The sequence below is a fragment of the Anser cygnoides genome, chromosome Z (genome assembly GCF_040182565.1).
Source record: "Anser cygnoides isolate HZ-2024a breed goose chromosome Z, Taihu_goose_T2T_genome, whole genome shotgun sequence".
In the NCBI taxonomy this organism is placed as follows: Eukaryota; Metazoa; Chordata; class Aves; order Anseriformes; family Anatidae; genus Anser; species Anser cygnoides.
Window position 1 is genome coordinate 74,708,322 of NC_089912.1, and position 144,179 is coordinate 74,852,500.

Below are 144,179 nucleotides of genomic sequence, written 5' to 3' on the forward strand. Positions count from 1 at the left end.
GGGTAGGTATGAGGGAGGAAGAAGGCATAGAAACAGGAAAATATACAAAGAAAACATATACAGTTTGTATAAAGCAAAGGTGAAATCATATCAAGATCATCCCAAATCCACATCAGTAAGCTGTGTTTAACTCAGAAAACTGATGGCTCCAAATGGATGCCACATTCCACAGCTCAGTTACCTGGTTTTGCAGGAATAACATGATAAAACAGGCATACATCAGTCTAATTAGCACTTGAGCTACAAAATTTCTAATTGTTTTTAAAGCCCTGGGACAAATGCCGAACTTTAACTTTGTTCATCAAAACCTGCTGAAGTACCATCACCTTTAGATGGCACTTTGCTAAAGGATGCTGCTATAAATACTGCTATACACATATGAGTCGACTATGAAATCCGAAAACAAACAAACAAAAAGCCAACTCCACGGAATGTTCTGCCCTCACATTGGGTCTTTACTAATTACTCTTCAGTGCACAGTTCCCTTTAACTAAACGAACCTTAACCAGATGGTACAGCACCACTTCAGTGCCATATGGAAAATCTCGGTCTCTGATTTCATAGGGTGTCTAAGTCATACAGAAGCCCTCGTGTTTAGACTGATCCCTTGAAAGCTTGTCTCCGATACAAACCAAGACGAGTCCGTAAATCCTAACTGGAAGTTTCAGTCCTAGCAGAGGTAGAGACACATTTGTAATATTTTTTGAACGTTAGTGGATTAGGAGCTTAACAACCAGTAATCAAAGCTTAAATGGACCGTTAAGAAAAAAGTCCAGTTTGGTTTCCCCAGCTTGCTAAAGGCAATCACTGGTGACAAAGTTAGAGGAAGCAGATATTGTAGCCAAGCTTTTTAAAAGAATGCCAGTTGTTTAAACAGGAACCATTTAAGTGTTGCTTAGCTATCTCTGACTGTCCCTGCCTCCATGCTTTCTGCAAGTCCTCAGTTATAATTTATAAAGGCACAGTAGCTCACAAAAGACTGGCAAATATCGGAAACAACGTCTGGCCAGGTAGCCAGCTATCTCCTCTCTGTGCACCGCTGTCTTGGCTGTGCTGGGGGAGGCAGGGAGGCGGCAGCACAGCCAGGGCCCTAGGGACACGCACCACAGGCAGGAGTTTCAGCTCCTGCAGGAAGCATGCGCTTTCAGTTTTTGGCATATGTAAGCTGTTTACTTGTGGGTACAGCTCTCTCACCATCACAAATGAATCTGGACTCAGAATCCTTGAGATGGGAAGCAGAGATTTTTTTTTTTTTTTTGCTTTAGAGCCATTCTACCAGAACTTAGCATCTTGGAAAATGCTCATAAGAGAATTTTTAGTGTATATAGTCTCCCTTTGCCATGGGTGAACAACTGGGAAAGCAAAGCCTTTCATTTCTGACACTGGTGGATTGAGAAACTCGCGCAGAGTTTCTATCCAAGAATTAGTATGTTGCCTGCCACAGCAAAGCAGCTGTTTGGTCTAATGCACAGGAGTCTGAAATAAAGTGCAGTTTAAAGGGAGGAAACTGCAGAAGGCAAAAAGGAGGTCTGTTAGTGTCGGATGCGTACCCACAAGAAGGCACTGCCATGATGTCTCCACCGAGACCACCAGCAGCACAGCTTTGCAAACAACCCCTCGCTGCTGGTGCATCGTAAGGGCAGAGGTGCTCTGACCCGTGCCAGCAGCCCTGTCAGTGGCATTTTGCAACTCATTAACTTCTGAACTGGCCTATCACATTTGTGGTGGAGGATGTCTGACCAGGAGAGGTTAAAGTTTCTAGAGCTCTGAGGAATCATTTTTTTAAACTATTATGAATTTTTAATCATTACGCAGATACCTTACCCTGATTAAGTCTATGTACTTGCTGCAAAGAGGAAAAAATACCCAGGAGACAATTATTTTAAAAACTGAAAAACGTTTTTATCAAATTGATTTGCTTTTATTTTGATATTAGAAAAACATAATCCTTTAAAAATAAAGTTTACAAAAGCTTATGAGAGGAATAGCACCGTTTTCAGTTTGAGTGTTCACGAGTTCTGAAACTCAGATCTATAAAAGTTCACAATGAACCCAGAGTGATGTTAAATCTATTTTCCTCTCAGAGACAGGATCTTCTGCTTTTGACTTTTTGCAAAGGGAAGCAAGTTAAAACTCCGAAGAAAGCTGAGACCGCCTTATTTTGCTGTTCTGAGACTCTGAAATTCTGAACCTTGTAAATCAGTTACACGAGTTTAATTTTAAGAAGTCACTTGCACATTATCATTTTACTCGTAACAGTGATGCTTTTATCCCTAGTAACTCAGTAGTGAGCTAAACTGTCCCAACAGATATTCCAACACAAAGCTCCTTATAAGGAAGAAATAATTCCTTCCCAGGGTCTATTCTCAATAAATGTAAACTGAATGGGCTCATTCCTTGAGGAAATACAGAGCAGCATTAATTCACAGAGCTCTGGGACTCTGGCACACACAATGCCCACCCCTTCAGCCCATCTCAGAATGACTTCATACGTCAAGTATCAAGCCACAAAAAGGCAGAGGACACAGAAATGAATGTCAAGAGGATTTAGTTCAAATTAAGATGTTTATCTCTTTACGTTATTTTAGAATAGCGCTAAAGCATGCTTAGTATTTTAAGTACATTTTCCTAAATGCTTTTGGACGCTAGCATCTGACTCCAGTTTTAGAATCATCACGGAATTTAATTAGAATAAAAAGCTGGCCTTTGAAAGGGCTCTTTCAGTGCTGCTGGTTTATTTACACTTTAATAGAGAGACTCTGAAGTCTTAAAAGAGCTGGCAATATTTATCCTAGAGTATTTGATTTTATTTAAAAGGCTAGTAAAAGGCAAGCTTCCTATATTTTTAACTCCTGAAATTAAAAATAGTTTCTGAACATATCCAATGAAACTATTTAAGAGAACGTTATAAACCAAAAAATTGATTGTGTGCTATTTTCTTCATTGACCAGTCTTCATCAACACTCATCACTACTGTCTTTTACTCCTGTGTTTGCATTTCCAGAGTCACTGCAGTGCAAAGTATAGCGATATTCACTACCTTTACCTACACCGCTGTTTTTCAAGCTTTCCAACGATGTATGTTAAAATACATTTGGAATCCATAAAACCTACAGCTTTTTTATACGAACTGCTTTGTTATCTCAAAGTCCTTCATGAAACAGGTTAAAAAAAACCCTTATTTTAGCACTGTAAATTCAGCTGTTTCAGTACACCTATCAGTCTTTCTTGTGCTTGATTATTTTAATGCCATCACCTCTTGATATGTTTTAATTAACGCTTTGTACTTTTGCTTATGTCTTTCTGTAAAGCTCTAGCTCTAAGAACCATCTAGCATCCTTTCCTGAGTTTCTTCCTTTTTCTCCCTGATCCCCTATCCTCCTTATGTTTAGAAATATTTTATGCAGCACGTGAATCTAAACTCTTGTTCAGCTTAAATGCAGGAATGCCAAGTCTTTCTCTGAACGGTTGTTCTTGTTCTCATCTTTCCAGATAAATTTTAACCACCAGGGAGGGTGACTTTCGCTGGCCAGCATTAGGTTGTCTGCAATCCATTTTCCACATACAGACCATTGTTTGCTTCATACAAAGACAACTGTGCAGCTGTATGCGATCTTTCTTTCAAATTAGGGCAACTGGTAGAATGTTCTGTCCTTGTGTGCGTTACTGCGAGGAACGAGAATGACTGCAAGCAGCCGAATGCTTTGAAACATTAAGAACAAATTTCACTGAGTGGTCGCCAAGGGTACTTCTCCGAGTAGCTCACAGAGCAGACTTTGATTAAGTGCAGGAGGTTAATCATGTTAAGGCTGCTGTTCTGCAGCTTTCCCTCTGTGCAACTCTGGAATGCAGACCTTCCAAAACTGTGAGGCAAAAAAAGATGAAATGAATGCTCAGCTCAGCAAGGTCCTTCCAAAAGAAGAACATCCACTGAAAGAGAAACTAACTACAAATTTATATACGGTTAAGCTTTAGCACATTTTAATTTCTTTCCTGGAATTAACACACCCTTCTGGTTGCTTTCAGAAAGCTGAGGAGCTCAAGCGGCAATACTGGCAGGACAAAGGAACTTCAGAGTATAATTTGTGAGCTGTTACGCTGCTACATCGATGCAGAAGGAGCCCAAGGAGAAGCGTAGCTGTTGCTTACGGCATAATTTCAAAAGCAAAGATGCCATTACCTCTTCGTGTACTTCCTAGCCCAGGAAAGAAAAAAGCTTCAATAGCACCCCGTGTAGCTATTAATATTCATAGACTTAGTGGGAAGTAGCTATTCCTGCTGAGTGGTAGATGGATGGAGAAAGTGGATCTGTGGGCTTTTCTCTTGGATTTTGTAAGTGAATTTGATAATGGAAAAGACCTGAAAAGACCTAAGAATGACTAAGTTGAGGTAACAGACACACGGGCTACTTTTGCCTGTTAGGGAATTTCTATTTTTCATTGGTGTACTTCTCACTCTTCTTGTTCCTCAATTTTTACTGTAAAGCTTCTTTGCTGTGACAGGAAGAATTCCTCCAATAGCACCAACGTGTTATTTTTATTGCAGCAGGTGGCTAAGACCTGTTAAGGCACAGCCATTACCCAATTTAGAAGAGCATTTCTACTGACTCGCTAGACGCTTGCTTAAAACAGAAATAGTGCTAGAGCGACGTAGAAGAAAAATTGCTTCAAGATGCGAAAAATTATTAGCAACGACTAAGCGATGGGGACAAAATTAAATACATTTTCCCTCTGCTGCCGTGTGCGATCGCAAAGTCGTTAAGTTTTCACCGCGACAGGCGTTTCTTTTCCCTGATCCCGGACACACCGGAATCAGCGCCACGTTAGCCGCAAGAGGAAGCTCAGCACGCCCGCCTCTTGCCGGGAGCGCTCAGGCTCCTCAGCACCCCCACGATCCGGTGGGAGCCCGGTACGCGAGGCCAGCGGGCCGCCCGCACAAGGGGCGCCCACGGCGACCCCCAGCTGCCCGGCAGCACGGCGCAGCGCCCCGCCAACGGATAAACGAATAAAAACGGAGCTGGGGGGGGGTCGGTACCTAGAGACAAAGGGAATCTCTGCGGGTGGAACAGTTCGGTGCTACCCCCAGGCCAGCCACGCGGCTGCTGGCGCTCCCCGCTGCTCCCAAGGCACGGCGCCGTTACCGCACGGCTCCCGGCGCCCGCTGAGGCACCGGGCGGCCGCTCCGGCTCGGAACGCGCCACAAGGCCCCCACCTAACGGCCGGGCACCCCGCGGGGGTCGGGGCCGGGCCGAGCCCCCCCCCCCGGCGGTCCCGGCGGCGCGGCGGCGGGCACTCACCTGCGGGCCGCCCGGCCGCCATCCCACCGCCGGGGCCCGGCCCCGCCGCCGCTACCGTAATGTCGCGAGTTGCGCGCGGTGCGCTGCCCCCCCCGCGGCACGCGCCCGGCCCTTACCGTATTCCTCCTACTGCGCGCGCCCCGCGCCGCAGAGGTGACCGGGTTGAGGCGGCCCCGCCCCCGCGTTCCGCTCCCTGCGCGGCGTCAGCGGGGAGGGAGGGAGGGGGGGGGGAGCGGCGGGGCGGGGCGGGGCGGGGCGGGGCCGCGCCCCCTTTTTCCCACACCGAGCGCGTGACGTCAGCGGGGGCCGTGCGTGTGTGTGCGTGTGTGCGTGTGTGCGTGTGCGGGCGGGCGGGCGCTCGCCTCCCCCCTCCCTCCCGTGGGCGAGGCGCTGGCCACGCCCCCGCCGCCATATAAGGGCACGGGGGGCGTGTCCTCCGGCGGCGGCGGCGGCCGTCCGCCCGGTGCCGGTTATAGGCTACCGCCACTTCCGCCGCCCGCTTAGAAGCGGCGCGATCATGGCGGAGCGCGGACAGCTCCCTCCCCCCGCCAAGCGCCTGTGCTGCAGACCCGGCTACGGGCCGGGCTGCCGGCCGGGGCAGCGGGCGGGCGGCGGCGGGGGGCCCGGCGGCGGGGCGCTGTGCGCCGGGCCTTCCTCCGCAGCCGCCGCCGCCGCGCTGGGGCTGCTGCCGCTGGGCAAGACGCAGAGCCCCGAGTCGCTGCTGGACATCGCGGCCCGCAAGGTGGCGGAGAAGTGGCCGTTCCAGCGGGTGGAGGAGCGCTTCGAGCGCATCCCGGAGCCGGTGCAGCGCAGGATCGTCTACTGGTCGTTCCCCCGCAGCGAGAGGGAGATCTGCATGTACTCCTCCTTCAACACCGGCGCCGAGGACCCCGCCGCCGTCTCCGCCGTCGTCTCCGTCTCCGCAGCCTCCGCCGCGGCCGCCGGGGGGGCCGGCACCGCGCCCGGCGGGGCCGCGGAGGCCGCCGCCGACGAGAGCCGCCTGCCCTTCCGCAGGGGCATCGCGCTGCTCGACGGCGGCTGCGTGGACAACGTCCTGCAAGTCGGTGAGTCACCGCGCGTCCGTGTGTCCCCGCGTGTGTCCGTGTGTCCCCGCGTGTGTCCGTGTGTCCCCGCCGCCTTCCTCCCCCCCCCCCCCCGGTGCTGTCCCTTTAACCGCCGGTAATCCCGCCGGGCTCTGCCCCCCTCGCAGCGCCCACCCCCGGTAATCCGGGTCACCGCCGTGCCGTGCCCCCCCCCCCAGGGGGCTGCCGTGGGGAGGGGGTGCCCCCCGCCTTGCACGCTCACTTGCACACATAACACGCACACGGAGCCGCCGCCGGTGGAAATGAATCAGCAGAAGGCGGCACACGGGGGCGGGTTTGGGGAAAGGGGGGGGGGGGGGTCGGGGAGGAGAAGGCTTGGGGAGGGGGGGTTTAAAGGGGGGGGGGGGGGGAGGAATGCGGCGTGCTCCGAAATAAAGAGAAGCGAAAACGGGTGCGAGACCCCCCGGTCTGCGGTGCGGGGGAGGAAGAGGAGGAGGAGGAGGAGGGTGTGTGGGGGGAACCGCGAACAAAGGCATTTCTAGGGCAGCGGCGAGCGGGAGGGACCGGGGGTGGGGGGGGTGGACACACGAAATCCGCAGCGTGCGTGTTATTTTTGTTTTATTTATTTTATTTTTTTGGGGGGGGGGGGGCGAGGAGCTTCGTGACAACAGCGGTGACAACGCTGGGGGGAGGGTGGGGGGCTGCGCTTCCTCCTGCTGGAACAATGCTCCCTCCTCTTCCTCCTCCTGCTGCTGCTGCCTGCCTTTAAAGGGGCACGGAGGTGGGCGCACTGTTCCTGCGGGGAGGGGAGGGGAGGGGAGGGGGGGACGTCTCTCCTCGCCCCCCACCCCCCCGAAAGGGGGGGTGGGGGGCGAGGAGAGACGTCCCCCCCCCCCCCAAAACACGCGTGGGAGACCCAGCTTCCACGGGGGGTGCGCTTTGTGGCTGGCGGTGCCCCGCGGAGGAGGCGGCGACCGGGCACTTTGTTCCCATTTTCATGTTTATTTGCGTCTCTTCCTTCCCCCCCCCCCCCCCCCCCAACCACACATACACACACACACACCCCGCCCCCGAGGGGAAGCCAGACAAAAGAGCCTGGTGAATTACTGTGTGTTATCTTCTTTTCATAATTTTTATTATTGTTATTATTATTATCATCATTTTTTTATATGGTTTCACGCACGGCGCGTCCTCTGAGCCTTTTGTTCGTGCCGGGCTCTGTCCCCCCGCAGCCTGCCGGCTGCTCTGCATGGCCATTTATTTCCCGAAGGGAAGCTCTCCGTTCCCGTTCCTAGGCTCGCTGCCCTTCCCTCCAGCCTAGAGGGAGTTCAGCTCCAAGACAATCGCTTCTTTTTTTTCCTCTCCTCTCTCTAAATCTAATTAACTTTCTTATAAGTTTCATCTTTTGGCTTTCTCTCCCTTTCCAAAGGTCTGAGGCGCATCTGTGGTTCCTCAGGACTGGCAAAACCAGAAGTAGGGCTTTTTTAGTTTGGTTGGCAGCACTGAGTTTTTTTTTTTCTTCCCCATTTGCTTGCACTTGATTCTGTTTGCAAGCGATGAGGAATGACAGGAGTGCACATAGGGAGGGTTTCTTGGCTGATTACATTTAAGCCAGGAATTCACTGTGAAAATAAAGCCAAGGGGCGATAAATAAAAGATGCAATCTTCCCTAGGAGACAGACACCCAGCGTGGGCTTTGCCTCGCTCGCTTTCAGCGGTGGAATAGGCCTCAGTCAGTAGTTGTGAAAGGAAAAAGTAACTTTTTGTGTGGCTCCTAAAGGGGAGGGGCGTTGAGTAATGTTGGCAAGGGTCAACATGAAGAAAGAAAATATGCATAAATACAACTGAAGTGTTGACTGCTGCTTCTGGAGCCCTTACACGCATTCCAAACAAATGCTGAAAATACATATATTTTCTCTCCTTTCCCAACCTTATGTGAGCCTCCTTTGGAGAGCCATGAAAAAAACAGTGGTGGAAGCCATCGATAGCGAACACGTCGGCTCGTCCCATGGCTCGGGTGGCCGGGCTGCTGGAGGACACCGCTGGCACAGGTCTCCTCCGGAGCAGGGAGGTGCGACTGAAAGCAAACTCAACCGGGGCGAGTTAGGTTGGGTGGGGAGTGGGATCGGCTCCGTGTCACGCAGCTGAATGTGTGGCATTGAGGGAGATTTAGCGCGGAGTTTGTGTAAGCGCATGTTTAGCAGCCATATAAATGTGAACTTATGTTCTTTGCAGTGTGAGTAATGGAAACTCTGTAAATGTTTACTGTAGTACTATGGAAAAGTGCAGCTATTGGACAAAGTACATTTTATTACATATCAGTTGTAAGAGACTTGCTTGTAACACTATTACTATATGCAGGGGATACAGATTTGATTTGCGAGGGGGACGCATAAATTTCACTTTGGTGGTAGTTGAATGGATCCATTTGCTTCTGAATTTTACATCTTAGTCTAGCCCCGCATAAACATTCAGACAATCTTTTCACAGCAACTCGTTTCAAGCCATAGAATTTCAAAATCCTGGTGTCTACATGCTGCTGGAAGTCTTCACGTGCGTCTGCTTCGTGGCCCCAATTCGTCTCACACGTGTAATGCAGAGAATAAAAGGGAGTTGACGCGTTGGTGATATGCACAACCCGTGTTCTTATTAATCAGGTGGTAAGGCTGTCCACTAGCCATTTAAAGTCGAATGGTCGTCCTAGCATCATAATTAGTATTACTTCATTTTGGAGGATTTTTCTCCAGAGAAGTTGGCTTCAAAATTGTACTTGCATGTAACTTACTGGTTTTTGTAGCTTTTTTGATAGCTTTCAACTGGATGTAAAGATTTCTTTAGATTGTTTATAAAAATAGAAGGTATGTTCTTAGAACAAACCATTTAAACAGTATAAAATGGAGCTTTTCTACTATATGTGTTTTTCATGTATTTCAAGCCAAGTATTTTTAGTAAAAGTTGCAGTCTAAACATGAAAGCGCTGGGTAAATACAACAATCTGGGAGGAAAATTAGAAATCGGCTGTGCTTCATTTGGCCAAATTCATGAAGATGCCAGGAGCGAGCAGACAGTTTTAGCTGGTGGAGTGTATATTTGGTTTCTGAGGTTAGTCCCAAATTAGTATCCAGCGCCGTGCCGCCGTCACGGCGGTGCTGTCAGGGTTAGCGAGAGGTGCGATCCCTCAGTAGTGCAGCTGGCGTGGCGAGAGCCCTATGCCCTGCTTGGGGAGAAGGGGAGAAGCCCCCTTCCCCCTGCTCGAGGACTTTCTGCTCCGAGCTGCACTTGCTGTAGTGGCCCGAAGCTCGTCTCTGCCGCTGAGCTGCATCCGCGTTAGAAGGACCTGATGTGTTTTTTTGGTATGCCGTGTAAGTACTCCTGGAACATCCTCGTCTGCCTCTAATTTGAGGTTGGCTTGCCTGTGCTGCACGGACCTTGCTTGCTCATACGGGTCTCCCTTTAAGGTGTTAGAGCCCTCTCCGCAGTAGCGTAAGGCTTTGTAATCACCGTAGTCATGCCTCTTAGGTATGAATGGCAAGAGGGTGAGTTGGAGGGAAGAAACTCTGAGGGAAGGGAAACAAAGTAAAGAATTAATTGACTGGTGCTTACCGCAGCTCTGAAATTAATGTTAACGTTGGGAGGTGGAAAGCTACCTTGTCTGGGGGAGAAGGGTTCAGCTGAAGTGTCATCAGCGTGGAGCTGCGGGTTTGCTTGTCTGAAGCCCCTCGGTGAGATGTCATCAGAGGGGTGCAACCGAAATGCTTTATTTAAGAAAAATAAAGTAGAATTTCTCAAGTGTAAAATAATGCTAGGAACTCCATGGATGTTTCTTTAGTTGATTCCTAAATGAAGTTAAGACTTGGGACTTTTTTTCCTGATTTTCTTTTGATGAGAAGTATTTATCTTCTGACTCAGAGGTGCGTTTATCATCTATTATTCCAGCTAATTATCCCCCCTTTTTTCTTCCTTTTTTTCTTTTAAACAAGTATGAGCTACAAGGTGGCGATTGCGTTTGAAACCAGGAGAAGCCATTTTTAACCAGGAAGAGAAGCTTTACAAGACCCTCCTGGTAACTGCTGTCTGCAATTCTGGCTGAATGGGATATACATGTATGGTAATCAGCAACTTTCAGGTCCTTTTAGTGGATGATGATTCCCGTTAATCACTTCTGTCCTTCATGGCCATCTTTGCCCAGAACAACATGGAACTGTAGAGCACGTAAAACAAGCGTAATTTCTTTTCTCTGAGGGTTTAATTGTTTGAGTGCCAGCAGTATAATGTGAAACACCTTTCCGTTGATAAAAAACACACCAGGTATATTACTAGCGAAGCTGGAAATGCACCATGTAGCAGACATGATGATCTTCGACAATGCTTACAATATATATCTATTTGTTGATGAATCTTGTAGGACATGTAGCTTTAGTAAAAAGGAAAAAAAAATAATAGCAAGTAATATTAAGGTATGTGACAAAACTGTCATTTGTGGAGATACAAACATTGTGTTCTGCATTAACTTGTTGGTGTCCTGGTATGTGTGGTGACCTTTTTCCACGGGGAGAAGGTTGCGTTAAACTCCTCCTCAAACAGGCAGAGTTTATCTCCTGGCATGCCAAAGAAACAAGCATGGTTTCTTCAGCAGCCAGCCTGATGTTGGGGTTTGGTTAGGAATGTATGACTAAAACAAGCAATCCCAAATTTGTTAATACAATATTGTGGTAGGGGAGTAAACAAATGATGTCTGACTTTTTTTCTGGACTCTTCTTGAATTGGATCCAAGACCACTAGAGTCTTGCGAAAATATCTTCAGTGATTTCAGTTTCAGTTTGCTTTAAGAAATAACTACCAATATATCTGAGTTCCGGAACAGAAACAAGTAAACTCATTTTCAAGTATTTCTTCCTGAAAGAGAAACATCTGAATGCATTCCAGTTTCCTTGTTAGATTTGGAATGCAATGTATTAATTAGGGAATGCGCAAGCTATTTTTGGTGTGTATGCATGTGTGCTCTGATGTACTATCCTTGACCTTGAATAATTTCTGTGGAAACCTTTTTTTAAAAAAAAAAAAAGAGGAGGGGGAAAAAAGCTTTCTTTCAAGACCAGGTTAATAAATGTGGAAAACTTCAAGTCAACTCATGCCTTCACTCAGTTTTTCTAAAAATGTCTAATCAGGATTTCAAGAGAAAGTGAGCGTTTTACAGTGCTTCCAAGATGTGGAAATAAAACTTCATAGAGCCTTTCCATGTAGTTATAAATAGTAGGATAGATCTGTAATAGGAGCGTGTCACTACTGCTCTAGAAATGAGTTCTTTCTAAGTAGAAAATGATTGGTGAATCAACGCCCATTACAATTTTTAAAACAACAAAAAAAATAATCAAAGTTTTATATGGGGTTGACCTAACAAAATTTGTCATTATTCACTTTAGGTCAGTTTTCATGTTTCTCATGTTTCATATTTTCCCCCTAACTTCAAGGCTTTCCTCACTTGCAAGAAAACAGTTTCCATTTTCAAAGCTTGCTTTCAGTTTAAGAACGTGATTCCATCTCTGTATACAATCAGATGTTTTGGTATGTAGCAATTCTTGGATTTGAGCCAGCTGTCATGCCAGCAACTGAAGCTTTTTCTCTCTCTCTGTCTCTCTCTGTACTTTGAGACGAATGGTTAATTAAAAGCAATATTTGTGAGGGTAGGCTGAAGCTATTCAGAAGTCAGCACTGGACAAATTGTTTTTCCTTAAAAATCAGTAGCTAGTTACTGTATTGTGCTGCAGCACTTGCTGTCTCTTTTTTAATCTGCTAAAATTGAGCCCTTACATAAGACTCTGGTAAAGTTATAACTTGAAAAAAAAATAACTTAATTGGAGGAAGTGTATTATCACATACAGCGTTTTTCATTGGTGAAGGATGAGGTACGTTGGTTGGCGCCCTATAAGACGTGTCTGCATGGGTTTGGTTTTTAATGTCACCTGCTGTTCTGGTAATCTAGTTATGTCATGACAAATCCTGAAGTTTTGTAATACTGTAGCAAAACATTTGTGCAAACTGTGGTAATGTAGGAATGCAGCTGACACCCCTTATTTTCTCTTTAGCTGGTTTTCTTTGGGGATTAGGCAGGAGAATTTACTGCTCCTTGAAAAGAAAGGGAAGAAAAAGGACCCAACTATTTTAACTGACAATAGCTATCCTAATTTATGAATATGCTTGTCTGTGACAGGAACTAATTTGAAATTTTAAAAAGCTTTCATGTGCAGCAAGGGTACAGATTTAATCCAAATTCTGATTGCCTGGAATGCAGTCAGCCTGACAGCATGTGAATACTTGAGCACTGTCCAATAACTACACTTGTTGTGCTGGGAGATCTGTCTCCTTGAACTTCCAGTTTTTCTTCTTGGTTCACTATCTGAAGCTACCTGTGTAAAAAGCTTCTCTCAGCTGGATATGCACGCAGCTCTTGATGTGTCCTCGTGGCCTCCCGTGGCCTGGATCGCTGGCGATGTCGGCTGGTGCCATGTGCTGGTGTGCGTTCCCCTTGTAGCTACGTGCCAATTACCGTGATTTAGTGGTGCCCTTGCGATGCCTTCTGACGGGGCGGCCGTATGCATCCAGCGTTCGTTGCCTTCGCCCCGCTATGAAGGTCTGGAAAACTTGTGATATAAGTTGCTATCTCAAAAATGAGCTTTTTTTCCCCCCCTTAATTCTACAAACGTGTAAACAGAACGGAGGAGCATAGCCTTCTGCTAGTAGGTTAAGGGAAGAGCATTGCTTTGTGGTTAACTCAAACTGATACAAGGCCTGCTGTAGGAGCGTAGTGGCCGTGCAAAAGACCTTTTCCGATTTGATGCAATTTCAGTGTAGGCTGAAGTGTCTCTCAATGTAGCCTTCTTACCTATACTTATTAAACCTTCCTGAAAAGTGAAAAATGAACTGTGAAAGAGGGCCATCCTTAACTGCATTTAAAGTATATTTTAAGGTAATTGGTGATGTGCACCGTCACACCCTTTAAGAAGGCGGCCTTAATCTTTTTTCCTCTAAGCCTTTCCTCCGTGTTGCAATTGAATGTGTTTGACAGTCTTGAAATATTTGGTAATTTTTGCTTTGGAAATGCATGGGCAATGGCTGAGAAGGTCTGACATTAATTGGAAGGATGCAGCAAAACCTGTCAGTAAATTTAAGTTCATGCTAGTAGAGCTAGCTGATCAGATAAATCAGAAGCTCATTTACTGAATTAATGTGCTAAAAACTCAGGTGGCTTACCTTTTGTCCTGCTTTATAGTTATCAATTTGCCTGTTTGCCTAAGTCATCTTTCATTGTTAATTGGTGTCAGGCCCCTCTAATATGTTATGGGGTTGTTGGGAAAAATATGTGGGGGAGAAGTGGCATAATAGAAACTCAAAGAAACAGGCGTTATTACATCTTTATTGTGTCTATTTTATTTTATTTTTTTAGCCAAAAGTCAATTACATTCAAACAATCATTTTAAAGTCTAGGAAAATCAAATGTATGTAGCTGTGTGACTTCTAAGAAATGAGACACTTTGTTGTATGCACGCCAACTTTAACTGCTAACTGGCTACTGACAGCCGGTGGTAATGCAAATACAGTGCAGGAACTGTGCAGGAATTGTGCAGCTGACTACAATGTTTAATTTATACTGAGTAATGAAATAAAGAACATTTGACCATTGAGGCACTTAAAATTGGATAAACTGTTTTATAAAGTCTGAGACAAGTTTGCAGCCTGTAATACAGTAGAGGATCAAGTTTGCACATATTCTACTTATTTTTGTTTTTAATGTTGTGTTAAAAGAAATGTTTTCTGTTAAAGGATTTTACCAGCACTGTCTCTCTTGGACTTGTTTCCTTAAGTTTTTAAGCTTAATTTCTTGTTTTATACCAGTGGCTTCTTTTCTTTCTGTGTACCCATGTTCAGCTATATATGGTGGACACAATGGCCATGCAGTCTCTCCATCAGATTGACTTCTAGCATACCCTTCTCAAGAACATCTTGTGAGTTTTACTAATACTTGGTTTCTACATTGAGCTTTGATATTTTGACTTGCCTGAAGTTTGCAGAGCATCAACCCACATTCAGTGATCAATGATAGGAATCATAGCATTCATAGCATGTTTGTGGAATGTATAAGTAACTGCATGTAACATGGTCTTACGGTTTCATATGCTCGGCAGCTGGTTATTTTTGCCACTTACCTGTAGTTTTGACCATGGAGTGATGGCAGATGAAATGACTGCATTAAGAATGCATTAACAAAAATGGCTATTATCCTCAAGTCTCCTGGAAAACATGGGCTAGTCAGTGAAGTTGCATGAAGAGCCTTACCATAAGCGACTGATTACTTGCACAGCAGCAGTTGCCTCAGTGAAGTACTTACTTTCCTTCTGGTACTTGTTGGAAACAATGCACTGCTTTGGGAGGTTGGAAAGTAGTCTTAGTAAAACACTGGATTGCGTATTTACAAAGCTGGCCTTGGTGACCACATTAAGCATGACTTGGGCTTCTTCAAGGCAATTCTGCTGAGTCAACTGATTTTGAGAGTTCAAGAATGGGGAAAAATCAATAATCTAAATGAATTGTTTAATATATTAGCTACATGGAGGAAACCTGCAATGCTTTTATTCTGAAATACTGTGTTACGACCAATGACAACCAGGACAACTGGCTGTACCGCTGATGTTGCACATGCAGAATGAGTCTCAGTTCTGCCATTGATTTAGGTTGTAAACTGAAACCTTGCAAACTGACTACAATTAGTGTCCTGGGGATAAAATACCCAGTTCATTATATTTTGTATCTGTGGCTGGATTTGGTGTAGCTGTATTACGCAGAAGCATGAAACTTCAGTTTCTTTTCTAGAGCAGAGTGATGACAAAACGTGTAACTGTGGTGGTTTTTTTTAGCTCTTTGTTACAGCAAGCCATGATACGTGAGATAGCAGTCACGCAGCTTTCCTGGTCAAACCTAAATGCATGAACTAATAGAGATGACTTCAGCTGAATGTGCTACTAATGCATGAATGGTAGACAGTGACTAGAAATAGGACTTGATGTAACAGATGCCTTGGCAGTCTGATGGGATAAGGAAGCTGAGAATAACTTGATTAGTGCTACTTAGACCTTTTAGAAGCAGCACATTGCTTAGTTTTACTGACAGTTTTCAATGATCAAGCTTTACATTGTTATGTATCCTGGCAATAACTTACAGGCTTAATTTCTGAGTAGTTACATAAATGATAAATGTAAGTGGCTGTTTGGTGGCAAGTGTTCAGGAGTTTGGCTTCTTGACTAAGATGTACTAGAGGAGAAGAGAGGTAGTGAGATGCTGGTTTGACCTTTATGGGTGAGAGGCTTGGAAGAGAAGTGAGGAAGTGGTGATGCCTGAGATAAAGTAGGGGTCAAAGTGCTCAGTAGATGCCTGAAGAAGGGTATTTAATGAAGATATAGTCTGAATGACTGACTGCTCCCTCTGTGTGGTCTACTTTCAGTGGGTAGTAGTGAAGGCATGGAAGAGGATAGACTTCTCTTCTACAAAAAAAAAAGGTGATTGAAATGGAAAACAGATTGGGAAGTGCAGTTGCCTTTTAGATTTTGAAACTGTAAGATATGTTGAAAGTTATGAAGTGACTGGTCTCTTACCTCAACCCTTACATACTAATTTCAGTTTTGTCAATCAGGTTTTATCAACAGGCAATAAATGGCTTAATTTTAAAACATTCTATACTGGAAAAAGGACAAGTGTGTGTTTCTTATGTCCTTTCTTTTCCTGTGCAGTAGTAAATACGTGTGTTACCCAGACTTGTGAAAAACTTTTTTTTTTCAGGGCTATATATTGTGCTGACATATGGATAAAGACTCGGTATGCATTGAGGAAAGGATGGTTATCTGCTGACAAATGACGCATGGCTTTATTAGGCACCTATTTGGACAACGGTAGGGAGGAGGAGAAGAACTGGCTGTGTCAGTGCAGGGGTGGTCAGGATTGGAGTTTCCTCTGTGGATAAGAGGCCATGCAGAAGACAAACCTGAAACTGTTAGGGTTAGAAGATGCTTGGTACAGATTGGGAACATGGAGTGAATGTGAACACTGTAATCTTATTAGCTGAAAGATCTAAAGCTGCTTTTTTTTTTTTGGTTTAAAAGGGAGCATTTGCATATGCAGGGGGGACAAGGAAGGGTGCTGATGTCAGAAAACTGAATAGTCCCAGTGTGGAGAGTAGGCTGGAAAGGAGCAAGATGCCAGTAAGATCAAAGCTGCTGCTCCCTGATTAACTCAAAGTATGGAATGATAGCTAGCGAAATGTTAGACTGGATAAATGGGAAGATGTGAATCATGGGCATGCACTTCAGTGAATCCCTGTCTGTTACAAGGTCCATCTTCCCCTCCCTCCTTGAATAACAAAAGGAAGTTAAGAAGTACAGAAAGTGTTGGGAAACATCTACTGAAAGGAGGAAGCAGAGGATGACTGTGCGATGAGACACTAAGCTGTGATTTTTAGGAAGTAAAAGGAGAACCACAAAAGCCAGTAAAGGTCAAAAGTTCTGGGAGAGGAGTCTTCAGTTTACAGAAGTGCTGAAAGTTAAAGCAATCCAAATCCTGAAATGCATCCAGAAAAGTCTCCTGGAAACCTGAGTGAGAGCTGGCTCCGGTGTAAGGCCACTGCGCTGTAACCAGCAAATGCTCCATGGTAGAACCACATTCCAGACAAGGGCCTCAGCGTACTCAATTATTGGGACGTGGGAGAGAGAAGATAGGGTTGTGGAGAATGCAGTGGCACGATACTTCTGCCCGAGGTGCTTGCGTTGTCACACGGGTGGATGAGGTGTGGGAGTCAGCAGCGTAAGAGTGCAAGAGAAGACGTCTGGACATTATTAGCATTGCACACGTGAAGCTTGGTAGGTAGGTGGGGGGCAGGTTGTCTCCAGGTGTGTTTTGGGCCAGGCAGCTGAGAGGGTTTGCCTTGTGTGTGACCTTAGCAAGGAAGCGAATGTCCTGAGCCTGGTAATGGGGGAGCGTGGTGTGAAAGAATAAGAAAGGAAGTGAAAGGAGATCCGCGTATCTTGTGGTTGCTGCCAGTGATGCTTGTTCGAAGTGCCAGAAGTACAGCATGAAGGGTATGTTTGTGGTCTGGTCTGGAGGTTGGCTGTGACTTGGTCTCTGAGTAGCTTGTCACAAGCAGCGTAGGACACCTGCAGTCAGCTCAGCACAGGCTGGGTAGACCTTTGGCCTGTCCCCTGCAGAGCTTGGTGCTGCCGCACGCCACTCAGCTCCTTCCTTTCACACGCAAAAGCACTGCCAGGCCTTGGGCAGGTCGCTTTCCTGTGGGAACGAGTACGCTTACGCACAAGCGAGGCTTGTTGGAAACATGCACTGCAGGTATCGAACATCACTGTCCAGCGTGGTGGCTGCAGCTCGTCGAGTCCTGGCGTGGGCACGGGGCACTGGGAATTAGTGTCACGATGGATGGGCCTCCATGAGCTCAAGCTGTGCCTGTCAGCTGTCCAGAGCATACAGTGCCAGCTGACAAAACCCGGGCTGGGGCATGAAGATGTTGTACAGATCAAAGGCTGGGACCAGCAGACTAACGTCTCCATAAGTAAAGGCTGAAAGCTCAAATACAAGCCTGATGTCTGTCTGTCTTTGCTAGGCAACCTCAGGATACCAGCCTTACAAAGATTATAAATGACAAAGGCCATAAACCTTTCCTCTGAAAGAAGTTGAAACTGTATTTCCAGTTGCAATTTAGCAGAGTTATCAACCTTTCCCCCTCCCTTCTTCTAGGGAGTGGGCACATTCCTCATTGACTGAGTCTGCTGCTGTAAGGAAAGCTGCTGATATAGCAGCACAGTGCGGTCATAATGCTTCCTTGTGAGCTCGGGAGTTGTTCTCCAGCAGCCTTTTCCAACAAACTTGCTCCCTCTTGTCACTAGTGAACTCTTCCAAGGACAGGCTGTGAAACAGGCCTATCAAAATAAATGTATTCCATTGTGAAATACTCTAGTCATGAATATGGTAAATGAAATAACTGACTCATTTACTGTGCTGTGACTCACTTACTGCTCTGTGCCTTGTTGTGTAATTCTCAGAACAGAAGATACGTATTGCTGTGCTTAAATGTGCATTTCGAAGGTTTTTTCCATGATCGTCATTTTCAAGCTTTGCCCACTGTGAAGATCACTGTGGGTCATTCACCCCGAAGCCATGTGCCTGCCTTAGGTTGCCTTAAACGCACGCTGCTGTCAGAGGGACATTGCACTTCTCAGGCTTACACCTGGTGCCAGGGTTGCATAGCTGCATGGTGAGCTGGGGAATTGTCCCTGCTTGTGAATTTAGGTCTTGCTAGGTGAGTTTTACCTTTGTTCGTTTTGTAAATGTACTGTTGATTCAAGGGAGAGGAGGCTGGAAGAAGGGGGCACAGAGAAGGGCAGGACTCTGTCAGTCACACTTCGGAGAGTTTAAAGTTATCAGTAAGTCCTGGCTGCTGCCTGGAAATGGGATGGCTGCTGTGCTTGGGAACTCACTGCTGGTGAGAGGCGTTCGTGGACTGCGGCATGGGCCTTCCCTGAGCCGTGGCGACCCATGGGCCTGTATGAGGGAGCCATCCTCAGTACCTGTTCATCCACAGTGGTTTTCTGTGTTCAAAAACCTTGACAAAGACATGAATCCAACCACCATCCTTCCCCTAGTGATTAAAAAAAAAAACTAAACAAATGCTTATTTAAGACTACAGGAAAGGGGAAGGAAATACCTAACTGCTTGCTCCATACGTATGTGCTTGCTTCTTTCTGTGTGGCTCTTGAAAAAAGTGCTTTTTGTCTTCCAAGTTCATATGTCGCCTCTTCTCAGACAGCACTGAGCTTCAGCATACCAATGTTTAACACAGGCTTCCAAGGCGATTTTCCTGCTTATTGTGCAGTTTTTGACCAGATAACATTCCATGTTTATTTACATTCATAGCTGTTGACCTCATTCAATAAAGTGTTCCCAGCTTTCTGTCTGGTTAGGCCTGCTGAGCCAATGTAGCTAAGAATGAGATGGAATCTTCTCTTTCTTTGGCTTTGATCAGTTGCACCTCAGCAATCATGCTGAAGGCTGCAGGGTTATGGTGGTGTAGCGCAGACTTCAGCTGGCTTGTATGATCTTCACTGCTGGTAGTAATGCATGAGCAGGAAATGATGGAACACGACTTTCAGATCTCAAGCGGGGTTGGTAGGGCTGGCAAGTAGCAGGGGGAAAAACACCTTACTGCATGTAAACTGAGCACTTCTGATACACTGAGAGTCCGAAATAGCTTTGTGGGGTTCCAGTATCATTACTGCTTCCCCAAGTAGAACAGCAGTTGAGCAGAGTGTTGCTGCTTTTGTATAACTTGGATTGTGTGCAAGTTATGTGACAGCTGCTCCTGTAAGTGAGGCGTATTTACTGAAATGATCTGTGTTCAGGAGTGGAATAAAGCAGATGTGTGATCTGTTCCAGATGGACCGCAGTAATGCAGAGCTAAGCTTGCCCATAACTGATGGAGGGAAGAAGTGCATTGGCAGCACTGTTGTATACTTAGTGAAGTTGAGCCCATTTTCAGGGCAGAAATTACTTTTTAGCATAAAGAAAGATTTAATGGGGAGTTGTGCAGGTCATTGTGGGATAGGATGCTTTTGCTTTCTCAACTGCTCGCACTGGGGGAGATAAAAGCTTACTTCTGGCTCTCTTTCAACAGTAGCCTGTTTCAATGTGTAAGGATTGATCTGGGTTGCTAACTTCCTGGAGCTCTCCTACAGATCTGCCTGGAGGATTGTGGCTGTCAGATCCTTTAAGGCATGCATGAGTGAGAGACTTTGTACTGAAGTTTTACCGAGCTTGTGCAGGGTACTTTGCCTTTCCTGGTTATCTCTTTCTGGAAAGAAGCCTGCATGACCTCCAACCCTTACTGAAGTGTCTTGCTTCCTCCCTAGCCTCTGCAGGTGGTGGTTGTCATTAATGTACATATTTACCCGGGCTCCTAAACTAAATATTTTCTCATTTGGGAAAGGTGAAGTTACCCAGTCTGTTATCTTTCCTGATTCATTCCTATACTGCTAACACTCTTGTAATGTTAGATGGCTCCTTTCTGTCAAGTCATATTTTAGGCTGTTGGTGGGTGTTTAACATGATACTTTAGTGAGATGAACATGATTTCCACAAGCCAGGTTTCTTAAAGAAGTACCAGCTTGAACTTTTATGTCGTCTTAGAGAACAAAAAGCAGTCAAGTGTATCAGTCCTTCAGTTTTCATAATAAATGAGTTTGGTTTCACAGATGTTGTCCTTTTAACCCTTCTACCACTACCCCTACTTCCTCTTTGCTATTTTGCAGACAAATACAATCAAGGGAAGCCGGCTGTTCAAAACTGTAGTACTGAACTATACAAAGCGCTGTTGTTCACGTGAAGCTAACAAATATGAAAAAGAGCAGTCCCATGAGTAACGCAAGAGGCTCTTTAAACATTCAAATAAAACAAAAACGTTTGGTTTTGAAGCTTGGCTAAGCTATATTCAGTGTAAGGAGTGCTATCCCAGCAAGGATGAAGGGCTTACAGGACTTGAGTGGGATAAGAAAATAGAAGTAGTGTTTGTAGACTTCATCTGTCTTCGTGAAATTCTTAAGTTAATTCATCTTTTGTGGCTGTATGTGTCTACTTCTTTAATATATTTATGCAAATTCCAAATGGTGCCACAGATTTTGGTTAGTCTAGAAAAAGTACTTAAAGTCACACAACTAAGTATGTTTTGATTTTAATCGGGAGAAAAGATCTTTGCCTCAGCAAGACAGCATTATTTTATTGGAAAGGCATTTAAAATAAGGTTAACTACCAAGGATTTTGTGTAGTACAGGTGAGCAAGCCTCCTCAAACCTGTCAAACTTACAGTTCTGTGGGATTGATGTTTCTCTGTGGAACAGACAGCTCATGGTAAATGTTCCCATTGCAACTCTGGGATTGAGTGGAAAAGAGAAAAACATCACAAAAAAAAAAAACACTGAGGGGTTCTACCAACTTCTTTGTGTACAGATTTGCTCACAAGCTCAGAATTTTGCAGAACTGGTTCAGGAATCTTGACTTATACTTAGCAACCTCGCCAAAGCCATCCAGAAGCATTACATAAATACCTTCATACCAGCTGAAGGTGAGAATGCTGCCCATGGGTGCATGGCCAGAAGCTGCTACGTGTCAGCTGATCGCTGTAATTTCCCCTCTTTGGACCTTTGTTTTGCACCTTCCTGAACGACAGCTGACCACTTGGCACCAATGGGTAAAGTACTGTGGATTACTTTCCAGTCCCTGTAGAGAGATTGTCCACAGGGCAATTTCCGTAGAGCAATGAATGTGCTACTGGCCGTGCCTCTGCATAGTTCTTGTTGCTGTATAAGCATGAAGCTGTACAAGGTTGTTCAGCCTAGCAGAGAAATCTAAGGCAATGCTTGGATTTTAAATTTTGGGGATGTGAGGAAGAGGTCCTATAGGGTTTAGATAACTGATACTGCTACAATTGTTCATGTAGTTTTGTCTACGATTGTTCTATTTGAATTCAGGCCAGAGAGTTCCTGTCAATTATGCTTTGCAGATGGCAGGTCTATTTCTTCCATCAGTCTCTTTAAATGTGTCCATCTTTAAAGATGAAATGAGTGGGTGCAAACTAGGAGCGAGGACTTGTGAAATTACTTTCACCACAAATTTTCTGTTCAATGCATTCTAGAAGGACTTAGTGGTTTGATGGGCTTCCATCAAGCTGAAGCTGTTGCAGAATCAGGGTGTAAGTATTGGATCTGTTTTATCTTTGAATGTTTGGGCAGAAGGAACAGACACAAAATTGAGTAGCCTGAATTGCTAAGAGGTGCACAGTGGTAGTATCTTTTCAAAAATAATGCTATACCAGGTAATAAAGCAAAGATGTGTTTTGTGTATAACAGTTGAAATGTTGGCTACTGGGAAGTCTTGTATGCCTGTTGCTCGAATTCTCTGTATGAAGCTTCCTTTAGATAGGAGTGGCTTGTCTCAATTTAGACCATCGTGAATGCTTGGTAAATCCAGACATTAAAAACAGCGTGTCAGTTTTGGAAAATGCCAGCTTCCTTAAAAGAAGGAAAAATCTTCATTGGATGATGAATTACGGCAAATATCCAGGTCCACCCTGAACTACTCATTGAGTTTCATGATGCGTTTCCTCCTCTTCCTTTTTCCTGCACACCATGTAGAAGTGGCAAGAAGAAAAGACAAAGGCAAAACTGAATCCCATGGTGTTTGTTATGAAGATACCACTAAACTCACAGAAGCAGTTGAGAGTTACAGCTTCTGTTTGGAAGCAGAATGTGAGATTGACCTCATTAGACGCAATGTTTATGATCAGTGAAATCCTTTAATGTGTAACTGCTGAAAACTTGAAACATTGCAAACTTTTTAATATCTCTTCATATTCTTGTTTTTTCGAATAGTTTGGCACATTTTGATTAAGCTTGCTTACATTTGATGTGTGTGGAGAGTAAGCAGAACTCAAAGGAGAAGTCTCAACTGAAAGCTGTAATAGTTTTATACAACATGGTCGTTTAGGAAAAAAATGTATTCTCAGAAAATGGGATAAAGTGTGCATGTGCTCTGTCTTGGTCATCATTTGGAGTTTGTTATGCTGGAAATAAAATACAAACCAGTGAGCTGTACCTTAACTGACAGCCTGTTGTAGAGTGACAAATGGCGAGTGAAGGAAATCTGACTTTTTACCAGTTCACTGAAAGTTATGTAATTCTTGAGCATGCCTGGAAAGGTAGGAAAACTTTTTTCATCTGTTGACGGTATTTACATTGATATCAGCCCAACTAGTGTTTTGCTTAACAAAGGAACAGGACCTGTAGGAAAACCTTCATTAACCCTCTGCTGATGATGACTCTGCTGCTTCTTACTATTGCTCTTGCATTTCACGTTAGCACTTAGCAAGGGGGTAGGCTATTTTTGGCACTCTGGGTTAATTATGTTTATCATTCTCTTCACACAGACTAATTTTGAAGGCTTCCACAAAATAGGTGTGGGTGGCTGAGAAAAATATTTCAGAATATATCGAAATGCTTACGTGTTTTGGAGACTTTCTGCCATTGTAAACACAAACTGCTTGCCAGATTTCATTTTCTGTTGGTAGTAATAGGTATTCTGTACATCCACAGCTGTTTGTGTGGACAGCTGACAAAAGCTCAGGCTTTCAGGGTAAGGTGAACTGGCCTCTGGCTGAAACAAAGACCTGTGGTGGGTGGGGGGCTTTTTTCTTGAGAAGCACAAGTGTAAAGGCAGCTGGCAGCATAAGTGCAAATCAGAAACATCTCTGGAAACTTAATTCCTCCCAATTGTGGTGTTACTGAAGTGCAAGGATGTATTTTTACCCTATTGTCTTTGAAGAATGTTAATATTTAGCAAATAAAACTCTGCAGCCGCTTTTTGGTTTGCAAAATGCTGCAGTGCACAGAATAATTCAGTTAAAACACAGGGAAGGAAGTGCTTGCACAAGTGGTGTGATTTGTCTTGTGGTGGTGGGGGTTGCTGGGGTTAAACCAGATTAAATAAATAAACCCTGTAGGTCTTGGAGCTCTTGGGTTTTTCTGAATCTGGCATTTTGCGGGAGTGTTTTGGAAATAGTCATTTAAAATAAGCAACCCCTGATGTTTGTAAACCGGTATCTTGATATGCTTGCTTTTGTAATACCCTTTCCACAGCCATGGTACCTCTTACTTTGCATATGGGTTATTACTTAGATAACCTTAAAGGAATGCTACTCATCTCCCCTCTATTTTTCCTTTGTATCTAAATCATTACCACAAACCCTTGATCTGCTCTGTGACTGTGTTAACTCTCGGGTTGTTTGTTTACCCTGCCATTTAACCATGTATCTTGGCAGCATTGCTGAGAGAAAACTTTCTGAAAGAAATGCATGTGTTCTGCTGTGAAGGGTAACCACTGAAGAACTTGAGTGCAACAGCATGATAATAAGAAAGCAGCCCAATTTCACTGCATGGGGTAAATGACGTATGGAAAGTAAACTCTTGCACAAATGGAATGAGGCAGTGTTGCAAAATTCAGCTTGTTCATTTGCTGAGACAAAATTGCTTTGTGTTGATGAGAGAAACAAGAAAGCTTTTCTATTACAACCTTCAGTAACTGGCAAACAGATGTTTTTTATCTCAGTTTATAAACTGTCATGAATCTACTAGTCTAAAAACAAAAATAGAAAATGTATTTTTAATTTAAAGTATATTTATAATGTGATATACTACTGCTTCTAAAATGTGTGCTGTTGAATGCTTTGGGAGGTTTTCTGGAGGAAAGAGCTATGAACCTAGATGAATTGCATGCTTTCAAATAGAATAACATTTGTGTTTAACATTTCTTTTGGAACTTAAGTGATACTGAATATTGAAAATAAAAGTGTTTAAATTCACCAATTAAGGAAAGTTGTGATAGTAGATGTATGTTTTTTATGTTGTTCGGTTCTATGTCAGTCGAAATCTTGGAAAATAATGCAGTTTTGTCTTGCCTGTAGTAGGTATTGAGCTTAGTTACAGCAGCATTGAGCACGCAGGCTGCCTTTACAGAGGATAAGATGCGATGTGTTCATTGAACAATAGAAAGCAATTTAAAATTGGTTACAACCACTTTTCTTCTAAGCTCTTTACACTGTTTTTAAGTTACTCTGCTTTGCAGTTATTCAACTATATTGTCCATGAAGAGCGAGAGATTGCCACATTCTAGAATTCTTTTCTTAAAGGGCATATTGCATATTTAAAAACTGAGTTAGAACAGTTCACTGACTTACGCATAGGGTTATCAAAACACAGCATGCTCAACACTAAAAGATACAGTGAATTATACCATTCAAAATGTTCTGCGTCGGAGAGAAAGTTGAGCTAAGTCTGACATCAAAAGATCATGGACAGCAATCATGCTATTTGCCTGACGAAGCCTAAATGACTTATCTCTATTGTAGTCTTGACATTTTTTTTTACTTTTTTTATTTTTTAAAATCTTGATAGTGACAAGCTCTTTATCAGCTATTGAATTGGTTACGGAGAGTAATATTACTGGAGCTCAGAAAGTCACTTCGGCGTCGCTTTGGCTTGATTCTGACATCAACATGCTCTTCCTTCTGCTCTTCTAGCCCTCACAATTTTTGTACTGTTCTTGACCTCTTGCAAATGAAGTTTTGTCTATGACCTTTGTTAGCTTTTTTCTTATCTCATGTCATTAGAAAACTCGGATTATTTTAGTTTGTGGTAATGAAGCAGTAAGAAAAATAACTGATATATTACAGATTTTTGGGACTTCATAAGAAGTCCAGAGCCATTTTCAAGGGTCATCTGCAGATCCTGAGACACGGTTCAGCCTGTGAAGAGTTGTATGTAATAAGACTAAATATCATAGTTTGATTTTTCTTTGCAGTTCTAGACCCTGATTGCCTTCACAGGAAGGTGGGTGTGGTTTATGCTGAGAAGACCTGTATCTGCATTGTATGTCATTGGTCATTCCTGGTGCTAGCTAGCTTTGGTTGTATCTGCAGCTGAAGAACACCTCTGGTGGTGCTAATAGGCCTTAAACTGAGTTTACATCAATTGCATGTGCTTTGAGGCATATATTGCTAACGTGGAGCCTACTGAAAACTGACAACTGATTGCAGAGCTTAAACCTAATTTTCACTGAAAGCAGAAACCCTTGGAGTCAGATTTATTGAGTACTTTATACCTAAATCTGTGGACAAGTGTATAGCTCAACAGTAGTTGTGTGGCTAATCACTTAGTGCATGTTTGTATTTGTTGGCGCTAAAATGTCTCTTAAAAAAAAATCCTCACTGGTTTCTTTCATGAAATAATTGTTCCATGAAGAATGAACTTTAACAAGAGATTTTTAAACAAAAACAACTCTGCCCCTTTTTATCTTTTCAGGTCTTTATTTTCAGGTCTTTAAGGAGGCATTAACCACTTTTGATGATGAGTTTGCTGGCAGCTGAACTTAAGCTTTAGAATTTTTGGACAGTTATCAATACAGTTTAGGCCTATTGTTCTTCATTTATTTATTTTAAGTGCTGACTGACTGAGAGTTGACACTCTTTAGTCTGGATTTTTAGCAGAGTTGACCCTGGGAGAAAACTTGATTGTTTTTGGGACTCTTACCACTCTGTCAAGGGTGAAGAATATTGGCAGGCATACTTACCAAACTGGTGATGGCAATACATACACAGAAAAAAAAAGTTTCTTTGGGTTTAGGAAGAATCTCCTTTGTTCAATTTATCTTGTCCCTCAGAACCGCTGAAAAGAGCGTGGCTTCATCCTCTTTTGCACCCTTCCTCCAGGTATTTATAGACATTGAGATCTCCCCTGAACCTTCTCTTGTCCAGGCTGGACAGTCCCAGCTTTCCCTATAAGAGACAGGTCTTGCAGAGAGATCTTGACAAATCAGAGGACTGGGTGATCCCCACGTGAAGTTGAACAAGAGCAAGTGCTGGATTCGGCATCTCGAATGCGGTTGCCCTGGCTGTACGTACAGACTGTTGGACGAGATGCTGGAGAGCAGCCCCGCAGAGAGGGGACTGGGGTTTCTGGTTGATGGCAAGTTGAATATGAGCCAACAGTGTCCTCATGAATATCTGGCAGTCAGAAGGGCCAACCATATGGTGGGAGCTGTGTCCAGTATATCCTTGTTGCCCTTGTACTGGCGAGCCTACTTGTACTGGACACACTGCACACCGAGGTTAGAGTCTTCGGGTCTCTTCAATCGGCAGAGTGGTAGAGGTGCACTTTAGTTATAGTAAACAACTGCTGGGGCTGAGATCTTCTTGCACTTGGACATAAGGTACCTTTAAAAGAACATTTTAGGTCTGTATTTGAACTGTGGTGTGCATCACTTCAGTTAGTGAGGAGTCTTTAAAACAAAACAAACAAAACAGCAAAAACTTTGATCCCTTTATTCCTCACATTTATTCAACTTCCACTTGGGAAGGGGGAGAACAGTTTGAGCAGGAAGAAAATATATAAAATGCTAGCTGTGTTCTTAATCGAGGTGCAGATACCATGGTGATAGCTGCAAACAATGATCATGTGTTGCATGCTGAAAAAAGTTCTGCTCTGTTCAAGAGTGCAAGTCCCACTCACTTCTTCAAACTGTATTTCTCAGTGGATTATGATTTAGTGAAAATACTTTGCTTTTCTCAACCTGGAAGTTAAGGGTAGCTAATGGTGATTCTGGCTGAAAGTAGAATATAAATTTTTTGCCTGTAAGTATCCTTCCAACCTTGTTAATGAATGACTACTTGCACTTGTTTGTCAGGTTTTAAGTTTTTTTTTGTTTTATTGATATTTTCTCCTAATGGAAGCGAAGACGTTTAACTTTAAAAGCTTCTAATTATTTTTCAACCAACAATCAAAAGAGAACAGGTTAACTTCTAGTTGTTTAGTTTCAGACTAGCCTTAATCCCAGAGGGCAGTGAAATAAAATCACTTGCTTAAATTAAAAAGCAATCACAACTCCTCAATTGTCCTGCCTTTGTAGTTGGAACAATTCTGCTCATCTCTTTGAGAAAGAGGGAGCAGTTGTAAAGCTTGAATTTACAACATTGGCTTTAATACTAATACGTGAGTGGGTGGGGTTGGAATTGGTGCTGCTTTTATTTGGGAGGAGCTACAGAATGACTTCATTAATTGTGCGTTTTCCCTGTTACTGTATTGTTTGTTAATCAGCCCATTTGTCATGGTTGTTTCTACAATTTGCTTGGATTTCTGTTTAACAGAGCTTGATTGCAGGTGACCCACTTGCTGCTTTGTTTCTCACAGGCAAAGTTGGGGTTTTTGTTTGTAGTTCAATTTGGAGGCTAATTGCCAAAGGGAATGATAGATAACTGATCCATGCTCCCATCTGCTTTCCCTTTCATGCTCTTTCAGAAGTTGATTGTATTGGCAGAAGCTTTTTTGGTTAAGAATCTCCAGGTATCGCCAGAGGTATTTAAATTATAATAATAATAAAAAAAAAGGAAGAAAGGGTACCACATTTTTAAGTGTTTTTTCCTAAGTTTTACATACAGGTTCCATGATTGTCTGTTGTCATTATAATCAGCAACTTTGTTCTGTGTTTGGATTACAGTTGAGAAATATACAGGTTGGCTGTAGTTTAAGTAGAAGGCTGGTGGATGGATGGATGGAAGACAGGAAAGTAGGTAATAAAACAGATGTATAGATGCTACTTTGCAGTCAAAGTTCTGGCCCTCACTCTCAGTGAACTTGTGTGCTATTTTCTGTTTATGTATTTATTTCCTGTTCTCTAGTAGAAAGAGGAATGTAATATCATAGGTCCAGTCTTTTCTCTTGTGACCTTTACTGTAATCAGTACTGCAGTGGTATGCAAACATTTGCCATATAATAACAGTTTCTTAGATTCTAATATTACCTGTTAAAATCTAAGGTATTTAGATGGTCATAAATACCTACATTGGACCTTATGTATTTTTAGCACTCATTGGAAAACAAATAGCAACTTGCCAGTATCGGGAATGTTAACATCATGGAAAGAAACAAATAACACAAGTTGTGTACAGCTGAGTTTATCATTAGTTACTGTCATTGTGCTGCAGCAAGCCTGCAGTTACAGGTCTAGGTTCCCATGTGCTAGGTTCTGTGGAAATAGAAAGAAGGCAATTCTGGCTCCGTAAAGTTTACAGTCAAAGAAAAAAGGCAGTTATGTAAAAACTGGATGTAGTAGGAGTTTCTTGCTTGTATGAAATTGCATGGACAGCCAACTTGCATGATTGCCATTAGTTTTCTGGGAGAGTATAACAGAAGAGGATTTGAAGCACAAGTAGTGATACAGCTTTATAAACATTTGCAGGCTGTTTCTCCAAAACGAAACAAAAAGAAGTAAGCAAGAAAATGTTCTTTATGCAAGTGAACAATGTGTTTTTTGACTCGACTCCAGTTAGTGTGCTCAACTTGTGTCTCAGAACTTGAACATACACTACCTTTGCAAATTGTCATGTTCTAAAATGGTCCTCCTTTGGGGCAGTTTAGGCAAAATTCCCAGAGACCTCCTATGCACACTCCTCCCTCCACTTCTTTTGTTCCTGTGAAGATCTGCTTTCTTTGAACAATTGGTGGAAAACCTCAAGTATTTTCTGCAATTACCTCTGGATGTGTAAGGGTGAAGTCATAGCCACAGCCTAATTGTCAAATACTCACTTGTTGGATGTATTATTTTAGGTGGACTTAACTTTACTTGGAATCTGTTAAGCTGTAGCCTTCCTGCATACTCTTGAAGACATCTTGCAGCAGATGGAGATAAGTATGCAGAAAGTTCATGGTAGGGATTAAATGGCTGTCTCTGTTTTGATTGGAATGCAAGGCAGAAATATTGCTATTGCTTTTAGGATGATGATAAAAAAAAATGCAGTTGTGGAAAGAGTTGATCCTGAATGTAATACAAAAGATTTCGTGGTAATTGAATGTAACAGATAATTGAAGATGTACGACTAGGTAAAAATTTAAAATGTTTACGATTATGCAAAACACAGGGAAATATCTCAAGTACAGCCTGAAGACTCATAGTTATTACATTAGTGACAAGTAACCTACTGGATGTTTGTTCATTCACATTACCTCCATGCCAGGAATGTACTTAGAGAAGTATTTGTTTCGCCAGTTTCATCCACACTAAAATTTTGCCTTGCATCTTGCCTAAAATTAGGTTCTTCATAATAATAATTAGTTAGGGAGAATTCTGTATTTTACATGTTGACAGTGAAGTGACACATTAATGGAATTCAGGGACTGAAAAGCATGTTAACAGGGTTTGAATTTAAACATCTAACCACAGGAGACAAATAGATGATTTCAGTCCAAAAGGCAAAGTTGTTTGGCTCTAAACAACTTGGTTTGGCAGGGAAGTTGGTACAAAGATGTGGGTAGTTTTTTTGTTTAGTTGCTGGCTTTTTTCTTGACAGGGCAATTGACACCTAAAAAAAATTCATCTTGGCCCCTTCTGTTCATATCCTCTGCCTCTGCAGTTCATTATCATGGTCACTGGAGAGCGGTGACTGAGAAGAGGACACCTGTCTCGTTTGGCCTTGTCTTGCTGTGCCAGACCTGGTTCCTGGCCTGGTGTTTCATTCTCTGAGCTTTCATGGACTTTTGTCCTTCCCTTAAATGCTCTGATCTTGTCTGACCCTCCTTTGCCCTCTGACCTATGACCTTCTCTGGTTTACTTGGATCTTCTGACTTGTTCTTGTTTCTGACCTGCCCTTTTACTTTTTCTGGCATCTTATTTCTATCCCCTTCTCTTCTGTCCTTCGCTGCCCTTTTTCTTTGATATTCTCTTCTCTGACTTTCTTTTTACCCATGTTGCCTCCCATTCCCCTCTACTATAACCTTATTCTTTAACCTACTTTTCTTTGAACTTGTATTGCTGTATCTGACCTTCTCTATGACCCTCTTTGACCTTTTCTTGAATCTTTTCTGACCTTATCTTGTTCTCTGTCCTTCACTGGTTTTCTCCTCTCTGCTTTTCTCTGTTCTCTGTCTTTCGCTGGTTTTCTCCTCTCTGCTTTTCTCTTCTCTGACTTTATTTTTCTGCCATGTTGTCTTACATTCTCTCACCTCTTCTTCTCTGGCCTTCTCTTCCTTTGCTTTTTCTGACCTATTTTCTCTTAATTCCTTATTTCATCTTCAGAGTGAGCTAACAGAAGCAGCCTACAGATGCAGCAGATAGCACAGCAGTCTCTGGTTCTGCTTTGGAAACCTCAGGACCTCCTGGGGACAAGGGCCAGGAGCACTGAGGGGATGCCTGGCAGCCCTCGGAGAAACTTGAGGGTGCACACTGCTTTTCGGCAAGGGCAAAGTAAGCAGAGACATAATGGTGTGGGCCCAAGGAAAGCTCTAGCAGCTTCTAATGAGTGTAATTAATTGCCCTTGACTGAGGGTGCCTGGAGCTTTTGCTATAGCTGCACCCCTTTAACTGCTGCTTGGGAGAGGCCTATATAAAAGCATTGTCCAGGGCGAAACCAACAGATGCAGAAGTCTGTGTAGAGGCTTCTCTAGAAGAGCATGAGGAGGGTGTTTTAGAAGGCCGCCCACAGTTGAATCTGACATTATAACCATCGCAGTTAAGGTGGTGACATGCCATGTGCATTTTGCCAGCAGTTGTTGGAACAGCCATCCTTGCTAGGCTGTAGGCTTAGATGCAGACAGAGCTTCAGATGGCAGGTGCAGTCCTCCGGGTCCCTGGCTGCAGAGTGCCTGGGGCCTCTGAGGCCAGGAGAGGAGGCTCCCTGTCCTGCAGGAGGTGTGTCGTACTGCGGAACTGTGCTGTCAAGTGGAGGAGGTAAGAGGAAGGGGGCAGGCTGCGAGGCATCAGGGAAGATGCGAGGGAGACAGAACGTTCTGAGGCACAGCAGCTTGAAGAGCTTCTGACTCCAGCTGCAGGAAAGAGCTATCAGTGTTGAGGTAAGCGTGAGAAAGTGGAGGGTGGAAGCTGGTGACTTCTGGCACTAAGAGGAAGGCTCCTGCACCACTGGAGAGTTTGCAGCTCCAAAGTAGGCTTACCACCCTCGGAGCTGAAGAGGAGCTGTAGGAGGAAGAACTGGCAAGTCACTGTAGTGGGTGGCACTGTGCTGTGAGGAACAGAGGCACCTTTCTGTCAGCCTGACTTATCAGCTAGGGAGGGAGGTTTGCTGCCTGCCCAGAGGCCCATATCCAGGATGTTGTGGAGGCATCGCTGACCTGGTATATCCAACCCTCTGAGTACTGCCCATTTTCTCTTATTCTATGTGGACATAAATTATACTGATGGGGCAAACCTGCACAGTACCAAAACTGGCTGGGACAGTAGTCAACGGCCCAGGGACCCAGGTGGTGTTCTCCTTCCTGCTGGTGAGGGGAAGGGTGTGAGGAGAGCACTGATAGTACAAGTCAATAACTGGGTGCAGAGCTGGTGTTAGCAATGAGGTTCTGAGTTTTATGAACATGGTACCCTCTTTGCAGATCCCTGTCTCTGGGGGAGAAATGGGATCCACCTCTCTAACCAGGGCAAAAATATTTTTGTCAGTAGGATGCCTAACCTCATAAGGAAGGCTGGAGAAAACTTTAAATGGACATGAACAGGATGGACAGGAAAGGGAGAAGGTAAGCAGCAGCCCTGTGAGGGAGTGATGGACAGGGTTGCTGAGCAAACACTTTCTAGAACCCAGCATGCTCAGGTGCCCATCTTAAATATCTGTGTACTAATGCACACAGTAAGGGGAATAAACAACATGAGGTAGAGATGTCCATGTGGTTGTAGGGCTACAGTCTCGTTGGGATCACGGAGATGTAGCAGGAATGGCTCCAGTGATGAGTGTTGTGATGGAGGGATGCAGGCTCTTCAGGAAGGGCAGAGTGGGAAGACAAGAAGGAGGTGTCTGCTGTGTGAGAGAGCAGCTGAAGTGCATGGAGATGTACCTGGAGAATGGATGAGGAGCTGGATGTGTGGTAGGATTAAAGGGAGGACTAGTGACATACTGGGGTTCTGATACAGGCCACCTGACCAGGGAGAGCAAGCAGATGAGGCCCTCTGCAGTTAAGCAGGAGCAGCCTCAATTTCACAGGCCCTGGTCCCCACAGGGGACTTCAACCACCCTGATACCTGTTTGAGGGACAACACAGCAGGGCATAAGCAATCCATGAGGTTCCTGAAATCTGCTGCTGGATGAATTCCTTCTCCAGGTGATATAGAGGCACTCTGCTGGACCTCATACTCGGCCAGTCCTTGAGTCACTAAGCAGCAGGTTGGGTAACCTGTCTTGCCTAAAATTTTTTGGAAGATGAAATAGAGCTGTGTGAGGTTTGGGCTGTGGTGAGCAGATGTGGTGTCGTTTTGACAGAATGGAGACCTGCCTCTTCTTCAGTGGCTTTAGGTTGAGCTGTTGTTTTGCCCAGAGATTAGACCATGTTATGTAAGGCAACTAGGATGAAGCCATATTTCTTCCCAATTCTCTCATTCCATGCAGGGCTAGTGAAGCAACAAGAGAAGCTGGCCTGCAAATTTATCAGTGGCATTTACCTAAGACTTGTTTTCTGCAAAGTGTGGACTTGCTTAAGACAGTTTTTTTCTATTCATATCTCCTTCTTCCTCAGCCCATTTCATTTGACAGAGAAGTGGTACATTTTTTCTGGCCAGCACCATCCTGGAGAGAGAAGATAATGTATCTTTGTTAGAAAAGTGTTTTCTAGCTCGGAAGTAGACGTTGCCACAACTAAACTTGTGAGAGAGGTTAGTTAAATACTTTGTTTTCATCTGTTTTCCATTCTTGTCTTCACCTTCCTCAGTAACTTCTGAGGTCATCGCGTCCATCAGAAGTCAGAGCTTCCTTGGAACATGAGACAGTAAACTCTCAGCAGGGGGTTTGGCATAGCTTTGGTTTACAGATTGTAGTTTATGTCCTTGCATGATGATTAAATACGGTATCGGGTTTTCAGATAAAATCTGAGATAACCACCAGTCAGTTGCTTAATTAAGATCTGAAGGTCTGTTCTTTGAAAATATAACTATAAAAGGTTACATACCCTGAAATAACAGCAATTAAATAAAAGGGCTTGAAGTATTGAATTTTATCGCAACTCAGTCCTTGATAAATAAGGTAGTTTAGGAGCAATAAGAGGGATACTTTTTGTAAGTGTCTGCGTTTCTGTGTTGCTAAATTCTTTTTTATTAGAACTTTAGGAGACTTTTCTCCAAGGAAGCTGACCATTCTGTGGTAATAGGTACTCCTTGTAGACAATTTTCTTCCCTAAAGATCTTTGCATAACATGAATTATGCAGGGCTGGACTGGTTTTTGCATCTCGGTTTTGCAAGTCTAGCTTCTATCATTCTGGTGTTGGGAAGTTTCCAGGAGGCTAGTAAGAGGTTCAGTGGCTGCTAATCTGCTTTGACCTTCACCCTTACCTTCTTAGAGACTGACTCTTTTACAAAGGCAGTCTGAATTGAATTCCCTGGGACCTCAGTTCTATTGTCGCTATGTTTTGTTTAGGACAGTCCTCAGGTGGTGTTGGTGGGGTTTATGCATCCTATCCCTGCAGACAATCTTTTAATAAGTCAAGATACAAATGAACCCCCCACCTGCTGTTCAGTAAGCCTGTAAGTTTTGTTACGAACTGTTAACATTACTGCTGTAGGCAGTGTTGTTGCTATGATTTTTAAACATCCTGCAAGTTTGGCTTTTTACTAGTCTTAACTTTTTTTCCTGTGATGGTAGCTTTTCTTGGATGATAAATATATTACCCATTTTTTTGGCATTTGTTGGGGTAGCTTTGAGTCACTAATGCCTCTTAATTTTGCCCTTTTGCAGTTACACTGTAGTGTTTTGATGTACTTGGCAATCTTGTTTGTTCACTTTATTTTGGTTTGCCTCAGCAATATTAAAGTTTTTAACTCTTCTCGCTCTTTGTGCAAGGTGGGAATTTTCCCATTTCTTTTCAGATCAATTAAAATGTAAATAATCAGAGGTGGTTCCAGAGAGGAGTCAGTTTTGAACAGATACTTGGCTAGTGGCTTATGAAATATGCTTATTTTAAGTATCTGAATATTCTTCTTTGCGCGATGGCTTCTGTTGCCTGATACATAATTCTAACAATTGTACTGCTGAAGCATCCTAATACGCTGCTATGCATTTTTACATGTCATTTGAACCCTGTGGTGACACTCCTTTAGATGCTAGACTTGAAGTTCTAATTAGCTGATGATGCTTTGTTGTAGACAATAGCATTTTATTACGAATGCTATACTGTAGGCAGAAAATACAACAAAGGCTGTAGTTTGAACTAGAACAGCTCTCTGTAAAGGTTGGTAATATTAGGTTGGAATTTACTATGGTATCCTTCATGCCTCTTCTTGCAGGGGCTTGACATTTCAAGAGAACAGGTTTAACCCATGCTAAGGGTTTGCAAAACCATCGTGAGAAGGAAACTAGTGATGTATACCCTGAAACAAGTCATACTGAAACACAGAAGTTGGAACATGATGTCTTTTACTTAAAATTGCATGGGTACAGTTATGTGTATGCAGAGTGATTGTGAAAGTTTCAGACTGCTTCAGGAACGTTTACGTTGTGGTGGCTTATTAGCTATAGTAGTGCTGAGAATAATGAAGCTAAGGGACTGATTTTCATGTCAGATGAACAACTGATGTATCTGGGTTCTGTTTTTTTCTTTGTAATAGTCTGATTCTCTGAAAGTACACTGGAGATGTTGCTGCTGTGTATCAGTCCACACTTGTGTGGAAACCTGAATTTTTGGTTCAGCAAGTTTGACTTTGAAATATACATTTTAAATTGGTAAGAACCTATTAAAGTAATTCTGAAGATAGGCTAAAGTTTTGCAAATGTTTTACCGCTGGCTGTGGCCAGTGGGAGAACTGAGTATGTACTTATGTAGGACTTAAGCTGTGGTTTCGCGTACATTTCTTGTAGCCGGTATGTGCCAAAGCTGTCCTCAGCTGCTTCTTTCGGTCTTCGCTCTACTCCTTTAGTTGTGCCAGCAGAAATAGGGCTTTTGTTTTGTGTGTGGCCTGGTGTGGTGTTGTGGAGCGTGGAACTTATCCAGTAAAAGATGGCTTATTACTATTTCTTTCCTCCTAGCTGGGTCTGTTCTTTGATTCAATTCCAGTAAGTTCAGAGGAGATCTGGTGAACCTAGAGAGGTCACATTATGGAGATGAGTGCCAGTGGCTGGTGCAGTGTGCTGCAGCTCCTGCCTTTCCTCTCTTGTTGCAAGTAACACATGAAGCTATGCCTACAGGTGTGTTAGCCTGAGGTGCTACGGATTTCACAATGCTAATCGTATTCCATTAATGGCTAATTTTTTAACCTTCTTTCTAATCTGTGTTTATGCTAAGGCAGTAAATCTCTCCTCAAGGAGGAGGAGTGGGGAGGTACCCTTTCTGTCCAGCTCATCTAATTTCTCCTAGCCAGCTCTTAAATTACACTAGGCATGGCTGCTAAAGAAATTCCTCCCCCCTCTCCTCCACCCAAAAAACAACGGAAGGAGGGGGCAATTACTATTTCAAGCCATCCAAAGCTAAGGGGAGGAAGAAAAATGCCTGATAAGTGTGTCCTGTTTTTCCCTTAGCTGGTTCCTTTAAGAGCTGGGTTATTTGATCTAGTTCTGCATGTTAAAAAAAAAAAAAGTCCATGTAATTTGCTCTCAGTGGACAAGCTTCTTCCTACTTCTGTCTTTGCTGTTTGAAAAAGAGAATGTATGCTGCCCTGCTTCCTGAAACATATACAGGTTGGCTGAGGAAAACGAGGGAGAATTGTTCCCTCTGCAGCACCGTTCCTTTGCTATAGAATCCATGAAACGGCCTGGTTCTTAGCCCTTCATCTTTAGCCCATATAAAGCAGGCAATATCTCGGCACTGAACTATCCATTGTGGAAGAGGCTGCGTAGGTAAGTTAAGGCCATTTGAAACTTCCCCTTTTTTAGGCCTCCTATGAATGAAATACGGGTTTGCGGAGGCAAGAGCTAGATCTTTTTGAAAGTGCAGAGGTTGCAGGAGAAACCCGTGTCTTACTGTGCATAAAGGAAATGCAAGAGTTCAGTTTGTTCTTAAATAGCACTTGTGAAGAGTTGCCAGCTTTAAAGAGGCTGCAGTTTAGCACTGAATTTTCTTGTTAAGAATAATTGCAAGGCTAGTAATTTACTTTTAACTGCAATAAAAATAAAGATGCTTATTGGTTATAAAAGCCACCTTAGTTTTTCTCTGAAATGGAAATTTTAACTGTATGATCTTCATGCTGAGTTGTCCTTTTGCTTCCCTTCACTTCCTTGTTCTTGTGTTGGAGAAGTCTTCCCTGTCTGGATTTCCTGTTTCATACTCTTCATGTAAAAAAAAAAAAGCTTTTCATAACATTTTTTTCACTTTACGAAGTCTGAATGATTTGTTTAGTTCATAAAGTTGTTACCTTTGATTAGGTGAAGATGTTGTCCTTTGAAGGATTTGTTCATGGGCTGTGTACGCTGCTAGTACAGTACTTCCCCTTCACGCTTGCACTTACTCGTCTGTGTTCCACTGCAGTGTTTTCTTTTATCTTGTTTGTGCTAGATCCTGTACAAACTCATCTTACCAGTCAGTCCTAGTTCTGAAAAGTTTATTCTTAAGTAACAATGCAGAAGGTGTAGCAAAAGAGGGGAAGAGAGGATGAGGACAAAGATGTTAATGTGTGGCTTCACAGGCTAAAAAGGTATAGCATTATATAATTAACTGAAATCTCCAAAAATTGTGATTAATTTCTTCTGAAATTAAAAGGCTTTAATGATAAAGACCCTAGGAGATAATTTTGAAATTCCTTGGCTATTTACCTTTTGTAATGCTTTTTAGGGATTTGCAATTTTCAAACTGTCCTTTGCAGCTAAAACAGTAAGTTTAAAAAGAGTCCAAAAGCTAAAAATCAGACACTTAGAACTTTACTGTTTTAAGTCAGAGAAGCTCAACGACAATTAGAAAACCCCAAGACACTTAATGTGATTAGTATAGCATTGCTTTAGAAGGATTTTATTCTGAGGACTATCAAGATAATCGTGATACAGTTTAAAAACAACAGCAACACTGAAGTGACATTGTTTTCAGTGAGAGAGCTGCCTGAAATTTTCCTGAGGAAGTGTTGCATACAAAGCTAAATCTAAATCTTAAATTCTGTCCACTTCTACATCTAAAAGTAGTTGTTAATTTGAATCTTATAACACTCTGTGGTGTAAAAAAAAAAAAATGTACTAGAAGTTTTCCAACCTGTCTTATATCAGCAAATGTGACTTAGGGGCATAACTGGAACAACAGAAACTGGGGAGGCTCGTGGGGAGCTATTCTTAATGGTTCACGCAAATACCCGAAAATGAAAACCTGGAACTAGGAAAAGTGGGAGCTCAATAATTGAAATGCCTTTAACACTGCTGTCAGTTATCCAGCGGAAGATTTTAGTTTGTGGAATTGACATTGTTAGGAGTATTTCAGGAAGATTAATGACTGTAGATCTGTGAATTGTACTCGGTAATGATAGAACAGATAGATAAAGCAACAGATCCTTTCCAATCCAATTATGTATCAAATGTAAAAGAAATAGTTTGCATGCTAAAAGCGAGACCAAATTTGTAAGTGTCAAGGAAACTAAAAGTTATGGTCCCCACAGCAAGTATTGTCATCCCCTAGTGTGCTCAAGGTTTTTGTGCTGCTGTATATGCAGATAAAATATTACCTTAAAATATGTATGTTGTGGCAGTTATAGTAGCTATGGGGAACTTTTATTCAAATAAGTGCTCTGGTGCTTTGAGGACATGGAACTGATTCATTCCGTGCATTTAGATACTGGTGTCAGTTATGCATCCAGGTAAAATGATCCTACTTGTAGTAGTAAACTATTCACTTTATCCCGCTCACCACCAAATGCAATCTGCCCAAGATTTATAAAACTGAACATGAAGGGAGTAGTAGAAATACTAGGTATTGTTAGTCTGTAAATCCTTTATGCTGTTGGTTAAAGTAACGTGTGTTGTGATCTTACAACATTGTAAAGCTTCAGCTCTGAAGAGTCTGACAGCTGGAGCTTCTGCACCTCCTAACAGTGGTGGTTACAAAAAGCTGGATGAGATGGCTATCTTTCTTTTTAAGTTGGGAACCTACGTTTTTTTCTGATTAAAATACGGACATCCATTTTTGGCAGCTTAGTTTGTCATTTAAAAAAAAAAAGGTAATTTGTGAAGTTGTGTCCTTACCAGCACTGTGCTTGCCCCTCTTCAGGAAGTATGGAGACATTTTTTCTTTGGAGTTGGATGTCTTAGGTAGTAAATGGTAGTGGGGGAACAGCTATCAAAACTATACATCTGTAAAATGTGTTAAGGCTTTTTGTAAAGAATTTCCTTTGACAGAGTTGCACATACGCAGATGAATTAAAACTTTAATTTTACTGTGACACTTCTCAGAGTTTGTTACAGGTTTGTAGTATCTGTAATCTTATGGTAGTGTTGTGATGCTGACGATCGAAATCGTAAAATCTTACCAGTTTAAAACAATCAGTTATTTCCTGGGGTGATCACCAGTCTGTTGTACTATTAGTCCCCCTTACTGGATGAAGCAGCGTGTACTGGATAGATGTTCACGTAACAGGGCAAAAACTTTGTATACGCTCGAAGTACTTTCGTGTTGCACATACTCAGAAAAATGGAGCTACGCTTGCAGTTTCAGCAGAGGGATCTGTGATTAGAGAACGTTACAAAATGGAAGACCGCAAGTGTGTTTTATCAGGGAAATCGGTGCGTGCTGTTGTTGACACTTGCACTTGGCAGCGTCAGACTGGTTTCAGCTCTTGCATTTAACTTCACTCTTGAGCCTGAACGGGAGAAGAGGCGCAGGGGCAGCGGGTCTCCCTGTGACACCGGAGGGGATTCGCCGTGCCCTGCTGTCCTCGTGGCTGCAGGGTGGGAGCCCTCTGGGTTTCAGGATGGGAGCCCCGTGGTCGCACGAGCAGCGAGGCCGCACGAACGAGGCGTGTAAGCGGAGGTTACGCGACCTTCCGCAGGCCCCCTTCGTTTCTAGGGGTAAGCCATCCGTGTGACAGCTCCCGGCGGCCGCCGCTGCTCTCCCTCGGGCCTGCCGGGCCCGGGGCGGGGCGAGGCGGGGGCGCGGGGGGCCCGTCCCTGCCTCGCTGCCTCCCTCCGGCATTATGCAAGCCGCTCGCCGGGAGGAAGCGCATTGCGAAGCGCTGAGCTCAGCCGCCTGGCCGCCCGCCAGCTCCCTCGCTTTCCTGGCTCACAGCTGAGGGCTTTCTAAGCTTCCCACCGGCGGCTCCGGCGGCACCGCCGAGGAATGCGGCCTCCCCCGCCAGCTGACGGCGGCGAGGGCGGTTCAGCCCGGGGACAGCCGCCATCATGGCGGCGGCGGCGCCGCCCAGCGACCGCCCCCCGCCGCGGCCCCTCACGGGCAGCGGGGGCTCGGCCGGCTCGGGGCCGCGCTCCGCCGCCCTGCCGGGTGCCCACGGCCGGTGGGACCCGGCCGCGGTGCCCGCTTGTCCAGAGGAGAGGCTGACGGCGCCGCCGGGGGGCGCGGGGGCTGCCCCGGGTGGCAGGAGGCACGCCTCGGTACGGCCCTGCCGGCAGCGTGCGTGGATGTAGGGAGCCGTGCTGCACGCGTGGTTCTCGGCTCCTCTTGGTTTTCATAAGAATTTCAGGAGAAGTCTCGGTTCTAGAGGCTTCTGGGCTGCCTGGGCGCTTGCTAAGCAGGGCCACACTCCTGCTGTGAAGCTGCTCCTTTTTTAATTCAGTTTTATAACTCAGTTTTACATTTCTGTGCTACCTTACCTCCTTGTTGCTTCTAGTCTTCACTAACAGATCCACAAAACTGCTGTATATCTCATCGCAGCCCAGCATACAGGTCTCCATAGGTCTTACGTAAAGCGAGCATACCGGTCCTGTTATAAATGGGTCGTACAGGCTGCAGGACTCCACGCAGTTTAACTGCATGCACATCGTGGAACTGATTCACTGAGTGTTACGAAGGAGGGGGGGAGACGGAAAGCAGCCCAAGAGAAGCTCTCTTCTCGTTGTTCTCCCACTTCCTCCCCTGTGAACGTGTTGCAGACGTAGGTGGCATCAGTAGAGAGTTGCCTGTTTGTATAAATAATGAGGATGAACGGGAGATCAGCAGGAGGGAGGTGAATTTTGAAACTGTTACAGAGGAAAACCTGTTTGTGCAAGGCAAGACTAGTTCATGAAATTCACTGGCAGAGGGTGTTGGGGCCAAGTCTTAGTAGAGCCAGAAAAGACCAGATGTACTAGTATGGAAAACACCTTTTAAAATTGATGTTTGAGAGGTAACTTAGTCAGTGGTTGGGGCTTTGGGAGTCAGAAGAGGTGAATTTCTTCTGTACCGCTGTGGTGCTGTATGCCTCTGGGTGAGTCACTCTGCTTGTGTGTTGCTTTCTCCACTGTCCTTTTCCTGTCTTGTCTGTTGGAGATTATTATTAAATTTCATGACTGCTACTGGGCAGTGCATACCACAGTGGTGCCTCAGCTTCTGTCTGGGGCATCCAGGCAGCAGTAATACAATAGCATGACTACGACGAAGCCTCTGGGTTGCCTCTATGAATCAGACTAGTTTTACACCTCATTCCAGTGAGCACAATCTGGGATTTCCTCTTGAGCTATAAAATGACTAAGTCTAGCTAAATGCGGCACAGACCATTTAAAAAAGAACATGCAGGACGTTTGAGTGTTCAAGCTACCTAAATATTACTGTGTATTGTAGAGTAACTGGGAATGTTGGTTTTGGGTCATAAGACACTCACTGAAGTTCCAAGTTTCTATGAAGAATAGGCACCATGTAAAACATAGAATCATAGAGGTTGGAAAAGACCTCCAAGATCATCTGGTCCAATCATCCCTGTACCACCAATATTATCCACATAGAATCACTAACATATTGCCTGCTTCAGAAATTCACTGTTGGAGGTTTAATTTGTTTTTGTTGGGTAAAGATAGATTAAATTTGAAGGCTGTGGATTTTACTAAAATGACTGCATAAGCATGCATTTCTTTTATTTTTGGTATTTTAATTGAAACTGAATTAAGGCAGAAGCAATCTTGATTGCGTAGTTGGTTTTGGCTGTTGTTACGGTAGATAGTGTTCCTCATATTTACTGTTTCGCTTCTCTTTTTCAGAGCCTGTTTTTTCAAGGTGCAGCACTCCTTTCTTTTGTACCTAGAAGTCCCTCATCATGGTGACTCACAACGAAACAAGCCTAGAAGCAGTTCTCTGAGGGAGGCTCTTCCCTTGTAAACCAAAGGGAAATGTACCCATTAATATATCCACTAAGAAATCTTGTGCAGTAGCATTTAACACTTAAAAGAATAGAAGTATGGAGCGGTGCTGCAGTGCCGGTACCCAAATGGCACGTTGTTCTCCCTTTGTGCCCTACCAGCTGGTGGTCTCGTCTTGTAGAGATCTGCACCATCTGTAGTGATGCAGTACTGGCAGTGCAGTAGGATGTCAATGCAAGAATTCAGGAACAGAATGCCCAAATTCTTCTAAAACACTAAAACAATACAGTAGTAGCAACCCCTTTGCACATCACAGGTGTTGTGTCCCTCTTTTAACAGGCAGAGGGTAGTAGGCAAACAGATAAAACCTCTAATGAATGCGGGGTGTGTGTGTACTGTTGACTTCCTGTGGGTGATCTCCCTTTCCTGGCAGGCTATTAAGTACCATGTCGAGGTTTTTTGCCCTGTATTGACCCTTTGGGTAAAGGGATACTGGTGCTAAAGCTGCATCCTTGTCCATCCTTGTCTCTAGTTTGGGTAACTTCTTGCTGCTTTTCTGGAGATGTTGACAAGAAGGCAACTTCACATGCACTTGAACAGAAACTGCTTTAGCCAGGGCTCTGATTAAGATACCACTTTTTCTTCCCCTCCTTTTCCCCAGTAGGTCTTTCTTTAGGGACTGCCCATCTGGTGAACTCCTACAGCCAGAGAACTGAGAGCAGAGCTCTCACAGCTGGTGGATAAATTAGGAATAATAAATGAGGCAGCTATTTGATTAGGTAAGAAAATAACACTCAACAGAACTAGTTTCCTGTGTATTATGAATAGATTAAAAAATTGTTTTTGAGTGTGGCAAAAAGCATTTCTAATGATTGAGTAGATTTTTTTGGAGAAGAATATGAAAGTTTATCAAGTGTCTCCCCTACTTTTTTTAATCTGCAGCGGCAAATAAATGGCTTTGTTTTGCATCTGTTTCTTGATTTTCATGGAGTAGGGATAGAGATGAACCTCTAGCTATAAAAAAAAAAGGTTTGGTCTACTTTTTGCTTTCTCTCTCTCTCTCCTTTCTGGTTTGCTGAGTCAGGATGAAAATCTCTCCTGTTTGTTGTTTGCCCTGTTGGGTTTTGGACACAGTGGGGGTGACAAACAACATGTCTGTCCCATCCCATTTGCTACATACTGCTTCCTCTTCCATCTCTCCTTCCCTGACACTTGGCAGCTTTTGCTTCAAGTCTGTCTGCGTGGTGTATTCCATGTTGTCCCTTCCCCAGGATGTGAGGTGTGGTGGCATTGCGGTGGGTGCCCTTTGCCAGGAGGTCTTGCGGGACTGCAAGAAGAGCAGAGCAGCGACGAGGAGAAGTGTGAGACCACACGCTGTCCCTGGGAGCCCTGCACCAAACTCCGTCCGAGAGATCCTGCACAACACAGACTTGACTGCGGGTGGCTGGCTTTGCTGCCTGTAGCCATTTACGTTTTTCTTCTAATATCACTAAAATAACTGTATCGACAGGGGGCTGCAGCTAAATGAGTGAGGGGAGCATTTCTTAAACTTGTGTTAAAATCCCTTTTCAGTCCCTGTAGAAAGTATTTTTTTTATTGCTAACTTTGAACTCTCGTAGTTTTTTGACTTGAACCTTTTCTGATGCTGTGTTCCGTTCTCTAACCTTATTCTTCCAAATGTATTCTGCGTTTTGTGAACTTCGGGATGTAAATGGTGTAGTTCACTGAGTGTTCTTCTGTCCTCATCCCCAAAGCGAGACACCAGTTGGCATGTTTTAGATGTCTCTGCAGGTGCTCGTAGGGGGTCCAGAGTTAAGAAAAAACTGAATCTTGCTCAGTTAGAATTTGGTTGAAGAGGTTTTGCGTTGCCTTTGTTGTTAACTGCTTCTGATGGCTCAGGTATGTGCGATTATGTTCTGTGAAACATGGTGTACCCTAGTTCTATCCTTGAAATATATTACAGAGCTCTTTTGTGCTAGCTGACAAATCCTCATATCACACTATGGTACTTATGTCACAGAGATATTTTAATAGTACATGGAGATACAGCGTCATCTGCATTTGTCCAGTGCTTTGAGGTTTGTAATATCCATAGGAATGGTGTGGAAGAGTACAGGCTTGCTTTTGTCAGACTTCAAGTTTGTTTTTTTTTTTTTCTCAGGCTATTTGAAGTATGCTTTTTGAAGTGATGGTTGCTGCACAGATCCGTATAATCAACATGCTATTACAGTGCTACCTGAAACTAAAAATGATACGGGAAAATGTTTCACAAGTTTAGGTTCACATAGTTGTGCCTGCCTGGTAGGAATAGTACGGCTCTTTAATTAGTTTATTACAAATGTATTAGTTGCAAAACTGACTGTGGAAGTACAGTATCTGGCTTTTGTGCTGATAGCTGAACACATTAAAAGAATAATTTCTTTGTGTTTGGGAGCAACTTCTGTGGGTAACTCTGTACGAATACTTTTTCTTTTCCGTACATTGATGTTTCAACAAATAACAATTGCAGGAAAGTGACAAAGCAGCATTCTATAAGCATATTTATGCAGGTTGCTTTTTTTCCCCTTGCTTACTGCTCTTTTCCCTGTTTTAGCATAAAACAATGAAATACTTTTCACAGGTGGAAACATGAAGAAAACTGACTTCCCTTGCCTGCGTAAGGATCTGTTGTCTCAGTTTTTTGCTGTCTTCAAAATAACAGCTGTTTTTGTACTAGCAATTTACAATTGTATTTACTATGAACTAGTGCCTAGCAACATGTAGGCAGTGTTGTTGCTGCTACAGATTACTCTGTCACAGAGCTTGTACTACTGAGTTGTATACTAAGGAGTTGATTTCTAGCTGAGTGGTGTCTGTTTGAGATAGCGTGGAGTGTTTGAGTTTCTGCGAGGCTGGAACTGGCTCGCTGGGTTTGGTCGGTGGTGCCTGGGCTCTGAAACACCCAGACTGTGAAAGAGCTCAGACGTGCTTCTCTTTGACCGAAAGGTTCGGGTAATTCTTTAAAGTTTTTACCGTGTGTGAGGCTCGTTCTCCATAAATAAAAAATTCCCCTTTGAATGGAGCATTAAGAAGCAATCCCTGGTGAATTCTGGGTGATTCTTTTTGGCAGGCGAGGACGTTTCCCAGGGAGGTTGCCAATACAAACACACTGTGTGAGCGCTACCTTGGGCTCCTCCTGCCGCCCCACCTCTTCGAAACAACTTTGTTGGCATTGGCTTTGCCAGCTGCTGTTGTGCGGGCTGCCAGAGTCGAGCTGGTGCTGCTATTGTTCGGGCCTTATTGCCTAAAATTAGAATCCCCTTAGCCAGCAAGACCTGCCTATGGCTGGGAGCTTTATCTGCAGTTTGTATTCCTGTCTCCATCTACAGGGAGGGGAAAATGAATGCAATGCAGCTGAACGGATTTCGGGGAGCTGGGGAAACCAAGTGACCAGGTATAAGCTTTTGCTGAAGGTGTACCTGTTTGGAATAACGTGAGTTCAGCGTCGTTTGGCTTTGAAGAAATATTTGTGGGTTTGTGGATGTTTTGTAGGCTTCTAAGGTTTTCAGTGAAATGCAACTTTTATTGAGGTGTTGCTAGTTGGGAAGGTTTTCATTAAAAACCACAGGTCCTTTTAGAGGTGGGAATGGAAGGCCTAATGTTTAGAGAAGTTGATCCCAAATGCTTTTGGCTATCTTGTTTAAAAGCGCATAGGCTTTTTTCTTAACCCAATGCTTATAAATAATTGTATTTGAGTTATGAGTGGAGACTTGGTTTATTAAAACCAGGGCTACCATGAAGAGCAGTAGTGTGCTAAAGACTCCAAGTCAGCATGAAGCATGCCTGGAAGTAGTTGTTGTTGGTGGGGATTACACATTATGAGTATTGGGCTTACCTGGGGGGGGGGGGGGGGGAAGTTGTATGTGATATGCCAAAAAGTATTTCTTCAGTAATTAAACAGAGTTTTTATTTGACACCATTTCAACTACCTGCTTAATTTGTGAGGTTTAATTAAGATATAGTCAGCTTGTGCTGGCATGGACAGAAAATCAATGCCTAGTTTGCCTGAGGAAAAGGCTCTTTCCTTTTGGACTCTGGCTAGGTCTTTTTTTTTTAAAGCATTAGCAATTCGGAGAGCAGAAGCAAATAGCCATTTTTAAAATTCATGTCCTCAAATGTTAATTTGATGCTTTGAGGCATAAATGACCTTTCTAACCAGCCCAAACTTGTCAAACAAAGGAACGATAGAAACAAGCTGCTTTGTTCTAATACAACAGGCTGCTTTTCAGGGGAGAATTTCAAAACAATTCTGCCTCCCTCTTCTCAACAACATTAAATTAAACTTTGGCCTATGCTACATTTGAATTTAGATGTGTATGCATCATTGGAGAGATGGTGATGGAATCTAGACAACCTGTGCAAATTGAACCATAGACTTGAGATTCTGAAGCCCAGGGCAAGTGAATAATGCTTTCATCTGTAGCTGCCCCAGCTGGTATTACTTAGCAGTGGAAAAGCAGTTAGGTGTGGGTCAGAAGCAGAGAGGAGCATTACAAGAGGATTTCTTGTTTTCACAAAACTGGAAGGGGGAAGGGAGGAGAGAAACAAAACCATTGCTGCTGCTTGAAACCTTTCATTTAAGTGTTTAGGTTGCAGTATGGGCCTTGGAGGTCAGATTTAAAAACTCAGTATACATTATGTAGCTCACAGGAGTTTAATTGAGACTAGACTTGTGTAAGTATGTTATACGAATGGGAAAAACACTTCATGCATCAGTGCCAGCTCTGTCATTATAAGATTTAACATAAGTGCATAAAAGGTCAGGATTGAAGGTATAAGGCAATACCAAAAAACAAGTATGTCTTTATACTAGGTAATGCATTCTTTTCTCTATGTTTTTCCAAAAAAAAAACCAAACTGAACTACGCTTGGTAATGGAATACCATTCCTCTCTGCTAGATGTGCTTGTGGAGTCTGAAAATAATCTCCTGAAAGAATTGAATGTTTCTGTAGCAAGCACCACAGTAGTAAACTTCTCCAGGAGATAAGTAGAGTTTAAGGAGTAGTAATCTGGTGCTGCAGTTGTTTTATCTTGTCTGCTTTTTCTTAATTACATTTTCTGTTTTGCTCATTGCTTACACCCACATCCAAAGAAGGAATATCCAACTCTAAAATTTGTTCCAGCTTTCAAAAATACACAGCAGCTGAGCAGTGCTATAAAGTCTGAGGATTGTGTTACTACTGTTCATTAATATTTGATTACTTGAATCTTTCATATTAGGGCTTATTTTATTAATGGGATGAAATAAGTGGTATGTTACCAAAATATTTGAGGAAACGTAATGTGGCCTCTTCAGCTTTTCTTTTTAGATGACCTCCTTAACGTCTGTTTCCTATAAAATGGGAAGAAGAAAAAAAATACTTCTTGGTTTATCTGCTTGGCCTATAAGCTCATATATACTTTCTAATGGTTATTTTTCTGGCATGTCAGAATCCATTCATGATGGTATTTTACATTGATAGACTTGCAGATTTCCGTTCGTATTGCATGATTTTCTCACAGTTAGGTGATTTTCTTTCTGACTGGTTATGAATCAAATGTATGTTTTGTCTTCTAAAGCCTTCTGTTTTGTTCTAATCACACTTTTTATTTGGTCAAGTCAAAACTGATACTATTCCCTAGCAAGGGAAAACTGCTCAGATGGCTTGAAAGCTTGTATAAAGCACTCAAATCTGCTCAGAATGAAATTCGGTGTGATGCTGTGCCTGTGTCAGTCGTGGTGGACCAGAGCATAACCCCAGTCACTGTGAGAAGTGATATCTCTTTCCTTGCAGAAGTAAATGCTTAATTATTGCTTCCCAAAACACTGAATTCTTTATAAAACATCATCTTGTGAACAAACTGTAGCACACACTGTTCTGCTCTCCGGATGAGAACAGAGACCCCTTTTCTACTTTACTGCCTGCAAAATGGGTCTGCCGAGCTGTTGGGGACTGCAGAGCACTTTATCAGCCTGCAGCCTTCGTTCAGATGTACGAACTAGCAGTGGCTGCCGTGAGGAACGCATATGCATGCACCAAACTCATACTGAGTTGCTGGTGCAAAACCTGGGCCAACGGCATGTAGCTCAACATATTCACATAAGTACGAACTGCGCTTGTTAATTATCCCATAGCTTATTAAGTTTGTAGTTGATTCTGGTAGTTGATCCAAATTGCTGTCAGACTGTATTTTCTTGCACACAAACACATGTGCTTTTGCTTTAAATTGGTTACAACTATTTCAAATCTAGTTGTGCATATTTTAAGCAACTGTTAGACTCTCTTATGTTTGGTTATTTGAGTATTGAAATGAATAGGTATCTGGATGGAGCTTTAGACGAGGCTTTAAGAAGCGCATAACTTAAAAAAGAAACTCTACTTTAGTTACATCATCACTGGCTTTTATCCAGTCAAGGATATTGGCTCTCTGAAGCCACAGCTTTTTTAAAGATCGGAATTCCTCTGTGCTGTGTACCTATAGGATATCCCCGTAGTAAGCCTCTGAAAATGCATCTTCACCTGTTTGGCCTTGAGAGTGTTTTGTGCTGCTATGACAACTTGGTCACAAAGAGCCTTGGGTTTGTGGTTTCCAGGCCTGATTAATACAACGTACTGTAATTAGGAATAGGAAAAAACCCCACAGGCTCTTCTCCAATTTAAATATTCCCACTGCTCCCAAGACTTCCCCAGCTTTCATTGTGCATTGTTTCAGATTAGTCATAATTGAAATATTTATTTTGTTCAGTGTGGCCTAGACACCGGAAAGAGTTGCTGGAATTTATCCGAACTTTCAGCCTGTGAACCACGTGGTATTGGGGTATCACTGAGAACATCCTGTGACTTGAGATGTACCCCAAGAATGACCCAGAGGTACCAGTACAGCAGCATTTCAGCATCCTACTTACATAGCACCAGTGCTTATCTACAGGGAAATTGCAGATAATAAGCGAGGCTACCTATTTAGTTCTTGTTAAATTCTTCAGTTGCTGTTACTTCTTTCCTATGTCAGTGTGGTTGGGAAATAAGCTGAAGAAGCTTAGAGCACTGAAGCGGGAAAGAAATCAAAACATAAAGCCACGTGTATTTATTTTTTCTAGTTACAATGGTAACTCATTTGATAGAATTGAGTTTTTTGTATTTTTTTTAGTATGAATTGTAACTTAACCAAATGGTATTACTTAAATTTTTTGACTACAGCTGCTGTAACAATGTGTGCACAGCTACTGTTTTGGTAAACAAAGCCTAGTAGCCAGATGGCAGTAATATTTAAAAAGTTGAGCGATATGGCTTGGGAAGTATCCAACTGGAATATGCCGTGCTTTGCCTAGGTACCTTAGATTTAGTACACAGTGGAAGACTTTAAATGTGTTATCACTGCAATGGCTTGAAGGAACAAATAGACTATTATGTAGAATGCAAATAATGCTTATTAAACTTGCAGTTGATTCTTTCTGATAGATGATCCAAATTGCTGTCAGACTGTATTTACTTACACACAAACAGATGTGCTCCTGCTCTAAATAAGGATAACCATTCCAAACCCACTTATGCATATTTTAAACAACTGTTAATACTATGTTTCAAATAATTTCTGGTTTCTTGAAGACCTAATTTTTTTTAATAGGTCTTTTCCTCACCCTTATTCCGTGCTCTTAATTCGAAGGGTAAAACTTGGTATACTTGGTTAGCTGCCTTATGACTGAAGAGCTGCTCCTGAATGAAGAAGGAAAACTTTTTTTTTCTCCCAGGATTTCAGCATCCAGAGTACCCTGCTGTTCTTTGTCTATTTTCAGTCTGTTGGTAATGGTTTCTAAAATAGTCAGCTTACTGTTTTTTTCCCCTAGCTTCTAAAAGGCTGTGGACTAGGTTGAAGGATTCTTAGCATAGACTTAGCAAACATGAGATTTTTGGGGAGATAGTGGATAAGATTCAAACATTGGTGGTACAGCCACAGGAAAACATGATCCTTGAGGTATTAAGTGGCAAAATAATCTTCTCTAGGACTTTCTTTCTAACCTTTGCTATGACTAAGGATGATCAATAAATGGCAGCAGACTTTCATTATTAAGAAACGGGGTAGGTCTTCCTGCAAGGCTGCGTTGCCCGCTGCTTCCTAGCCTTTTGATGTGGGAGAGCTCTTCACTGTGAAGGAGTGGAAGCAAACAAGCCGGACCCCCCCTCCACCCCATCCTGTCTAGACTGCCTGTTTCTCTCTCATGCACTGGTCTTCCTTGGGGCAGGCGTAACCCACGTGTTCTGCAGCTCACTACTCCAGGAGCAGCAGCTAAGGAACTTCTCCTGTCTTCCTTGCGAGCTCCCCTTCTGCTGGACTTAGGCAGCCTTCACGTCTGACCTCCCCGGGTTACCCATTTGACTGCGGAAGCTTTGCATACGAATTTATGTTTTTCATCCTGCTGTAAATATGTTGCAGATGTGTTGAGTGTGCGTTCCTCAGTGTTCCTCTGGCTTAGCCCTCTCTGACCTCCCGGTGTAGACACCTTTTGTCTACACAGTGGTGCTCAATCCACAATAAAGGGGGGAAATACGCACCCCCTAACCCCCTCTGTGCGCACACAGAGCAGTGCCAATGATTTTTGTGGATTAGGCGTGTAAATCATATTCTGTAGTGCTCAAAATGCCTCTGGTGTTTTGGAGGCTTTTTCTCTGTCCTTTGAAGTGGTTGTGGAATGGGTCAATGGTGTATAACTACCCAAGTGGTGCAGTGAGTTACTTCCTTACAGCACTGCCTTTGGAGTCCTCAGGAAAACAAAGCAAACTTCATTAGATAGTTGGAGGCACAGGTACTTGGTGATATTTTAGGCATTTTCTCCCTGCTTATTACCCTGAAAGAACAGTAAGAAGGGAGGTTTCCTCAGCTTTTAAGAAAGGAGTTTTCTTACTGGAGAACTTCAGGCCAGGAGCTCTGAATCAAAATAAACTTTGAAAATAAACTTTGTTTTCTTATTAAGGCTTTTTTCTTGCTTAACAGGCAATTAAGGAAAAAAAGAGTTCAGCAGTTTCTTTTAGTAAGTTTTACCACTGATTTCAATATTAACTCTGAAAGAATAACTACAGGTAATATTTGTTTTTGAGCTGGTTAGATCATAGAACAGCTTTAAGGTAATTACTCCTTTTACCAAACCACTATTTTGTTACAGCAGTAGAGCCTACCAGTGTTCTCAGAAAAACTTTGGTAATAAAAATTAGTTCATATAAAAATTCCATGTCTAGATGTGGTAAACAATAAGGTTTCTGGGACAGCTAGATTGAAAACAAAGTCCATGAAACTCACCTGATAAAAATGATGATTGTGGCTACTCTAGTGCTTATTTGTTTGGAAGGCAGACTGAAGAGAAGATATAAAGGTTCAGGATGAAGGGAAGTAACAACTTTTTTATTTTGGTTTAGCTTTTTCCGGAAATGAAGAATTAGCCTGTTTTTAAAAGGTGGTTTCTTCAATCCTCTATTGGTTTTCATGGTCTAGAAGGCTTGGAATTTGCATTGCCCTCTCACACAAAAAGCAAATATCACCTTTCAAAACAACGTGTGAACTTGCAACATCCTGACTCTTAAAAAGAATGTACTTTTTGTCTAGACCAGTCTTATCTCAGGCAGGAATATTTTAAAAGCATATTAAGTTTGCAAATCCAGAATGTAACAGTTCTATTTTCTACTTTATGAATTTTCTGTAGATAATAGATTTAAAAAAAAAATAACCTTTTTTAGAGGAGGCTTGCTTCTGCTTCATGGTTTTGGTATTACAGGTTGTTTCCTTTCATAGGGACTAGCAGGGCATCTATTTGTTAAATATGCTGGTTGTGGAAGAAATATATCTTTTTCCTCCAGAATTTAGCACAATTCATTCAAGGAATGGTTTCGTGTTCACCCTTACGTGCACGATAGTAGTTGTGACTGGCCTTCCTCACAGATTGGGTTACCACTGGTCTTGCTTTTTGTCTAGGCCTCATCCATCCTCATCGTCTGGAGAGCGCTGAAGGGAGTGCTTGGCTTACTGCTTTTAGAAGAGACTTTGTATGTCCCATAAGAGCGCAAAACACATACGTATGCTTCATGTTTCTTAGCACTGTCTTCGGCAGATGCAGAACGGAAAGGATTAAGTGGTGTTTTTCCACTTCTGGCTGCGTGCGAGCGGCGTGTATCTGCAGGGACGTGTAGCGGGGATGTTGGTCTTCCCCTCTGGCCCTCCCTGGCACAGCCTTCTCCGCATCCGCAGTCCCGGCCGCGGTGCTGAGCAGCGCGGAGCGGAGGGCAGCCTGCTTCATTCACCCCGCTGCCCGCTCCAAGCTGTGCGGCGGTCGTGCCTCATGCTCCCCTTCCCACGGCTCTCAGGGCAGCGGCTGGGTCGCATGCTACAGTGTTCGCCGAGCAGCAGCCTCAGTCCGCTGCAGTCTCTCCTTCCTCAGGAATGAGGCTGGCCTGCTGTGTAAATAGAAATGGGGGGGAAAGGGTGGAATAGGGAAGCCTTGGACGTGGTTTCACATCAAAACAAAGGGTCATTTGACTGTCACATGCTAACAGCAGATAAGAGCAGATAGGTTGAGGTTCTATCTGGCCAACAAGGGGTGTCTCTGCTTTTTTTCTCATGTTCAGATTTATTTGCAGCTTTGAAGGAGGAGAATGTACCAGCTAGAGTTTTGTTCTTTTAACGTCCTCAAGCAGCCTGTGGGGATACTTTCATGTTGTCATAGCCCCCAAATCTAACGTCAAAAAGATCTGAAAACTAACTCTAGAGCAAATGTCTGAATGGGTAATCCTGAGCGTCTAGTTGAGATAAAGCTCGTTTTAGCTAAGCGTATTGGAATGCCCTTTGCCTTGCCTTATGTTCACCCTCCAACAGAGAGCAGATTATCTTGTCTTGCTCCAAAGCAAATTTGAAGTACTGTTTCCTAGAGGGCATCACTTAAGTGTAGCAGAGTAGTTTTTTACCAGCCTTTGCTTGGGCTGTTCTGAAAGCAATGTAATTAAAAGTCAAAAGCTGAGCTGCAAACCATGTATATGCTAGTGCTCCCTAGACCCAATGGTCAATCATTTTGCTACCTGGAACAACCGTATTCATACCCTTGTTCTCTCTGAGTTAGATGCAGGGAAAGGTGATGACACTGCCTTAAAGAAGACACTTGGCATTGGATCATACTGAAGCCTTTACTGAAAGACGTAGAACGTCTTGCATGCACTAGTCCAATACCTGACCCCAAAAGCCTCACTTCTCTAGTTTAAAACTTTTTTCTGTTGGAGTCATTTGCTATTGTGAACAAAGCTATTAATAACTGTATGCAACAGAACTTACTACTTGGAGCATCCTCTAGTAGAAAGAATAAAATCTTTTGAAAGTCCACTGCTCTAATACAAGTATTCATATTTCCAACGGCAAGGATAACCTGGAGCAGGTTTCCCACCAGTTTTTGAGATGATTCCCTTTCTACTTCCCTTCATATCAAAATGATATAAGACTATACACCAGGGAGTGAGACCCAAGAAATAAACCGTGTTATATTAGTAGTTGCTTGTCACAATTAGTTGCCTCACCCTGAGTCATGGGCTTTTTCGATCTAGAATAGCCTATGAGCTGCTCATTTGGGACTCTCTTACAAAGCACACCAGGGAGAAGGCCTAATAAGAAGTACAATGTTTTTCAAAGGGAATAATGCTGCTTAAGAGTACATAATATCTGAACAAACAGGCAATGAACAGCATATAATTCTGCACATTGTGCAGCAGCATTAAATATACATATTAGTAAGGTAGCAGATGCTGCAGTTCTGAAATTGCCTTGTAAAGTAGCAGTCTTTCGCAGCAGGGTGCTGCTCTATGTGAGACTCCTTCACACGTAATGAATAGCTAATTTCGGCTCTATAGTCCATGAGAGACTGGAGGGGATCGGGGAGGGGGGGGAATATTCCAGCAACCACAGCCAGCAGGATGTGCTGCGATGTGCTTTTAATGGAGCAACATTTCAGAGCTCTTGGGGGTAGATCCATAAAGAGGGATGCTCATCTGTTACTTCGTAGCCAAACTGAGGATGTATTGCTGCAAACAGGCGGGCTGGCCTGCGAAGTGCCTGCTGCCGGGAGAAGGTGGTAGGTTTCGGTGTCTCTTCTGAGGCATTGGATGTCTTGTCTCTATATGTTTTTTCGTGCAACCAAAAGATGAAATAAACAGAACCAAACACGTCCCCGAGAATTGGTACTGAAAAGGTGAGCGGTGTTTTCCCTCATCCCTCTTGCAGAGCATGGGAGGACGCTTGTTGATCCAATTGACGTATGTCACGGGTTAGAAGATTCAGCCAGCAACTGAATCCAACGCCCCCTTGGCGTTGTCCTGCAAGAGGTGAGAAATAGGGGTTTCTTGCTCATAAGCGGGGGTCAACAAGCGTTGGGTATTCCAGCTTAATTAACCAGGCTTATTAGTAATATATGCTGTGCTTTTAAAGTATTTTGAAAATACTTGGTGTAGTGGTCAGATATTCATGTAGGAAAGTGACTTTTAGCCTTAAACTATCGTTGTTGCCTGTTAGGAGCAAGCTTAGGTCTATGAATTTGAACATCTAAGACTTAATTGGAGAGTAAAAGAAGGGAGGCAGGCACTGTCTGGATATCTGTTGCAACTCTGTTCCAGAGACTTGGACTGCAGAAAGGAAAGGCAGTCCAAATCTCCATTTTTAAGGAAATGGCCAATAGCGCTTGCATCTCCTGATGTGTCTCAGTCCTTATCAGAGGAAGAAGCCTTCTGTTTGGATAAGTAAACAGGAAAAAATGGGTGTAGGGAGCAGTAATCCTTGCTTAGTCTAATCCACCTTGGTATAGAGAATGATATACTTAAACCCCCTTCCAGTAAATAAAAGTAAACTAAATCATGGAGTGGTCAGCCTTCTAGAAGCCTGATGCTAGCTAAACAGTTCTTTTCCTTCCCATTTAACTGATATGGGCCAGGATGTATTGCTGGGGGGGGGGGGGAAGGGGTATTTCAATTTTAAAAACTGAATTACTTTGGTATAGTACCCAGCTATTTCCTCTGAATTACTCTGCCAAGTGAGAGGGTAGGGGAGATTTACAGGAGAAATGGGCACGTTCTTGAAGAGAACAAGACTGAAGGTATTCTTTCTATGAATTTTAATTTTCTTCTGAACCATTTAAAGTATAAAGGAAATAAATCAATAGCCTTTTATGTAAGGGGCCTGACTTTGAATTATTTCAGTTTGTTTTGATGAGAGCTGGGATATTGACAGTAGTAAAAGTTAAAAGCCCAAGTTTACTGATTTTCATCATCCTAACAGAGGCTGTATATAGAATTGAACCCTGTTCTATTTCTGCCTTTAAATACTTCAAATACAGGGGTGTCTTGGACACTGCTCTAAAGTAATTTATATGTTACCTTGTCTCAATCTTGTCATGAAAGTATACTGTGATAACAACATTAGGCAGGTGACAATGGTATAAAATAATAGTGCAGTTTACTGCTGAATTTCATCTGAATTTAACCCCAAAACAGTTTTTAAACCATTAGTACCAAGAGTACCAACAACTGTTCAGCTTTTCTACAAGTGAAGGGCACCCTTTTCGGTGTTTACTTGCCAGTCTATCAGAGTTCATACAAACATCTTTTTCTTCAAGAGCTTGGAATGGTCGTCTTCTCTTTCCTGGTTATTTTAAATGTAGGTTATGATGAAAGCTTAAAAAATAAACACAAACATAGGAAACATGAGAGAACCTTTTCCTATTGCAAAAGATACACCTTGTAGGCATGAGACCTGTATCAGAAAAGAAATTTAATACCACTGCAAGGCCAATGTGTAGTTTGAGATAAGTAAAATAGACAAAACAACCTTGAGACGCAAAACTGGGGCAATTAACAATGTACATGGTCTTGTGGATTGGGTTTCATGTTCATCAGCAAGCCTAACCTTTGACTATTTTAGCAGACAACTAAAGCCAACAAAATGAAGCATTAACCCCCCTTCCACCCCCTAACAGCTTATCACACATGCTAATAGTTGTTCTATAGATAACTTATCAGAACCTGAAGTCCAAAAACAAATGGCAAGGGAACCCAGGGATCTGGGAAGGAGAGAGAAACCTTACCAGCACAAAGAGGATTTACTTCTTCATTGCATGTAAGCAGCTTGTTGGTTGGCTCACTGGCAGCTGGAGAGACTTGCTGTCCTTGAGGTTTTGGTCTTCTGTCTCCTTGTTTTTGTCTCTACAATACGCTGTAAAAATGAAATAAATGATGGTGGTTTTGTGATCGTTTCCTTTTCCTTTGTTAAAGATAGTTGTAAGGTGTTTCTTGGCTTTGCAGTGAAAGTTATAAATAAAAATCTTACCAGAAGTGCTTTTTGTTGGGGTACTCATTCTAATACCTTTCATACTGTAAAACCCAGTCTGGAGGTCAAACCACAATTCCAGTAACTCGGTAATAAATCTGAAAGATAAATTAGAGTGCTTAGCTGTATTTGTCCTCTTTCCTTTTATTGTTTTGTTCTTTACTTTATCATGGAATTTTTTGCTTTCTTGATTGTGCAGTTTTTTCCTGCTTTCCCTTGCCTTTCCTAACTTTTTAGTATCTCCATCTGTGGTGTTGGCTGGAAAGTTTTGATTTTCTGGGTGTGAGGTACTAATTAAATATGTATACGTTACGTATTTAATTTACTGTTCAACCCTATGCACGTTAGTAGAGGCTTGGATAACATGGTACGTGCAAAAGTACTATCTAGAATCTTATTAATAGTCAGGATAACTATAGCTTGTTAAACCTGTGGGTGCTGCAGGTTAGAGGTAAATATTCCGAAGTATTTCTTGGCACTGGCAAAGAAGAATGGTATGCCTTGCTAATTCAAGGGGAATTAGTGTGTGGCTATAGAGGAAGGGGTGGGCTCCTAAATTACCTGGTAAAGAAAATTGCACATTAATCTTATCTGCATTGTTTGAGAAGCAGCTTTGTGCTCTGAATGTGCTAATGTGGTGGAAAGGTTTCATTTAGTCAATAAAAAAAAAAATAATTCACCAGGCCCCCCACCCTGCACACACCTGCCCCTTACCTGTTTCAAGTGCTTGCTGTGCATGTGGCTCCCAGAGATCAGAGATGCCAAGAAACTGCTGCCTGGGAATGCACATAGTTTTTGATTGACTGACAGATACTTATATTTTATAAAAACAAAAAGGTAGGTAATCAAGTTATACTCAAAGTTTTTGATGCATTTAAAATTCTTGTGTTCCTGCATGAAGAAAAGATCCTTCCACATTCTCTTTGGAGAGAGGTGGTGCACATCTATGGATAAAACTGTGAATCACAAGAACCTGTTTTCATGCACTGTGTCCACCTGTTGTGTGGATTTAGGCTGGGTGACAGTGTTATCAGGGATATTCTGATTTATGGTATAGGTGACCTTCTCATGTTCCTTTATTTTTGTAAATTTTACTTTTATTTTTACTACAGCAGTTCCCCAGGATTCAGTTTGTTTTTGGGACAAAAACAAATTGTTTTTTCCTGGACAGCTAGAAAAAAGAATCGTGCTGGACCCCTCAGGCTGGCTTCAGCCATGCAAGGGTGACTCATATGTGATGTTGGTGTTGTTTTAGACTCATCCTGGAACTCTTTCAACACTATGGTTTTAGTGGCCCTTTCTCTGCTGCTTTGTCAGGAAATACTACGTTGCACTTCATTATTTTTGCTGGAGTCCTTTGTAATGCTCTGCTGACCAGAGGATGTTGCTGAAAACATTGATCTTGTAAAATTTACAGTCCAAAACGAGCTGAGCCCCTCTTGAAGTCCTATATAACGACTGTTGTTCCTGCAGTTCAAAACCTCTTTTTCTCCTTCCATTTTGATTATGCATAAACAGGATTTCAGTGAACATCCTGACTCTAGCAGTAATATGTAAACACTTGTTGTAAATAAAGTTAAAACAATAAAAAACTGTAAATGCTAAGAATAAAGTTTTTGACTATTTAATATACAAATGAGAGAATAAACAAAGGCTTTAGGGACTCTCTTACTTTCTGGAAGTTTGAATGCTATTTTTTGTTTGGCAGAAGTGTACCACTGACTTTTCCTTTTTTTGTCCATTTTAAACAAAAGAATTTATTCCACAACTAGTTATGGAAATGGGAGTGGTAATTTCCTCTTTTAGTCCAAGTATACCATTTCCTGATGGAAGGTTCGCAGTTTCAGAAATATACAGGCTTGTGCTTTGGCATAGCTTAAACTTGAACTGTTTGAGTACAGCCTAAAGTTGCTTTATCAGATAAATGTTTTATGCTGTTGGGATGACCTAAATGCTTTTTATTGCGGGATGCCTGTGTATCAGACATCCTGTGCTGGGTTTTCCCAAACTTTAAGCACCTTTATGGAAATCCAGACTTGCTCTTTTCAGGAAGTAGTCATTTTCTAATCTTGTTAAAAATGTCTTCCCAGGTTTCTATTAGTGATCGGTGTCGTCCTCCTTTTAGGGTTTTACCCACTTCCCATTAAATGCAGTGGCAGTTTGATCAAGCCTTTATCAAGAGGATGAGAAATAAGTTTTTCCTGATGATAAAGCAGTGTTATGAGTCAAGCAGGATGTGGTTTTTAAAGGCCCTTCTTTCTTGCATTCACCCATCTTTTCTGATGAAACTCTGTGCTGTTCTGTGGCATGCATGAGTTCAACTCAGTTTGCCTTTGAAAAGCAGTGTAGACAATTGCTCTTCAGTTTAGATTTTGGGGCTTCTTTAGCCTGGGCTCAGGCACTTGATCTTATCCACTGTGGGACTTAGCGCTGTTGATCATGCTTATTTTGTAAAAGCCATGCAGAGGCACTGTTTGAGTAAGAGATGATGTGGAGCCTGATAAAGGAGCCTGATAAAGAGTGGGGAAGAGTATGGAAAGTGCATCCATTGAGCCCATTCAACGTGAGGAGAGCAGAGATGATGTTGGACTGACAGAGGGAATTTTCAAAACAAAAATTTCATTTTGAGCTGGGTGCTTCCCTTTTCCTTGCCTTCAAATCAAGCAGGTCTCGCTGGACGTTTTCTTCAGTTTGAGATGATTTAATTTCTCTTATTTCCTTTCAGTGGAGACAGAAGATTCTTAGTTGAGAGTAAGCCTTAAACTGTAGGCATGTTATGTGGAAAATTTCTCCTCTTAGCAAAAATAATGTAAATAGCAACTTTAAAAAATGTCCGTATTGTATCTGTTTGACAAGCAAGTCATCTTCTGAGTTGCTTAACACAACTGATACTCTCTAAATATTTACTTTCATGAATGTAAGAGCAGCCTATTCCTTGCTGTGTTGCTGTAAGGATATTTTAAAGAAAGCAAGAGGTTTAATCTCAACTTTGTTTGGTTTTGTTACTTTTCCTCATTTGCAGTCACTTTCCCATTTGCCATACTTATACTTGTGCTGTAGCAAATAAGCATAATTTCTCCCCATGAATGCTGTGATGTGAAAACCAAGCAGCAGCAAGCGCTGAAGCAGCATCACCTCGGGTGATAGCCAGGGCTGGGAGATGAATCTCAGCTGCCTGCTTCCTGCAGGAGGGATGCCAGCTTCTGCCTGCCGCAGTGGAGCGAATTCCTCCCCAAAAGCTAGCAACAAATGTCTTCCCGCTGATTCTCTGAAGGATTCTCTGAAGACTGGTAGTAATCAGTCCTTGTTGGGTTCCCAAAGCATGTTCCTGGGATGCGGATCCTTCCAGACTGTTTGCACATCCTGCTGTCTCAATCTGTTCCCTTTGCAAAAAAAAAAAAAAAAGGCAAACAAAAAAGGGCCTGAGACGTTCACCTGCATTGTCCTGGTTTCCTTTGTTTACCCCATACTAGATATCTTTGTAGTGAAACAGAGTGAAGGTTTGTTTCTCAAAATGTAACTGCAGATAATTAGTCTACCTTAACCTTTTGTTTCTAGCTTTTGTTATGGCTGAGTGTAAACCTGAGCCTGCTGTTTGCCTACATTTATATTCCATGACAACCTATAAACATCGTAGTGTACACTAGCAGGAGTATCTGGACAGCATGATGAGCTGAAAACATAATTATGTTAGTATAGCTCCATCTCTAGCAACATTCTTGCACTTTAATTACCCTTTTTTTCCCCTTACCCTTCATTTTGAATTTACTTCCAGTTTTTCTTTAGTGCCAGTCTAGTTTGATGACTCCCACTTCACATTTTCACTGCAGCAAGCTATTGTATTATGGTTCCAGCCAGTTTCCCTCAGCTCAGATAAACTATTACTTCTCCCTCAGAAGTTTGAGGCTTACCATATTCCATGCATCATAAATCATAAAATGTTAATTTGTGCATGTTCTATGAAGCTTTTGATTTCTTTGGCATTCTTAATTTGTTAATAACCATCACATGATCTCTGTGGGATATAATATCAGGAAGAATTTTCGGATATATAAATCAATCTCCTGTCTGCTGGTGTCTCACAGTAAACAGTACTTTTCTACCCATCAACTGCAGCATTTCCAGGGTTATGCTGAGCTTTTTTTTTTTTAAAAAAAAGGGTTTGTTTGCTCTTCAGATAGGGTGTACTGGGAGAGGATCTGTTAAACTCTTAGCAAAGAGAAGTGAAGTTTGTTTTAAACTGATACCCCTTAAAAAAAAACAAACAAAAACAAACAAACAAAAAAACCCAACACAAAACACAAAACTTGTATTTTAACCTGCTGGAGTGGCCTGCAGCCGTTGACAGCCTTCTTTACCTAAGAGGCATCCGTCAGCGTTCACAGTTCTAGAGGTTGCTCTGTGCTATATTCGACCTTTAATTGAAGAGACTTGATTGCTTCTGCTCTGCTGCTGCTCTGTGGGCAATAAGCGTTGTTTGCTGTATTGTCCTAGATGGTAATCTGAGCATCACTGTGCTAGAGGCAGACTTCTGTGTTATCGCTGTCCAGAAGGAGATTTTTCATTGTTGTTGTTAGGTTTGGTGCGTGCTTTTTTTTTTTTAAGGTATTTCTTATTTACACCAAGACTTTGCTGCTTTTCCTTTGGCTGCAAAGGTAATGCTGCAAACTGGGGCTGATTATGTATGTATTAGATGGGTTGGGGTGCAGATGGTTGTCCGCATTTGCAGAGGTGTGACCTGAGACTGTGGGCAGAGCTGTTGAGAGCATGGTCGTGTGGTTTGTGTGGGATTGGATGAAAGTTATAAGCTATGGGAATTTGGTGGTGGAACTTCAGGGGACCCTTGAGGTTGTACTTACGGGGGAGCAGGCTTGGTTTGGTTCTTTGGCTCCAACTCCAGGCAGCAGGAGCTGCTGTAGCCAGTGTTGGTCTTAAAACAGGGCTGATAAGGCCGCTGGGCTGGGGAGGGCTTTTTGCTGCGTGACTTGCTGTGTGAACAGCCTTTCCCTTCCCTTAGGTAAGAGTGGTCTGGGTGGACACATCCCATCCCAGCCTTTCCACAGCCATTCGTCACCCCTCTCGGACCGCAGCGTCGAGCGGTGGCATTTGAGCAGCGGAGATGTGTGACTCTCAGGCTTGAGCTCCTGAAGGAAGTCCTGGAGGAAGGCTGCTTTTAAATAAGACTGTTGCATTTGCAGCCTCAGGAGGAATAAATAAGGCGGCGCAGGCCGCTGGCAGCGGCACAGTACACGCGGCCTTGGAGGCGCGCCAGCAGTCGCGGACACTGGGGCTGTCAGCGGGGCGGGTGCGTGGGGCTGTGCGCCGCAGCCTCTGCTCCCCCTTGCATGCAAAAGCCCCGGAATATCAAATCCTGGCTGATGTCTTCATTGACACGAGTCACTCAGTCCGGGCAGGTGATTGTGGCTGGTCATCTCTTAGTGCTTGGGTGCGATGGTAAAGCCAAATTTGTCCTAGCAGCACTCCCCAAACGTAAGTTACTCTATACCCTGTGTATTCATTATGTACCTAATCATTTTATGCACTGCCCATGTTAATTAATCCTTTTTTTTTTGCACTCCTCATTACTTTTGCCCCCACATATTTAAGGTGTTATTATGGGAAGGCATTTTCCATTTGAAATCGGTGTTTCTCTGGTTTGTAAGTGGGCTGCTAACGCTACCTCTGGGCTGAGTGTTGGCACGTGAAGTTTTACCTCAAAATAATTTAAAGCGTGCTGTTGATCTGTTTTTAGAGTGGTCCAAAGTTCATACAGAACTTTGTACTTTGCAGGATGCTACTTTCCCGTCTTAGAGGAATACCACTTCTTAAAGGCAAAATCTGAATGAGGTAAACATGGTTTAGGCTTTTGGTTGTCTTGGGAAAAAAAAAATGCAACCACTGATCTAAGTTGTGAAAAAAATAGCTAATGGGCACAGCTGGAAACTACTTTCCATAAGCATTTCACAGAATCACAGAATCGTAGGGGTTGGAAGGGACCTCAAAAGATCATCAGGTCCAACCCCCCTGCCAAAGCAGGTTCCTTAGAGCAGGCTGCCCAGGCAGGCGTCCAGATGGGCCTTAAATACCTCCAGAGGAGACTCCACAACCTCCCTGGGCAGCCTGTCCCAGTGCTCCGTCACCCTCACCGTAAAGAAGTTCTTTTGCGTGTTGGTGCGGAACTTCCTGTGCTCCATCTTGTGGCCATTGCCCCTTGTCCTGTCCCCACAAACCCCAGAAAAGAGGTTGGCCAAATCCCTCTGTCTCTCACACCTCAGGTATTTATAAACATTGTTATGATTTCAGTCTTCTTTTCTCCAGGCTGAACAGACCCAGGTCTCTCAGCCTTTCTTCATAGGGAAGATGCTCCAGGCCCCGTATCATCTTTGTGGCCCTCCACTGGACTCCTTCCAGGAGATCCCTGTCTTTTTTGCACCGGGGAGCCCAGACCTGGACACAGTACTCCAGGTGAGGCCTGCCCGGGGCAGAGTAGAGGGGGAGGATCACTTCCCTTGACCTGCTGGCCACGCTCCTCTTAATGCACGCCAGGATCCCGCTGGCCCTCTTGGCCACCAGGGCACACTGCTGGCTCACGGTCAACCTGTCGTCCACCAGTACCCCCAGGTCCTTCTCCTCAGAGCTCCTCTCCAGCAGGTCGCCCCCCAGCCTGTACTGATACATGTGGTTGTTCCTTCCCAGGTGCAGGACTCTACACTTGCTCTTATTAAACCTCATTTGGTTTCTTCCTGCCCATTTCTTACTGTTCTTTTGCAGGCATGATGAAGTAGAAGTGTTTTTCACTGTACGTGGTGATTATGTATGCTAGGTAGTATAGTAGTCTAAATAAGTCCTAGCTGGCAGGCCTGCAGGTTCATTTAAATGGCTGTTAGAGATAGAGGGCATGATTCTGGTTACCAGAATTTGCCAGTGTAGGTCTGGCTTGTTGAAAGACCCCCAAGCTCTCTGAACAAGGTCTTGCTTTCCTTTGCTCTGTAAGCAGCCTCAGCTCTTGGTCTGTTCTTCTCTGAGCTTGGAACAGCTCCTGGGTTTTACTGAGTAGGTGTATGTAGACGGTACTTGTAAACTGCTTGAAAATAGGGTTCATGGTACAACATTAAGGAATGCTTCCAGTTTCCAAATAGAGTTAGTAGCGTGTTTGCTAATTTTAAGGTACTGTATGAATACTGGATGAGGTGTATATGGTATTATCAAAAAGTGTGTGACAGCGAGCTACTCAAAATCACTTTTTCAAGATTTGGGAAATTTTCCTGTTCTGATATTTTGCTATTTTCTGTAAAGGACAAATAGTACTACTGGTGATGTATGTTTGCACTTCAATCTAAGTTTTCTACTGTGAATGTGAAATTAGTGTTGTCTTTTTTTTTAATTGATAGAATTCTTGATAGTGACGATATATTTTTAATATAGGCGATGCAGATTTCATTTTCTTAGAAATTTTGTTAAGAACTATTAGTGTACATTCATAAGAACAGCCTATATTTAAATCTGTCAATGTGCTTGTTTTGATTTCATGTTATTAGCATTTATGAATTGTCAGCCAAAAAGTTTTTTGAGTTTTATTCAAAATATTTTTTCAAATAAAGTTGGCTTTATAATGCTTTGTTGTATTGTTGACTGAATCACAAATGGATCCAGGTTCTCTTGCATAAGAGGCTTTTTTCTTTACTTTTTTTTCTGTCTACACCAGCATTTTAGAATTATGAACTCAAAATTACTGAGAGAAATATCCAACAGTTCTAAGATTTTAGATTGAATTATTATTTACAGTTACTTTAAAACATATGTTGTACTCTTCTTTTATTTCCTTAAGCCACAATGTCTTGAAATCTCAGCATAAAGTTCCTATTATTTTTCAGTATTTTACGTAGCTTGTTGTTCTTGGTAGTTTTTGCTTGTCTTGTTATCTTTAAAACACATCTTTGGAGTTGGATATGTTGTAGAAGAGATTTTGTAACCTACAGCGACAGTAGAAAACAATTTTGTGAGACCTCATTGATGTTGCTTATTTAGTGCCGTAGATTCGCTGCTTATCCTGTTAGAATAGTGGAACTTGCTGTTTCAAAATTTGCTTTTGACTTGAGAAACTGAAAGGCAACCTGCTGCTGTGTCTGTGCGTCCCATTTCTCCTCTCTATTTTCTTACTTTTTGAAGTTTCCTTTGTTTTGTTCTAATGTATTTATTTTCCATGACAAACCTCAGAAAGACATCTGGAGAGTTTGTACGTATGGTCTTACTACTGCGTAGTAGTAATGTGAATTTTCATTTATCAGACAGTTCCACAATCCCAGACTGTTTTTAGTTAATAGATAGGACGCTGTCAAACAGATTTTGGCAAATATTACTTAGTAAAATTCAGCAACTTCTTAATGTTTTCATCCTGATGGCACTTTGGCACCGTCCCCTTCCAAAAGTACGGCAGCTGAAAGCATTATTTTTTTGGCTGCTAAATCGTCTTTGTGGTGAGCTTTCAACAGAAGCAAAATTCCTTTGTGAAAGAGCTTCTTTTAATACATTGTCTTAATGCTCTCATCGGCTTTCTAAATGCATTTTTTTCTGAAATGCAAAGCCTCTGCATATTGAAAATATCAGTAGAGCTTGAATTACAGGTCACGTGCTGTTTTGAAAACATTAAAACATCTCGAAGTGCAGCAGCTGAAGGGAAAAGCTGAAACGTGTGCTCTATAAATAGGTTCTGTAGTGAGCACACCCTCTTCTGCCTGCAACTCTTTTGTTGTCTCTAGATAATAATGAATGAGCTATCTATTTTAAAGGTGAAACACGGGGGTTCTTGCTTGGCACCTTTTTTCCCCCCCGTGGAATGGATAAATATTTCCAGCGAAGGTTTGTAAATTTGATTAAGAGAGGAATTTTCTCTTTGTAGAGGAATGCCTATTGGAGCGAGGGGTTGCAGCTTTTAGCAGAAGAGACTGTCTGCTGCTTTGGATCTGTCAGTGAAATGTCAGTACCTTCCAGTCCCAGCGCAGGCGATTCCCTCTGCCTTCCTCAAGGAGCACCTTACATCTCTCTTCTTGGCAGCCTGGAAATTGCTGCTGACAAAAGCTTTTTAGCAGAGCACCATGAGTCAATTTTCTACCTGCTACAAACTTTTGATACTTTGTCTGGAGATTGTTAGATGGTTATGTTAAAAGAAGATTAAGGCTATGTCTGCAGGAGGGGAACAGCCCTCCCTGTTCAATTACAGCAGCCCTACCAGGGCTTTAGAGGTGAAATTTCCTGAACTGTATTTTCTGGCACGTTGAAACCCTTTCAAAGGTCATATTTACTAACAACAATTTCCTTTTTCGGAGTATTTAAAGAAAAGAAAAATCGTGCTTCCTAATTGCCAGGCATAGTACATCGTTGCAACACAGTTCATGCAGGGCTGCTGCATTTTGGGCTGCAAGGGCAGTTTGATCTTTCTGGTTAAATCCTGGTAACATAAGAAGGGAAGGTTAGGTAACTCAGCTGTGTCAGTGCCATCATTGTTTAGACCAGAATCTCTGTTTATAAATGTTGCTGCTTGTAAAGTGAATTCTCAAAATACCTGTGTGGAGGGAGAGCAGGGAGCAGTGTGTGTCTGCTTATGAGTAGGGACTTGGAGGCAGTTCTGCTGTTGACTCTATGTCTGGACATCCCAGGGGAATTTTAACCTTTTCAGTGTTTTAATTACAGGGTGAAAAATTAAAAGTGGTAATATTACTGGAGTAGCTGGTTGGGCATGTCTTCTGTTTGTTTTCATAGAAAAAGAACCGACAAAAATTTTTCCATAGGAGTTAATAGTTCAGCTGCTTATTGAAGAGTAGGAAGGAGGGGGATTGAGCCTCTTCTGCGTTCAAGTGTTAGTCTTTTTCTCAGCTCATAGATGAGAAATAGTTTTATGTATGTGTCATAGGAAACTGATATTCAAAAGAAAATTGACCCATTCAATTTCTTTGAGACCACTAATCTATCTTTCATATACTGGGAATTAATCTGAAATATAAACAGAGCTGGCTAAGTTTCAAGTCTTTTATTTTTTTTTTTTTCCCGAGGGGGTGCACTTACAGGAGCAAGTCACCACTACTTAAAAACAAAAGGGAAGAGGGCAACTCCACTCCCCTTCTCTGTGCAAGTGTTGAGGGGAGCCAAGAGCAACACAACAAAATGCTCAGGCTTGTTCAGCCTCCCTTCCCTTCCCCTCTGTATTTACAGTATACCGCCTCTTCAGTTTCAACTCTAACCACTTAAACCAGTAAACATCCTCGCACAAAGTCTAGGTTAGTGTGTGCAGATGACCTCCTTCAGGGTAGGGTATGAGTGCTGCAGCCAAATGTAATCCAAACAGTGATGCTGACTGCAGAACCTGCTCTGAAATATACAGCATAAACAAATGGAAAAAATGATTTTCCTCTTCACTTCCTGTAACTTGAAGAGGTTTTTTTTTTCAAAACAGTTGGAGATTTGGACTAGAGCAATGTATATGTTTCTTTTTTCCACATAATTTTTGTCATACTGCTTCCTACAACTCTCTTGTTTCACAATCCTAAATCAATTTTGGACTTCGAGTGGTGTGGTTTTATATTAATTCAGTTATGAATAGTTAATGTATAACACCTCACTTACAGTGCTTGTTCCAGATTTTATATGCACTCTGTTCAAGTTTAATACTGATCCAGCGTATGAGATGTGGTTGTATTTCTGTGCATCCATGCCTCTGCGTTAATGCTTGAGACAGGATCAATGTCATGCTTATCTAAAATCCGGAAGAAACACCCCAATTCTGTTGTTCAGTGAGACAGGACTAAGAGCAAGGCATAAGTCTTCATCTTGGAAAAATAACGGTGGATTTGTGTCTGATCTCTAGAGGACAGTGTTTGAGACGTTTGTTCAGATGTGTTGTTTGTCAAGCAGCGGCATCTTTATTGTCACAGACCATGACTTAGTATATAAGAAAGCCTTGTTCTTTTGCATTGTGCTTTATCATGCTGACTGGAAAACAGACTAATAATGCAGACTCCTGTTGTGGTGCTTGTGCATCTCATTCAGTGCTGTAACTCTGGTTTCCTGTGTATTGGTAACTGCAGCAATTTCCATCTACGAGGAGCTGTGCAGCCTTACTGCATCGTTTGTATGTAAGTGAGCTTTAGCATCACCTTAGTGGTGGGAGAGTTGAAAGCAAAGAGGTTAAGTGACTTGTGTAAATGAAACGGTGGCAGAGCGGAGATTAGGACTAGGGTTCGTGCCACTAGAGTGCACTACTTCCCTCTTGCTTATTGAGAGAATGGTTAAATTTGCTGGTAGGTGCAATCTCCCTGGTGTAGGGTTTGGAAAATTGCTGCCAACTTGCTGAGCTACTGGGAGTTTCACAGCTATCAGTTACCGAATAGATGTTTTTCTCACTGTCAAGCTTTTATGAACGTTGTGATAGAGCGGCAAAGAGGGCTTGTAAACTGGGTTTTTACCTCCCTTAGATTTTGTTGGAAATGAAAAGGGTATGTACAAATGAAAGAGTTCATCATATTTGTAATTAAAGTCAGGTACTTTAAGATGCATAATTTCTAAGAAATAGATAATGACTGTGCTGACTTTTATAATGAAAGGTAACTGATAATGAGATTATAGTATTTTTCTCAATAACTTAAGCTCTTTCTCTTTTCCTGCCCAGGTTTCCACTTGAGTGGCACAGTGACAGAGCCTGCAATGCAATCGGAGCCAGAAACTGTTTGCAATGTAGCTATCAGCTTTGATCGTTGCAAGATTACCTCAGTGACCTGCAGCTGTGGAAACAAGGACATCTTTTACTGTGCCCACGTTGTGGCACTCTCTTTATACCGGATCCGCAAGCCAGATCAGGTCAAACTGCATCTTCCCATTTCAGAGACACTCTTTCAAATGAACAGAGACCAACTACAAAAATTTGTACAGTATTTGATCACAGTGCACCATACAGAAGTTTTGCCAACTGCTCAAAAATTAGCAGATGAAATTCTTTCTCAGAATTCAGAAATCAATCAAGTCCATGGTAAGTTTTGATGCTTGTTCTTCCTTTTGTCTCATTTCCTCCTTGGTTTTGAACATTTCTGTGCCATTCAGGAATATGACCTGCTGATGTTCGTTCCAGCCTGAGTTCTTCTGCAATTCTATAATGTTTACAAAAGAGAATTGTTGTTGAAGCTTCACTTCAAGATGTTTAGAAAGTAAAACTTTTTGGAAAAAGAGAAGAATTCATAAGCAATGAGCCTGATGTCTCCAGTGCTGTTAATAACATGGCCTGATCTACTTCACGCTTGTATTTTTCTGCTATGAAAAATGTCAGTGCTCTTCCTTGTATAGCCACATTGCTCAAAGAACCAACTTACTGACTGCATCTTTTTGTTACTCTGTTCTTCTTAAACTAATCTTACTAGGTTTTTGTTGTGTAATTTTTGTTTTAATGGCAAGGTATGCAAGCAAGTAGGTGTTACTGGTCTGTTTCGAACATTAAATATACTTTTATTATCCTTTAGGAATCTGTTTTTATATGAAGTTAGGAGAAATACAAATCTTGTATTTCAGTGCACTTTTCTGGTTACTGTTGCAGCAGCCCACAGAATCAGCAAAGGTCTGTCTTTTCTGCTCTTCCTGTCACACACATTTTTAATGGCTTTCAGTTTCTTGTGCTGAACATCTTACCTTTTTTAAAGGGTGTTGGGTGTGACTTGGGGCTTCTGAGGTGATCCTTGTATGGACCCCAGTAAAGTACAAGCGAGTGATTGTGGGTTTGAGTTGACCCAGCTAGTTTACAGTCCTGTGTTCCTGTAAGGTCACCTGATAAAAAGCTCCAACATGACCAGTGCTGTAAGCCTAAGTGCAATTTGGAGGGGAAGAATAAGTTATCTAAATACATCTTTTTTTTTAGTTTGTTCATTGACAGGAACAGTTCTTGTGTGTTGGATATTTAAGAGGGAACAGTGCTGTTGCAAAGAATTTGCAATACAAACACAGACAAGCTGCCTTAACGTTAGAGAAGAAAACCCACACATTTGCTATATCCACTGTAGGTAGAACAAAAGAAGTGAGTCTTTCTGACAACAGGGTTCACCTACAGTCTAGCCCTTTTCCTTAGGGTCCAGCGACCCTCACAAGCCCAAGCAGGCAGTGCTGCAAGAAGATGAGTTTCAGGAGCAGTGTTCTTTTTTGGATATGGGGTACTTGGATGTGGCCAGAGGCCAGACTATGCTTCTAGCTCTTGTGGAACAGAATGAGAATCTGGCTGGCAGAGCTGCCTGGTGCCAGTGGAAAGAAAGGGAAGCTAAAGCAAATGCAGGGCATTAGCAATAGAGGAGGATTCTCCGATGTTGTAAGCTGAAGGCATGTATAGCATGAGAGCTGGTAATAGCCTGAACATAAGGAATTAAAGGAAAGGAAGGAAGAATTATGGTGTGTATGTGAGTGATGTGGGGAAGACTAAAACAGTCAAGGGTGATTAGAAAAAGGGGAAGGGAGGGGTGGGAAAGGAAGGGCAGATGACGACTATATATGGCTATATTAGCTATGCAATGACTAATGTAAGATGAGAAACAACAGAAAGGATGTTGCAGGGAGTGCTTAAGCTTGATCAACTTTGTCTGTAATTATTCTAATCACAGGCATGCTGATCTTTGTCACCTATTTCCTTATTGTCAGAATATCTCTTTACTCATTAGTATTTATTTTTAGAGAAATATTTAATGTTTGTCACAGCCCAACTAGCAAAAAGAATTACAAAAAAAAAATCACTATAAGTTTGAGTAGGGTACTTTAAAAATGCCCACTGAACTAAAATGTTTGTCTTGTATGTGTTGCTGTCTTCCTAGCAAATGAGACTGCAGTTCGTCTTTATTGACTATTGGGGTTTCTTAACAAAATACTAGAACTGAAGTAGAAAATCCAGATAGCATAAGAAAGTAAACTGCCATTACCAAAGAAAGCTGGGTTACAAAAGAGGATCTATAGCCTCCTGCTCTTCCTCCCAAACTCCCATTAAACGGTAGTCTGATTTGTTGTTGGGTTTTGGTTGGTTGGTTGTTTTTTGTTTACTATGTTAAAAAATACAGGATTCTTTTAAGGAAAAAGTAACTTCCAGTGATTATATAGCAAGTGAGGATTCTTCTTGGATACATAACTATAATTCTGTTATTTTGATCTTTAAATCCTAAAAACAAAAAAAAAGGTATCAAAAGAAATGGGCTAGTTTTAATAACAGGTCGATGAATGTAAGATCACCATTCACTGTCAGATCTCCTGTGCTGCAGATGTTCAATTTGTAATACAAAACTGTCTTGTAGACCTCGCTTGCTTTGAACAGTTTAAACTCACTAAAATATTGTTTGAAGCAGAATTACATTGAACACTGCTTGGGGGCACAGGTAAGTCAGAGGAAAAAATTAAAAAAACTTGCTTTATGAAATTAAGAAGAGACTTGACACACAGAGAAATACCAGAAACAGCTTTAAAAAGAATAACGTCCTGATTCTGTAGTTGTGTGATGAGGTGTTCTTCAGTGTTACCTAGAGGAATTCTTATTTCAGGGTTCCTTTATCCATTTTTTTTTCTCTCATGGTGGCCTCACTAGTTCTGTTTTTCATATTTCCAGTAATAGGCAAAAGAAATCAGCTCTGTTGAATACCATTTATTGTTTTATAAGAAAGATCCAAGGCTTTGAAGAGTTCTGTCCGCAGCATTGTTTTTGACTTGCTTATGAGCTGGCTGGGGAGATGGAATAAACTGTGCAGTACTTTCCTTGCACAAAAGGTGAATTGGGTATTTGTTCGTTTGCTCAAAATTTTGTCTTGTGCAGCATTTAATGACTGCTTTCAGCCACTTTCTGGGGTTAACTAGTGAAGTGAATTACATTGATAATACGGGTTGTGAAATGAGAAAACCCTCTGAGATCTGGTACAAGTGACTGAGATAGATATCCTTTCTTGCTTCCTGACTGAGCCTCACCCCAGGAAGAAATCAGGGAATGCTCCTGGAAGCATGGGAGTATGTGGTCTACTCACTAAATTCAGGAAAGCTGAATGAGTTATTGGGAATCATATTCTCTGTTCGCTATGCTAATTTTCACTTACTAGTAGTTACGCTACAAGAGGGTTTTGCATCTTTTTAGGGCACAAAAGCACCTCTTACAATTGAGAAGATCTATTGTATCTGATTTTCACTTGTGATCCTGCTACAGCTGTACAGGTTCCTGATCCCAAACCTGGAGATGTGCAGACTCTTAGTCATCTGTATCGAGGACAACTGTAGGTGTTTATACCAATACCCGAAAGTCTGTGCTTCGTAACGGCTAGCTGCACATTACATCCATCCGGGGGTGCTGACTCAGCAAGTTGGGTGTAGATTTCCATCCTACTTAGCTGAGGCTTTTCCTTTTTCTTGTTTTTTTGTACTTCATAGCAGAGGAGGCTGGCAGGTGTGTAAGGCTATACAAATAGTCAGGAGGATGGATTATCAACCAGGCTAGTTAACTTGTAGCAGGCTTTTTCTAGGTATGAAACTTTCACTTAAAGTTTGATCTTGCAACCAATTTATATGTTCCTGAGATTATTGAGTGGAAATAGGAAAGTAACTAAGTAACTGCAGGATTTTTTGGGGGGAATCAGTTTTCATATTAATATCACATTAGAAATGATTTGTCATTATGTGCGTAGTGGAAAAAAGTCTTTCACTGGTATAAGGACAGCCTAACAAAACAATTTCATTTTTTCATTTAAGTTATATTGTACCTTTCGTGTTTAGTCTCTCTTCTTAAAGGATCTATATGTATTTCTCCAGACTTTCTCCCATTCTCTAATTAGATACAAAGCACAAGTCACTTGTTTATGTAAAGCTACATGCAGATGAACTCAAATTTAATGTCGAGGAACTGGGAGCAGCAGTCCCTGGGTACGTACTTCTGTATTTGTCCAGGGAGATCTATGTATACACCCTCTGCAAAGATTAATCTGTAACATTTACTAGGAGATGCAGTGGAGGCATTCGGGAAGGAAGCATCTATCAAAAAAAGATTTGATTTAAAAAAAAAAAAAATCACATTGCCTGAAAATTTCAGAATATCTAGTGCTGTTCCTGTATTGTAAGTGTCAACAGGCAATCTAGAGATGCAAGGGAATGCATTAATCTAAATGTTGTGTATTTAATTGATGCTTGTTTTTAGTGGAGAATAGTAGGGTAGGGCTGAATAATAGAATACAGTGTATTGCCAATCCACTAGAGTTCTTTAAAGTGAAAAGGGAACTGATTAACATTTAAAGAAGATAAATTATATTTTTAAAAGAGGGAATCTTTCATATGGTCCTGCTTAAACTAGCAAAATTGAGAACCTAAATGTAAGGGAGGAATGTAGGAAATAGCTGGCAGTTTTATTTTCAAGAAGGAATAATGTGAAGTGCCCCAGTGCTTAGCATTAGAGTTGCCTGTGATCCAGATTTGGGAAGGAAGTAACAAGACTAGTGAAAACTAAACAAATCTCAGAAACTCAAGCGGATGAGAATAGGCAGTACAAGGTAAAATGAATTGAAGGATTGATAGCCACAAAAAAATGTGAAAACATACTTTATGGAATTTGTATGTTTAGGAAAGGTTTTTGCACATCCATTAAGCATTAAAACAGAACATGTTGTTTAGAAAATAAATCATGAGCTTTTGTTTCAAGATGTGGAACGTAAAAATAAGGGGACGCAGTGAAAACACTGTATGCCAGTCTAGACTGGTAAGGAAGTTTTTATCTGTCATGTGCACATAGGCTTTGAAAGTTACTGCTGTATAATGTTTGCGAGACCAGGATCTTAGCAGGAGAGGTTAGATATTGTCAGCAGATAAGTTAATAGATTTTGCTGTGCAGATGGAAGGGGAAATAATTGTTTGGAAGTTATATTTGTTGGGGAGAGGGAGCGTTGTTAAATTTCCTCACCAGCTTACCGTAGCATGTCCTGTTTTTACCTTTTTTGTTATTAGCACTGGCTGCTTCACAGCAGTTCCTGTTCTCCTTTGATGCTGTGCGCTGCTTGGCAGGTGTTATAATTCCACCTAAGAGTTCTGAAATTAAGGACCAGATGAAGTGACTTATGTATAAACTTTGAATCATTTGGGAAAATCAAAGGCCTACTAATATCTTTTAATCATTAATTTTATGATCTTTGGTTTTATATAATTATTGTTTAGAATAGTCCTGAGTATACTAAGTTTATAAAAATCAATTACTGTTCTGTTGTGAATCAGCATACAGCAAGCTTGCTCTCTAGCTGGGACCATTCAGTCTTGGTGTAGTACTCAGTAAGCCACACTTTTTATTTGTAATTGTTTTTCTTATCTTCTTCTGAATGCTGCCATGGGATGACATTTAATAAAATGTAACTGATCTACAGTTCATTTGTATACTTAAATTCATAAGACTTTTATAAAGTGAAGTTCAAAAAATTCAGTATGGCTACGAGTGAGTAATTCAGCATAGTGTCAGTTGAAGATTTAAAAAGTTCATGCTTTAAAGACTGAATTCTGTTATTCTAATGAAATTTCACTGTTGATCTGCTCCTGAGTAGCCTGCAATATAAACTATTCCTAACTATTCTTAACCTATTTTAGTTAATGTCCCTTGCTTTGCTTCTGCTTACTTTTGTTTCTGCTGTTGTTTTCCACATACAACACTAATTCTTGAATGTGGTTGCTCATTTTGAAAGCAGCTGCACTTAAAATCGCTATGTAGATGATCAGTGTTTAAATTTTTAAAATGCTCCTACTTCTTAGAACTTGAAAGATGATTATGCTTAACATGTAGCCTGTTGTGACCATAAATATCATAGGTTTGTACCCCATTTTCAATCTTATTTGGGTGTTCACTGTTAAAAACAATCGAGCACAGTATTCCTGCTTTGGTTGCTAAGATCATATGATTGTTTTAATTTTAGTAAAAGAGCATGAGTAAATGTCTGGCTGTATCTGTATACTGAGTATAAATACTCTATTTGTTGTATTTAACTGTCAGTAAGAACATGACATAAAACCTATTTCAAAGACCAGTCATGACAGAAGTTAACAAAGCCAGAGGTTGGAGGGAGGGAGATTAATATGCGAGTGTCTATAAACTGACACAGTTTAATTACAGGTTTTAATTTTTAGTATAATTATACGGTGCTTTTCACTTTCATAGTTCGAATGTGAACTAATTTATCCTCATGACACCCTTCTAAAGCATGTAAGTAATATTTATCCCCAGTTTACAAGTGGGGAAAGGGATTTGCTCTTGGTACCAAGCCGTGTTGCAGAGAAGGTGTTCAGGACCGCCTGGCTCCAGGCTGCCCTTTGATGGAGGCCTCGTGGTGCCCACCCAGGGCCATGCTGCACCTGGGGCGAAGCCACGGGCCTTGAACCGAACCGTCAGAGCCTGAGCCTTCCTGCTGGTTGCTCTTAGGACTTCATTTCTCAGCTCCTAGGGCAGTGCCCTCCTGCAGTCCTGCTGCTGGTTTAAATAGCTTCTCCTCTACTAGTCTGGTCCCATGCCTTCTGAAGGAAAGTTGCAGTTAAAAAATCCTGTCCACTCAGGAGCGATGCATGCGTGAGCAGGAGAAGAAGGCGGCTTGGTCAATGAGCGTTCACGTTCTTGTAAGCGAATGCAGCGACCCTGAGAAGTGCCTGTTGGAGAGGCCTGGAGATGGTGGTGTGCACCTCAAAACAAGAGCAACACGGGCAGGGGAGCTGAGGCTTCCCCGCCGGCACCAGCAGGACACGCGGCTGCTGCCCGGGCCGGGACAGGGCCTGGGCCTCGCGCCCAGCCAGACGCGCCGTCTCCACGCCTGCTTAGTCCGTGGCTACTGCTGGGTGCTGCTCCAGTGGTGTTGAAGGATCAGTGAATTACAGCCCTGGCCAGTGCCAGTTAAATGTACACTCCAATTTCATTATACGCCCTGACAAAAAAATCTCGATCATACTGAGTGTAGCCTGTCTTGTAAGGAAAATAGCTTTGAATCCGAAGCATCCGTAGAGCTGTACTGAATACTGTCTTAATGCTCAGACCCGTGGCTTGGCATCTTCAGCTATTGCAATCTTTTAGCCCACTGGCATGAAAATAATGTTAGTGTAAGTATAGTGGTGCTGAGCCCCTGGGGAAAATATATTTGGGATGCTGCTGGCAGAAGGGGCCTTGGCAGGGGCACTGCCACTGGCCCAGGGCAGCAGGCGCCCTTGTTCCTATGAAGGAACCCTGTTGTTAAAGAATCTGCGGTAGCTGAGCTGAAACTTAACCTTCCAGCACAAGCTGACCGACCGGCTTTTGATAAAATGTAAACAGTTATGGAAGGAATTTTTTTTTTTCCCTAAATAGAGAAGCTTAGCTGAGGAATCTTGAGCTATTTTTAATATAATTTAAAAGTAGCCATACCAAGCTTATTTAAAGATAAAATCCCAGTGAAGTGAGGGATAAATATATTTTGTATATCTGTGCTCTCATATAATTCATTTTTACGAGTCTTTTTCTCCATGTTTTAGAACAGTGAAATATTTAAGCTATGTGCAAGGTGATACTGTAAACCTGGGTCTGTGCAACAGCTGCACTGCTCATTCTCATGTGGCTTGATTTCCCTTTTTATCTTGTTCTTTGCAACTGAGGACTTATTAGCAAGTGTTTTATGTAGCTGGCTGAATTGAAACCTCCTTAAAACTAACACAATAAAGATGGAAGAACTCAAGAGGAAGTTTTTAATGCCTTGTTTTTTTGTATTATCTTGGGCTTGATTCCTGTCTTTGGAGACACTCCTGTGGTTCCCGTGGTGGCAGGAGAGTTCTTTCACATCTTGAAAGACACCATTTCTTATTAATCTGAGTGTATGTGTGTAAGGACAGCAGGGCTGTATTCCCAGTTGTAGGTTCTGAAGTTGGAGGCAGTTTAGGAAGTTACTGAGCTGGAAGGTTTTTTTGACAGTCTCAGCAACTAGTAGACAAGGCATCCATCTGACCTTTAAAATCTTCTGGTTGTGTTTTCATCGAATAAAGATTCCACCATTTGTGGCAACTGCTGAAAAGCTTCACCTACATGGCACAGCTACAAATGTGAAATGAAGGCATAAATCAATAGGATCAATGTTTAATTGCTGTACATTTGAAGATCTGTAGATGTCTACTTTTCAAGTTCTCGGGACTTCTTTGAAACCAAGCTTTTACAATTCTGACCATGTAATTTTCATTTCCTCCAGTATTATTCTTTTAGTATTGGCTACAGGGGTAACATGGGCTGGGATTTAAAGGTGATAGACTGTGTAATGTAATTCAATTTCTAACATCTTCTTGAAAACTAACAGAGATGGAGATTCCACAGTAGTGACAAGCCCAAAAGCAAAATGTCGAGTTAAGTTGAATCTTGGGTGTGCTTAAAATACTTTACGTCTGGTATGGTGATACATTACCTTGAGTTGTTTCTCTGACAGTCTAGATGAGTGCTTTTCAGCCATTTCAGTTTGAATCCTTTTTTAAAAAAATACCTAGCAAAGCAGTAGACTTCTTCATAAATATACTAGATGGTGGAAGAACTTGGTTTAGTTAATTCTGTCAGCCTTCAGATGAGGCCACCAGATGAGTGGAAAATCTCCTATCTCAACTGTAAAATTTGATTTAGAGCAACCTGTGCTTCCTTCTGTAAATCGAGTCACTTCAGTTTGCACTAGGCTAATTCAGGCAGAGTTACTCTGAACTGATTCTGTACTGATGACATTACCTATGTAAAATTGCTCCTCTAGAAGCGTCAGTCTTACTCAGCTCTAACTCTTGCTTATGATGGAAATGCCTCTAGTACTTTAAGACTTTGGATTTGTTTGGGGATTTTTTTACTCTTTGTTTAGCTTTTCAGAGCCATCACAGTTCAGAGGCACCGAGGTGATGATTTTCCTCATGTTCATCAGTAGCAGCGCTCACTAGCAGTCACTTAAACCTGAGCAAGATTGCAGAAGGTACAGGAATTATACAGGTGTTTTGGGGAGAGTGGTTTTAACATCACAGTTGTAGAAGTACTATGCAAAGTATAATTTTCTTTGTAAAAGCATTCAAGTATGCCTGCTGAGATGGGAGGAAAAAGCTCATCTTTGTTTTAATGTTATAATATAAAATATTATTTACCTAAACAGCATTTTGTAGGCTGTCATTTCTTTTCCACTAAGTGCTTAAGACTACTGAGAAGAAATTTAAGTCTGTTTTAAAAAGAATGCTTAGATTAAAGCCAAGACATTCAAAACAGGACAAAACACAAATCCGTAAACCTCTTCAATACTTCTCTCCCTTGGACCCATGAACCTTTCACCTTCATGTAGAACATAATTTCTTTTCTTGCTGTTTACAGGTGCTCCTGACCCAACAGCAGGTGCTAGCATAGATGATGAAAACTGCTGGCATTTGGATGAGGAACAGGTCCAAGAACAAGTTAAAATCTTCCTCTCCCAGGGTGGATACCATGGATCGGGGAAGCAGCTCAATTTGCTTTTTGCAAAGGTGTGTTGAGTATTTTAAACCTTCCCCTTTTTCTCTCCCCCCATTTCTCCAGCCAGTTTGTACTTGTTAGCGTCTCACTCCAAGTTCTGTTGTTCTAAAACAATACAAAGCCTTGGGAATGTGGTAGCAAGTTAATAATGGACTGTTGTACAGAAGCAGACCACAATCTCCTGTGTCTTTGAGATTGGATTAGGTTATGAAGTAACATTTCAGGCATCTGCACCTTCGGTGTTCTTTTCCTTCCCACCCCCAGAATGCTGGAGAAACCTGTAGAAATGATAGTCTTGTAGTAGCTTGCATAATACACCTGTGGATTACTTGTGGAAGTGTTTGAAAAATTGCAATGGAATCCTAAAATCAAAGTCATAGTTAAAATTAGGAAGGTAGAATATTTTTTTTACTTAAAATATGTTGCTTCAAGTATATTAATGGTATTTCTTATTCAACAGAGTTGGAAAGTTTAATGCTGAAAAGTATTGTCTGTCCTGTGGTGTATTTTTTTCAAGTTTGTATTAAAAGCCTCATTTCCTAGGTGCGAGAGATGCTAAAGATGAGAGATTCAAATGGAGCTCGCATGTTGACGTTGATAACAGAACAGTTCATGGCTGACCCTCGTCTGGCACTTTGGAGACAGCAAGGAACTGCAATGACTGACAAGTATAGGCAGCTCTGGGACGAACTGGGTAAATGCACAGACTTCAAAATCATCTAGGTGTTCATGTGTGTAATGAAGAAACAATTACATGTTTGGGGGTGGAGGGAAACTTTATTGTGGTACTAGGTAAAACAGGTTATAGTTTTCTGCAGCTTTGCTCCCTCAGTTAAGGTTGGGTGAAATTGAATTTCTGATCTACTGCGTGAGACAATGCAGTTGAAGGATAGGAAGCATGGTATGAAACAAGTACAGTTGCAACAGGTTGTAGGTAACCTGAGGATCTAAATAAAGCAAAAAGTGGAAGTGTACACAGCTGAGGGTAGGTATATAAACCAGTAGTGCGGAAATGGGAAGTTTAAGAAAGAAATCATTTCACAAGCAGAGAGAAATAGAAGGCCAAAAAAAAAAAAAGGGAGATTCATTAAGAGTATTAGAAGACTGCAACAAAGGAAAACAGAAGTCCATTACATAGCAGGAAAGGAGATCAAATAACAGAGGGCTGAAACAATTAACACTTCTCTACAGGAAAGGTCAGTTGTGACCAGATACATGAGTTGGACAACAAAGAGAGGAATGTGAGCTGAAATGGGCAAGGAATGCTTAAACTGGTCTGAGGGCACTTGCTCTAAAGTGTTCCAGAAACTCGCTGACACAACTTTGAACTATTTGTAGCTGCTTCAGAAGTTCTCAAAATGTATACGAATTTGTAGTAGGGTGAGGAAATTCAAAATAACTTGAAGGTAAATGTCACCAAGATTTTAAAGGAGTGAAAAATATTAAGTAGCCACCAACATTGCTTTCATAGAGTGTAAGGTACTGGAATGAACTACTAACCAGTTAGTGTTGTAAGCATGTAGAAGATAAGTGATAAAAGACAACATGAATTATTTGAAATACAGTGGTAAATCTGTTTCTCTAAAAGAGTGTGTGAGCGAAAGGATTAATGTGGTGTACTTTAGATACATAAGGTTTTGGGTGCTGTCTTGGAGGCTTTCTGAAAGCAAGTTGAAGATACACAGCCTAGATGAAATTGCCTTGTGGTTCATGGAACTCATAGTAGTTACCTGTGCTTTCACACAATCTGCAAAGACTCTTTAAGTCTAGACTTACAGGAGCCTGTCTTGAGATGTGTTCTGGCCAATATGGCTATTCCTGACTTACGTGGCATGGAAGATGCATATATATAACTTAGAGATGACGCCCCATGGGATTATGTGTAAACACTGTGGAGAACAGAGCCAAAACTCTGAATGGCCTTGGTAGGTTTTAAAGGTGCAAAATAAAGCTGAATGAAAATAAAGCCAGAATAATTTCTTCATTTAGAAAAGTCAAAAGCAAAATTTGAGTTTTCCCACTTGCAAAAGTTAAAGATGACCATGATCGATTGCACATTGTCTGGGGAGGTTAAGATTAGATATAATGTTAGCATAAATTATGTTCATTCTAAATGAAGCATTAGGTTAATAAAGCACTGGCTGTCTAGTTGACATTATGTATTTAAGTGGTAGAAAGCCTTAATATCAGAGCAGGCAAAGCTCTGTTACAGAGAGTGTAGATATAACCACTTTGCCTTAAGTGTAACAACCCTTTTAGTATGTCATTTTTATGATGCTTTGGCTTGGGGAGTAGCACCTTTTGCCAGGCAGGACATGTGCTTAGCTGGACATGCACGCAGGAAAATGCTGTATCCCACCATACTGAAAACTGGAGGGTGTCGTGCTCCATTGCTTATGTGGGTTGAGCTGCTAGGTGACGGGAGAGGCACAAGTGTGTTCTCCATCTGTTACCTGTAACAGTCTTAACCACATGCTGCCAATAAACCTAAAAGTTTTCCTTAAATTTTCTTAGCAGCTCCTCTTCTTGTTTCATCAGTTACACACTAACATCATCTTCTTGACAGCACCTTGTCTGAAGGTGGAGGAAATGGAATCTGCCTGCAGCATCAAATAAGCAATATCTTAGATTAATTGAATTGATTGATTTACCTCTGTTTAATCAGAATTATACTTGCCACTCCTAGAAAGCCACAATGCAACCTCCAGCTTCACCACTACTACGCTTGTAATCTGAGGCAGACCCTGCTGTTACAGTCCTGCACTGCTCTGCTTCCCCTAACAGTATCAAAGTATTTTGATCGTGTAACAGTTTCAAGTGCAAATGCATTTCAACCAGGTCAGGCATGTAGTAGGCTAAAAGCAGAACATAGTTTAGTTCTTCCACCTCTATCCTGTGTTCGTGTTGCTAAACTGTCCAGTTTGTTCCCATGCTGGTAGGATTCCTCCCACTGGTGCACTGCAAGTTCCATGAAAATTGCTCTTAACTGGGTGATTCTCTCCAGCTTGCCTCCTAGCCTATGTGAAAAGTACAAGCTGCTGCTGCGTTTTGGCTAGGGTCTCACCCCAAGTTTCATTCAAGTTGAACACATCTCTTTTTCTGGGTGAAACATACATATCTAAAGACATCTGAAAGTTTAAAAGTCAAAGGAGGTTTTAAGACAGATCATATTTACAATAGCAACCTACAGAAGAATGAGCAGGATGTCCCTGGAGACCCACAATCTGTGGTGTTAGTGGCAGGGAGAACTTGGACGTGGGTTTTGAGAGGTGATGGTATCATTATGCTCTGAAGTAACATTGGTTTCCTTTCTTGTTGTCATCCTCTAGGCTGTCAGGGAACTGAAATATCAATAAAGGAAGTGGGACAGACCGTTCTCATACTTTACTTTTTTTTGGGTATCTGCTCAGAGTAATCTGGGAGTAGCATATATGTATTTTGTTTTGGTTTTTTAATTGCTTTATTTATGATCTCATTTATTTCCCAGGTGAGTAGCAATTTGATGTTGTAGTTATGGAAGATTTTAGGACATGTAAAGTATGTAAATATAGACTCTGCTTAATAAAGGCTTGCTTGCTTGCCCTGGTATGCTGTCTGCCAACCACTAGGCATATGGCCACTTTGTCAGCTCCATCTTGGCATAGGTTTTTAAACATACCTAAATAACTTCAGCTTTGCTCCTTGACTGGGTCACATGAGCCTTTCATTAGAATTTAACTGATGCTTCCTGCCTGGCATTGAGCATTGGCAAGGGTACTGGAAGGACACACTGGTCTCTGATCAGAGTTTCTACTGAAGTGAATGGTAAATTGTGTTGACTTCAGTAGAAGTCAGATTGGGTTTGAGCGTTCAAAGGTGCTGATTTAAATAAATAAATTAATTAAAAATAAATACTTCATGTCTAAGTGAGAGCCTAGCAATTTTCTAATACAAAGTCCTAATTCAGTAAGCAATTTACAGTTCAAAGGCCTCAAGTTGAATACCTAGTTGTGTGTAAGGCTTTTTTGTTGTTTTTTAAAGTCTTTAGAACAAGAGGAAGAATATAATAGTTATGCTCAGCTGATTCCCCTATTGTACGTCAAAGAATGGGTTGAACTAAATACTACTTAAGGAACTCCAAAAGCGCAGTATTGGAAAGATCAAGATTACAGGCTGAAGCTCATATGCTTTTCAGCCTGGCTCATATGCTTTTCATGCTACAAGAATGTAGATGTGACTTCAGTGATGCACTGGTTAACACTTATAACTTGCCACAGTAATACGTGAACGCGCTTTCCAGAGTTTAGAGCTGAGTTGGAATTCTTCGTGTTGTTGCTGTTTAAATGGTGTCTCAGTAGGTAAATTCCACATGCTGATCTTTAGGTGTTTAACTCTCAGCAACTGTGGTTGAAGACTTCAGTCTATTGGAATGATTAATTGTCTGAAGCCCCTTGGTTTGCCATTTTAATTAAATTGCATTGATAAAATGGAGCAATATGGAAATGCACAGTAAATATCTGCTGATGCCTGTTGAACTGAGATCTCTGATCTCAAGGAAAGGTCAGTTAACCTTCTTTGTACTCTAGAGGGGAAAAAAAATGGTCCATGCAATCATACTACAGAAGTAATTCTTTAATATTCATCCATCAAAATTAAGTTGAAGTTGCTTGTGGTCTACAAAAGTGAAAAGATTTCTTTAATAAAAGAGGAAAAATTGACTTTGTGCCCCAGCACAGGGATTGTGAGGGCTGCAAGGCTCTGCTTTGGAATTAAATGTTGAGCACTGCCAGATGCCAGGCATCGAGAAGAGGCTGAGTTTTGTCGGCAAATGGGATCTGCAAGTTAATTGGTGTTTTCTGCAGGCTTCTGGCTGTGAAATGAAATTGGAAGCCCTTTAGCCACATGGATAATACAGGACCTGAATACAAATGTCACATGTCACCATCAGGGCCCACTGTGAAACAATAGTGTTCCCACTCGAATGCTGCGCCATTACAGATCATTTAAATATGGGGATTACATTTAAACTAAAAGCCCCATTTGCCTTTTACTGCAATTTAAATGTCCTCTTAGCAAAAGCTAAGTGACAAATTAAATGAAAAAAGTGCCCACATTTTTAAAGCTGTAATGCAAAACAACCTTTTATTGCTTCTCATGTGCCACGAATGAATCATTATACTTGTCAACCCTAAACCAAGCCATAATTGGAGCAGCTACTGTTATCAAAGCGGGGCTGCGCTTGTGACAGCTTAATAAAGCTGAAACTGTTAAATTAAATCCCAGATGCTTAATCTGATGAAAGCAGTCAAGTAGAAGAATCTAAGACAAGTATCTACTGCTTGGTGGAGTGATGGAGCCCAACAGCTTGTCAACACGTAGATTACAGGATCAGATATATTTTTTTTGTGAACTACCATTTTCAGTATCTGTATATCCTCTTGCTTGCCTTTGCTGTGAAGAAACTGCACGTAATTTGCATGTTTCAAAACAAACATTTCTAGCAGATTTATTCCATTTTGATATTTAGGAACAGTTTCAGGGGGAGGAGAGCTGTTTTTTTGAGCCAAGGATTATGTTTTTATGGAGCAAAAATATGTCTGTGTCATGGGGAATCTCCAGAGAGCTTGTGCAAGTCAGGGCTATGGATAATTGGCAAATGTGTTCTGGGTTTTCACCCTTCTTAACCTGATCTCTGTTGGTTCTTAGATTTCACAAAATTAAGGAGAACTTAAAAGGCATTCTCTACATCCAGCTGGGTCTCTGTACTTTAATGCATAGGCTTTTACTGTCTACCACATGTTGGTATATAAAGTTTTTGAGTGTCAGAATCTCTTAAAATATTGCCATGAGCTTCGTCTGTGGCATAAAGCTTTCCTTGGTGACTTCTAACAATACTTCCTCTTACGCACACCAAGTGAGTTGTTCTCATAAAGGTATTTCCTGAGCAGAATAACATGTCTTTGCCTTAGTAGTTCTAGTACTCTTAGTCTTAGCAGTTTCTCACTGGCATTTAGACCTAACATGAGCTGCTTTTTAAGTGTTATAACATCCAGGTGGTCTACTTTGAGTTCATGTTTGCTGATACTTTGGCCATTTTCTGGATTAGTGATGTACTTTCATGTTAAAATTTAAAACTAAAATATCATTTTACTGGGTAATGTCATGTAGAGAAATAATGGAACATACTTCCTGAAGAATCACGCCTAAAATTTTATTAGTAACACTTTGCTCCTCATCTAAGACTTAATTCTAAATGCTGAATTTAGGCAAGGAATCATTATAGATTAATTAAGAGAGATTTAATTACCATTTTGCCATGAGCAAACTAATGATTGACTGTTAAATAAAGCTTTTCTGATTTGAAAATAGCTCCAATTTTCTCTATTACAAGTTTATATTCATCTCTGGAAAATACCAAGTTATAGATTTTTAACCTTAACTAAATGAAGCTGTATTCTCCATCTATATTTCTATCTCAGGCATTCCTTCCCTTTGCAATTAGAGAGACAAACTTGTACAAATGGGACATGCCAGCTGTTCTAAACAGTTTATCTCGGCTTAGTATTTAAGGGAGGGAGAAAAAAGACAAAAGCAGCCAGGGTTGTTGCCAGTATGCCCCTGGAGAAATTCCTTCTTGATGCCAGATTTGGTGACTGCTTCAGGGCTGCCATGAGAAAGAATCACTAAAGTTAAGCATTCATTACAGTTTTTGTGCTCTAACACTGTTTTTCTAGGGCTGCATACTTTGTCCAATGCCTGTGTAGGATCAGTATATGTCAGAAATATGGACTTTTCCCCATGTTTAGTGGTATTTCTGAAATGGTATGGCAAGGCTGTAATTTTCAGATTTGAGTACTAGGCATATATTTACATGATTTCTGCACCTTCATAAAATAACCTTAAAATTTCTTAGCTTAGGTAAACCAATTGCACATATCATATATTTGGCCTTGAAGTGAAAGCTGTAGGAATATTTGAGTTTCAAAGGACATGGGATGCACCATGCTTTACTCAGTTGTGAGAATTCTAGATAGAGTGATGCCTTAGATACTTGCCTACAACTATATCATATCCAATGGGCTGTCATTGCTTAATTGATAATCCCTTTCTTACTGTTGGGTTGTTTTGTTTTAGTGGCCATGTGTGGTTACCATACAGTTACAAAACGTATGCCTTCAGTTCATGCACTTGAGGTTGCATCTGCAAGAATAAGCTGTTAATATATGTCAGTGTATTGGAATGATTTATACTATTGGAGGCAGTAAATTAACAGTACTTCTGAGTTAGCATCACAAGACAGTTTTGCTGCTCTAAGGCCTGAGTTATGAGTGACAACTTAAAACAATTGCTGTCATGGCCCTAGAGTGTCTCAATTGTTGCTGTCACCTTCATTTCCGTGGTGAATGAAGCCAGGCTGCCATTCTGCAGAGATGGGTTCTGTCCATCTTTTCTGAGGGCAATTTCTTTCCTCCTTAATTACCAACAGTAGAAGTTTATTGGCATCTGTCATAATGGTATTAGAAATGCTGGTATTTTAGGCTGTAGTATGACAATAGATGGGAGCTATTTTCAAGGAGGGTATTTTTTTCATGTGGTAAAACTGCATTTATCAGATTTAAGGAATAATGGGAAAAGTAATTCCAGTGTGTAAGCATAGCTTGAAGGGTTTATTTTTAATGCTGTGCAGAACGTTTGGGTTTCCATTTAGTTGAGTTGGATGGAAAGTACTTTTACAGTAGGAGCCAAATTTTTTTTAAGTACCCACATTAAAGCTGTTTTTTAAGTTTCTATTCCTAAGTTACTGAACTGATTTACTCACAAATGTTCTTAGATAACAATAAAAAAAAATATGTTCTGTCTTGTAGCTGGTACAAACTCATTACTGCCCTAACTGTGGAACTGTGACTTCCGTGATTAAGGTTAGAGTTTTACTATGAACCTAGACAGGTATTTAGCATTATTTTTTTCCTTCCTCTCATTCTTTTATTTTTCATACCTCTGTAATGTTAATCTGTCATTTAATTTTCTGCTACCACTTCTAGTAAATACCAGAGCTAGAGAGAATTGATAGGCTTATGGAGTGGAGTTACTGAATCACTAATTTCTCTGAGCTTTACTGCAGTCCAGCAATCTGACCATGTGATGTTGTCCAGTTTTCTCTTGAATGGATACAGGGAATATAACTGAAAAATTGGAATAGCCACTAAAAGTGAAAAATGCAAGAATCATAGTTGTCTTAGGCCTGTCAAAGCAAGACAAAAAATGATCTTCCTCATGATTAGGGACCTATGTAGATTAAAAACTTGATAGTGAAGATGCTCATCAAACAAAAGGAAGTTGAAGATACTAAGTAAAGCTGGATAAATTAAACTAAAAATAATGTTAGAATTTTGAATCACAGTAACCAGGCATTGGAATAAATAACCAAGAGCTGTGCTAGATTTTAGAACTGGAAAATTAAAAAAAGATAATTGTAATACTGTTTTTTGTGAAAACTCAGCCATCAGTTTTGGAATTGAAGCTGAAAACAACCCAGGAAATCATAGGGTATTAAGGAATTCAGACTAGACAATCAGAATGTGTTCTATCCATTTAGAACCACAGAATCACAGAATGCTTTGTGTTCAAAGGGACCTTAAAGACCATCTAGTTCCACCCACACTGCCATCGGCAAGTACACCTGCCATTAGATGAGGCTGCCCAAATCCCCCATCCAACCTGGCCTTGAACACCTCCAGGGATGGGGCAACCAGAGCTTCTCTGGGCAGACTGTGCTACTGCCTCACTACCCCCTGAGTAAAGAATTTCTTTCTGATATCTAATCTAAATCTACCCTCTTTTAGTTTAAAGCCATTACTCCTTGTCCTATCACTCCACTCCCTGACCATGAGTCCCTCCCCAGCTTTCCTGTAGGCCCCCTTTAGCTTCTGGAAGGCCTCTGTAAGGTGTCCGTGGAGCCTTCTCTTCTCCAGGCTGAACAACCCCAACTCTCTCAGCCTGTCTCCATAGCAGAAGTTCTTCAGCCCTCTGATCATCCTCATGGCCCTCCTCTGGACTTGTTCTAATCCTTTCGTCTCCTTCTTGTGATGGGGGCCCCAGAACTTCAACTCAGGACCCTTGGTGGTGTCTCACGAGAGCAGAGCAGAGGGGCAGAATCACCTCCCTTGCCCTGCTGGTCATGCTTCTTTTGATGCAGCCTAGGATACAGTTGGCTTTCTGGGCTGCAAGTACGCATTGCCAGCTCATGTTGAGCTTCTTGTCAACCAACACACCCAGGTCCTTCTACTCAGGGCTGCTCTCAATCCCTTCTCCGCCCAGCCTGTGTTGGTGTTTGGGATAGCCCAAGCCCAGGTGCAGGGCCTTGCACTTGGCCTTGTTGATCCTCATGAGGTACGCACAGGCCCACCTTTCAGGCCTGTCCAGGTCCCTCTGGATGGCATCCCTGCCCTCCAGCGTGTCGACCACACCACGCAGCTTGGTGTCGTGGGCAAACTTGGTGAGGGTGCACTCAATCCCACTGTCCATGTTGCTGACAAAGATGTTAAGCAGTGCTGGTCCCAATACTGACCCCTGAGAAACACCACTCATCACTGATCTCCACCTGGACACGGAGCCGTTGACCGCAACTCTTTGATGTGACCATCCAGCCAATTCCTTACCGCACAAGCGGTCCATCCACCAAATCCATGTCTCTGCCACATAGAGACAAGGATATCATGTGGGACAGTGTAAAATGCTTTGCACAAGTCCAGGTAGACGACATCAGTTGCTCTTCCCTTGTCTACTAACACTGTAACCCCATCTGGAAGGTCGGGGTGTTGGGCTGGTTAGCTTCTGTTTATTTGTAGAAGGCTGTTTAGATTCTATGAGCATTGTAGCGGTAATCATATTTATTCTTTTCTGACCTTTCCCACTATGCAATGGAGTATTTGCACTTGCTCCGCTTTTTTGAAGAATGAGAGGTATTTCCCTCCCTTTCTTTTATGGGTATCTTGTTTTATTCTTAAACTTTACAAGTGTGTACCTTCCTCAGAAAAGAAGTGAGAGGAACTCATTCACCAATTTAACTAGGGGTAGGATACTTTATTTATAGTTAGCAGAAACGTCTACTTTTCTCCTGAAAATTGTCAAAGTCTCTGAAAGTAGACTGCTGAGAGTGGATTTCTGGGCAAAATATTTGATAAAATAGCTAATGTCTGCTTTGGGCAAGAGCACTGTTTGTGTTTACCACCTGGTTGTAAATACTGGAATCTAATTGAAAAAAAATGCAAAGAAACACATAAAGATGATCATAAAAGAATATTTTTGTACTATTTGTACTAGTATTAGCAATGCTTTTACCTTAAATTGATCGCTTGTGAGCAAATGAATTAATTGTTTTGTGAATAATAGAGAACTTAATTAAAGCAGGATACTAGAAGTGCGTAGAGGGGTGTTTAATCGACATGTGACAGATACCCAAATGCTCTCACAGGGGGACTGTAGTGTCAGTGCCAAGCAAGTTTCCGTTCTTTTATGAAACCTTTTGGTCAAATGTTATGGCATACTGTTAGTGCAGTTTGTGTAGCAAACTAAAGACAGCATAACCCAGAACAATGGGCTCATGCAAAATGACTGAAGTGTGTGGCTAGTTCCTGTTCCCATTGTGCTAGAAGTTGAAATGTAGGAAGACCAGAGCAAGAGTTTTTATTACTTGACACGCACAGATCAGAGCATGTAGTTGATGATAGCTTAGAACAAAATTTCAACCAAATTCATGTATGGCTTTACCCTTGGAGCAGAGGTATGCAGTCAGAGGGAAAGGAGACCTTAAGGAACTAGATGGTGTTTTTTTGTTGTTGTTATTTTTTGTCCGAGTATTACACCTGCACTTTCTCTATCCAACACATTTGGAGTTTAGTGTGCAGAAGGGCAATGATTCTCTCTTGCCATCAGTGCTGCAGGTAATCTATTGTATTAATCAGCCAGCTAGTGTGAAATGCATGGGGAGTGATTATACTATCATACACAATACAATCAGCATGAAGCACTTGTCAAGACCAATACATCAAAGTTTAATTCAGTAATAGAATGAATTAGAGCAAAATGAAACGTGTTCTCCAAGAAACACAGCACCCATAGCAAGCTTTTTTCTTTTTTTTTTCTCTGAAGGCTGCAGTGAGAAACCAGAGTGCATTAAGGAATTGTTTTTATGAATAAAATTGCAGCTTGGACCAATCTGAATACTGTGAATACTTTTCCTTGGGGTTCTTATCGAGGAGAGTGCAGTATTGAAGTGCTTTGCCTATCTTCACTGTTCCATAAAAGCAACTGTTTAATTGGAGCGTTCTCCAGTGGGACTCCTGATTATGCTTTGTTCTAGTGGAGATCTCTGCATGCTTGCAGGAGGGAGGTGGCTTTGCCAGTCATTCTGAAGCCACTTGTCCTTCTCATTGAGAAGCAATAAATAGCGAACACTACCTTCTTTGAGGTTTCCAAGTGGCTGTCCCAGTGAAAGTGCATATGTGTTTAAACACCAGATGTAAACCACTTTAAAATTCTTTGCTGACACTTCTATTTTAAAGGGGTCATAGGTTCCGTCTCCTAATATTTTTTCTATTCTGACACTCCCAATGCTGGAAAATGATGCTTTTGTAACTGAATTGATGAGGCTCAAATGAGGCACAGTAGCAAGTGTGCAGCAAGTGCCGAAGCTGAGCAGTCTGTTGCACAAAGGGAATGATGATGATTACCTGGCTCCATTTTCTTTGAAACGATAAAATGATACTAACCTGCTATCTTAGGGGATTTTATTTTTAAAGAAACATATATGCATCAATGGGAAAAACAAAGAGATGTTAAAGTAGATGTGCATCTGTTTCTTACATATTTTGATTTTACAAATGAATGTGTTGATCTTAAGTATATTAAATGTAAAATTTTAGGGCAAGCTCCAAGTTTCAGACACTGGTAATACATGGTATTGTAAACGAGGAAATACTGACCCAAGCATAATTGCACAGCAAGGTAGCATAATACTTCTAGGAAAAGCAGATTTCCTTGGAGGACTGCAATCAGTTGCACGTAATCATGCACTGGATCTTCAGTCATGCCCCCTGCCCTAGCCCCCAGTAAAATTGTTTCCACCGCCACCCTCCCATTTACTGGGGTAAGAGTAAAACATAATGGGAGTTCTGAAAAAACGAGCAATGCTTAATCACTAAGGAGAGTCTATATACATTCCTTGCACTTCTTTAGCTTCACGAATACATGCATACACAGGACATGTAATGATTACAACACCTGCTTTTACAATGACTGGATACTTCTTAGCGTTTTTCAATTTGCATGTTTAAATCTGGATCACTGTGAAGGTATGCTGACCCTTACTCCCCCATGAATTCAGAAATATGGATGTTTACTGAGGAATACAAATGTACTGATGTTTGCCTGTATGTAAAGGAAGGCACGCACTGTGTAAAGCAATAATGTAACTTTTTTTGTGATATGAGGCATGCTAAAGATGAATGACAGCTACGTGATTGAACCAAAGCTTGGTTTGGCAAACCGGGCTTTTTCCAGGTCAAGAGGATTATTGTCGGACCAAAATAGACAATTCCTCCCCACAATATGACAGTTTTAGTATTCGTTCCCTTGTGAAATTAGTACTAAATTGCAGTTGCACCATGACTTATCCACCAATTACCTTCTAGGGGAAAATATATATTGTGTACTGCTTTGTCTTATTTTGCCACCGTGCTGTGAGGAGTTTCATGTTAGAAAGACGTGGGTTACAGTCAAGGAATCCAAACCCGAACTTTAGTTCTGGTTTAGTAATCTGTACTTCTCAGGGGCTGATGCTTTATCCTCTGGAGTTCTTGTGTGAAAAGATAGCTGGTGTCTGGGGAAAGGGAGACAGTGAAAAAGAAAGCTGTGTTAGAAAGACAGAATATGTAAGTGCAAACACATTCTCACACTATTTTTTCAATTAATGAGACTTTTGTGCATACTGCAGGTGGTATTGCTGACATCTAGTTGAACAGGAGAACTTCAGAATGCCAGGAATGGATTTTTGGGGAATCAGCAGTTTCTCAGCATAGGATCCATTAGGCCAAGATGAGAAAAACTCTTGTTTGAGGCCAGTGTAAGCCTTCAGGTTGGTGGTGACATTTAAGGGCCAGCTCAGGGGGACTGGACTAAGCAGCATCAGAGTTAAATGAGAATAATATCCTCCAGGCTCCTTCCAGTTGGCATGTGGTAAAATCTGGGCACAAGTGAATGTTTTCCATGGACTTTTCAGTGATAGAAGCAGGACAGGAACCAGTGAATGGAAGGAGACAGAATGGAGCAGATGTCAGGGGAAAGGGAGAGGCGCTCAGGGAGAAGGAGGAGGAAGAATTGTGAATACAGGCAAGTGCACACATGCTAAGGGGAAAAAAAAAAATACAAGAAAGAAAGAAAAAGAAAAACAGCAAACAACCAAAAAAAACAACCCCAGAAACCCAAATAGGCTGAAGAGTGTGGGGTCATTGGCATTGTGCTTCGTTCTCCCAGATGGTGGCCTTTGTAGCGCCACAGGAGTTGAGCCCGAGGCCCTGTTCCCTTCCCTCCTGCTCTTCTCGGGGGGAGCTCTGTCTCGCACCCCTCATCCTGCAGGCAATGGGGCAGCCCTGAAAGCTGCTCCAGGGCCTGGGCGAGCTCAGATGTGTGCACAGCTCACGCTCAACTCGCTGGGAGCAGCGTGCAGTTGGGCTCTATTGAAATGTGAAGGGTTTGTGTGGGGTTTATTATAAATATGCTTCTCCTTGTGCTTCATTTGCATACAAATAGCCTGGGTTTCTGAGACGAGCTGCTGACAATGTAGTTATGCTTAACATCACTTCCCTCCTGTAGTGAAATAAGTTTTTGAAGGGTTTTGATACTTTTGGTTCTCTCTTCCCTTTCCTACCTGCTAGATACACTGTATGCATAGTGGAGCTTCTGAGGAAGGCAAGTGAATTCATTTGCCTCTAGTGGTGTTTGAGACACAATGAAATAAAAGGCTACTCATTTTGTAGGGGCATTGTGTAATCAGTAGTATGTGTTCTGCCTGGCCAAATGGTTGAAATGCTTCCCAAATGCAGTTAAGATACTCCACTTTTCTTTTGCTTTAGTCTGAAAACACTGGGAATCTGGCTGCAAAGTACTAAATTGGCTTTCTTTTTTTTGAGATGCTGAGAGGTGCACTGTTTCCTCAGTGCCCTCAAGTAATACTTGATTATGAAAACAAATAAGTAAATAAATCCAAGCTAACTGTTCTCCGCGGCTTTCCAATATGCCCCATTTTCTGTTTTGTTTTGCAGATTGCAAGAAATATATGCCTTCTGTCTTGGGTAGTGCTGAATGCATTGATGCTTAATAAGAAGAAACATTTGTAGTTTGACTGTGTTTACAGAGTGACACGTGTTCAAGAGGGTGTCTAAACTGAAGTCTTATGATTTGATTTAAAATGAAGTTTTTGCAAACAATATTGGCTTTACTCATTCCCATGACAAGTTTCAGATGCTTAAAAAACAAACAAAAAAACTTGCCGTACTGTATTTAACCAGTGTGCAGCAATAATCTTTATTCGTGTAGTATCTCTCTTTGATGTTCTGCACTGTAGCATATCTTATTTTGTTGAGGTGTTCAGATTTCTTTGCTATTACTTCCCCATTCCATGGTGGTCAGAATATCTGGGGACTTGCAACCTTAAGATCAGGCTCTGTTTCCACTGGCTCCCATGTTGTGGCATACCAACATGCCAAGCTACTCTAGGAATGACTGTAATGTGATGGCTTGTGCTCTGGATGTCCGTTTTGCATTCTTAGTCAGCAAAAGAATACTCGAATGTTAAAATTTTATTGTCCTTGAAGAATCAGCTGCATTTTTTTCCCAGCCTGTCATGAAGACTGTTGAATAGCTTAGGCATATTCCCTAAATCTCTTGTAGTGTATAAAACACGTTCTTAATGAGCAAATGAACTGTCGCTAAATAGCACTTTCAGATGTCTTCATGCTTCTGCCAAAGTTCATGCTGATGAAGAGACAGCTGATTTAGAGCAAAATCTTTCCATTTGAAAATTGTTGGTAGATACCCTGATATATTTATGCCTGCCCTGTTATATAGTGTCAGGGAGCAGATTCTAAAGTGATGGTATGTGTGAAATGTCAGCACAAATTAGCTTTCCCTTAGAGCTCCATAAAGAGAAAATGTAAAACAATTTTTCTACTGTAACCAAATTACTGAAGTAATTGCAGTAAAAATATTTTCTCCCTATTAGACTGCACAAAACCAGTGTTTACTGGATCTTTGCGATCCAGATGTGTTTGGAAAATGAATTATATGATCAGCAGTTCTTCTGCTGGGTTTTCAGTGCGGAAGTATGTGTTTACAAAATATGTGTCTTACTCATGCACTTGCTTGGTTGCTGTAATGTGAAGCTGGAAGATGCATAGTTCATGTTTGTAGAAAACAACATTGACTCCTGATACAAAAATTACAAGAAAAACTTGGGTAATTTCCTGCTATAACTTCATGCGAATTCTTGTTTGCTTTTGGGTGATACTCCTGTCTGATGACCCATGCGTTGTGAACTCTGGATTTTCTAATACAAAAGACCCACTTAATGCCTTTTAATTGAGATTGGCTTGGTACAGTCTTCCAGCTGTTCAGATGGGCCAGGTTCTGAGTCGGGAATTCAGTCTGCCTGGTGCTAGGTGTAGCTGGGAAGTAAGCAGTGTAGCCTTTGAGGGGAGAGTAAAAATATTACAGTATAGAAGTTTGCAATTAGTCATTGGCTGCTTCATTTTTAATAGAAAACATAATTTAGCAATTTTTTTAAAATCAGGTGCTCTGTGGATGTGTATAGTCTTAAATCCCCACTGCAAGTTGGAGCAGAAGGCCAGTTGGCTAAAACAGCTGAAAAAATGGAACAGTGTCGATGTTTGTCCCTGGGAAGATGGAAACCATGGAAACGAGCTGCCCAATTTAACCAATGCTTTGCCTCAGGGTGCAAATGCTAACCAAGGTGAGCCTAAACATATGCACTGACTGCAACATATAATATAACCTCTATCTTATGTACTCTAGCCTTGCAGAATTCAGCACTCTTTCCTGGGACAAGTAACTTTCTTGTTGAGGATTGACCAGCCAAATTTATTTTCACTAATACTATCCTTGCAGAAAGAATAAATAGTGTTTTTTTTCATGCTGGGGCTGCAATATTTTCAAAGCAAGTATTTGTGTTTAGTTAGGTCTTCTAACTTTTCACTTGGTCCTTCTAAATACTTGTTGCATGAAAATTGGATGTCCTTGAAGTATTTCATGTAAAAGCTTGTTGTTTCTTTGCTTCACTACAATCTTGTATCCCTTACGGTGTTGGGGTTTTTATTTTGTTTGCAGTTACAAAGCCTTTGATACCTAGTCAAAGAGAGATCTGTTGCAACTGCATTAAACTGAGTGCGTGAGAAAGTAAAGCAGCTATTTGTGGGATGTGCTCTGTGTTGTGCAGTCAGCATTGCTAGGTGTGGGGTGGGGGTGTAGAGGCAGCATTCTGATGTCTTAGAGGAGGTGTCTCTTCTTACTCGATGTCATGCTTTCTAATTGAAAACGTGATTATTAAATCTGACAGAAGCCTTGTCCAGTCCTCTTCAAGCAAGATTTCTACTTTGCTAATCAGTGGGGAAAATGCAAGATATTTTGCTGATGGGGGAGAACCTCATAATCCTCAAAACCCTCAGTATTTTGATAGATATTTCATATAATTATGATAAAGTTAAAATTAAATGCTTATGGGGGGTGGCAGATTTGGGTTTAGTTGGGTTTTTCCTTGTTTATTTTTCTTGGAAGATTACTTCTGAAGGAAATAGTTAGACTTAGTTTTTTTTTATTATTAATAAATGTCACATTCTGGGGCCAGAAGTTTATTCAGCATATAACTCCCTACACAGGTGGGTTTTGCTCTGTGAATCTCTCGATGTTCAGCCCAACCTGGGCAGGCTAGTGACAACTTGGACACGGCATCTCAACATACACAGACAGTGCTGTGTCAACAGAAAGCTTTTGCCATGGGAAGATGGCCAGTAAGGGTTATGTCAGTCCCATGGCCTCTGTACCTTTTTTATCTACAGTATTTGTGTATATTTATGACAAGAAATTAAAGTTAATGTCACTTTTCAAAGAGAAAAATTAAAAGTCCTTCACGTGCTTTTCATTCATCCCTGAGTCTGAGAAGGGGAGAGGTGGGCAGGTTTGAGTAGCTGTGCCATACACTTCCTAGTTTGTTTTCAGGAGAGCTGTCAAACGTCCTTCATCTTCAGCCATTCCCTTTGCGAAGCCCTGTTTAGCATTACCCTTGCTGTTCTGCAGATCTCCGTTTCTGAATGCAGAACGAAAGGCGCACGCTTGGTCTGGCCTGTTGGGTAATAGGATGTGAAATGTCATCTGCGGCCCGCTCCTTGCAGAGCGGGGCAAGACAGGCCGCCATCGGTTGGGGGTGGTGAATAGGCAGAAGACAAGAGTACTGTGAATGACTTATTCACATATGAATGAGTAAAAGCTGATGCAGCTTTCTGAACTTGTGAAAATGACAGATTCATCGAACAGGCCCCATCGGACGGTGTTCACTCGAGCCATTGAGGCGTGCGATCTTCACTGGCAGGACAGCCACTTACAGCACATTATCAGCAGTGACCTATACACCAACTACTGTTACCATGACGACACTGAAAACTCGCTCTTTGACTCTCACGGGTGGCCCCTCTGGCATGGTAAGTGGCTAAACCGGAAAGACGTTTCCATGACTTGCTGCTTTGTTCAGTTTCTATGGCATTATCCTGGGGGGGACGGTGGGGAGATGAATGAAAAGCCTGGCAAAAAGAACAGAGGCTCCCTTGAAACACTGGTTTCAGAAGTAGTCCTTTAAGTTTCTCTTGCATAGTTTTAAAAACAAAACAAAAAAAAGGCAAACAAAAAAGCCCTTTGGAGTTAACCTAGCAAAACAGGCCACTGCAGACATGGAAGTGTTGCTATTCCTCTATTATTTTCTCCATTTTAGAACATGTTCCTACAGCCTGCGCGAGGGTGGATGCATTGCGATCTCATGGATACCCAAGAGAAGCACTGAGGCTAGCGATAGCTATTGTTAACACACTAAGAAGGCAGCAGCAGAAACAGCTGGAAATGTTCCGGGCTCAGAAGAAAGGTAAATGTGGGGAAGAGAGAAGGGCAAAGGATGTGACAAGGTGACAATAACACCAGAATAGAACTTCGCATGAGAAAACTGTTTTTGAAGCTGTAAAACTGAAGAGGTGCCGTTAACTCTCCATTAGAAGTGGTTGTAGTGGTAATGTAATGTTCTGGATATTGGAAGCTTTCTTTGTGAGCTCAGGAGGGCAAGGTCTTGATTCTGCCTTCTGCAGTATGTCTGACACGACTGGGCCTTTATCCAAAGCAAGGTTTTTGGTTACGCAATGTAAATATTAATTTGTATAATTTATAGGCTTTTAAACAGAGCTTTGTATTTGGCATGTCAGGTATTTTAAATTATTTCATCCTCTGACATATAATTTAGCAGATCTATATATTTCTGAGGCGGAAGCCTAAGTTTACATTGAGGGTAACACTGAGGCAAAGTCTGCACTACAGAAATTCATCAAATTTGTCAGTTTCTTTCCAAAGTCTCATAGAATGCCCAAAATTTTATTGTTTCCAAATGGAGTTGGATTGACTTAAATGGAAATGAGTTTTTGAAACGCTGTTTTTTATAAGATGCTCTGTTACTATTCTTCTAATGAGCAATACCTTCCCCCTCCCCCCCCCCCCCCCCCTTTTTTTTTTGGAACAAACATTGTTTAGATACAATGTCTATGCCACCTGATGCTTGCTACCCAAAGGAATCCTGCACTGAACTCTTGGCTACTACAAGAACATCTTAATTCAAGCTTTTAGATCTTCATTGCTACTTCATTAACTATTTGTATCTTCACGCATTGTAAGAAAAAATACTACTGTGAAGTCATATGTAAATATTTCAAGTGTATGTGCAGGTGTTCTTCCGTAAATGAGCACTTAGTAGTTTAAATGATGACAATGTATACACCTGATTAAAAAAATCAGCTGGCAGTTTTTATGTGCCTCTCTTTCTGTTTCACAGTACCTAAGCTAGAAGTCTTGTATACTACTTTGTATTCTAGATTTGAACAAAACGTAAAAGCATTTTATGTTATTACAGGAATTTTTCTAAGTGATTTCTATCATGTAATGCACCTTTCCTTAAAATGCATCCTCATAGAAGGTTTGCAACTTTTCCAGCCTCTCAGGTCAGGGAGAGAAGCATGGAGGGGTGGTGTATGCATTTACATACCACTGACCTGTGATGAGTCCGCTGCAAGTGTGCTGGTCATAGTACAGCCCCTTTTCATTCCCAGTTGCTAATGGAGTATCTAGACATTTAATACTCTTGTTCAGTTCCTGTTGCATGTGAGCAGTGTCTGTAGCTGTCAGCTAGTATTATGCTATTATAAATAAAAGATGGATTGTGTGAAATGTGGTCCATCCTATCCTGAAACAAAGAAGTTTGTCATTTCTGTAGTCACTCACTGCTTTTATATTTTTTCTTTGTATGTTCAAAATTTACATGTTTTTTAATACTGCAAAATGTTCTGGTCAACCCTATAAGCAGATGAATTCTGCAACTCCAGCCCAGCTTTAGGTTTCAGTTCAGCAAACACCACATGCTTCTCCTTAGCTTTTATTCATGTGACTGATCTGATGTACATGGAACCACTTGTGTGGTTTAAAGTTAAATGCCTATATGACTGCAGGACTGAAGCCTTTGTTTGATGTGACAGAAGTGAACCACGTAAGTAGACACAATGGATGAAATAGAATATAAGTGAGTCAGTAAGAAGTCAATGTGATTAATCTTTTTTGGGTAATATTACTTGCTTCTGCATGTCATGTATTGCACATGCTATTTGTTAGTAAGACAATGATTTACATGTTTGTATTGCATATCATTTGATTATTAAACAACAACAATAAAAACCAAAACAACCTAATTCTCCTGAGCAATCAGTTCAACTGTGTGGCTGCATTTCGTTTTGTAGCCTCACACATTTAAATTGGTAAGAAGTAGGCTTTTTAGCATTTTAAAGCTTTGCAATAATACGTGTGGCTTCTGAGGAAAGTGGCACTCCATGAATGAGAGTGACCAAAGGCAGCTACAAGGTAGTGTGGAGTGGGTAGAGAAGCAGAGCATCCACAGTAGCTTGTATACAATTTTTAAATGGCCCTAATGAGTCTGATCTCCCATACCTCAGTAGTATGTACGTGTCTAAGAGAAAAAAAGCTGGTTGGAGTGAAAGGGGAGGTTTAGTGGAGGACTTGTTAGTGTCAGGTCGGAGGTTGGACTAGGTGATCTTGGAGGTCTCTTCCAACCTAAGTGATTCTGTGGGAGCTAGTGCCAGAAGACCCTTAGTAAAAAGGAGATGGGGAGAATCTATACTTTTGTTAACCACAGCCATGCATTCTTCAGGTCATTGTGCTAAAGGATTTTGTCCTGTTTCAACTGATTTTGTGGGTTACAGTTACAAAGCGAAGTATCCAAAAAAGTATGTTGCTGACTGAAATTTTAGGATGCCAAAATTCACTTGATTCAATTAAAGGATATTTTTCTCTTACATACCTCATTTAACCTTTTTATTCCTTTTTAAAGCAGCTGTCATCCTGAGCTTACTACTTTAATAAATATTAAGATACATGATAAGCTCACGTTTTATTTATTAAAATAGAGCATATTTTAGAGTATTGCCATTTATTTTATCACTATCATTTACATTAAAATGTAAAAAAATGGTACTACATCTTTTGAATCAGGAAAAAGTGGATCTTTTGCAAAAAAAAAAAGTCACCAGGTCTTTGCTATAATTTTTTCAGCAGGTGTTTTCAGAAGACTTTCTGATATTGAGTGAGATTTCAAAAAACACTGCAGTCTAAATAGTTGACCCATAATACACTTGCTAGGGCTTGAATGGTGTTTGTCCTTTGTTCTTTTTCTTTCTCCTCTTCACATATGCATAGAGGGCAGTGGATACGTCCTGAAAGATGCTGTTTTCTCCTTCTAAGCAGGAGTTACTGTTAATACTTTGAACTCTGTACTGAGAGCATCTTAATCACTTTTAGTTCTATAATTGTTGTAAGTGGCTAACATGCACTCTTTCTCTCCCTCCTCCCTCCATCTTTTCTAACACAGAACTCCTCCACAAAGGAGTAACCTCAATAACAAATCTTGAAGGTTGGGTGGGACACCCTTTGGATCCAGTCGGCACCCTCTTCAGTAGCCTGATGGAAGCCTGCAGGGTGGATGATGAAAGCTTCCACGGATTCTCAGACTTCATGGGTAAGGCTGTGCAAAGGGAGCTATCTTTTATACTTCTTCATTCACCAGAAGCATTTTTCTATTTTTCCATTCCAAATTAACTTTGGAGTCAGTGTTCTTATAGAAACTCGTTCTTGAAAAAAATCTGTATTTCGTGCCTGAAATAAAAGCAAATAAGCTTTTATAGCAGCAACACTTTCCACATACCTTCCCCTCTCCTTTTTTCTGAGACATTACAGAAGATCATAAAATAGTTAAGGTTGGAAAGCTCCATAGATCTGCTCAGAGCAGTGTCAACTACAGCAGGCTGCCCAGAGCTGTGTCCAGATGGGTTTTGAATAACTCCAAGAATGAAGACTTTATAACCTCTCTGGGCAACCTCTTCCAGTGCTCAACAGCCTTCACAGTAAAGAAGTCTTTTCTCAGATGGAACCTTGCATTTCAGTTCGTGCCCATTGCCTCTTGTCCTGTCACAGGCTACCACTGAGGAGAGTCTGGCTCTGTCTTCTTTACATTCTCCTTATCATATATTTATACACATCGGTAAGATCCTCCTGAGCCTTCTCTTTTCCAGGTCAAACAGCCCCAGGTGTTTCAGTCTCTGATTGTATGAGAGATGCTCCACTCCCTTAATCATCTTTGTAGCCCCTCACTATATTTGCTTCAGTATGTCTGTGTATGGGGGGGCCCTGAACTGGGCACAGCGCTCTGTATGCCTCTCACCAGTGCTACAGAGGGGAAGGATCAACTCCTTGACCTGCTGGCAACCCTTTTCCTAATACAGCCCAGGGTGTTACTGGACTTCTTAGTTACACATGCACACAATACTTCAAATGAATGACAAAACACTTAAAAATGGTAACGTACACAAAGAATATTAATTGGAAAGTAGTGTTGCAGAATTCATGCATGTTTTCAGTCAGGTTGTGTATGCCCAATTTCAGTATTTGCTTCCCAGGAGCTTAAGTGATGCATTCTTCATTCTCAGACTGTTTCCATCTCTGCAGTAGTTTGTGTGGACCCCATCCCTCTACAGCTTTTTTGCATGCACGTTCCCAATTTCCAATCTTCTTGGATCTTTGCCTGTAAACTTATTGTATTCAATTAGATTTTCTTCAGTAAACTTCTAAACCCATAAACACCTATTGTGGAAGAACTTTTAATTAAAAGAAATCAGAAATCAGATTATTTGCAATTACCAAACCAAGCCAAAATGCCACCACAAAACAAAACCCTGCCAACGAAACAAAAACCCACAACAATCCACAAAATAAAAGTATTATGTGTTGAAAAGTAACTTCCCCGTACACATGCATATGTGTTCTGCCTTCTCGTATTCTGCACTTGCCAATCTCCTTACACCTCTCTATTGTAATAGTTTGTTCCCTAACAGGACTGTTAACTGCTAGAGGTTGGAATAGCGTTTTGTCTATGGTAAATCTGTGAAGTGCCAAATGAATTGTTAGTACTCTTTAAAGCAATTTATGGTTTGGTCTGTATGAAATTTACAGGTAATCTTTACTAAAAGTAAGAATTGTAGTGTCATTAAAATTTAGAAACACTACATATGTTTATCACAAATACAGCTGTAACATATAATACAAAATCCTGAAGAGAGCTCCAGCAAACAGTGAATGCTTAAAAAGTTATGAAGTTATCAGGCCTACTGCCCTTGCACAATCCTAATAACTTCATTTGAAATCTATGCAGAGGTATAAATGCCTTCCCTTTCCACTTACACAACATTGAGGCTTTAAGGAGATACAGAAATGGATGGGGAAAAAAAAAATAAAAATTGAAATGCATCTTCCAATTTTGGCCATGTTAACACAAAGCTGGAAAAAAAACTGCCTTTCTCCAAGTCATACGGTTTAAAGACAAACGCTTATTTTCACTTGAGTGGTTATTTTTTGAAACCCGATTGTTTTGTGTATTTCTCCCTTGTGAAATTGGATCAGGTAGTTTACATTGGATCTTTGGATCTTGAAATCAAGCTAAGTAATTTAAATCATTTAAACAAATGAATACTGACAGAGGTAGCAGTTGTAAATGTGGCAATGTAAGCAGATTATGGATTAGAATGGCTTACTGATGTGCTGTTCTTTGTTTCACCCTTTACAGAGAACATGGGGCAGTGCAAATCTCTGGAGTACCAGCACCTGCCTGCACACAAGTTCTTAGAAGAAGGGGAATCTTATTTAACGCTGGCCGTGGAAGTAGCATTGATAGGGCTGGGACAGCAACGAATAATGCCAGATGGCTTGTATGCACAAGAGAAGGTTTGTCGAAATGAGGAGCAGCTCATTTCTAAGCTACAGGAAATTGAATTGGATGATACTCTGGTGAAGATTTTTCGAAAACAAGCAGTCTTCCTATTAGAAGGTAGCTCAATATAGATGCTAACTGCTTCTTTAAACTGTCTTCACGTATAGACGCCCACAGAACTAGTATTCCTGTGGAAACTGACCTTACATACTTAAGACGTTTTTTGATGTAGAACTCCAGCAAAATTTTGTTTTCAATCTCATATGAAAATCAAGCATATGTGTAATAATACCATGACTGTAGAGATATCTGCTGACTTACGAGCCTTTAATTTTAATTTTTATTGCATTTTGTTCTTTAGATCTGTTACTTTATCGTAATCTCCATATCCTAATTATACAGCCCAGGCTCACACTTTAGTCTTATAGACATCAGTTATCAGCAGTTCTCAGGTAGCAGAATTCTAAAGGTCGCTTGTATCCTGGACTGTCAGCTTTGTAAATGCATGACGATTTTTACTTCTTTTCCCAAGTGAAGAGCTTAGAAAATTCACTTAAAATTGTTGGGACAGAAGTATAACATTTTATTTGTAGCAACTAGGAAATGAATCCTCTCTGGAATTTCAGTCATACCTGAAAATTAGAATATGTGTTCAAATATTGAGGCTTAAGGCCTGATCATGTGACTAAACTGCAACTAAGGCAATTTTCTATTTGGGAATTGTGGTAGATTGCAATAAAATCTTCAGGGAAAAAATTGCATGCCTTTGCCTTAGCTTTTAAAAAGGCTTAACATATCATTTAGCCTCATGTTTAGAAAGTAGCCTCATGGGTTCTGAGGTTGTCTTTCTTGCTTTTTTTTTTTTAATGGAAGAAAAAACTTTAAAGGAACTAATTAGCTGAAGGTAAGGTCCAAGTTTTGAGTGCCCGCTCAAGGGATGGCAGGAATATTGCTCTAGGTGTGTTGTGAAGACTGTTACACAGCAGTCAGGTTTTGCTTTCTTTCTGTGAGACATTTGTCTTTTAAAACTTCTCCTTTAATGGAAAAGACACAGTATGCCCAGATCCTTAAAGACTTTGGTACCTGCTGCTGATGATGCCATTTGAAACTGCAGAGAAGCTGCACCATAGAGAGAGTTTCCATTATGGTTTGGCTATACTGCTGCTTTATGGTCTTTGGACAAGAACAGCTGCTCACTGGATCCAGCTATTAACAACCACAAGACAGGGATCCTATGGATTATAAAATCAATTTGCTGCATCTCCATACTGTTAAAGACGCTTCATGAGGAAAAGGCAGCATTTCTCTCAAATGTCCTCTGATAATTTTGGTTTACTACTTGGATCACTGATACATCCTTGTCTTAGAGTAGTAAACAAGTGATCATAGCAAAAAATCTGCTAAAATAGCTACCAATGAAATTGTGGTGAGCAGTGTGCAAAGAGGGTCTTGCATTACTGTTTGCTGAGAAATTCAGCTTTCCTGCAGTAGGTTCAGCTTACGCCAGGTTAGGCAGAAACTGTCACCTCACATAGAGGAAATAACTGTGCTGTGACTGAAAATCGTAATCATATCAATTGTGTTTTTATAGTTAAAGTCTTGTAGACGTAATAAAGAAAGCTTAATCCAATATTAAGCTGATTTCTATGTTGTTAATGCATATTAATGCCTCCTGTATATAGCTAACATTTGGTGTGTGGGAAAGCAGAATGTTAAGACTGTGTTGCAAGAACTGTTTTATTTTTTTGTGTGTTAAGTTAATGTTAAGTTTGTGTTTGCAAAGTCAGTGGCAGAATATATTTTCAAATAAATGCTTTGTCATGTACTTCTCATGTCCTAACTGAGTTTCTGACTGACCACCAATTGGCAAATGTACATGAAATGGTTTCTTTTGTTGAAGCAATGCTATCTAGTTTTCAATGGCTTTCAACTTAACTTAAAATGATTATATGAGGCACACTGTGTCACCTATTAAATCTTCACATTTCCTTTGTAATCAGTCCCAGTCTTCACAAATGCCCACCTACGGAGCTCAGATTTTTTTCCATGCCTAGTGGTTTTTACCTTTGCGTGTTGTGCTAAGGTGCCAGTCAGAAAAACATTGCTGAAACAGCTGTGCTGCTCTTAGTTGTTGCCACTTCCATCTCGTGGAGTTCATCCTCCTCTGCAGCAGAAGTGGCTGCTGCATAAATTGTGCACATCCTCATCTGCTTCAATGTAGGGCCAGTCATGTTAGTTTGAATTGCTGCTGGAAGCTGTATAAAGGACGTGTGACTCTGCAGTGAAGTGTGCTCACCCAGTCATTGTCCATCCAGGTGTGGTGGGCTGAAATCTCTACTACAGGAGGAAGTAAAATCCTCTTCTCCCACAGTAACTTCTAAGACTGCTGGCTGGTATCTGTGCTGTAATTGCCCAGTAATACTTAATGTATGATTCTTATTCTATATCTTACAGCATTTTATTCTAGCTGCTGAAGTCAAAAGCTGCTTAACACAGTGTTCCTGTTAACAGGAATAACAGCCTCAGGGTTGCAGGAAAAATGTAATAATGGGATTCATAGTCACTGTGAACATTCAGAACTCAGCAAGGAAATAGTTGAATTTCAATTTTCTTCTAAATCGTCATTTCTGCTGTCAATCGACACCACTGTTACGAATTTTAAATACTGCAGTGACTGCACTGAACATGTACGAAATCCATTCTGCTAGCAATTAGGATAGTTTCCCAAAGCAAATATAATTTTTAAGATCATGGGGGTGTAACAGACTAGCAAAATGACCTTTGGTACAAGGTCTGACCTAGTCTTCTCTGGAGACAAGGTCCATATCCAAGGGTTATTTAAATACTTAATGTCACGTGAGAGATTAATAGAGATCAAGTGCTGCTACAGTGATTGGTCATGAAAGTTCAGTCAAAGATACACGCTTTTCCACTGTAACCACACTTTTTTTTTTCCCCAGTGAATTTTGAGAAAGAAATTATGCACCAACAGTGGGTGCATAGGAATTTGTATGCATAACAAAACTGTATGGAGGCAAAACTGGTTTTAACACCTTCAACTTTTGTATACCATAAACTTGTTGAATGAGCTCCATAACGTGCTGGGACCATTCTGTCATTTGTATGTGCATTGGTAGCATGCTTAATACTATGCAATTTGCAGTCTGTCTTATTTTCTCAAAGAATATGTAGTATATAATACATTTGTAATATATCGTTTATATATGGTACATGTAGAGTATGATTCACAAAAAATATTGATGCAGTTTTTAACTTTTGTACAGCAAACTCTGCCTCTGAATTCCAGTTCTAACTCAAGATATAGGTAGTAGTTTTGAAGGTGCAGAATTTGTTTTAACAATCTGTAAAGATGGATGTTCTCTTTCTCTTTCCCACAGCTGGACCATATAGTGGTTTGGGTGAAGTCATCCATCGAGAGAGCGTTCCAATGCACACATTTGCCAAGTATCTTTTCACCTCTCTCCTACCTCATGATGCTGAATTGGCATACAAAACTGCACTGAGAGCCATGCGGTATGTATTCACAAGTCGTCTAGAAACACCACAAGTAGCAGTTGAGAAAAGGAGGGGAAAGCTTGATAAAGCTTATTCCCTTTAAGGAGAAATTACTTTGGTTTTGTCATGTGTAAAAGCAAGTGATGTTTGTAATAACTACAGTATAATCATCTATAAACGTACAATTAGTGTTTACCTGCAACCATAAAACAGCATTCTGTTATAATCTTTTGTTCTAGAATACCCCTCTGGGGACATGTGGTTTTGTTTTCAGCAATGGCAGCTCTAGCACGTGTGTTCTCACCCATGTGTTTGTGTGCACGTGATGGCAGTGGTGAGGAAATAAGGAAAGAGACATCCTACCAGCAGTCTCAGTGTCTAAGTCTGCTGCTTAGCCTGTTCTATAGGACTATTTGTTCCACCAATCGTCTTTATAAATTAGCTCTCAATGGTAGATTTGAAACCATATGGTGTGGTCTGAGCCTGTGTTTTTTTCTTGTGCTTCACAACTAAGCAGTCTTGGACGCTTCTGGGTGAACATTGGAATTTAAATGGAGTATGTCATATGACAACAAAATGTGTGACTTGCATCTCATTTGTCTTCAGTAATTGGGAGAAAGATGTTTCTTGGGGAGTGCTCAGTGTGTGTTGGCTTAAACTCAGGGCAGGCCAGATTGCTAATGGTGGCTAAGAAGAGTCTTGTGAAGGAAGTTTCAATGGCCTAAATGATCAGTGAAAAATCTGTGTTGTCCTCCTACAGTGCAGGGAAGAAACTGGTCTCATCTGGATTGTTTGGTTGCTATCAAGAACTTGTAGTAAGTTATGGTTGACAAAGAATAGGAGCAATCAGGTATCCAACTAGAGACATATGTGTTGGGTTTTCGTGGTCATTATTATCAAGAATGATTGCACAGTGATTGAAAGACGCTATCAACATAAGTAGTATACAGCTTCATCAGACAGGTTATGTCCTAGTGGCCTGAAGATTTTTTGTAGTGTTTTTGCAGAATGCTAAACAGGGAAAAAACAATTGTGTGTTCAAAAGACTAAACATGAGAAATTTAGGAGCTAGATTAAAAAGACAAAAATGAATTATTTACAAACTGCTGAGAACATTCAAACATTATGTTCAGAGCTGTCTGGGTCAGCTAGGTATACCCCTTTTCTATCGTTGCAAGTTAAGTGCATCAATATTCCTGGTTGTATCAGATCAGCAAGTTAGCATAAAATGTGTATTAAAAAGAGAAAAGTTGGTCTTTTTTTTTTGTAAAGTAGTCTTTTGTCTTTATATTTGTTTCCAGTCACTATCTTAAAATGTTTCTCATATATTTGTTTGTGTGGGGTTTTCTTCTTTAATCTAAGCTACATTGAGAGGTTGGAATAGAAGTGCTTTGCACACCACACTGTATGCTTCAGTGAACATGACAGCAACATGCCATTCCTCTTGAACAAGGACTTGGGCTTTCCTCAGAAACAAATCATAATTGAAAACTTCTCTGGAAGCTTCCTTTCTCAACTGGGAAAACAAGCAAGATGCTGAAATATGATGAAATCTCTACTTAGTCTTTGGGAGCTCTAGCCTTTTTTTTGGCATGAAGTTATCAGCTCAGCTGAAGTTGTTTCTCCGTATCGGAAAGATCTGCCCATTTGTTTCAATCTGGTGAAATCACAGGAGACGTCAGCATAATGGGGCCTGTTCTCCATATCCTTTCTGGTATCACCTTATACGGCTGATGAGAATTCAGCCCTAGACAATAGTCAATCTTTCTGCATTTTATTATTTGGCAGTCTTCAGAAATGTAGACTCCCATCTTGAACTGTGCCAATGGCAGATACAGACACTTTCTATTCCATGTCTGTCTGCATTCTTCAGTACTTCTCAAAAACCTTTAAGAAGGTTGGTTACTCTTCCCATTCACACCAAAGTGGTAGTTCATGTTACAAAGAACTCCTGATAAAAGGAAAGGAAAAAATGACTTAATGTTGCCTTGAGGGGGAGAAGAGAGCAAACGTGTAGGCTGAATGTTTTGTCTTATAGTTGTGAGGTGGGATGGATCAAAAGAGAGAAATTTGAGGATCTTTTTCCTCCATGGCAAAGAGGAAATGGCAATGTCACTGACAAAAATCTCACCTGGAAACGGGTAAAGATGCTGCATAGGAATTTATACAGCTGCTTATGCTTTTCGAAGCAGAGCATATTTCTTTCTTCAACATTTTTTCAAAGAAGTTAACTTTCCAAAACCATAGCTAATTGCTTTACACACATAAAAGTATTTAGTGTCAGTCTACACTCAAGTCTACATGAATCATTGACCCATGACAGTAGCTCTGGAGTTTTTTGCCTGTCTGTATTCAGTGTCATCTGTTTGTGCTTCATTTTGTTTTTTTTAATCCTCTTTTAGTGTGGGGAACACACAGTATGAAACCAATAGAAGCTGAGACTATAATGCCTACCATGCACCTCAGATTTGCAAGGATTGGATGTGCTGTCCTTGATGGTCACTTCTGTCTGCAGTTCTCTTCTTGCAGCACCATAACGTATAGAGCAGAGCCTTGAAAAATGTGGGTCTGCAGTGACCTAGTTGACTGCTCACTTGGAATCTGAACATTTGGCTTAGTTTGACTGATCCCTTGTTAAGCCTTAAATTCACCCAGGCTTTGGGATCCAGGCTTTAATGGTGATGTTTAATCACAAGGTAGCCTAGCTAAGACCCAGCAAAATAATTGATGTTTGAAAGGGGATAAAAAAAAAAGTGAAGCATGCTGAAACTGCTGTGGCTTGTGCTTGTTCTGATGTTCCCTGATCTTGCCAAAATTGCATGAAAGCCACCGATTCACAACAGCATTTCCTTTTCACAGCAAAGGAACATAGAAACTGGCAATGAAATTCAGAGTGACAAAAGATTTCCCCAAACAGCCTCTTCCTTTCATGTTCTTTGTCTATTTACTGTTACTCATAACCTAATAATCCCTTTTGCATTTTGTAGTTGGAATTTTTCCTGTTTATTGAAACCATTTAATAATACATCTTTTTTTTTCCCCCCACTCTGTGCATGGAAAAAATCAGCTAAAGAATTTATACATATTTTATTTTTACACACACAAAGCTATGTAAAAAGATGCCTCAGTGGTACTAGGAAAGAGATTTGACTTGATAAAAATCAAAGGGACAGTTGGTTAATCTGTATTTTTTCATATTAGCATGCACATACATGTGTCTGAAAATCTTAGTGTAACTCACTGATGGTTAATTATGTGATCTGCTGTATTTATATGTGCCTGCTAAATACCCTGACATACATTCAAAAATATATTCAAAATGACCTTTCTTAGTGAGTTCTTAAAGATACTCTCGTATGCCTCAGGAACCTACAGAAAAAGGTGGAACTGTTGCAGATACCTTAATACTTTTATCTTAAGGTCCCTGTTCACACTGCAAAAGAAAAGTGTCATACACTCCAGTTTCAGAAAGAAATTAGGTATTTATTTGAGTGCAGAAAATTGTAATATGTTTATTTCATAAGAAATATTTCTGTCACAGAAAATCACAATGCATTGCATTTTTAGTATTATTCAGTATTTATCAAATTCCCTTTGTCTTCTCAGATGACTTCCTGCTAGAAAATCTCTTGCATGTGAAAGAGGGTAGAAACAGAAGCATGGGTTAGTGACACAGGGCAAATAAATTTTTGAAGTCCTACACCAGTACATCCATCAGATCATGGAACTGAATAGTTTGCTCAAGTGGAAGTTTGGAGTAAGGTGTGTGTGTGTCCCAAGAGAACATTAGATATGATATTTGATAAGTAATTGTATAGGATATGTATAAATGAAAGAGAATAGCTTAAAAATTTATCTGTTCTGCAGAAATACCTTAGCCTACAGCTCCTGTAGAAGTAAACTAGCCCAGCTGCTGGTCATGTTAGAGTTGACTCTGCTGAGAGAATCAAAATGGCCTTCAGAAAACTTCGCAGAGAAGTCAGACACTGTGGTTCATTTGTACCAGCATTTGAGGTAGTTAATTTAGACCTAGCCTGGCTATGTCCATATGAACTGTTGTATATCCTTAAGTAGGATTTCATAACTCTTGCTATTCCGCATCTTACTCCGTTTGTCTGTAAAATTCTTCACAGTAGAGATGGATGTTCCAAAATTGAGTTATCTCATAGTTGTTATGAAGTAGTTCGGAATGTCAAGAAATTGTCTGCAGAGGATGCTGCACTGAGGCTCAAATATGTTCAGACACACAAAGACGTTCCTGCTTGCTTTATTGGATAACAAGAAATAGGACAATCTTAGACAAGGAACAGTTGGCATGTTACAGGTGTGAATCATTAGGAAGCCTTTAGTATAGGAGCACATTAACAGATAAGTCTTCACTTTTTTGAACTATAACTTGCAATAGTGTTGTAAGTGCCAGAAAACGCAAATCTTAATCCTAATCAAGAAACTAATGGTTGGAAAGGTTTTACTTCTGGATATTGTCTGTTACTGTCATTTGATGTCTCAATAACCTTTTGCGTTCTGAAACTGTGCTTAACTGTCTTGAATATAAGTGTCCATTTTAATTCAAGCACTTCTGTTTTTTCTGTTGGCATTTATGTTGTATCTACTATATTGATTTTGTGTGGAAGAAGGGCCATCAGTTGAGTCTCTGTTACTAACCATCACCTCTATCATAGCAGTCAACAACAATAATTTGAATTTTCTAAGTGCAAGTACTCCTTGGTGGATAAGACTGTAGATTGACATGTACTCAAATTCTTTCTTCAGTAGTAGAAAGTGGAGCCTGAAAAGTAACTTTAAAGGCAATTTTTCTCCATCACTGCTGTTCAGGACCCTAATATTAGGTTATGGAACTTAGTTCAAGATTGGTAGGCTAAAGTTTAAGGACTTTTAAAAAGGAGATCATAGTTGAACACTGAAATGCCCTTCATGAGTATACATCTCCCTTACTTCGCTAATCATTTGCAAGTGAAGGAAGTTGCAGTTGTGCATGCAGTAATATAGGAAAATATATATATTCTCAAGTATGATGGTGAACCATTTTTCTTCTTGACGTCTGTGTTTCAAAGACTGAAAAAAAAATGCAAGGAAAATGTTTCAGCTCTGTGGATGGTGCAGAAAATCTCAGTTGTCTAGGCTAATGGATGGCTTAATTGTCCTGTGAATTCCTGCAGATGCCTGCTGATAAAAGCAAATTTGGCAAATGGTCTTTTCAGATTTCCCCACGAAAAGTGACTTTTCAGTATCTTTTTATACCCAGAAAGGTACATTTCAGAAATAAGGTCAAGTGTTCTTGTGGCTTCAGTTTTGCTGATGAGCAACCTAATGTAATAATGATTTAATGAAAGAGAATTTCTTCCTTATTTCAGGTTGCTAGTATTGGAATCTACGGCTCCTTCAGGAGACATGTCCCGCCCACACCACATTGCGTCAGTTGTTCCAAACCGGTATCCCCGCTGGTTCACCTTAAGTCACATTGAATCCCAGCAGTGTGAGCTGGCATCGACCATGCTAACAGCAGCCAAAGGTACAGTACTGTCAGTTACATACTCAGCTAAACGTATGCTTTTAATATTACATGAAGTAAACAGATTTTAAAAGTTGTGTTTAGGAGTCCAAATTACACTCTGTCAGGAGCTCAAAATGGGAACAACAAGCTGAACTGACTTAAACTTGTCACTTAATCTTCTAGCAAAGTAGTTAAACTAGCTAGATGGTAGCCCGATGGGCTTGATTTAAGGCTGAGGAGACAGCTTCTTGTTCTTCTGACACATTATGTAGACTGTGAGACCCAGGAGTGGACAAGTCACTTCTAAATTCACAAATTGGGATGACTTTTTGGTATGTACTGCACTAACACCATTAGGCACTAAACGAGTTTGTGCTCCCTTGTATCTTTTGTTCATATGTGATTTAATTATGGAATGTTTATAAAAACAAAATACATACAACTGAATCATCATTCTATTGCTGCAGCAATGGCAGGCTCAATTATAATGCATCTCTGGATGTTCTGGGAACTTGTTCTGTTTTGCTGATTCTATTTACATTTTGCAGGTGATGTTCGGAGGCTGGAAACAGTGTTAGAATCCATACAGAAAAATATTCACTCTTCGTCACACATCTTCAAACTCGCCCAGGATGCATTTAAAATAGCAACACTCATGGACAGCTTGCCAGACATCACTCTTCTGAAAGTTTCACTGGAGTTGGGCCTTCAGGTATTTCTCTTGTTCATTATTACTATAGCAGAAGACAGGGATTTGACCCTGTGCTGGTGGTACAGCTCTCTGAGTCACTGAAAGCCATACTGTCTTGTGCTCTGCCTGGAGATTTTAGATATTGTTTGCTAATGTGAAGCACAGTTGACTGGCAAACACAGAGCAAAGGTCTGCTCAGCCCCTTTGTGCCATTTGAGTGGAAAGAGATGGAAGTGGCTGGCTGCAGGGCGTTTTTCTGTTCAAGGGTGAGAGAAGACCCATGCAATGAGGTCAGGAGTTTATGCTGGGGTGGCCAGAGAGCAAAAGTATTCTGCTGTTTAAAAATGCACTAGATCTTTTGCATGGCCTTGAGAGGCTTCTTAATATTCCTCCCATTCTTCCCTCCCTTTTTTTCCCCAAACGAGATTTAGTAGGTGCTTTCTGAATTAGCACAGAAACCCAAGGTCAATCATAATGTCCTGATTCTGAGGCAGATAGTGCTAACAGTAGCCCTCTCGCTTTCTTCATCAAAATGCACTCCACATACTTTGAGATGGCCATCCACAGCAGACTCAGTCTGAGGTGTACAAGAGCCTCAGTTCAATTTTAAGGCTCTTAGGAGAGACTTTACAAGCTAAAATGAGACGGCTAAGCTTTAGGTATCTGGGGTGGTATTGCCGTACACTGATGAATCTTGGAGTTTACACAGTTCATTTCAACAAAAATAAATCTCTTCATCACTCTTCAGGGAGTTCTTCAAAACAACATGCAAAGATCAGGAAACCACTTATTACTTTGCTTCAGTAAACAAAGCTCCAAAGAATTCTGGGGAAAGGAAATTGTATCCCAGTTGCTTTTCATGCCAAAGGAAGGTAGTATTTGCCTATTCTAGACTTTTAGAAGCTAAAGTCATTAATCAGAAGGCTGAGGTACTGTATGCTTTCTTAGCCTTTCTTATTTTTAAGGCTGCTGTGGAAAACAGCTTCTTGTTTTGCATCTTGGTATGTTTTTACTTTCAATGTTTGTTTACTTGAAAGAGAAAGATCTTCGTTTGACCTGTGAGTCGCCTCAAGCTTTCATCAAGTATCATTCAGAGGTAGCAGTACACTTTGGATACCACTTTATTTATGGATACCCCTGTGTGGTTGATTGTGTCATCAGAATGTCTTCAGTGAGATTTAGTGAAAGAAATATCATAAACTTGCACTTCCTATGAAAAGGTTCTTCACTGAGAGGGTGGTCGGGCACTGGAACAGGCTGCACAGGGAACAGGTCACGGCAATGAGCTGCCAGAGTTCAAGAAGTGTTTGGACTTTGCTCTCAGACATCTGGTCTGATTTTGGGTGGTCTCTTCCAACTCAGGATATTGTATGATTCTGTGATTCTTCCTAAATCTAGATCTTGGGATAAACTGGTGTATAAATTGTTCACTGTTCTGTTCCAAGGTGATATCAGCAATTTCACAATTTTCACTGGGATTTCTATTACAGAAAAACCTCTTAGATTGTTCTAAACTGGGGAGTAATGTATGGATTACTGGGTTCTTTCTCCCTGTTTCCACTGTCAGCATGTGTTCTGTGACTCAGAGGGAAGACATTTAAACTAGTTGTGGAAAGAGGTCATCAGCATGGCTAAATGGGCACGAAACTCCAGGTGTATTCTGTCCTACAGAACCTTACTGGCACAGATAGTGTAAGATCTGCAATTGCAGGAGAAGCATATTCCTACACTTGCTTATTGTATGGTACTTCCATGCAAGTATTACTGCACACATGCAGACGTGCTGCTGGCAGAACTGCTGAGCAAATTAGTGCAGGTGATCATTCGATGCATATTTAGAAAGCGGTGTCCTTTCCTTTAAAGCCTATAAATAAGTATATAAACCTTTCTATGTGTATGGTAAAGGGGTTTTGCCCTGCTGCGGAAGCTAATGGTTGACTGTTTCTTGCATCCCTTATGGGTAGTGAGATCTTCCATCCATAGTATGGATGCTCCATCCCTGGGGGTGTTCAAGACCAGATTAGATGAGGCCCTGAGCAATCTAGTGGGTGGTGTCTCTTCCCATGGCAGGGGGTTGGAATTAGATGATCTTTAAGGTCCCTTCCAACCCAGGCCATTCTATGATTCTATGATCTTCCATTCTTCTAGAGTAAGAAACTTTAAAAAAAAAATCTATCAGGACAAAGTCAGGGTTATTCCCAGTGGAGAGACATCAGCTTTCAGACAAGCTATGTGATTCACAGGGGTCTCATGTCATTTCCAGATTTATTGACCTGTTGGGAAGCTCTCTTCAATTGATAGCATCGGTCTTGGACAAATCTGAAACTTTTTTTTTAAGAAGAGGTGTCTCAAGAAGAACATAAGCGAAATAGTTCTTTGGATACATGGATTATGGTATAAATCAATTTTAGCTCCTCCTTGATCAAGACATCAATACATGCTTTATTTGAAATCCTTGTGGGTTTTTGTTTGTTTAAAATCATCAGTAAGGGGCCCATCTCTTACTGTTCTCATCTTGTCAGTTTAATCAAATGAAAAGGACCTGATTCCAGAACAGTTCAAGTCAAACTTTTCCGGGTCAAGGAACTAGATATAATACTGTTTTGCTCTCAAGTTAGGACTGTCTACACTGGAGTTATTATTATGCCCACTTGTGCTTACTGAAGACTCTTGTGACTAATCTCTGTACAGACCACTACAGAGAGGAAAGTCATCAGAGAAGGCTTTCAGAGAAGTGATCACACATACCCTTTTTAAACCTTTTTCCTTCATCCATCAATAGCAGAATTCGGTCCATAAACCTCTCTTTTCTCTTGGATTCACTCTAGTTGGGGGGAAGCTGAAAATTCATCTTGAATGTTGGAAGAGCATTACCCTTTAATTTTGTGCGCATCAGTAAAGGAAGTCACCTAGATTCATTCTCTTTGATAGAAAGAATAGGACGTAATGGCACTTCTGAGCCGTTTGACTTGCAGATTCCTGTTTTTCTTCCAGAAATACTTTAATCAAATGGGTGTTTCCATGCTCTGCATTAGCTATGTTTTCATATTTAAACCATGTTGAGTTGGTCCTTACAGATAAATTTGCTTTGTTTCAAAATGCTATTCTCTGCTCTAGCATTTAGATTACTGTTTAGTCAAACTGACACCGCAGTGTTTGAGGCCAACAAAGCCAACAAATTTCTTACCATATGACACCAGTTACCAAGCTCCCAAGCTAGGAATGCTGAGAGGCTAGCGTGGCATCACCGGTGGTTGCTTATAACCACACTTCTTAAAGATTTTCTGTTATTTCATGCTCTTCAGTAGTCTTTCCATATTCTTAATTATCCTCTCTACAGCTGAGGACTAAAAGAGGTGACAGGAGTAGTTGTTATGACAGAGGGCTACATGCCACTTTGAAATCACTTTAGCATTGCGAGGGCACATGAATTGAGAACCCTCTTGCAAGTGCTGCTGACTCCAATCTGTTTAGTGAGTGTATTTTATGACTTTAATATGTATAGTTAGTTGCTGAGAGCTTTATGATTGACCTACTATGCTTTTTATTTCATTGCTACAAGTAGTAATGCCATGGTATCATTACTGATGTAAGGGGAAAGCTACTAGCTTTCTTGACTGGTGTCTATGGGGACTGTTCAATTAGCTGAAGCAAGCTTTCTCTCTGTGCAGTGTATTATTTTTTTTTCTGAATAAAAGTATTTGCACACATTTTGATAAGCAACCTAGGCAGTAACTGCAAGTGATATAAAATATGGGCACTAGAGTCAAAGCTTTAAAAGCTCCTTTTTCTGTGTTTCTGATGGTTTTACGATGGGATTTCTTCACAGGGTATACATTCAGGTAGAGAAGTCATCACTATGAGTGTTTTAATAATAACTAAATATATTTGGAAGAATGTGTATCACTGTAGAAGTAGCAGGCAGTTGAATCTCAGTAGAGTCTTAGGTGCTGTCTGTATTGTTGAAGTCAATGAAAAGAAACACACATGTAAGGGAAAATTGGATGGGTTAGTTTGTCCAACAAGAGTGGACATGTTTCCGCTTTAAAGACTACCTTTCATAGAGGGAAGAGGCACAATAGAATTTAATTTGAATCATTAGTAATTGATTGGGCTTTGTTTTGTTTTTGTTCTTCCCTAGTATAACAGTCTCTCATTTAGACTTGAAAGACTTGCAGTTGGAATTACTCTCTGCATGCCCTTCTAAAGTAGCTGAGCAGTATTTTTCAAATCTTTTGACATATGAGTTGAAAAGAGGTTACAGAGTGAAAAGGGCAAGAGTCTCATGTTTTGAATCACAATGTATCTGAATAACTTAAATACCTATTTTTTGGTATATTCTCTTGGTTTTGCAATAGAATTAATTTCTGTTGTTTTCATAGGTGATGCGGATGACACTGTCAACACTGAATTGGCGACGGCGGGAAATGGTGAGGTGGTTGGTAACATGTGCAACAGAAGTAGGTAAGTTCTGAGATACTACTCAAGGGCTCCTGCCTTTTCATCAGTTAATCTTAGATGGATTGATCTTGCTTGTCAATGCTTAGGCTCTGCAAATGTCTCACACTTCTCTTGATCTATAAAATTCTTTCATGTAGAAGATGTTAATTGAGTGTTTTTCTATAGCACATGATAGAATAGGCACAGGCCAAGTTAGACAATAGTTGAGTAATGCAGTGTGACTTGTTTCCTCCACAAGATAGAGGGGTGTATTACCTCCTGGGAGATATCCAAGATTTCCCCTTCTTCCTTCCATGCTCTCTCTGGGTTTGAGGTTGCAGCAGAGAAGAGGCTCATTGTTATGGGCTGCTGCAGTGTGTTACAACTTTGCTTTCTCTGAAAGGCCAAGTTTTGGTTGCAGGTGAGATAGTTATCTGGTCAGCTGTGGGGAAGAGGAACCAAAAAACAGATGAATGAAATGCTGATAATGCTTCCCACTGTGTGAGAGGCAGGATCTCATGAAGAGGTCCTCATTTTTTTATTTTTATTTTTTTGGGACCCTGGATAAATCCAGGCTTAGAGTGTAATACATCTTTGTTATGTGGTTATGACATTGTGCAACCCTTTGCTCTGCACTGGAAAGCAAACCAAATAGTAATGTACCTAATGTTTAAATGTGCAAGGTAAATAAAGGTGGAAGGAGAACCAGCCTCATATTTAGAGGACAGCAGTGGAATATTAGTACACTCAGCAGGATATTATGTTCATTTCTTTGTGTTGATGAGGCATCCCTTAGCTTCTGTATTCCAGATTACCATGTGTATGATGAGATTACAAAATCCAAAAGCGAATATGGGGGCATTAGAAACTAACTGTAAAAAATAAAAATAATAAAAAATCAGCAGCTGTGATATTAGGGACAGCATAAATAATATGATAAGGGAACAGCTTTAATTGTCAGTAGAGGTATTTCTGGAAAGCATGCTTTCCTGCTGTATTTGCTCATTTTTCATGCGTTTGGGTTGGATTGTGTCTCATAGATGCTTCTTAGTTTCAGAACTTCATAAGATTGCTGATGCTTATTCTCTGAATTAGTTTCTTTGCTTTATGCTTAACTGGGAAAGTCATGTTGCCAGTGTCTTAGGAAAATACAGTTTGCCGTTGTATGCCCTCAGCCAGAAAGTGTTTTGTGTCTGCAAATTTTCATGCAATGCTTGTTTTATTGTTTTTATATCTTTGCTATGATAATTATTACAGAAGTTATTTTACAGATATTAGTGTCTGGGTATTATTTTGTGCAGCTTCATATTGGCAAATAAAACGCTGGTTGTAATACTCCTTTAAATTAGTTTACATATTCTAATAGAGGTATCCCGTAAAGAACCTATAATGTCATGCAAAGTACTCTTGAGACTTAATCAAGTTGGTAAAGCAAGGAATCTGTTTATAAATGAAGATCCGTTATTCTCTGGCTATGTTGAATTTTTGCACATGAGTTAAGGGGTGTGCAGGAAGCATCAGAGTCCTACAGAGAAAATGAGGACCTCTGGGTGTGGTTTAGGTGGGCTCACAGATGTGCATAAACTGCCTCTAGCAATAATAAAGCACTCTAGTTGGCTATAAGGTTCAATTTATGGAACCCATCAGTCACCATTTCCCCCTTCCTCCCCCTGCCAAACAAACAAACATGCACATACACCAGGAACAAAATGATTCTAAGGAAAATACCTATTTCGGATAATAGCCAGTAGTACATATTGCTCAGAGTATTTCCCTAGTAAGGAGTTTGACATTCAAGTGCATATGAATATGATACAAGATATATCCAAAAACCTGTTGGGAGGGGATGGGGGCATTGGGATTTTCATGACTTTTTTTTTTAAGGGCATACTTAGTAATAGATGCCATGGTGTAGATGCTAAACAGAGCCATTTAGAATGTTTTCATGTTCTTTTGTGTGTGCACTGTACCTTGAGATGAACATTGAGAAAAGAAGTTAAAATTGCCATTTAAAAATGTTTAATGTAGTAAGGGCTGCTTTTGAGTGATGTGAGGAGACCAAATGAGCCAGAACTTGTTACCCAAATGGTCTTAAATACAAGTAAAACATCTCAGTTGTCACAGCAGAAAATTAAGGCTTATCTTGCAGGCTTTTTTGTTGTTCTCTGCATTTCACTGATTGCTACGGGAGTTTGCACAGTAGCCTTTGTTTTAATGTCCTTTTCCAGCCATGTTACATGGGTTGGCCTTTCTTGCTGAGGCTCATCCCCTTGGATGTACCAGTAACCTCATAATCTTTGCTGAAAACATAATTTCTTGTTGAACATCTGTATTGCTAAGTTTTGTCAGTTGTGGCTAATCCTTTCTTTCTCTTCCAGGTGTTTATGCACTGGATAGCATCATGCAAAACTGGTTTACACTTTTCACTCCAACTGAAGCCACTAGTATTGTTGCTACAACAGTGATGTCCAACAGCACCATTGTCCGTCTGCATTTGGACTGCCATCAGCAGGAGAAGCTGGCTGGCAGTGCTAGGACGCTTGCCCTACAGTGTGCCATGAAGGATCCTCAAAACTGTGCCCTCTCTGCACTGACATTATGTGAAAAGGATCACATAGCTTTTGAGACCGCTTACCAAATTGTTCTAGATGCTGCTACAACCGGCATGAGCTACTCGCAGCTTTTTACTATAGCACGATACATGGAGCACCGTGGTTACCCCATGCGGGCCTACAAGCTGGCCACTTTGGCCATGACGCATCTCAACCTGAGTTACAATCAGGACACACACCCTGCCATTAATGACGTTCTGTGGGCATGTGCGCTCAGCCACTCCCTTGGGAAAAATGAGCTAGCAGCTATAATACCTCTGGTGGTCAAAAGTGTCAAATGTGCAACAGTACTGTCAGACATTTTGCGTAGGTGTACTTTGACCACTCCTGGCATGGTGGGACTTCATGGAAGGAGGAACTCTGGTAAGCTCATGTCACTGGACAAAGCCCCTTTAAGGCAACTCTTGGATGCTACAATTGGAGCCTACATTAATACGACTCATTCACGTCTCACTCACATCAGCCCTCGACACTATAGTGAGTTTATAGAGTTCCTCAGCAAGGCCCGAGAGACCTTCTTAATGGCTCATGATGGACACATCCAGTTTACACAGTTTATTGACAACCTAAAACAAATCTACAAAGGCAAAAAGAAACTGATGATGTTGGTTCGTGAGCGGTTTGGTTGACGAAAATGTGTGAATGGGGGGGGAGGGAGGGGGAGGGAAGGGGTGGTTTGTTTTTACTTGAGCCTGCCTTTGTATCCTTTTTAACTTAAAGAAACAGAGCCACACCGGTATTATATGTGTATAGTTATATTGAGTTTGCAAACTAAACTGTCATGTTGTGAAAGTTTGTGTGTTTATTTTTTTTCCCTTTTTTTCTGTTTTGTATGAGAGAGAGGTTAAAAAAGGTTTGGTTTACACTGAGTATATGTTGTCAAGTGGCAAAAGCCCACATCACTCTCCTGTTCTTTCTGTATACGTTCACAGCCTCAAAAACAAACATATATTGCAATGGCTTTAAAAACCAAACAAAACACCTCCATCCTGTGATAAGTACCTCGAATGGATTCAGCTTTACTCCTTTGTAACTCATCCTTACATTTCAGCGTATTTAAACAAACCAACAAATGAAATACTAATAGTTAAAAGGCTGACCACGTGGCTTTGCAGTGCTGTTCATCCAGAAGCATGGCACACAATGCTTGTGCATGTGGAAACTTAGCGACTGTCAACATACATTCTCAGGGATTTATCAAAAAAATTAAAAAAAGAATGAGAGCATTTATTGTACTGTATATATATTATAGTATATGTCTGAATATTGAAAAATATAACATTAACTAATTTATAAAAAAATCTATGTAATGCAAAATACTTGAAGCTGCAGTAGCTTGGTTTTAAACAAAAAAGAAAACCTATCAGAAGGACTAAAGTGCGCCTTGCTTCAGGGTTGGCTCAGGTGGTGAACTATATGCTGGGCATCTATGCAGAGCCACCTTTTGGATTGCATGGTTGGACTGATACCTATTGGGGAAAATTTTATATATATATATTTATACAACCCGTGTATACATATATATGTATACACACATACACACATGCTTGTAACAGGCACTATAGTAAAGACGGACAACAAAAAAATACACAGCCAGAGCAGCAAGCCTTAGCATTAAGAATACAGTATGCCAGAATTGGGGTTTGTGCCTCCTAGCCTAGAAAACTTAAAGAAATATCCTTTTTGACACAAAACGCAAAATGTTTTCCAAAATGATTGACGTGATACATTACGCCTTTGCAGTGAGCTAATAATAAGCTAACCTTTGTGCACAAATAACATATATATATATTATATATATATATTCTGCATAGGTATTTTGACTTTGTGCAGGACAGAAAGTTGTGTAGGTATGACTGTTCTACTTTTCAGTTTGTTTTTTTAATATATTTTATTTTCTCTAGAATTACTCAAACAAAAGCAGCCTTCTATCTTGCCTTGTCTTAATGCTTTAAAATAACCAAACTGGAGATCTAACTACCAAACTGTTCATTATATTATTAAATACCAACTTTGGTTACAGTATAGTGTCTTTACTTTAGCTGATGGTTCTGTATCCTTGTGCTTTTTAAAGCAGTTTTTATGTTTTGGTGCAAAAGTTGTCCAGTGTCTCTTGTTCCCTTCATTAGAGAACATGCTAGAGGTATGTTTGTAGGTATTTTTGTTTAGAAAAACTATTTCATGCTCTCCATTTTATTTATTATAATAGGTAAAAAGGTTGTACTTCATCACCCATGTAAACATGCTCATGAAGTTGAAAGTAATTAAGATTTGATACACTGATATCAATTTATTTATGTAACTAAATCACTGTTTTATAAACTTGTTAATGATCAACAATTTTTTTGTTTTGATTAAAATTAGTTTTTTGAAAGTTGATTCTGCCTCCTTTATGGTGTCTGTTACTGGAGTTGAATTGTGAACGAATGGATGGTTCTTAAATGCGGAGCTTACAACTGTGGTGCATTTTGGTGGTAAGCGATATGATCCCAAGAACAGGACAAAAACGTTTTGTTCCTCAAAAATCTGCTGAGTAGTGGCAGTGCTCATAATTGCACCAAGTATTGTGCAGCTAAGGGAAGAAGACCTGGTGCATCAGAGGAGGCACCAAACTTTGCCTGCTATTGAAGGAAGATGTGTGGTCTATACAATGAAACAGTTAAGACTTGACATACTGCCCTGGAGTGATGATAGAGTGGCACGTTCCCACCCAATGGATTACTTAGGTGGTCGTGAGAGTTGAGAGGTGCTGCAAATAAACACAAGGACAGTTCTTGCTTCTCTTTGCTTGGCTTTATAAAACGCTTTGTGTGGTATGAACTGTGCAGCTCACTCCACCTAGCATGGGGACCTTGCTCACACCTGACAGCCTACATTTCTGCTTTTTGGGAGTCCTTTCTCTAGGATGTGTGTAAGTTTTCCAGCCCTCAATAGGATATGGCATGGTTGAAAATTGAAGAGGAGCTTTCTCCTTTACCAAGATTTTTATCATTGTAGGTATGTTATATGATGTCGTATTTGACTGTGCCATCTGAACACCTTTACTTTCTTTTTTAGTATCTCCATCTGAAAAGAGAATTAGCATGCAGAAAGCAGCTATTAGAGAGGCAAGTGTACCCTTGAATTCTGATTGTGAGACTTTGTGTCACCGGAAGATGAAGGAGGAAAAGGTCTGAAAAAAAATCTCACTTAAAATATGTCTTTACCAAATTTTCCTAACAACTGTGTTGTTCTCAAATGGTAGTGGTAGTGTTCTGTAGTTTCTGCAACTTTTATCCCTTCCAGGTATTGGATCCTTATTATATTTGGAATTTTCTCATGAATTTTCTGTTGCATTGAATAAGGAACAACAGGATACCCCATTCTATAACAGGATTGGCAAGGTTTTCTTTTGCCTCTTAAAAATAATTCAATATTGTGGACTGTGGAGATTGTAAAACAGAAGCCAGTTTGAAGACAAGGTTTTAGAATTAAATGTTGTCCTGATGATTGCAAACTGCTTTTGATGAGCAGAATGGCTTATTTTTCCATCAGAACTGATGGGAATTTATTTGGTGTCTTTTCACAATTGATTAACGTCTCTTGTGCATCGGTATTGGTGCTGCACATTGCAGTTGGCACCATGTTAAGAGCCCTCATGGACCAACAGAAGTTTGGCCAATATCTCTAGTTTATCTATGTACTGCTCTCATTTTGTCAGGTAGGAAGAGACCAAGAAAAAGATTCCAGGAAAAAAAAAATCATCTGAGGGCTCTTGGTGAAAATTGTCATCAACTATTTAAGGTAAATATAAAGTAATTTCTAAAACTACATATTGGAATTAATTTTGGAGCATAAGTAATGCCAGTCAAATGCAATGTCTGAATTTGTTTGTCTTCTCTTCAGAGCCATATCTCTGAGATATGCAACTGAACACTACTGCTATCATTGTCTTAAAATGCTACAGTGCTTTTCAATATTCCCTTAAATTAGAACTTTTTTTCTAATCCAGGATTGGTGTTTAGTAGTGGAGGGAACTGAACATCGCTCTCCCACATCATAGGCCACCATTGAATCTTCACTCTTGGTGAGTTGAGTGAAATCATGAAAGATGTGAAATTACTTCTGTTTTATGAGATTCTGTTTTGTGGCTCAAGAAACTGACTTTTGCTAATAACTTCATTTTCAAATTTCCTTTATAGTCTATTGATTCTGCCAGAACTGAAGCCAGGAGAGATTTTTCTTACCCAAATTATATTACTTTCATTTGGCTTGTTAGTGTTTTAACAGTTACTTCATTTCCATATCCACTTTTCCCTTTAGAGGATATTGCACAACTTTTCAGCATGAAAGAGAAGAAAAGGCACATATGGGAGACTGAGATCTGAGATACTAAGGTGCAACTGAAATCCAAGACAGCTTAGCTTCACCGAGTACTTCACATCTTATTCTCAAAATCTTTTGGGTTTAATAGTGTGGCAATAGAGTTAAACCTGGATAGCATATACATGACAAGGAGTTTATTAGATTTTTTGAAATTTTAGGTAATCTGAAGCTGTAACCAGAAGACAAGGTCTGTAGATCACCATGGTTGTCTAGTAGAACAGATGGAGCTCTTTCGAAATGATGAATCTGCTAATATGTGCAATCAGTGCTTTGGATGACCGACCAACAGCTTTTGCAGTACAGATGAAATTCTGGAGGGCTTTTTCTTTCTTTTTATTTATTTTATTTTAATTTTCTCTCGTTTTTGAATTTTTTGAATTTCAGAAAGTAAAAATGGCATTGTATTATTTTTAAGTACAGAAGATATTCTGAGTGCTTTGCATGAGTAAGTTTATACTGTACAGAAAAAAAACCACATTCCATCATTTTCTTCGTATGTACATCGTAAGTTTCATGTTGTAAGCTTTCAAAAGTCTCTGTGAAAGTAACTTCTCAATAATGCCTTAGTGTACTGTCAATTTAGTTTGAGCTACAATTTTCTTTCAGGTTTGTCTAGTGGCAATTAAGTTTTTATGTAAGTGGGTATAAGTAACAAGTGCATCAAAACAGGTTGCCATTTATAGAGAGGGAAAGTTTTCTTTCTGAGTTGTACCAATTTAGATTTGTAGTTCTGTAGAGTGGATTTGCACTAGAAGTAAATTTATTTCACTGAGACACCTTTGATTTGTTTTAAAATACAGATTTTTACTAAAAAAAATCAGCCAGCTTTTCCTTTTTTTTTTTGTATTTGAAAAACAATAGTCCTTGTAATTTATCTTCTTTTAATGCAGGATATAACTTGCAAAAATACCAATATAGCTGGTACCTTTACAGGGTTGCAAAATATGATACACTCAAGCGTTCTCTTGCTCTGCAGCTCTGGCTACGAATAAAAAATGAAGTGTTTGTAGACAAAGATTTTCCCATCATCTTAAGTGCTCGTTCTCTCATCCTTTTTGCAAAGATAAGTGGGGAAGGAAGGAGCACAAACCCCCAAGTGTTATGTCCAACAGTTGCCTCATGACAATGCAACAAGTAGCAGAGATTTTTAAGGGATTTTGCAATGTTGCAGACAATACTGAATGTGAGATGAAAAGCTTCAGGATATTCCTAATTAGAGGAAACAGTCAAGTTTCCAGGGTGACTTCACTGAGAGAAGAGGTTGCTTCCCTACAGAAGCGTATGCCTCATACCACAGTTGGGAAGACAGGAGCATTGCCTCCATCAAACCCTCTGGGATGCTGACAGCAAGTAGCAGCTAGCCCTCATTTGAAATGTTTGCATACCATTCTTACAGGTAGCATCAGAATCCCCAAAGACAGTAAAAGTAGAGCATCATATGGTCTGAGAAAAAGAACTGCCTTAAAAAGAAAGAGACATCAGCTGCTATATTTGCAGACATCTGCAAGGTCATAGTATCAAAAATGTCTATTAACATGTTTTGGCTGCAAAGCACAAGTTATTTCTAAAACCAACCTTGACAAATTTCTTTGTCTTCTAGTTGTAGAGAGTGTTTATGATTAGAAGCTTAGAAAGTATTATGGTCACGAACTGACTTTTTTAAATAAAATGTAACCCTCTATTACCTATGTAATGTGAAGAGCTTGCTTAGGTTGGTTTCTTTCCTTGATTATCTAATCCAAATATTTAACATTTTTATGCTTTCTTTGTTGTTTGCTGTTAAACCTCATATTTTGAAGACTGGAGAGCAAAACTTACCCAGCAATAGAAGAATCCATGATCCTGGTGTTCCACTATAGGTGGGCTACAGTGTTTCTGAGTAGCAGAAAAGGTGCAGATGCCCCATCCAAATTTAGCTGTCTAAGCCACAATCTCTGAATTAGCCCAGGAGACAGCCAGTGAGTATATATAGTCTTACTGAGTTTTGTACCAACTACATTTCGTTGTTAAAACTTCATTTTCTAGCCCTTGTCTTTTGTGTAGATGTAATTTCAAGAGCTTCGTATTTGGAAAAATGCTCATCTGGAAGATGATGTGCATGATATTTCTTTCTTGGGGTTTGAGGGTATAAAATGAGCAATGGAGTGGTTGCTTGGTAACCGTAGTCCATGGCCAAGCTCTGCTTGGGCTGTGTTGGAAGTATCCATAGAGCAGTGAATGAGAAAAGTGGACAGACCATTGGCACTTTAGAAACTGATGAGCTGAGACCTGAGGCAGCAGACACAGCTAGCATGTAGAACCAGCACTGCCTGCCAGATGACCACCCTGACATTGGAACTGCACAGTGTCTGACCACAAACAGTCTTGATTTGGTGTCCCATGAATCAAAGGCAAATCACTGTTCATAGAAGGATTTTGGAAAGTCAAAAGAAACTGGATTGGGGGTGATTCAGGACAGAGCTAAATATTCCTCTGTTGAAGTTGCTGGAATTACATCAAGGCTCATCTTGGCACACACTTTAGTGGAGGCTGTTAGTTATAAGAACAACAGTGGTGAGAGAAGTAGTGCCAAACTCTGCCCAGTCAGTGGGCAGGAAAAATCATTTGGGGTTTGTGGCCTCCAATTCCAGATGACCTGCACCTCATTAAACAGCACAATGACTAACTATAATGCTTTCTTTATCGCCTCGCTTTTCGTGCACGCAGGGAAGTAAATCAGGCAGACTGCAACTCATCTCTTAGATGTGTTACCAAAGAACAGCTGAAGTCTTCTCTCCCTTCTGAAAACATAGGGTCTGGGACAAACGCTGGCATTGGTTGGGCCAATTTGCTTACATATTACGGAACCTTTAACAGCACAACCAAAGTGATTCAGGAGGCTAAGGCTGCAACAAGGAAAATTGCATGAAAGGTTCTCCCAGCAAGATACTATTTGTGTAATGCCAAACAGCAGTTGTTCACTTAAATGAGTGGAAATTGTGGTTTCTGAGGAAAACATGATTTCTTTTGTGCATCTAATTGACATTTTGAACATATTTAATAGATTGGTATGGTGACTAAAAATATCCCAAACTAACCACCACATTGGAAGTCGTGATTGTCCTTGTTGCTGAAAGGAACAAAAGTATTTGAATAAAAAAATTTTCGCAATCATGGTCTGCCTGCCTCACCGTGAAGAAGGTGAGACACCTATTGACAGTACTACAACAACCATCACCCCTCTCTGGCTGGTTGTGGTGGGGAGAGAAGGGAAGGAGGTATCTTTGGAAGGTATTTTGTTTGATAGGTTTTTAAAAGCCTTTCTTCTCTAGCCACCTGATGGATGATTTGTATTGGTGTGTTACAGGGAATTAACCAGTTAATACAGCGTAGATGCAGCAGTAGCCATGGGAATGCTCTGCCTAGTTACTCAGTATATCTTTGCTCCACCACCCCTCTATGTGATCCAAATGCCTGACACAATACATACTTCGTTGTTGAGCTCTCCCGCACACTGACGTTTTTACATCCTTTTGGAGGCTGTTTCCACTCCTATTATACTGTGAGGTCTGGAGCCTCTTAGTTTTGAAAGCTGAGCTTCTCTGATCATTCTCAAGGATCCAGGATCTAAACTAAAAACACTAGGCACCACAAGACTTTAGATAGTCTGTTGTAAGCAGTGTTGCTTGCTTGCTTGCTACCTGATCATCTGGGAGGTCTTTCATGTAATGATGTCTAAATCATACCATGGCAACTAAGAAGCCTAATAGGCAGGTTGGGAAGTTTAGTGTGAGATGATACCTAAATAATAAAAAAGAAACTTCATCATTGCCTTACAGAGAGGTGATTGGGGGGAGGGGAGAGATTTTGTCCTTGCATCTAGAGTTCTCAAGCTGCTCTAAACTTTAGTCTTTTAAGGGGAAGGTTATTGTGCATGAAGAGGATTAACTGTTGTGCTAGCACACAGGCTTTGATTTCATAGCCTGCATTTTCCCAACTGTCTCTGCATTAGCCATGTGCAATGATCTAGGGCTTTCTCCAGACCTCAGCCATTCTCTTCTTCTTTTTCACCCCTTGCAAGGCTTATACAGTGTCATTCTGTGTTCTTCATGCTGGGCTATGTTACCTTCATGTAGCAAATATAGTGTGGCCACTTTTGTTTTGGTTTTGTCTGGAAACACTGAGCCTTACACCAGTCAGTTCCTGTCTCTCTGAGATAATTACGGGCCATATGTGAGGAAGAAGTGACCATGGCTCATGAGGAAGTGATATGATGCTATTCAGAGTTTGATGTCTTTCATTTTGTGAATGTATTGACTTCCTTAAACAGGAAACACAGGCCATAAAAACCAGTAGCTAAAAATAAGCTTTAAAAAAATACAAAGATTTTCCAATGTTTGGTCTTTCATCAGAAAGGAATCAAATCAGGAAAACAGTAATTACCAACAAGAGTTTGGACTGCGTTACTAAGCATATACACTGCCAAGGCACAAGTTCTCTGTTCCTAGAAGAGTCCAGACAAACCAAACAGAGGATGATTTGGTCTTTTAGTTGCCTGTTGTTTAGTACCCAGATGGTCTCTTTAGTTTGTGTGTGTTTAGTAGGGTGGGAGGGGGGTGTTTAATTGGACGCACTAAAATGGCACTGATTCTGGTTAGCCCTGTGTGAAAATGCTGCTTCATGCACCTGTTTGTCCTGCTGAACTAGAGAATAACATGTATTTCTGGCATGCTTGCCACATTGGCAATCTCCCTGTGCTATCTCATTGCTCATTCTGTGTTACTTGTAATACATCTAGTTTATCTGGTACCAGCAGCAATCCCGAGTCTGTTTTCTGCTGATGGGAAATGAAATGAAAGACGTTTCTAGCATTTGGTCTGCTGCTTGAGAAGTGCAGCTGCACTGGTGGCACTGAGCGGCAGCCTGAGCTTTAGGAATGGCAGAGTTTTTCATTTATTGTGCAGAGGTTTTGTCTTTGCTGCTGCTCGAGTGTGTGCTTTACAGGTGAGCATGTTCAGTGGGAGTGGATGTAGACTGCTCCTGCAGTGTGGGGATGTGAGGGGAGTCCAAGCCCAAGCCACAGACCTAAGCTTTTCTTCAAGTGTTGGAGCTGGGTGAAATGTTTGTTCCCACAGTGTTTGGCTACAGCTCAGGTTGGCTCACTAGCTGACAGCCATAGCTTCGGTCTTTCCAAGCAGCATGTACATCCTGTGAGGACATGCTCTAGTCACACCAAAGGACAGCAAGAGGGGTCAAAATAGCTAGGTGAAATGTTTGTCTCTGGCCACAACTACACAGCTTGATAAAACATAGACGTAGGTAGCCCTGTTTCCTCTTTCCCTAGTACTAAACACTTCGACAGTGGTGAGGATCAAGGCAACAGGGTGAGCATGTGACTGAGAGAGATCACAGATCTTCCCTACAGCCTCTGTGCTGGGTCATCCCATCCCATCCCCTTCATAAGCCTCAGGCCTTGGCGCCTTTGTTTGAAGTGAACACCCTCTTGTGCAGCTCTTGGTTTTCTGCAGATGTTCTAACTTGCCAGGAATGGTGGTGATTTTTATGCATGCAAGAATTATGAGGAATTAAACTGCTTATTTAACTGCTGTGCTGTGAACTTGTGATAAAATTCAAAAACAATAGAGTTTGGGAATTCAGTCATAAAACATACTCCTTGGCTTTTTCAGTGGGTCCTTGGTTTCTGGGTTTTCCAAGCAGTGGTGGTCTTCCGCATGCTGCATTTATTGCATGATCAGTGGAGCAAATGCAGAACCCTCTCAGCACTTCAGAAAGCAAATGCAAGGTACTGGTCTCTGGAAGCTGTAATTCCAAAAGTCTAAATACATCTAGCTTTTTTTTTTTTCTTTCTCTCTCTTTTTTTTTTTTTTCCCATGTATGCTGGTGCTGCATACCAGGCTAGCAGCAGCTCCCATGAGCTCGGGGATGCCTAACATGAAGACCAAATGTAAGTCTGGAACAGTCTTAGTGGTTTAGGCTCTGGATTCAAAAGATACAGGAGCACACACGCCTGAATCTCTGTGCATGAACAGTCCCTTTGAGGTCAATGGTGCTTCCCATATCTGCCAAGTCCTTTGCTAAAAAGAGGACCAGATAGCAGCGTGGAGAGCACAGCAAGTGGCAGGAGCTGGCTCATCTGTCCAAAGTGCGTGATGTTTGGGGGCACATGCCCAGTGCTTCTGGGGGAGCAAGAGACTCCCCGTATCCAGCCCTTGCTGCACAGCACCAGTAGCGTGTCCTGCTCTGCCTGGAGAGACCCCTGCGAGTGCTCCTCAGAAAAGCTTTTCATTTAATTTTCTTTGTTTCCTTTCTTCTCTCTTTTTTTTTTTTTTCAGCTTAAAATAAAAAGTGGAACAAGAGTAAAAAATAAGGCTTAAACAAATTGCTTCTTGGCAGCTCTGTTTCACTCACTGTTGTTTTGCAAATGTATCAAAGCTCTTTGCAGCCCAGTGTTTAAAAAAAAAATCTCCTATTTAAAGGTAGCCTTTGTAAGTGTCTTCTAAAGGAGGTTTTTAGACCACTGCTTGTTTACCAAATAGCTCATTACAGGCCTGCTGCAGAAATGTGTGTGGGGAGGATGAGGGAGGCTTCCTCCTTAGGAGAAATTCCTGTTGCAGTAACATTATAACCCTCCAGAGAAGTGGGTACAGTGTAAGAAGAGTTGCTTTTAAGGTTTGAAAAATATGTATATATATAACTGGCTACAACAGGAGAACAGTGAAAGTAAAGAGCTATGTCACAGACTAAAAATTATTCTTTTGATTTAGATCATTTTGGGCTACAGCAATACATTAAAGACTAAGATCCCACAAATTCTTTTATGTATGTGTGTATGCACACTTTTCAAAGTCCTGGTATAGAAACAGATGAATTGAGCCTGTCTCTGCCAAGTGCCATATGTTTACAGCTGAGTTATAAAACACTTTAAAATAAGGATTTATAATGGAAACACTGACACATCCCTGAATACGTTGATGCTAATAGGCACCACCATAATAAATCCCATAGAGGTTTTAAAAGATATTTGTTGTTCTGGAAAAGGATATATACTGGCTTCTGCCTGAAGTGAATCTTGTAATTTCTGTTCTGCAAACCATTTGAATCTTCACTGTCATCTAAGTAGCCCTGGATTATATCTAACACTTCAGGTGGTGCCAGTATGTAGCTAAATAACGTGTTTGATATCTAAAAGCTTTTCCAATTGCAATATGGGAAATAGAGTCCTTTTCAAAACATGCTATTTTACCTGTGCGTGCATGATGTAGAACATAAAGGCATTCCTGTTTGTTCCCTATTTTTTATTTCCTGAAATAAATCCCAATATAGATCAACTGTTCGAGTGTTTTGAATACTGACTGAAATCACCAAACTCCTGCTTTTGTTAAATTCTTCCCAGGGGAAACCTGCCTTTCTTTCAGTGACTCTATTCTTATTTTTTTCATTACGGATTTTAATAGGCTTCTGGCTTTGCTATAGATAACAGTAGACAGAAGCACGCTGTAGGCCTGTGAGCTGAATTCAGCAACAACATTTGCACATCAGCCATGGTACTGGGATAACATTCTCATTCTGGAGAGCAGGGAGCGGGGATGTTCAGCACAGGAAGGCTTCTGTTCTGTTGGAAATCATCCTTCCTTGTCCTTTTTTAAACACAACCTCTTCTGAGCAGTCAATGGGACAGGGCCAGGCCGTACATGCGGTCAGGCTTGGGGGCAGCAGCACCAGCAGCCACGTCCCACCACCCAGCCATGACCACAGCCACCACCTACCACCAGGTAAGCCAAGCATCTGGGAAACACACCTCCCCCACCTTTTTATATATTGTTTTTACTCAGAATATAAACAACAATGCCAAAGACAGTGAGCGGTGTGAGGTTTTTAGTGTGTTTGTTGTTGTGTGCCCTTGTTGTCCACCACAGAACAAAATGTCCCCCGGCTGCTGGGCCTCACGGTGCATGCCAGGAGCCAGCTTTGGCCTGAGAAAAGTCTCCTGCCCTCAGCGAGCTATGTGGGGAGGAAACTATGCTGACTGTAGTGTGAAAAACTGTGCGGTATGTCTGAGGAGGCTTGGAGGCAAGGAGGAGGCTGTTGCAAGGCTGGACTCGGGGGCAATGTGTCCACAGCCCTGTGAACGTGGGCTGGGTCTCTTGGGGTGAAAGGCTGAACTGAGTGCTGACAGGAAGATGATGGAAAATCTCAGTGAATGAGAAAAGAAGGTGATTTGCACAGCCTTTGATGGTGGCAAGGAATGATCTTGGGGTCTTTTGAGCTGTGGGGACTGGTGGTTCTTACAAAAGGGGGCGGCAGAAAGCAGGCAATCTGGTGGCCACAGGTAATTGCTGTCCTCTGCTACTGGAGGCACAGTATTGTGCAATTTCTGTTATATCTTGAGCAAATTCTTCCTGCAAAACCCCTGCCTATGCCTGCCCTTCGCCGCAGCTGATAGTAGCAGGGGGATGGTGAGGGAGGAGGTGATACAGGAGCTGCAGGCTGGTATGAGCCAGCAGCGTGTGCCCTCAGCTCACAACCAAAGCAGCTCAGTCCCTTCAGCAGGCCAGGCGGGGGCTCAGTTGTGACATTTAAGTCTCTTCTCAGGTGACAAGCTACAGGGCGTGAGGAGGCAGCCTCAAGTTGCACACAGGGAGATTTAGATTGGACTTTAGGAAGAATTTCGTCATTGAAGGGGTGGTCAAGCGCTGGAACAAGCTGCCCAGGGAAGTTGTGAGCCCCCCACCCTGGAGGTATTCAAGAGACGTGTTGATGTGGCATTAAGGGACATAGTTTAGTGATGGGATGTCAGGATGGTGGCTGGACTCGATGATCCTGAAGGTCTTTTCCAACTCAGACTATTCTATGATTTCCAGCTACAATTTCACCTCTGTGTGCTTGAAGAGTTTCTTGGTGCAAAAGTTGGGTGAGAGAACGTAGTCTTCCACATAACCTACTAACCTGCTGTCACAGAGGCACCAGTTTGCTGAAAGCTACATATTGTACGTTATTATATTATACATATTATTATATATATATTATACTGAAGCTCCATGAACATATTTATCCAGTTCTTCTTCCCAAGTCTCAGTTTTCCTTCCATCCTGCCTTTTTTCTGAATCAGTCACAGAGAGAGGTGGCTTTCTCAAGATCCTATTCTTTAGTAAAACTTACCCTCAGGGAGACCCACAACCTGCTACTTGGGTGACAATGAATAGGAAAACCTGATCAACAAATTCAGTCTGTAAACAAGGCTGTAAGCTTGTGAATGGTGGGAATTTACTGCAGTGAACTCCAGAACTGCAAATAGTGAATAGAAACCTACTGTTTATATTGTCCGACTTGTAAATACAATAATGGCCATGTTGCCTGAATAAATCACTCATTGCAAGCTGTTTTGTGGGTTCCTGTTATAATTAATAATTTCTGAATTGAAGTTGTAGGACAAATGTACGTGTTTACATGATGCTAGTATCTGAAGACCCCAGCGGGGGGCCATGTGTCTCCTGGCATTTACAACACCTCAAGAGTAGGCATGAGAACAAACACAGAAAGAATCCATCTATTTGAAACTATATGGCATTTCTCTGGCAGCTCCCCTCCCCTCCCCGGAGAGAGGCTGCAGCTTTGCAGAATATTTTGGCTAATCAGTCTGTCTCCACTGCTCAGATAGGGTCAGTGTGGTAGTGTAGGAACTTCAGATATAAATTGCAATCTTATATTTTATGTAATAATTTTATTAATTGCAAATAATAGTAATTTATGTAACAATAATATGATATATGTGACAATTTATAAAATTTATCAAAATATTATATAAAAATAAAGTTTTAAATTGGTAATGCTCATGGGATTGCTTACTAGCTTCCACAGAGCAGAAAATAATTAGAGGCATCAGGAGCAGCAGGCTGTTTAGCTTTCTTACACAGCTGGATAAAAGCAGCATTATCAGAATAGCATTACTGTTAGCACTAGGTTTATCTGTGCATTTTGGTTCCCCAACAGTGGGACTGTGGAAGAGTTGGATCCCATTATTAATTTGTCTCAATGTACCATGTAAAATTAATAAGCATAGAGAAAAAGTGCTTTCAGATCTTGAGAGAATTAAAGAGTGTCAGAGACAACATGGACTTAAATATGTAATGGAAAGTAAGCTGCATTCAGGGATTTCTGTAATAAAGCTAATGGAACCCTTAAATGCAAGAGGGTCAATGAGCTTTTATTTTGATCTTATCTACTCTGTAAAAACAGCTCTAATGATGGATCTAGTTACAAAACCTTGCCATCCCATCAAGTTTACAGCAAGACTTCAGTAATATTGCTAGAAACCACCTGTGCTGTAACTGCATTCCCAAACTATGCCCTTCAGAGGTCCATGATTAAAACACAAGCTGCAAATTCAGTTTAAATACAGTTTGGGCTCAGGAAAACTAAATGATGCTTTAGATGAAGCCATGCTGAGTGACTAACTGGTCTTCAAAATAGCTGCTGTTGTGATCACATTAAAATCAATTGCCTCAAACATGGCTTACCTAGTCGAGGTAAAATTTCTTCAGCTGATCTTGGCAAGTCTTTCCTATTCTCTCTACTGTTCCAGAAATACCAAATTTAATCTCTTCTCCTGAACAATGGCAAGTTGCATGCTCCTCTTGGCTCATACCAGAACCAACTGTGGGAATTAACAGCTATCGAGTAGCCTCTCCTGAAAATGATGGTAATAAAATGCTATGGCTTGCTTGGCAGCAACTTTTTAATTAGCAAAAAGTAATGAGGTGTTTTTTTTTTTTTTTTCCCCACAGTAACCCACTGTAATCTACAGGATGCAGTGGATGGCAATTTGCCAGGGCAGTGGCCAAACTTTGGGAATTTCTCAAGCTTGAGTGCTGGCAGGTGCCTTCCAGGTGGCAGGGAGTTTGCAATATTTGAGAAGAAGCACTTTGCATGCCTCCTAGAGAGATCTGATGGAAGGATATTTTTCCTTCATCACAGGATCTCTAAGCAGATTTGTTACAGGTAAAGCTGAAAGATCTGGGTTAGATTCAGTACTAAATATAACATTGTAATCAAAAAATAATCATAATAAGAGTGTGGTGACTATGTGGGTGACAGAGCCCTGGCACAGGCTGCTCAGAGAGGTTGTGGAGTGTCTTCCTTGGAGACCTTCAAAAGCCGCCTGGGCATGGTCCTGGGCAGCCTGCTCTGGGTGTCCCTTGCTTGGGCAGGGGTTGGAGCAGATGGACCCAGGGTCCCTGCCTACCTCAGCCCTTCTGGGATTCTGTGAGTGGAGGAATCCTGTCTGTTGGTTAAAAATGTTTTAAAGTTGCTTGTCCTGAGATACGCATTGTCATTCCCTACTCAGAAGTTCTCAGGTTAAAGAAGACCATGCACAGAAGGGGTTGTTCTTGGTAGTTTTCTTTGCAGATGCTTCTACTCCGCCCCAGACAGCACTGCAAGGACACTTCTGCGAGTCTCGACAGCAAGCAGAGGTGGGCTTTAGTGATCCCTAGTGAACCAGGTAATGCCAGGTTGGACAGTGCCTGTGGGTTATATTATGACCTATTTGATGAAGTATGTTCAGTTTTTAGGCATTATTCTACAAGTACCTATTTTAAAACACGGAACCATCCATGTGATATTCAGCTCATAAGACTTTCAAGGATGGGACAGAAGTGTTTCTCTCACTCATAGGTGTCATGTGCACTCTGTACATGACACAACAGCCAAGGGTCTTTCTGGGAAAGGATGTTGATTTTGCCAGAGAGATTTTCTACAGTGGAAAGCCAACAAAGCCAGCTCCCGAGGCACCCAGAGATGCGTGGTTGGAAGGATATGCAGGCGTGCTTTGTTGCACTAATTCACAAATGATGTAAGAAATGCCCAGGAGGACTAATGCCAGGACCAGCTGCTGAAACTTGTATTAGGACTGAGGCAGTCTAACTGGCTTCACAACTCATCTTTGTGTCTTAGTCACTGTTCAATGCAAGAGAATGATTTCTCACTTTGACTCTACTGACGTATTTGTCTCCTGATATTCCAGCCAGTCCTCCTGAAAATGCAAGCACCTCCTCCACTGATGTTCTTTTATTATGGAGAGTGTGCAAAAATGCTTCATTTATAGCTGCCATGAACATAGGTTGTAACTTTTTTGGAATGTGTGATGGCAGCTTTTAAAGGCATATTTAGACTAGTTTTAGTTAGCTTGGATAGCAAGAGTGAAGTCATGCTCTTCAGCACAGACTACACAAAGTGGGCTTGCTGCGTGCTTCCTTGGATGATTACTTTGGTGCCTAAGTTCAACAGAACAATGAATAATTATTTCCAGGCTCCTGTACATTCAAGTGGGAAGGAAGAACAGCCAAATACACGCTTGAAGTAAATGAGCTGAATACAACGCATACATACATATAGCACTGAAAGAGAATGAACTTCATACACAAAATCCGAAATCTCACTGTCATTGTGCAGAACATCTGCAAAAACAGACTAATTGCAACCGTTGGAGTCACTGGAGAGCTAAATAGGAATTTGGGGGCAGGAGGGGGGAAGCCAGCAATGTGTATTATTCATCGTTTGTCATTTGCAGTTGAGGAAATGGAATGCCCTCTGACACATCTGAAGAAGTTCATGATTTATTGGAAGTAGTGAAAGAAGCATAAAGCCAAATAGTAATATAATCCTCTGGGGATGGCTTGCTACAGTCTTTTACATAGCATTAGAGCCACTGTAAATAGTTGGACTCAGATAAAAATCCTGGCAAACATTTGACATGAAATGCTTGAAATGTGAAACTATTCATTCTTTCAAGTCAACTGATTTTAGTCTTGTCCAGCATCCTTATACTATAAACTCTTATATTTGTTTAAAAATCATTCAAACTCACATAAACCAAAGGCATTATGATGAGACTTCCACTCTCTTCCAAACCTTCTTTTACTGGAGATGCCAGCACCTTGGCTTTGTGGACCTGTTGTAGCAGCGGGAGCAACCTATTAATTCACAGTGATCACAGTGGGCATTGTATGAGGCTTGTTTCTTACCTGGGAGAATATTGTCTTCATTTATTTCCAGTAGCCAGTACAAATAGAACCATTTTATAGAAAGAGGCCAGATGGAACAAAATATTTGATGGCTTAAAAAATAGTTATTACATACATATATGCAAGAGTCATTATGGAAATGTAGTGTAGAGTAACTGTTTTCCAAATATTACCTATAAACTTCATTTGTGCATGCAGGCGTAAATGAACAGCAGTGCAGCTTCCTAAACTGCACATACTCCTGAGAAGCAGCACCACTTTAACAAATGATATATACACAGCCATTCTTGCCTGGACTTGATCCACAACCCGATATTTGTGGCATGAGCACTCGCTGATTTCTTCCTGTTGCTGCATTGCAGGTTGCTTACTTTGCTTTGTAGACCAGGAATTCCATGCATTAGAGCATGGATGGAAACAAGAGGAAAAGGATATAGAGAAAACTAAATCAAGATTTCACCTGTCATGGGTCCAAACACCAGAAAACACATGCTGTTGAAGTATGTTTGCTATGGGCTTTTAAATAGCACTGAAGCCACTGTAAATAGCTGGGCTCAGACAAAAATAAACGGTGCTGGGAAGGTAGTTTGTGGCTGTAGGTTACGTAACAGCTCTCATATTCATTTGAATTCTTGTGTTTTGTCCTTGGACAGTGCTTTTCCTCTAAATGATCCTAAACGTGATTTCATTTTTGAAATAATCAGCAGTACACTCACAAAAAGCAGCAAATCAGACTTTGTGCATGGTAAGCAGGGGAAAAATCTGAAGCTGGTAAATTACCGAAGCAAGTGCAAGTTAGTTCAGTGATTCATGTGTCAAGTAAGTTCATATAGCGAATCATATGGACTAGTGCTGTAAGTGATATCCTAAGGCAGGAGAGAAAGAGCCACGTGCCAGTGTCAAGTAGCTCTATGCAGTTATAAAATGGTTGTGTCAAATAGGGTTAAACTCCACTTCTGTAAGTCGAAGTTGCATACAATCCTCATGCAGTTTAAACATAAAGTTCATTTATTTTGTTTGGCTCATTTTTGCACATGCAAGGACTTATAATATTAGTCCTTACCATTAAACCCCTGCCATTATGTTTGCTCTTCTCCCTCTGCCAGATAGTTTTAGTGGCCAGTTCAAGAATGAATATGCACACTTCAGCTGACTTTGGATTCAATGGTTCTAAATTCCTACATAGTGCATGGCACTGGGTTCACACTCTGGCAGTCTGGCCATTGAAATCATCAGCCATTTAAGCAGAGTTCAAACACAGCTTGGCAATGTTGCTTATAGCCCTGAGTAGACACAGCTGAAGATCAGGATTGCCTACTGATTTTTTCCTGAGCATGCTGCGGGGCAGGCACATCTGTGTTTTGCAATGTGTGGAGCCGACTGGAGAAGAGGAGGCTCAGGGGCGACCTTATCGCTCTCTACAGTTACCTTAAAGGAGGCTGTAGAGAGGTGGGGGTTGGTCTGTTCTCCCACGTGCCTGCTGACAGGACGAGGGGGAATGGGCGAAAGTTGCGACAGGGGAGTTTTAGGTTGGATGTTAGGAAGTACTTCTTTACTGAAAGGGTTATTAAGCATTGGAACGGGCTGCCCAGGGAGGTGGTGGAGTCACCATCCCTGGAGGTCTTTAAAAGACGTTTAGATGTAGAGCTTAGCGATATGGTTTAGTGGAGTACTTAGTGTTAGGTCGGAGGTTGGACTCGATGATCTTGAGGTCTCTTCCAACCTAGAAATCTGTGATACTGTGATACTGTGACTAGCCCAAACAGTTGATAAAATGTTCCCAGTTTGTCCATTGCCATTGAAGTTTCTGGCACCCTCAGCACATACTGACATCTCTTTTCTGTGAGCATAGTATAATGATTTGGCGTGTCTTGTCTAGTCTCATTTTCTTCTTTGATTTTTGTTTTCTTCCCCAAATGATAGGTGCTGGTGGTGTAGTGTGATGACTTTCCAACTGCTTGTTCCCTGTGGACTGTCTCGTACACAATCTACTTGTAGCCACGCTGTCCATTATATTCTTCACAGTCTCTCAACAGTCAGGATACCTTTCATTACGTGTGGCCATCAGCAAGGCTAGCCCTTAGCCTCCGTGCTAGAGGAGGTAATGTTCCTGAATCAGCCCAACCTTCCTCTCTTTCTTGCCTGGCTGGTTTTCCTCCTGATGAGCTGACCGAGTTAGCAATTGTGACGCAGTTGCCCACCAAGTCCACTACGCCAGTCCCTTACAGGGCTATGTGCCATGTCCATTACCTTTCAGTGCATGTACACTAAAGATTTGGTGGGACAGAAAAGCACTAGGAGTGTTCTGCAGGGGCTGTAAGTAGACGCATAGGTGGAAGTGTAAAAGAAGCCTCAAAAACTCTTTAATCTCATTGAAATAAACATTTACAGCTTTTCTGACCTTTTCCTGTAGATCATGTCAAGACCTTCATCAGGTTCAGCATGATTTAAAATTTAGAGCAACATTCCCTTTAGGCTGTTACATTAAAGTCCAGATGCGAGTTAGTGTTCAGGCTCAATCTGAGATTTTCCACCAACTTCCACATTCATATCCTGCAGGCAATTGCAAGAAGGTTGGCTGCACATGCCTATTCATTGATCCCAAACAGGGACTCTGTGTATGCAATGACACAGAGATGATGTAGTTTTCCCCTTACTGCTTTGAAATAAAGGTAATTTACTAACATGGATTTTTTTTTATTTAAGAACCTGTGCTTAGCACATGCCTTGCCATGTGGCCACACGTAACATGCTTTAGCCTTTGGTTTGAAAGCTATTTTCTTATTTGCTCTGCTGAAATATTGTCAAAATCTAGGATAAAGAAACATTTCTTATTACCTAAAATTTATACTTCTTCTGCAACATCAAATATGCTACAGATGTTCTAGTCCTCACATAAGGCCATAGATCTGTATCACGTTAAGAACACGATGATGTGCACAGAATCTCTGAGCTAGTGTGATGCAAATAGGACTTTAGGAAACCAGCCTTGACTTTTGTCAGGGAGCTAGAACAGAATTCAGTGGTAAGTTTTGGAGAAACAGCTCATATTACTGCAGGCCCAGGGACGGGAGCAAACATGTTTCAGGCACCTACCTGCTGTACTCCCTCTGGTTTGTGCCAGCAGCGAAGGAGTGTCGCCCAGCCTGAAATGCAGTTGCCCAGACTTGGACAACTCTGAATACCAGTGCTGTTTGGCATCACTGTGTTGCTATTTGTTAGTAGCTCCAACTCTGTTCACTGTTTCTGTCTTGTGTTTTGCTTCAGGGACTACAGCAGGCCAGCTCCTGACCCTGGACTCAGAGGACACTCCTTGTTTAGACACTACATGGCCTTTGCTGGCTGTGTTATGTTGCTAAAGCAGCTTTGGAGGGACTGGAAAGATAAGATATTTATCTGGATGCATGCAGTTGTTCAGTCTAGTGCTGAAACTTTGTCCTAGAGCTCATATCTGTAACAACCCAGTGACATAATTCTTGTGTTTAGAGTCATTTATGGCATAGACATCCACGGTGTACCTTCCCCAGCGACCAGCCAGCATCAGGCCTGTCTCAGGCACTGTGATTGTTTTGACTAAATCTGTGAATACAAGTCACTGCTGCTGCTCTTAGCTCTTCTCCAGGAGTGCAAGCAGGGGTGCATCCTGTACTTATTCCCTCCTTGCATGTATGCCACTAAAAGGAATCCAGTAGTGTGTTTATTATCGTTAATCATCTGCTGTAACGAGTTTAGATTTTTTTTCCCATAATCACATCTTTTTATTATGTCTGGAAACACACAGGTTTAATCAGTGATTTCTCCTTTGAAGGGGAGAAGTAAGGATGCTTAAGACAGTAAGGTAGGGAAAGGGTTCATGGATTCTTCACATTGACACTCTGCTTGGAGATGAGCAGTGCAATCCCAGATCTGTGACCTGAGTCCCACCACTCACATCCTCCCTGAAAGTTTGAGGAGTCGTAGAATCACAGAATGGTTTGGGTTGAAAGGGACCTTAAAGAACACTTATTCCAACCCCCTGCCATGGGCAGGGACGCCTCCCACCAGACCAAGCTGCTCAGGGCCCCATCCAGCCTGGCCTTGAGCACTTCCAGGATGGGGCATCCACAGCTTCTCTGGGCAGCCTGTGCCAGTGCCTCACCACCCTCACAGTAAAGAATTTCTTCCTGATATCTAAATCTCCCCTCTTTCGGTTTAAATCCATTCCCCCTTGTCCTATCACGCCACTCCCTGACAAAGAGTCCCTCTCCAACTTTCCTGTAGGCTCCCTTTAGGTACTGGAAGGCTTCAATAAGGTCTCACTGGAGCCTCCAGGCGGAACAACCCCAACCCCCTCAACTTCTCCTCTGATCATCTTTGTGGCCCTCCTCTGGACCTGCTGTAATAGGTCCACATCATTCTTATATTGGGAGCCCCGCAGCTGATCACAGTATGCAGACAGGTGGGGTCTCATGAGAGCAGAGCAGAGGGGCAGAAGCACCTCCTTCCTCCTGCTGGCCACACCTCTTTTGATGCAGCCCAGGATACGGCTGGCTTTCTGTGCTGCAAGTGCACATTGCCAGTTCATGTTGATCTTCTTGTCAACTAACACCCTCAGGTCCTTCTCCTCAGGGCTCTCAATGCATTCTCTCCCCAGCCTGTATTGGTGCTTGGGATTGCCCTGACCCAGGTGCAGGGCCTTGCACTTGGCCTTGTTGAACCTGATGAGGTTCGCACAGGCCCACCTCTCAGGCCTGCCCAGGTCCCTCTGGGTGGCATCCCTTCCTTCCAGCATGTCCATCGCACCACACAGCTTGGTGTCAAAGGCAAACTTGCTGAGGGTGCACTTGATCCCACTGTCTGTCACTGACGAAGATGCTAAGCAGTGCTGGGCCAAATACTGACCCTGAGAAATAGCTCTTGTTAGTGACCTCCAGCTGGACGTTGAGCCATTGACTGCAGCTCTCTGAGTGCAACCATCCAGCCAATTCCTTAACCCATGAGAGGACCATCCATCAAATCCATGTCCCTGCCATTTAGAGACAAAGATAGTGGACAGTAGGACAGTGTCAAATGCACAAGTCCAGGTAGAGGATGTCAGTTGCTCTTCCCTGATCCATGAATGCTGTAACCCCATCATAGAAGGCCACCAGATTTGTCAGGTATTTGTCCAGAATTTTCATGTGGGTGTTGCAACTTAGCCCCTCCAATAACTTCATGATTACTGGAAAATCTCACTGATTCACACTGCCAGTGCATCTTGTACTTCCCGTGCTTCTTCAGACTTCCCCATTCTCTTTTCTGCTCTTTCCATGTCCTAACCCCATCCCACAGCATGCTCTATTCTGAGGTCCCAAACCACCCCACACCACTGGGTTTCTCTGTCTTTCCATGGTAAAATTCTTTGCTGGACTCTGGGGTTTCTTACTGAACACCTTACCCAAGCTATAAAACTAGGTAGCAACATAGGAAACTTTCCAAAATCAGGCACATTTTTAAACCCTATGAATTTCATGTGAGAATGAATCATAGAAAGAGTCATTTTCTTCTCACGCTGAATAGGGAACAGCTTTAAAATTGAGAAACAAAATGATTTGTAAAGTAACTCTGTTTGTTTCGTGTTAAGACACACGCCCCAAGCTTTTTCAACTCCCCCTCTGCCTTTTTTCCTAACTTTAATGAGAGAAAGGGCATAGTTCTCCTCCCCAGTCCAAAGAATGAAATGAAACATCTTGTTCTGGGGTCACATTAAGCATTTTAATCCACAATGAATTTCCCACTGCCAAAAAGTGGATAAACTGCTTTAGGTTGACTCATAACCAAAAATGTGCTCTTGGTGTCACAACAAAGCAAATGAACCCATTGTTGTCACAGCTCAAGGGAAAGGCCTACTTCGAGTCAGGGGCTGGGAAATGAACTTGATGTTGCGTTTGACCTTGCTGATCTCCAGACAGGGAAGACGCTCGAGTCGTCCCTCTGTGCTGTGGATTGGTGACATCCTCCAGCCCCCAGTCACGCGTGGGTGTGGAAGGCACGGTGCGTGACCAGGAGGCCTCAGGCACAGGCCCGGTGTGGACGGCAGTACTGAATTCCCTTTTTACACCACTGTAAGGGGCACCACCACAACCTCCATTTCCTCCTCAGGGAAGCCGTGAGCACTGCGCTCTTCCCCGGAGGCAAAGATCATTACCTCGGTGATGCTCCCAGCCTCACTAATTCCCGGAGCAAATGACCCAGAGTAGCTAATCAGAACCAAGCCTCCCTTTTTACAGCACTTTGCTTTTGGTTATTAGGCGGGAGCCTGCTGCTTTACTTTCCAAGTTTTATTAATTTCAACGTGTATTGCTGTTAGCTGTGCTCCTCAACAGCTAGTGTATTTTGTGCTACAGATGGAAAACAGGCACATACAAGGAGCTGTCTTCAAATGCAGACCTTGAGGGGCCTGAACTTGAGAACATTACTGTGCACTTGCAGTCTGCCACGAAGCTCAGGAGGAAATTTGAAAGCATCTGCACCTCTGTTTACACGGGCTATGTTCAAGGACTTTCCTAAGTGATGTGAGACAAAGTAGGCATGGCAGAAAACTGTGCTGCTCAAGCATCTCCTCGGCGCTGACATCTCCTGCTGAGTACAAGTGTCTAGGCCATCTAATCGCCTTGATATGTGCTTGCGTCTACATTCCGATGCACAAGATGTTTCATTGCCAGCAAAGCAGGGCAAATGTGCTCAAGCTAACGCATCTGAACATCCCAAAAGGCTGGGAGGTGTCTGGGATTCCTCCAGGTGAAAGGAGACCTGGGCTGGGTACTCTCACATTAAAAGAGCTTGAAGTTCATTGTAAGGTCACTGTAGTTTCACTAGCAGAAGCTGTGACCATCCTGTTGTTCCCAGCTCCTGGAGAAGGAGCCTATCTTTGCTTGGAAGAAATTCCTGTGGCAGGATGAGGAGTGCTTGGGGATGCACCTTTTGCCCTTCACTCCCTGCTTCTGCTGGAACATTCACCCAGAGGGGTGCTCGTTGGCATCCTTGGATAAGAGGATAATTTATTGCCATGCTCACGTTACACAGCACTTTCAGGGGCTGCATAAATACTGGTTAACCCTTGAAACATCTGAATGATGTCAGTGTCACCCTTATTATTTCACTGAGGAAACCTGACTCATTCGCCCAGCTCTTGTGAAGGAGGGGAGAAGCCAGTGCCGGAGGACAGTGTGGCCAAGGGCTGACTCATCCTCTCACCTTTGAGGAGGAAATGAGATGAAGTGAGCCTTGCCCTCTGTGAGACTTCCCTTTCTAGTGAGGGACAATAGGAGAAGAGAAACCTAAAGTACAGAAGGAAGGATGTAAACAAGAGGAAGCAGGAAGAAAGGATGGAGTAAGAAAAAATGTCAGCAAGAAGGATCAGCTATCACAAAGCAAAGGCATGACTATGAAAACAAATCCCCAAATGACGGAAGGAGATACACCAAGACATCTCTGGAGAGATGTGTTTGCTCTTGTTTCTATACTTAAGCACTAGGCTCCTGAAAAAGGAGAGAAAGAACTTACACTTCTGATCTCTCCTGCAATAATCTCAGGTCTTACCTGTGGCAATGGGAATTTAAAAAGTGCCACACTGAATTTGACATGCTGGGCCTCTCTGAGCTCCCTGTAGCTGCAGCTTTGGCTGTCGTTGTTGTAAAGGTGGTTCAGTGTGCAGCTCCACTCCTTCAACAGCACCTTTTGCTGCGCAGTGCTGTCCTCCTATGTACCCCTTTTTGTTCAGTGGACACCACAGGTGAAGGTAAGTAATGGCAAACATGTGAGAGTTTAGTATAGGAAAAAACAAAACAGAGCAAAAAAAAGCTTTCACCATGTTGTACCTTAGAGCTCCAATGAGCCAAGCACACTGAGTGAAAATATGGAAACGCATTTTTCAATCTCTCTTTCACTGCTACTCTCACAGTTGGGCATTTTGGGTAAAGCACAGGATATGTTACAGACACCACCATGATTTTTTGAGGCTAAAACTCTGGCACCTACAAAATCAATAACATTTATTAGAAACACAGGGTCTTGTACAGGATTTGTTTTTTGACCCATTTTACTGGTTTCTTGCTTTTATATTAAAAAATGTCCCCATCAAATATTGTTTACACTTCTTTCCCCTATAAAACTTCTACCTTCACAGTTTCTCCTTGGCCTTTCACCACCTCTGGCATTTTTTTGTTTCTACAACAGTTCTGGAAGACCTTCCCCCTCACTTGAAAAAATATTTTTTAAAAAGTTCACCCTTCTTTTTCACTGGACATATGAAGGACCATCTCATGACTCTGTCAATAATATGAGGGAGATAGGAAAAGAATGCCCAGATGATTCTTTGTGGTGATATTCAGGAAATTTCTCATGAGCTGCTCATGAGAAATGTCTTTG

At 41.4% G+C, this 144,179-nt stretch overlaps 1 protein-coding gene across 9 annotated transcripts; it reads left to right on the forward strand.

Moving 5' to 3' along the window:
- The first annotated feature begins 5,779 nt into the window (after nucleotides 1-5,779).
- Nucleotides 5,780-120,781, forward strand: ZSWIM6 (zinc finger SWIM-type containing 6). Of its 9 annotated transcripts, none has more exons than XM_066988945.1 (15): nucleotides 8,451-8,999; nucleotides 10,320-10,447; nucleotides 68,189-68,545; nucleotides 77,870-78,018; nucleotides 78,551-78,701; nucleotides 93,834-94,013; nucleotides 95,578-95,754; nucleotides 96,042-96,188; nucleotides 99,240-99,386; nucleotides 101,487-101,747; nucleotides 105,029-105,164; nucleotides 110,522-110,679; nucleotides 111,210-111,373; nucleotides 115,735-115,816; nucleotides 118,171-120,781. In XM_066988945.1, exons 2-15 carry the CDS (start codon nucleotides 10,441-10,443, stop codon nucleotides 119,031-119,033), a joined length of 2,979 nt encoding a protein of 992 aa, XP_066845046.1. In that variant the 5' UTR covers nucleotides 8,451-8,999; nucleotides 10,320-10,440; the 3' UTR covers nucleotides 119,034-120,781. The 9 variants fall into 9 exon arrangements, with proteins under 9 accessions (XP_066845042.1, XP_066845041.1, XP_066845043.1 ...); XM_066988948.1 differs by having other exon boundaries at nucleotides 10,320-10,402; XM_066988946.1 differs by having other exon boundaries at nucleotides 8,451-8,996.
- The last annotated feature ends 23,398 nt before the right edge of the window (nucleotides 120,782-144,179 follow it).

Coding starts and splice junctions, on each gene's coding strand:
- ZSWIM6 (XM_066988940.1), top strand. CDS start 5,814: ATGGCGGAGCGCGGACAGCTCCCTCCCCCCGCCAAGCGCCTGTGCTGC. Junction 78,019..78,550: donor TCAATTTGCTTTTTGCAAAG/GTGTGTTGAGTA, acceptor CTCATTTCCTAG/GTGCGAGAGATGCTAAAGAT. Junction 95,755..96,041: donor CGGGTGGCCCCTCTGGCATG/GTAAGTGGCTAA, acceptor TCTCCATTTTAG/AACATGTTCCTACAGCCTGC.